This window comes from Argopecten irradians, chromosome 7, assembly GCF_041381155.1.
Source record: "Argopecten irradians isolate NY chromosome 7, Ai_NY, whole genome shotgun sequence".
Classification (NCBI taxonomy): Eukaryota; Metazoa; Mollusca; class Bivalvia; order Pectinida; family Pectinidae; genus Argopecten; species Argopecten irradians.
In genome coordinates, this window is record NC_091140.1 from 42,492,739 (window position 1) to 42,600,658 (window position 107,920).

The 107,920-nt window shown below is 34.5% G+C and overlaps 4 protein-coding genes, 1 long non-coding RNA gene and 5 pseudogenes across 6 annotated transcripts; 4 read left to right on the plus strand and 6 right to left on the minus strand.

Moving 5' to 3' along the window:
* Positions 1–3,427: 3,427 nt before the first annotated feature.
* On the minus strand, positions 3,428–6,316 carry LOC138327236 (pantothenate kinase 3-like; annotated as a pseudogene).
* Positions 6,317–11,968: 5,652 nt separating this feature from the next.
* LOC138327238 (A-kinase anchor protein 9-like) lies at positions 11,969–13,477 on the plus strand (annotated as a pseudogene).
* Positions 13,478–23,263: 9,786 nt separating this feature from the next.
* LOC138327239 (leucine-rich repeat-containing protein 74B-like) lies at positions 23,264–29,224 on the minus strand (annotated as a pseudogene).
* Positions 29,225–34,644: 5,420 nt separating this feature from the next.
* LOC138327240 (ran GTPase-activating protein 1-like) lies at positions 34,645–53,974 on the plus strand (annotated as a pseudogene).
* Positions 50,297–51,783, minus strand: LOC138328501 (uncharacterized). Of its 2 annotated transcripts, none has more exons than XR_011209218.1 (2): positions 51,305–51,783; positions 50,297–50,541 (listed from the first exon to the last, which is right to left on the minus strand). It is a non-coding gene; the product is annotated as an uncharacterized lncRNA (long non-coding RNA). The 2 variants fall into 2 exon arrangements; XR_011209217.1 differs by having other exon boundaries at positions 51,301–51,783.
* Positions 53,975–58,890: 4,916 nt separating the features above from the next.
* On the minus strand, positions 58,891–62,622 carry LOC138328502 (putative ankyrin repeat protein RF_0381). Its single transcript, XM_069275336.1, has one exon. The coding sequence runs from the start codon at positions 62,532–62,534 to the stop codon at positions 61,080–61,082; it is 1,455 nt and encodes a 484-aa protein (XP_069131437.1). The 5' UTR covers positions 62,535–62,622; the 3' UTR covers positions 58,891–61,079.
* Positions 62,623–68,996: 6,374 nt separating this feature from the next.
* On the plus strand, positions 68,997–69,656 carry LOC138326947 (uncharacterized; annotated as a pseudogene).
* A 5,956-nt stretch (positions 69,657–75,612) lies between these two features.
* LOC138328503 (prestin-like) lies at positions 75,613–92,237 on the plus strand. Its single transcript, XM_069275337.1, has 16 exons — positions 75,613–76,108; positions 78,957–79,067; positions 81,863–82,101; positions 83,143–83,307; positions 83,894–84,049; positions 84,604–84,686; positions 84,894–85,041; positions 85,729–85,842; positions 86,456–86,533; positions 86,955–87,050; positions 87,466–87,572; positions 88,412–88,478; positions 88,837–89,007; positions 90,067–90,213; positions 90,682–90,736; positions 91,387–92,237. Exons 1-16 carry the CDS (start codon positions 75,835–75,837, stop codon positions 91,503–91,505), a joined length of 2,130 nt encoding a protein of 709 aa, XP_069131438.1. The 5' UTR covers positions 75,613–75,834; the 3' UTR covers positions 91,506–92,237.
* A 761-nt stretch (positions 92,238–92,998) lies between these two features.
* Positions 92,999–99,692, minus strand: LOC138328505 (uncharacterized). The gene is made up of 7 exons (XM_069275339.1): positions 99,090–99,692; positions 98,302–98,454; positions 98,019–98,182; positions 97,436–97,552; positions 96,503–96,641; positions 94,582–94,782; positions 92,999–93,331 (listed from the first exon to the last, which is right to left on the minus strand). The coding sequence occupies exons 1-7, from the start codon at positions 99,613–99,615 to the stop codon at positions 93,084–93,086; spliced, it is 1,548 nt and encodes a 515-aa protein (XP_069131440.1). The 5' UTR covers positions 99,616–99,692; the 3' UTR covers positions 92,999–93,083.
* Positions 99,693–101,802: 2,110 nt separating this feature from the next.
* LOC138328506 (uncharacterized) lies at positions 101,803–107,330 on the minus strand. The gene is made up of 7 exons (XM_069275341.1): positions 106,706–107,330; positions 106,133–106,297; positions 105,375–105,538; positions 104,810–104,920; positions 103,622–103,757; positions 102,421–102,618; positions 101,803–102,093 (listed from the first exon to the last, which is right to left on the minus strand). The coding sequence occupies exons 1-7, from the start codon at positions 107,253–107,255 to the stop codon at positions 101,846–101,848; spliced, it is 1,572 nt and encodes a 523-aa protein (XP_069131442.1). The 5' UTR covers positions 107,256–107,330; the 3' UTR covers positions 101,803–101,845.
* Between the last annotated feature and the right edge of the window lie 590 nt (positions 107,331–107,920).

Sequence of the window (107,920 nt, forward strand, 5' to 3'; positions counted from 1 at the left end):
ATCTGCCTGTCTGTATCTTGATAATTAAGCTCACAACGACAGGTTTCCGGGCACACACTAAAATCCGGATTTCAGACCTCAATTTTTGACTTATTTGGGCATGTTCAAAGGTGATTTGTGACGTCACTAATGCAATGACCGCATCAATATTGTCATGCTATATAGGGATGAACATCTCCTTTTCAAAAAACTAGTATTTAGTTTTCAACGGTCTCAGTGGGGCTCCAGAAGGGTGCATGAAATGGGGCAAATGAATAATTACGCATAAATACGTTACGACCGTCCAAAGGATATAAGTCATAGATGTAGTATTTATAATGCATCATTATATAAAGTGTCTACAAAACATCAGGTCATGAGAATTAATTAGCATTTCTTGAAAATGGCTCATAAACTATTTTTCGTATCTGAGGGCTATTAAGTGAAATTTTTGTAAACTTGCCCATGGAAATTCATCAAGAAAAAAAAATGAACAGGGTTAAGTTAGACCTCCTACTCATCAAGTTTTAACAACATGATCACAAACTTAAACTGCTTGTGCAACATTATTATTAGAAATTAGTAACATCTCCAGTGGTTAATGAAAATGTGAAAAACTTTTTTTCCCTTACCTGCTAGTGACAATATATACTCCCACAAATGGAAGAAATTGTAGTCCCCTCTATGTACATATATACTTCACCTTATTATTATACCATTTTTGTTTTCCTTACCTGCTAGCAACAATATCTCCCGGCAAGTGAAAGCGATCGTAGTCTCCTCCATATATATCTTTGACCCGTTTATCGACTTTTGTACTGTCTCCTTTAGAGGCTAAAGCAACAGCTTCTTCAAAAGTTTCACAATTGGTTAATAGACAACACAAACCGAAGAATGTCCCCCCACCGAGGCTGCAATAGTAAAATACAATTAAATAGCTGAGTATACGTAGCAGTAAACACAAATATGTCAAATTACTTTCACTTAAGTATTAAATTCCAAATGCACATAAAGTGCAATACATATTATATACTAGTGATGGTACGTGTCATAATTTAAATGAATTACTTTCCTTTAATGATGCCAAATGAAATCCAACCAAAAAATTAAAAACATCACAATTAAACTTATTCACCCATGGATACGCATTTAAACTTTTCTAATTCAAAGACTGGATCAGTTCACCATGAATTTATAGGGGTGAATAGGTTGATAAATTAAAGAGCAACAAACAAGATAACGGTTATAGGAACTTATCCCCACTTTCCATGAATATTGCTGATTAAACAAAAATTTAAAAATTCACTATCTAATTTACAAACTGAAGTGTACTAACAAAAATATTCATAGATCTTTAAGTTTCACATACTAATCCTGGATGTGTCAAAAGATATCCAAATGATATAATACCATGTACATGAAACACACAATTTTCGCGAGGATATTTTTGCCTTACTTATTCATTGCTATTACGATCAGAATATTGAAAAATGGTTGCATCATAATCTGGTAATGAAAATGTAAAATCCTTAAAATTGCATTTTCAAATTCTTGTTTTCTTGCGAAAAATCTTGAAAAGCGTAAAAATAACGGCCTATACAGTATACTTACCTTGCACCACTTTATACAACACGCTTATAAGTCATTTATAAGCACGGACAGCAGTATACTGACCCGCTGACCACCTACGTTGACCACCATATAAGGATACGGGTCATGGAAGTCTAAATGGGAATCTCTTTCTCCGATCACGGAGTTCATGGGTCCCCTGTGTTTTTTTCCAATCAGTGTAGCATTCCGTCTTAGGTGTTGTGTCACGGTTACGATATATAGTCGCGCGATTCCTGTGAGATTTAAAACACTAATTCTAGACTACGTCAAACTGAATGTATCACACATACTAGGTTGACACGCTGCAAAATTGAAAAATAAAAATCATCATAACATGTACATTAAGTACAATGAAGATCATACAAAGTTTTGATATAAGAGAAGATAAGTCATGCAGTGGAAGCCTCACTTTATTGCCTGATTAGGGTTTTAATTAAATGCCGCACGACACATTTCCGAAATCGCAAAATGACCTTTGTTAATTTTATGAAATAAATTTCAAGTTGTAAAATAAGTGTTGATAGAATTGATTGAAAATTGGCATATGTAAATGTGAACTACATGAATGCACAAATAAAACGATACTTTTCGCACATGCCCTAAATTTGTATTTACAGTTGATAATAATTCTATGACTGGAGTAGTTACCAAGTGAATTTTTGCATCTGTTAATGAATAAAGAAGTTCAATTATCATCAAAGACGGAGTAACAGCATCTTTGAAGACAGCTCAATAATAATTTCTTTTCTTCCGTGATCGTGGTACGACAATTGGTGACCGCAGACAAGTGTGAACATCACAATGATCGTGATGTCAGAAATAACAGATGACAGATTCATGGACTGATGAATGCCAACCGCTTTTGGGAAGGTTAGATATATATATATAGTAAGACTGCAGTGAAAAATGTAAATATAAATTGATTGGTATAGCATCTCTTTAGTATTTGTGAAGTTTACAATTAAAATTTGAACCCCATGAGTCCTCCTTTCCTTAACAAAGTTTTATTGTAATAATTTTCCACCAGTAAGACCTCATACCATATACTGTACAATTGTTAATGTGTAAGTGAAAAAAAGCGTCCAAGGAGATAGAATAATTAAAAGATGGCAGTTATATTTATATCTTCAAGGCACCAATGATTTTATGTACAGAGTAATTTAAACACCAATTAGAATCTAAAATAAATAGATGTGCTCTTTCAGTCAGATGCAAGCTAAAAGTGCATCTTAGATGTGAACTGATAAGATAGATTTTAGTGTGTCATAATCAGTACAAGAGCTAATGTAATGTCATTGACTGTCACAGACAGTGAAATTTGATGGTCCGACAGACATATGTCCAACAAAAGTTGACTCGGACCGCTTTTTTTTTTAAATTTGATACGGACCGACAGTCTGGCAATCATTGAATACCGGAAGTCGTCGGAAATCAAATGGCATCTCTGAAGTATTATGCAAGGGCCGAATCTGGCAAAAACATTAACTGCATAAAATAATCATGAAAACAGCTGCCGGGATACTTATAGCTGGAAGTTATGTTTACTTCAAAAATTCACATTAATGTTTGGTCCGCCTCACTCACAGTCCTTGCGATCCAAAAGTCTGACAATTTCTTATAACTTTTGCGATTTCAGTGATCACCAGACCGTTAATAGGCCTCACACCTCATCTATGTCAAAGCAAATTTTGTAGCATACATGTGTGTAGTATCTAAACAGATTGATTGACAGTTGGTAAACCATTGATACACCTCTACCAAGGAGAGGAAGTGGGTAAAATCATATAGGAAATGGCTTTGATGTTAAATAATTCTGTCAAACAAGGTATATCTTAATTCAAATAAATACTGGTACCTGTTTAAATTCTTTCTCAAACTTATAGGCGCCCCCTCCTGTGGCACATATCCCTGTAGCTAGACTGGAGAAGTTTTTGGCCTTAGCCAAGTCAATAAAAGCCGACATTTCACTGGTGGGAAATCGTATAAAATGCAGACTACCAGTCCTTCCCCCGATCGTTTGGTTACACATCTCTAAATGTGTGTCTCGGATTCCTGTTTTTTCCATAGGCAACATTTCCTATTAAATAGCTATGGATCACTTTGATGGTTTCTTTTTCATCCTCAGCTTCTTGTGCTGTTTTGTCTTTTGGTTCAAAATAGATCAGTTTTGTTAAGGTGCCTCCTATGTCCATCCCAAACCATGGCATTGCTACAAAAAGAAATCAAGTCTGGTCATTAAAAATATATATATCACAAAACATATACAAACATATAAATCAGTTTGCTTATTGATACATACATGTATACTGTAAACATATTTAATTTATTGCTGTCAAATTTTAGCGCAAATACAGAAAAATGTGAATCATATGAGTTATTTTGGCAGATACAAATTAGCATAATTCAGTGTTTAAATACCAGAAATACTTTTTTACAGAATTATTCACTGCATGTATACAAATTTGCGCTTCAAAAACAATGTAAAAAGCGCTAAATAAGAATGTTTACAGTTCAAGTCTGTTTGATTCTCTTAATTAGAAAGTACTACATTGATTTAAATAGTGGCCTCTTGAAATTTGATTAATAGGTTGATGAATACTGTAAATATATATGTCTAGTTAAGTGTAAAAAATAGACCAGCAAACACTTTGTTGGACTTTTATTACATTTCATTATAAAGATGCTCCATCACTGACAAATGGTAATTTTTTGCATTAAATAACAGGAGTTGACAAATAGGTATTTCTCTCTCAGTTCTAAAAGCTACTTACTTTACACCATATACTATTTGCAGCATATATATATATATATACATATCTACATCTTAATTCTTTTACTTAACTATATATATATATATATATATATATATATAATGAGAAAGAGTTGTAAATTGGGAGTTTTCCTCAATAACCTAAATCTGATATGTACATGGCATATCACAAGTCCTTATAACGTATTCACTCTCTCAATATTCTTTACAATAATACATTACTTTCTATATACATGTAATACCATTATCTGTACAATTAACACCCGAAAAGATGCAAAATGGTACCTGTTATCATGACGTTTCAAAATTTATCCTTATAATTTCCTCGTTAAGTAATAACAGCGTTAATTGCTATAAATATAACTAAAGTATGTATTACAGACTTGAGTATATATATATATACAGATTAAGGTGTCCAATATAACTGTGACCTTTTGGTGCATCATAAATCTATTGCTTGGAGGAATATACACTGTACACAGGTAAGACTGATGTTAAATTGTGTGATACATGTACGTGTATATAGCACATCTACAGACAATGTATATACATACTAGAGTACACTGTATATAAATCTAGAACAAATATTCATTCTCTGCATATCTACAAGGACGACCATCTGTCAGAGTTTATGTAATAATGACCTGTCTAGATTGAATGTGTTACAGTTAAACGTATGTTATTGAAGCTAAAAAATACTACACCGAAAAGAGTAGTTTTAATTTACAATTAATGAAACCAATATATAAAATTGAATTTATCTAAAACTAGGGCTGGATCAATATATCGGTATACCGATATGTATTGGTTTTCAGAAGCATATCGAATATCGATATGCAAACATGCTGTATATCTTGCTGTATCGTTTTAACAACACAACCTACTGTTTTTATTATAGAAAGAGGAAATTCCAAACAAAATTTATATTAAACAACATTCAAGTAAGAGCATTTCAATCAAAAGGAAGTGTTTAAAGCATCTGTGTCACCTAGATGGATTAGAAATGTCATTTCATAGCTAAGAATATACAAATTGACAGAAATTAATCAACACAGATGGTGAACCAAATCAAATGTTTGGTAGGTTTTTGCCAGGTGATAGAATTTTTTATCAAAATTGTCTTTTATTGTCACAATATTCAAAACACAATGGTCAACTGAAATTGAAAAAAAGGTCCAGTATATCATCAATACGTATCGTGTATTGTTTCAGTGTATTTTCAATACGAATCGTATCGTTTTAGACCTTCCAATACCCAGCCCTATCTAAAACACCTTTAAATCGTTACAAGTGGATATTTATTTAAAAATTATAACTATTAAAGCTATAAGTGTTCAGTTGCATGAATATAGACAGTCTATATATGTACAAGTTATTTAGTAAAATGTAGTTGAACAATTTAATATGTTATTTACATTCTTTTCCAAAACTGCAGGAATGTGCAAGAAATAAGACCCAGACGAATCTGGGTCCAAAGTTTATTTATATAAGGTACTCTAAGTTGTATACATGTGTTCTACTACTTGCAAGACCTGTATCCAAGAAGGGTCCAAGATCAAATAATAATGTATCGTAATTAAATAATTCTTACGTGGTCTTGCACAACATCGAGGACTAAGGATGTCGTAATCCATTGCCGAGCTTGAATTCTCGGGATCAATGTCGCCATTCATTTTGTCGTCTACAAAACGTGGATGATGTAAATATACAGAGAGGGCCTATATAGGGTCAAATGTCTCGCTTCATCAATTACGTCCGTGAGCCATGTGACAGGTTGTAAACTTGATCACTGTCTGCTTGTCCATAGCTACCATGCGTGTCTAAAACTGTGAAATTATCTGTCTTTCTAAAATATGGGTATGCACACCCTCAGACAAAGATAAAGTTCGTTAACTTTGACATTTAGATGATCCTGTATCTAACATAACAAGCATGCACCCGACTTAAGTACCGGAAGTAGTTTATACAGGTTATTACAATTTCCGGATTAAGATAATAAAACGAAACGAATAAATATATTCACATTTAGTGTAGGCTCTAATTTATAAAATAAGTTTTATGATACTCGAACAGACCTGGAGTTTTTCAAAATTTCATTATTTTCATTTTCAAATACAGATAATAAGCAACTGGAAAGAAAATGACATATTAAAATTGTCAAAGTTATTTGTCAGCACCTTAATTTTTGTTCAGGACAGTTATTGTTAGTTTAGATGTAAACTGAAAGTTCCATTTTGGGTAGCGTTCCCAATATCGGGTAGCGTCACGTTAGTATCAGCAGAGACCTAGACATAATATCTAGGTCTCTGGTATCAGACATATAGTAGAGACAAAAACAAAGACAAAACAAAAAACAAGCAAAATTTTAGTGATTTTTTTCCTCAATATTCTAGAGGCTGGTGTCCAGTCCAACTTTAAAAGAATTTCCGGACCGTGAAACGTCTTTCCACATCTTCAAAAAATCCCGCACAGTATACATGTACATGTGCAGTAAGTACTTCAATTTAGAGTATGATATTTACCGATTTTTTTTTATCTAAACATCTTAACATGGTCTGTGGGCATTGTGTTTAATTTTAAAAGATTTAAGAATGTCAATAATATCGGTCAGTTGGTAACAGGGGCGTAGGAAGCGGGGGGCAGGGGGGCAACTGCCCCCCCCCCCCCCCCCGTTCCCCAGGACGGGGGGGCAAACATGTCTTTTTGCCCCCCCATTTTCGCCGACTGAAATTTTCTAAAAAAGCTTATTTGAAAGAAAAAAGGGTCCTCCTGCACATTTTTCGTACGTCATTCTAGAAAATTTTCCGCTGCGCGGCGCATTTCCTAAAAGGTTCAAGCACATAATGTCAAACCTTAAATCGTAAAAATTCAATACACACAAACTAGACTAAAAATGTCCATCAAGGGATTCTATGTACTATTTAAGAAAATGTCTCTTAAAAGATCAATTTGTTTATATGTCTTAGCGAGACAATTAATTCATTTTTTTCTGTTACACAACAATGTACCGATGGTGTGAAGCCGGTATATTCAGATCGAGTAGGGTTCCATAATGTTATGACGACACAATTATCATTTTTAAATGCAGGTAGCTTTAAATCGAAAAATTACCATGTTAAGAACGCTTTATAATCATTAAACTTTATCGTAAAACTCATCTCAGCCATTCTAAATCGTATTTTTTTTCTCGGGGGAGACCCCCCGGACCCCTCTAACACCGAATTCTCGCGCCTTTGGGCGTTTGCAGATTCATCAAAATGCATCGAAAAACTCATCTAAGCCATTCTAAATTGTAATTTTTTCCCGGGGGAGACCCCCGGACCCCCCAAACACCAAATTTCTCGTGCTTTTGGGCGATCGCAAAATCATCAAAATACATAAAACTCATCCCGGGGGTCACCCTCAGACCCCTAATAAAACACCAAAATCTTGCGCCTTCGACGCTCACACGCTAATTTGGCCAATTTGCGTATTCGTTAATTTCCTTTTAGCGACCCCACTGTCTATAAATGTGTACAAGGATTAAATTTAGTGATATATGAAAAATGTACATAAAGCATATATTATATGTTGATTAATCTCCTCCTGTAGGTGTGGCGGAAGGGGGGGGGAGTTTGCAAAATATTGAGGACCTTTGCCCCCCCCCCCCCCCCCCCCCCCATGACGTTTCATCTTCCTACGCCACTGGGTAATGTGTGTCTGATAGAGTACTGTTTGTTCTAAGTTCTTCCTGTCGTCTATAGAAGAAATGGAAACAAATTAATCATTTAATATGTTAGATTTTTCATCATCAGACATTACAAGTTTTCCAGAATTATCATAAGGAGGCGGTATAACGTTAGAGGTATCAGAACTTTTTAGGTTTTGAATCTGATTATCGATTCACAGGCGTTTGGCTCTACAGATATATTTTTCTCTCTCTATATATATGTAATAGTATTACTGTATATATTATATATATATACTATATAGAGAGAAAAACGTTTAGAGAGCCATACGCCTGTGATCGATCTAAAAATACCATTAATGTCCACAAAGTATTGTTCTTTTGTACTTTTATTTACTACAATTATTTACGTGATTACGTTGTTTTCTGTATGATGTCAAATTTGTTATAAAGGGAATTAATTTATTTGTTTTTATTTCTTAATTTTCCGTCGTAATTCTGAATGGAACTGTAGTTTATCTTTGGGTGTTATAAGTGACTTATAAATCCTTGGGTCGAATAGTTATGTACAGTTTTAGTATGTATGCACACCCTGGTCCACTAATCCTGTCTATATTATCAGGTTTTTTTTTTTTTTTTTTGCCTTAACCTTAGTTTTTCTGTGGAACTTTTGACACATATCATCAGGGGAATGTGTCGTAGAGAACATGTCATTCCAGTGCGTGTCGTCTAATTTCCTATTGAATAAGTCAAAGTTTGTAACCTCTAATTTTTCTTTTGTAAGTCCTAGTTAGTCCTTTTACAGGCAATTCTACAATTGTCGCTTTATGGTCAGATATTTTTTCGTACATGTAAATGTGTATGTGTCAACTACGTCGAAAAAAACACCCAGAGTTACACGTGTCAAGGATAAAAATAGGGTCAAAAAGTGTTGAAAATATCACGTAATTTAAATGGGTAGCCATGCATTACAGCATAAAAAGAATAAAGTCAAAAACATTACATATCAATCTGTCAATTTTTCGTTATAAAAAGGATTAAAATACATTACTAAAAAGGTACAGATCCTTATACCATCGTTATAAAAGGATTAAAATACAGATCCTTATAACCACTCCGTTATAAAAAGGATTAAAATACAGATCCTTATAACCACTCCGTTATAAAAAGGATTAAAATACAGATCCTATAACCACTCCGTTATAAAAAGGATCTGACAATATCCCATAGGAGGTCACGTCCAGATGACCTTTATACCACGTGGTCCTGTGCTCTTTGGGCGAGATGACTTCGTAAACCAAAATAATTCTCGCAGTTTTTTTTCAAACTATTTCGTCCCTGAAATTCCTGTCAAAATTTTGCAAGTAGCAATTTGATTGGCCATTTCCAAAGGTCACCTGGACGTGACCCCTAATTGAATTTTCTCAGATCCTCTTATCAAACGTAGTGATAATAAGGACCTGTATTTTAATCAGATTGATTACTTGGTCTTATAAACACATGTTTATAACGCAACCGACTCGATTATATATCAACAAAACTGTACTTATACTATACTTATTATTTATTCATTTTCTGCTGCCATGTACTTAAAGTCTTAATTTCAGCTGTGGATTTCGTTTTTTGTTCTATGAGTGGCTTGTTTTAGAGGAATCAGTTGAAAATTGACGACAATGTATTGAAAAACTTCACTGTCCCTGGTGACTGTGTAACACGAAATGCAAATTATCGTATGACTTTGACATTTTTGTGGAAAACGAAGATAACTCCCTATTCGATGTCATTAATTATGAGAACAATGAATGAAGACAGTAGATGTGAATCCATTTATGATAGCGATAGTACACCTGTATGTGAATGATTTTCAAAGAAAGGAATGACTTCGGAGTGGATTTCCAAGTGTAATGTTTTCTATGAATGTATAATGACAACGTTTTAAGGAAGTAACCGATCGGTGTTTTCCAGCAAGTCACATAAATATATATGTACATGTACACAATTATCACGTTTACAAATATCGATAAGTTAATAAATAACAAATAACTATTCTCCTCTCACATGCTCCTCCATCTTTCCATTTTCTCCTTCATTCTTATAATATAGATAAAACCGATTCATATTTAATTGTGTTGTCTTCATTGCTGTCCATTATGTATATATTCATATTATGTATTCGGGGAGAGGACGTTACTAAGTTGGCAAAACTTGTGTCCAATCCCTGTTGTCAAAAATTTACGACAATAAAAATATGTTTAAAATCAAACCTGCATGTATATACGGTTTACTTGTAACTAAAGATGTCCCACCGCTGACAAATGGTATTTTTCTCTAACAAAAACAGGTGATAGCGAATTTTTCTTCAGTCACAAAAGTTAATTTTATGATAAAAATAATAAAAAAAAAAATAATTGCGTCCCGAAAAAAATCCATGACACCGTGTCATGTATGGAATGAAGTACTGATTGCGTATGCACCAAAAGCAAAATTAATTATTTCAATTTTTTTTGGTGTTAATTAGACATATATATATACAGGATTAAACAACAATTCTTGTTAAAATGATGAGTATCGTTTATGCTCTGTCGGCGGTGTTCAAATAACAACATTTCTCAACATGCACTAAAACATTTTAACTTTATTACTTTTCGCCCTTTGAAAATTCTTGAAAGCACACGTTTTTTCCCTTATTTTTCTTACATATCACTGCAATTCCAATCTGATATCAATGTAAAATCAACGTCAGCTGTAACGGGGATAATATTAGTCCACCTCTCTCTGTCTTAGAGTGGCAAGCTAAAAAGTAAAAATAACCCAAAGGTGATGAATATTAATGTATTTTATAGCCCTTTAATATTTCATATTTAAGATTAAAATCTTTTCTACACCATAATGGATTTTATTTTAATGGGTATAATTTTAACACGTATGTTTACAAACCTTTTCATGTACATCATCGATTTTGCAAACAGGGCAACGTCTGACGGTTTTAATTCAAATACTTCCTGAGAAACATTGAAATGATACTTGGCATTTTCATGGAAACCGTGCACATTGTATGTGAAATGTACATGATGCTGAAAGTGAATTGAAGACTATACGTACCGATATTATCAGTACAAAACAAGGCTATTACATGTATCGTAAAGACCTTTCTTGAAGTTTTTAAATTCTGTAAAATTGAGTTTAAATTCCAAAATATAAACCCAAAGTGATCGCTGTATAGTTAAGGTTGTGACAATGTATAATTCAAATCTACAATTATAAATAGAAAAATAAAAGTTTGAATGGTATAACAGACCATATAAAGGTGACTAAAGTTATGACAAATATAGAAATTTACAAAAGCCTGAATGTCTTAACAGGTTTCATAGAGGTAACGCATAGAGTAGTTGTTTGATGTGAAATTGATATATCAAACACCAGCACATTTATACAACGGTCTGAGAGTGGAATAACATGACGGATTGTGGAAGAAATAAATATATCAAATAAATTTAAATTACATGTAATATTTTGTATCAGAACATATTAAGGTAAAAATATTTATCAGAGATTTTGTAGAAACTCGAGTTATCTCCCTTTAGATATACCACAGGTTATATTAAAGAACATGTTGTGACAAGCACAGTTAAAACAGAAACTGGTATTTTATTGATTTTACTGGTAAAGAATTCACTTCGACTAATGTTAAATTATCTAATTAGTTCGGTTATTGACGTTCCGTATATAACGCAACTGTGATACCTGTGACAGTGTCAAGTAATGCTAATTCCTGGTAGCTTACCGTGCATACATACGACACCAGTGAGCGTGTCCAAACAACGATTCTATATATAAATCTTACATACCTACTGACTACAACATAAGTTGACATAAACTGAACTGGGAACTAAATTATGTAGTATACAGTCAGGAATAGGGGTGGATAAAAGACACAGACAATGGCAAGCAAGCGTTCTATCCGCCGCGCCAAGGAGCACGTGCCCGATATGTGTGCGATATGTGAAAGTAACGATTGTCAGGAAAATTTATGTGACAAATGTGAAAACGGTCACAAACGAGGAAGGAAAACACGAAACGACAACGTCATCGTGTGTGCAACTTGTGTTGTCCAGAAACAAAAACAACACGCTTTCAGAACTTTCGAAGAAGAAATTGTTTCACAGAAAATGTTCATACAGAATGAACTGGACACGTTGAGATCGGAGGTTGATCAATCTGACACTAACCTAACACAAAATAAACAAGAACACAAAGTCATTCGAGGATGATGTCCATAGTGCTATTCAGGAAGTCGAATCCAGGAGGTCAGAGTTGAAGTCCGAGATCGATTCTGTGGCCGACTCAGCAATTACAGAGTTATCGTCCCTACTCAAGGAAGTGAAAGAATCACAAGTTAAAGATTGTGAGCGATCCGAGAAAAATATCATAGAAATGAAGAAGTTGATTCAAGCTGTCGAGGAGGAAATGAAACAAACGTCGCAGATATCACCTTTGTTAACGAAGAAATTGCAAACCGCTAAATCGATGTACAAATTCAATACTGAAAGTGTGGTGCCTCGTCCACCACATTTTGTACCCGGGACAATTGAACGATCTCAATTGAAATCAATGTTTGGGTGTATTCAGGTCGGTAAGCAGGTCACGGATGGTACACATGTCAAACAAATATCCACATTCAAAGTCCCACATGAGAAAGAAATCACTTCGATATGTCCAATAGATGATAAACACGCATGGATATCAGTAGTCATCAGAAGATGTTTGATTTTTGTCAACAACGACGTCCAGGTTATAGAGACTATAAAACTGGACTTCGGGCCGTTGCATCTGACATTGACCAACACAGGAGGACTACTGATGACACTGTGGTGCACAGGGACCTGGCACGAAAATTTTTTAACCAATAGTATACATATATATATTATAGTATCAAGGGTATGAACTCGGCGGTCGAGAAAAACGGACCTATTTTTTTAAAACCATGATTATTTTAATAAATGGGTTATATACAACATTGACGGATATCTTACCTTAAAGAGAAATAATTTATCTTTCCATTGAGTGCTTGATGAACAAAATTGGCCAAGTATTGACGAAGTTATGGCTTGATGAATCGAGAAATTTACGAAAAATATGCTAGGTAGACATTTCCCTGTCCGGTCGAAATGTCGTCTCGGCTCTAATGGGCACCTCAAAAACCAAGCCAAAATTACAAAATCTACGCTTGTGGTGGTAAACAGTACCCATAACTGTGTTCATCCACAATCTCCTTTGGAGGTGTCATAACCCGTACTTTGTAGAAACTCCATTTAAACATCGTGTAGCTCACTTACTTTAACCGTCACCGCCATGTTCATTTTTCTCTCGGAACGCTTCTCGACTTTACATATCGTGACTACATTATGCAAATTATGTAATGTTGTGCTTGTAGGTAAACTCGAGAAGCGTTCCGAAAAAACAAATGAACATGGCGGTGACGGTTAAAAGTAAGTGAGCACTTAATGGACAGTAAATTTTGTGACTCGTCTGTCCTCGGACAATGGTATATCAGTGGTGATACATACCATAGTGTCATCAGTAGTCCTCCTGTGTTGGTCAATGTCAGACCCCGCGGCTCGCATCCCAGCTTCATAGTCTTTATAATCTGACCGTCGTTGTTGACTAAAATCAAATTTCTGCTGTTGAATACTGATATCCATGCGTGTTTATCGTCCGGTGGACATATCGAGATGATTTCGTTCTTTTGTGGGACTCTGAATTTAAACATTTCTTTGACACGTGTACTGTCAATCTCTCTCGTCTCGTAGCTTGCGACCTCTTTGACTTCCTGACCGACCTGAATATACCCAAACATTGATTTGTCGTCCTATGGATGGCTGTGTTGGTCGAAATGACGACAAGGAGTAGGGTAGAAGCTTGTTGACGGCTTTTATTCAAAGTGTAGACAAGAGTTCTCACTTTCTCTCTCTCTCAAAGGTGGCCCTAGAGGAGGCGGTGACGTAGGTGTATGTGAGGCGGAAGTACCCAGTCTCAGTCTTATTCCCGTCTGATGTCCGTCTAATTTCAGTCTAGTTTCAGTCTCCGTCTGGTTTCAGTCTCCGTCTGGTTTCAGTCTGACTGGGGCCTATTGCGGCCCTCTATTTATAATGATTGGGTACGTGACTGGTACACGTGCCGTTGGGACAATGCTTGCCCCAAAGGTTACCCAGCTCATCATAAACTGTCAAAATTTACTAATTTTAATTCAGAATACAGCCTTACCGGCGCCTGATGCAGGCTTAACAAAATAGAAATGTTTTGATTTTCTGACTGGACTTGGTTGAGGCTGGACAGAACCGCCTGTAATATGCACATTTTGCACAAACTATACTGCGCAGTTAAACAGGTGTGTGGACTACGTGATGTCCTGTCATTCCTTCCAGAACATTCCACGTAGTCCCTACCATACCCATACCTATTCGGTAACAATTAACTAATAAGTTGGTCACCTAGTTTAACACGTGCATAGACCGTGCGATGTCCTGTCATGCTTTCCAGAACATCCCACGTAGTCGCTACTAAGTAGGTGCCGTAACAATTTACTGATATTTCGGTCACCTAGTTTGGCCATGCCTTAAAACAACAACCTAACTCTGGCTGCAAACATGAGTAAACAATCCCGCGTTACTGACCTTTAAATATACTACACATCAATACTAGGTCTAAGCAACACTATATACACCACAATAATGCACTATGAAATTAAACACAGCCTAATAAATATATACATGGTTGTTATTAAACAACTAATACTTGTACTCTTATATAAAATACACTATAATTTAACTCAGCCCCGCGATCCACAATTATACACGGCTAACATAACAACTTCTGTCAAGGTTCAACAGGTACCCCACTTCCTGTTTACCTAGCGGGAATATTCAAATATCATATCTATTAATGATATTCATGGGGACTTAAGCAGGGCTACTAGCCTGTCTATCTCTATAGGGTTACAATCATCTATCACCAATAATATCATTGGGGCTTAAGCAAGGCTACCAGCCTGCCTACCTCTATAGGGTTACAATCGCCCCTTTCTTCAAACAAGACAATATGTAAGGCATTTCTCAGAATGGCTTACATATTTCTTAACGCAAAGTATCAAGTATTATTAATATTTCAATTTACCACCGCCTCCTTTAAAAAAAAATTCCTAAATAGTAACTAGTGGCCATTTCATTCATTTCTCCTTTCAACCTTCTTTCATTCGCATGCGTCATGCAGTATATTTTTAATTATCGCGAAGTTATCCTATTAAACGTTAAACTATTCAACTCTTTTACCTTAATGCACAATATGTACATGTACATACACATATTGTAATTATCTTGGACGTTATACTTTAAACATCTCTTTAATATATTCATGCAATATAAAGTCTTATTTACAGTCACAGTTCTATGGTCACAACATCATAAAGTTGGCCAGTAATTATATTTCACAGTTCGTCCATTGTAGTTCAAACATATTTCACAGTTCGTCCATTGTAGTTCAAACATATTTCACAGTCACTTCCATTGTAGTTCAAACATATTTCACAGTCACTTCCATTGTAGTTCGAACATACAATGTATTTAACAGTCACACAGTTCCATGGTAACTACGTCGTTGAAAATCAGTAATATTATTTCACAGTCACGTCCATTTTAGTTTGAACCTATTTAACAGTCACACAGTTCCATGGTAACTTCATCGTTAAAAATCATTCGTAATAATATGGCTGCTCATATATAAAAATCCACAGTTTATCTCCACAGTTGCTGCTTATTTAGTTATATCCAGAGCTTCTTTATGTTCTTAGGTCCGTCATCCACCACGGTTCTTGAAGAGGTCACATTTTGTCTTATCCGCATTAAGACATTGTGATTTTTTTTTAATTGATTAACGTTAATATCCAGACAAGAGTTGGTCTTGTTAACACCAAGACGTTTCCGTATTGTCTTGTAATAACCGAGACATTATATGTATATCTTTGTCTCGTAAGTATCTTTAATCATATAGACGTTGAATATAACGGCATAATGTTTCACCGGGTCATTATCATTTCCTTCTTCACATTTAGACATTGTCTTGTTACGACCAAGACGTTACTTTATATCTGTCTATGGAAGACTGAGCTCTTTTCTTAAGTCTGGGTATATTACACTTCGTACTCGGGTTGTAAGGCAGTCCTGTTTACCCGATTCAATTCCTCCACTTCCTGATGGGGCAGTTACATCTGCCTCGGCGAGGTCAACGCCCTCAGGGTAATTTCCTGACATCAGTGTAGGTTTTTCTGTGTTTTCTTGTTCCTGGTGGATGAGTTCCTTGATGTATGTTGTCATCAATTCTTCTAAGGCTGTCATGTCTTCTGTGGATTGGTTACTTTTGTGTCTTTGCATGGGTCTTGAGGCTTGCGAGACACTCGACTCTGACTTTCCCCTTTTCACTGACCATTTACCTAACCTACATTTCTGACATTTATCCCTAATTCTCCTACGACATAAATATATCACTATAACAACAACTACTACCACACCTACTATCGACAAGTAGGTCGAGAGGGGCAAATCAGATTCCATGGGTTCAAGATCAAATGAATTGTCAAGTTCATTTATCAACTCATCAATGGGGATTTCCTTTATAGGCTTAAGTTTATGGGGTATCTTAATGTTTTTTTTACATTTGATAGTCTTTGGGTCATTGGTTTCCAGAGTTCAATGGAGCCTACATAATAATTTGAAATCACCTGTTGAAAATGATCTGTTAGGTTATATTTACTCTCTGAATGATAATATGAGGGCAAGGTCATATATTCATTTGATGCAGAACAACCTTCCGTAAGGGATAAGGTGTCAATAGGGTATCTGGTCACCACAGTACCAGATTGGGTTCTATAGGGGCATTTCAGTGTAAAGGTCAAAGATCTATCGTGGACAACTATCCATTGGCCATTGGTCAAATACTGGGCCATAGGGGAAGTGTTTGTATTTTGTACTACTGTAGTACAATATTTAACTAAATTATTGGTCCAATTCATAAAAAGATTAACAATACATTTCTTATTTCCCATTATAGTATACATTGGACTACGAAACCTGCAGTAGTTTTTAACGCTATTTACACATTGATTCATCTCCTCAATTGTCATTGTAACCAATTGTGTTTTCGCTTCATTGATTGCAAGAGCTTCTGCTTCTAATTTATAAGTCGCCAAAATATTTGTTTGATTCGATCCAAGGTACGGAAGAGGAAGGTTATGTGCTCGGTACACAGCAAACTTGCCAATCATGTCTATTAATGGAATGGAAATAACTACAATAAGGCTATCAGTACTAATAAGTGTCGTACAGGTCACTGTCTTATAAAATTCCCAAAGGTCAGTTTCCGGGTCAAAAGGTACTCTAACACCTGGGTCAAGTTTGCTTTCTACTTCTATAAGGAGTTCGTACAAGTCTGGGGGTGAAATGACTGAAGGGCTTAAATGTCCTAGAGATAGCATATTGATCTGAAGTTTCAAATGATTAAGATAATCTCTAGCTAATCCAACTAATTCCTTTGCTTCACTAAGGGCCCTGTCGATCTTAGTGTATGTACCTAAATATTCATCAATATCTTAGATTAAGAACAAAAGCTTATATTTCGTTTTCTGAAACGATAAGAAACGATTCACTAATGAATCTCGTTATTGATCTCGAAGAAAATATTTCAGACATTTTTTAAATAGCTCTGAATTGTCCTCAGAGTCTCTTGATATATTTCTCTTAACTTTCTTTGTCTGATTCTTAGAATCTACATCTTTTCTATTGTGGAGTCTATCATCTTTACATGGTTTATCTACTGCGGTGGAGATTTGGGGCGTAACTTCATTTGCTAATTTATTTATCGCATCAATCTCCATGTCATCAGCAGTACCACCAGTCTCAGACGCATCTACAAAATCATCATCATCGTCGTCATCTGTCTGAGTGTCAGCGTTATTGTTTTCTTTTAACTTACCTTTCAATTGTGATAAAGGTATAAGTTCATCATCTGAATCAATAGGACTAGCTTTGTCCAATTCTCGAGTCCGGAGCCTTTGTCTTAGCTCCATTAACGGAATATCATCCTCAGAGTCCGAATCTGACCTTTCTTGTCTTCTATATCTTATGACTCTTTTTAAGGATGTTTCCTCCTCAGACTCCTCTGAACTACTCTCAGGGGGAACTACATATGTCGATTTCCTTAAAGGTCGACCTATATTATCTTTGGGCAACTCCCATTCATCAACATTTGCTAATCGTAAATGCCTCGCGTGTGTCTTCGTGACTTCACCTGTAAGCTGGTTTCTTACCTTAAAACTTACTGGTCCAGTTTGCTCAATAATCCTATAGTAAGGTGTCCATTTATTGTCCAGTTTTGAGGTACGCTTATGGTTTCTTATGTAAACCGGATCTCCTGTCTTAAGATTCTCGTCTTTACAGTTCCTATCAGCGAGTTTCTTCTGTTTCTTCTTCGCTTGCTTCATGTGTCTATGCACTAGAACAAAGGACTTATGTTGCTACTCTAAGGCGATCTTGTGTAACTCTTCACCGGCATACCGCCGTCTTGGCTTTAAGATTGTGTCCAAGGGGAGTACTACACCGCGGTTATAAAGCAGGAAGAAAGGCGAAGCCTTTGTTACCTCACTGGTATGAAATCTTACTGCGGCCAATACTTGGTTCAAGAAAAGATCCCACGTGTTAACGTTTTCTTTGATCTTCTTGGCCAAAATGTCTACCATCGTTCTATGAAATCTCTCCACTTTTCCATTTGACTGGGGGCAATAATAAGAAGTGGTAACATGGTGGATATTCAATGCTTCTAGTGTCTCCTTTACTGATCTAGCGATATTCTCTGAACCGTTATCTGTAACCAGTTCTAATACGCTACCATATCTTGGGAATAGTTCTTCCAAGATAAGATGTACAATGTTTGCTGCTGATTTGTCAGGGACTGGAAATGCTTCCGGAAAGCCAGAGTAAACATCTATGAACGACACGATGTATTTGTTTCCTGATAATGTCTGGGGATAAGGGCCTGACAAATCCATTGCTACCTTAGCAAAAGGGTATGGGGGTATCTGGCTGTCTTGAAGAGGAGGATGAGGGTTACTGTGACTTCTTGTCTGACAAGTCACACACTTTTCAATGTGTTGGTGAACCTTCTTGTATAACAAAGGAAAATAATACTTCTTTCTTATTACGTCATATGTTTTGTCAACTGCCATATGACCTAGGAAATCATGATACTGTCTTATCACCATTCCTTCAAGTTCCTTCGGAATGTAAAGTCTCAAGACCGGGTCATCTGATTCCGCGTTTGACAAATAATACACTAAGTTATCTACAACCAAGAAGCGCTCCTCCTCACTCTTGGTTGCTTGTCCATTACAAAGTCTAAGTTTCAGCTTTGATATGTCTTCGTCATTGTCTTGAGTTTTTTCTTATGTCTATGTCTTTAGGGAGATCCATATGAGGTTTAACAATATCGTCTGGAGTATCAACTGTACTACTGACAAAGTCTCTTGGCTTAAATTTGTTAGAGTTGAGAGCTCCAATCTCTAAGGCTCTGTCATCTACGTCCAAGACATCATGAATGTCTTTAGTTTCCTGGGTTTCTCCTTGCTTATCCTCAGCTTCTTCCGCTGTATCTGTTGGTAGTCGCGATAGTAAGTCCGCGCAACAATTAAATCTACCTTCAATATATTCTACCTTACAATTATAGGACGCACAGTAAGGGACCATAAGGAGAGTTTCTTATTCAATGTCTTCTTGTCTGAGAATATGTAAGAAAGTGGGCGATGGTCCGTTCTTATTACAAAGGAACTGTTGTGTAAGTAGTTATCAAGCTTCTGAAGAGCATATACCACAGCAAAAGCTTCCTTCTCTATCACAGACCACCTACGCTGTGTTGGGCTAAGCTTATGTGACAAGTAATAAAGTGGCATTTCTTCACCTTCCTTTGTCTTCTGTGTAAGACAAGCTCCTATGCATGTGTCTGATGCATCTGTATAAAGCACATATGGTAGGTTTGGGTCTGGGTATGCTAGTAGAGGTACTACTGTAAGACTTTCTTTAAGATAGTCAAATGACTTCTGACATTCTTCAGTCCATTTGAACCTAGCATACTTCTTGGTTAGTTCTGTAAGACATTCCGCTATTTTTGAGAAGTTGGGGATGTGCTTCCTGTAGTAACCGCACATTCCAATGAATGCTCTTACATCTCTTACGCAAGTAGGGGTTGGTAAGGCCCTAATAGCTTCAACTTTCTTTTGGTCCGGCTTTACACCTTTGTCCGTAATCATAAAGCCAAGATATTCCGTCTCTTTCTTGAAGAAAGTGCATTTCTTAAGCTTTAGTTTGAGTCCATGTTGTCTTAATTTGTTGAAGACTATCTGTAAGTGTTTCAGGTGTTCTTCGGCTGTCCTACTGTAAATTATGACATCATCAAGGTAAGCTGTGGCGAATTGTTCACATCCTTGTAAGACAATATTCATCAATTCTTGGAAGACAGCAGGGGCGTTACTTAGTCCGAAAGGCATTCTGTTGAACTGGAATAGTCCTTTGTGACAGGCAAAAGCTGTCTTTTGTTTACTTTCCTCGTCGAGTTCTACTTGCCAATATCCACTTTTCAAATCTAATGTAGTGAAATGTCTTGAGTGTCCTAGGAGGGTCAAAATGTCATCTATCAAAGGAAGAGGTACTGACATCGGGGTAACGATCTTATTTAAACTCCTAAAATCTACACACATTCTCTTACTTCCATCTTTCTTATCAACTACCACTAAGCCAAAACTCCAGGGACTTCTAGACCTATCTATGACCTTTGCCTTTAACATCTCGTCAATAGCTTCGTCCACTACTTGACGTTTCTTCAGGGGTGTCCTGTAAGGTCGGTTCTTAATTGGTTTGTGATCTCCTGTTTCTATATGCATCTTAACTGTTTTTGTATGTCCAAGCTGAGAATCCTTTTTGGCGAATAGATCCTTGTTTCTTCTTAATATCTTTAGTGTCTCAGCACTGTACTCGTCTGGTACATCTACCTCCTTAAAGTTTTCTTCGTCTTTGTCATCGTCTTTTGTCGCAGTTATACTTGAAATGTCTTTGTCTTCTAAGGCCTGTGCTTTGCCTACTACACTTCCTCGTTTTAGGTTAATCGTCCTGTTTGTTTGGTTAAGTATCAAGATAGGTATCTTGCGAGGGTTCGTGACCTTTGTTACACCGTTTTGTAAGGTCAAACCAGGTTCATCATATATACAAGTGTCATTTGCTGATATCTCTAAGAGCTTTGATCCTGGTATCTTAAAAGTTCTTGGGAGTCTTACCTGACATACCGTTGCCGTTTGCGGTCTTAACAATGTCTTGTGGGTGGTCCTTATTATTGAGGCAATATGTATGTCTTCCTCTAATTGAACATAGGTCTTACCTATACGCATACATGCAAGGTCAAAATACATTCTAACGCCATTTTGTTTAAGAAAATCTAAACCAAGGATGCAGTTTCTGTTCATGCCATCAACAACATAAAATTTATGTCTTAAGGTCAAATGTCTTATTTGAAATGAAATGTCTGCTGAACCTATTACCTGTGTACTGCTGACGGATTGGAGAGTCATGCTTTCTTTTCTTAGTCGTGGTTTATTCGGTAACATCTTAAAAATCCTATTGCTGATTATGGAAACCTCAGCACCTGTGTCTAAGAGAGCTCTTAATTTTTGTTTACCTATTTTTATCACAGTTGTACTTGGGTTACCCGATATTTCTATTTTCTTAGACACATGCTTCTTATTTCTTTTCAACCTCGCCCCATCGGTTTCCTTATGAAGCGAGGTCTTTAGTTTAACGGCCTACCTTTTCTATTTAATTGGGGACAGTTCTTTCTTATGTGACCTTCTTCATTACATTGAAAACATCTGAATTGTGATCTTTGTTTATTTCGACCTAATGACTGCACTTGTGGGGGGTTCTGAGTTTGCACTCTGTTACCTGTACTATACGACCTATTTTGAGTTTGGTTATGATATCTGCTATTGTCTGAATACCTATTTCTAGGGGCTCTATTAAGGGGTGTCTGTCTCTGTGTTTCCCTAAAACTATTTCTGTCTTGTACTGGGCGTGGTCTATGTCTTATGATATTGTTTTGTTTACATTTATAACACTGTCTCTGTCTGGTGTGGTCAATGTCCATTGGTACTTCTCGCCTCGTGTTAGTTTCGTTATGTCTAAGGTTAAAGTATGTGTCTTGCGTAGGGGCTACCTGAGGGTCATATACATGTTCCTGTCTTGGCCTTAAGACCATGTCATTGTCATTATTCATGTCTTGTCTTAGATTGAACCTTTTCCTAAGGTTCTGTTCGCGCATAGCTATATGTACCGCCCTCTCTAATGTGTCTGGGTCCTCGCGCATAACCTTCATCTTAACATAGTCGAAATGCAACCCATCACAAAAGGCGTTTAACTAATTGTCTTTGAACAATGCCCTTTTCACATTCCTGGGCATCAGGATACGCGTCTTCTGCTACTTGCAGGAGTCGTTCAGCGTATATCTGGACGCTTTCGTCCTGTTTCTGTATCGTTTTACGTAATAAGGCCATAGCTTGATGCGAATCTGTTATGTCAGCGAATCTTTGTTTGAGGAGTTTCTTAAGGTCCTCCCAAGACAGATCTCCCTCTAAATCGTCTAAATATCGTTTGATAAAATCCCCTACTGAACCTACACTTGTTTGATACGCTATTTTAGGGATTTCCTTGTCATCTAGCCCTACTAATTTCGCGTATTTTTCTATTTCTTTTATCCAGGTCTTGAATTTAGTGGGGTCACCCTCAAATGACCTAACGACCTGGAAAACTCCCTGTGCTGTCATAGCTGCAGAGAAGTTCTTAAAATGTTGTGCCATGTTTCTGAACACTACCTCACTATCGTCCTGAGCAATATTCTGATCTGTGGGCATATTTTGATTTTGTTCTGTCTGTGTTAGACCTGCCATACGCTCAGTTAATTGGGCCATGTCTACATCTAAATTGAGAGACATATTTTTTTTTTTTTTTTTTTTTTCAAATATTGCCAAAAATATGTATACTGACAGTACCTGGTTTCTAACTAACCAAATTATACCACTAAATACCTAAACAACATTTTAAAATGGTCAGCTACTAGAGGTACTAATCAAAGTAGAGAAAGTTCGCTTACCTTTAGTCGTCTGTTTCTTCGTCTTCAGGTTCTTTCTTTTCTTCTTTATATTGAAGATCCTGGTCATGCAGCACCAAATAACATAGCCCTTACCCCACCTTGTCGTCCTATGGATGGCTGTGTTGGTCGAAATGACGACAAGGAGTAGGGTAGAAGCTTGTTGACGGCTTTTATTCAAAGTGTAGACAAGAGTTCTCACTTTCTCTCTCTCTCAAAGGTGGCCCTAGAGGAGGCGGTGACGTAGGTGTATGTGAGGCGGAAGTACCCAGTCTCAGTCTTATTCCCGTCTGATGTCCGTCTAATTTCAGTCTAGTTTCAGTCTCCGTCTGGTTTCAGTCTCCGTCAGTCTCAGTTTCCGTCTGGTTTCAGTCTGACTGGGGCCTATTGCGGCCCTCTATTTATAATGATTGGGTACGTGACTGGTACACGTGCCGTTGGGACAATGCTTGCCCCAAAGGTTACCCAGCTCATCATAAACTGTCAAAATTTACTAATTTTAATTCAGAATACAGCCTTACCGGCGCCTGATGCAGGCTTAACAAAATAGAAATGTTTTGATTTTCTGACTGGACTTGGTTGAGGCTGGACAGAACCGCCTGTAATATGCACATTTTGCACAAACTATACTGCGCAGTTAAACAGGTGTGTGGACTACGTGATGTCCTGTCATTCCTTCCAGAACATTCCACGTAGTCCCTACCATACCCATACCTATTTGGTAACAATTAACTAATAAATTGGTCACCTAGTTTAACACGTGCATAGACCGTGCGATGTCCTGTCATGCTTTCCAGAACATCCCACGTAGTCGCTACTAAGTAGGTGCCGTAACAATTTACTGATATTTCGGTCACCTAGTTTGGCCATGCCTTAAAACAACAACCTAACTCTGGCTGCAAACATGAGTAAACAATCCCGCGTTACTGACCTTTAAATATACTACACATCAATACTAGGTCTAAGCAACACTATATACACCACAATAATGCACTATGAAATTAAACACAGCCTAATAAATATATACATGGTTGTTATTAAATAACTAATACTTGTACTCTTATAAAATACACTATAATTTAACTCAGCCCCGCGATCCACAATTATACACGGCTAACATAACAACTTCTGTCAAGGTTCAACAGGTACCCCACTTCCTGTTTACCTAGCGGGAATATTCAAATATCATATCTATTAATGATATTCATGGGGACTTAAGCAGGGCTACTAGCCTGTCTATCTCTATAGGGTTACAATCATCTATCACCAATAATATCATTGGGGCTTAAGCAAGGCTACCAGCCTGCCTACCTCTATAGGGTTACACATATTTTGTTTTAGGCAAATAATTATCACTGTGAGCAACTAGAATCTATTGCCTTTTGAAACAAAATAGGTTCACACACACAGAAACGTCGTTGTCTATCGAAGTCATTTTCACTTATTCAATTTGCTATTTGATAACTTACCATTTCTTCATAGTGAGGCCCTGCATACCTAACATGTGCATTTTAAATGATCAAACTTGGTCTAGTCACATTTTACAAGTGTCATAATTTTCGTAAAAAGATAACTACAGCTAATAAATTGTAGAAATAACCGAAATATATATTTCAGAATGTACATAGGGTTTTTGTGCTTTTGTTGTGCTGATGTATCATAGATATTTGGATTTTTTAATTGGGTGAGGGGGTGTAACATACAATGAGCACATAAGTATGGATCTCGTACCCCTATATCTATCTCCTCGATGTTGGTGCAATGCTTTTGCTGCTTTCAAAACCGCCAATGCTCCTCCTGACCCCAACGGATTATCTCCTATCTGGAACAGGCACAAAACTGAACGATTTATACATAGTAAACCAAAGGCACTCACTAGGAAAAAAATCAGATACTTGTAAAAGACTTCTACGTATTATTTATTTGATTCCGTGAATGTTTTTGTAATTTATTCAAACTAAAAACTGGATTATCTTCTTGAGTTGGTTATATTTTTTCAGTTTGGTTGTGGTCATTTATTTTCAAAATGAAAGCGAATTAATTTAATGAAATCTTTTAGAATGCTAAAACCTAATTTTGAAATACATTGTATATATACATATGTTATATTAATGATTTTTTATTCCTTTGGTGTTGTATTCAATTCTGTTTGGAAATTCACATATCTCCGTTGACAAAAACTTTGCCAATTTCATTAAATCTATTCAGAGGTTTAGATTTTAGTTTTCAGTAAAAAGAAAATATACAATTGATTTTAAATGCTGAAACTTATCTTTTGGCTTGTATCTGGGTACATATTCCAGAAGAAAGCATACGCGTATAGTATTACATGTATAACACAAAATAATATTTAAATCAGGAGTCAGTAAATTGACCACATAATTCGCCACAACGTACCTTAAGACACGTCAATGTATTGTTGTTCTTCAGTCCCTCCAGAAATTTGGCCACTGCGTCCGGATCTATCCTGTTGGAACTTAGGTTCAGTTCCCGGAGAGACGTGTTGGCATCCAAACCTTTTCCGAGTCCATGACATCCGGAAACGCCAAAGCCATTCCAGGAGACATCCAGCACCTCCAGTGTGTTTATTATTCTACAGCAATGAAATAAACGATTTGATATTTGTTATTGGGAAGGGGATTTCCAATGGGGATGGTGTTCATGAACACATTTTTTCAAAGAACACATCTTATTTTGTAAATTCCTCTGGGCTGCATTCTGAATAGAAAACTTGTTTAAGGTTGATATGCAATATGCAAATTAAAGTAAATTCTTTATCGCTTTTGTTTTCACCATAAATTCATGCTTAGATAGCTACGTTCGAAATACATTTTACAGCCTTCAAAGAATATTAAAGTATTCTTTGATAACTAAACCTCTATTGCCCTAGACCTTCACGTATTTCCGGAAATAATGTTTATTTTCCGGATACACTGTTGCTTACCATTAAGCTATGACCGATGGCTGACCCCTCGTGCCCCCGAAGATGGTTCCAACTGATATTCAACTCCAGTAATGACGTATTTTCAGCTGATGGCAAGAAAATAAAATATAATAAAATGTTCCCAGATCCTAATTTAAAAAAATAACAACAAATATCTTAATATGGAATAGAAATCATGTTAAGTCTTTGACGTGTTTTCTTATTCGATTTACAACAAAATGCGTTGCATCATAGATAAAATATCATTTTCATTAACAAATGAATATTTATACTATTGAATATTGAATAATATCATTATTATACCTCCGGTACACATAGGATACCTTTGGTGAGACTATGAACATGATACAAAACAAGCTAGCTAAACAACGGAATAAAGAAAGGCGAAATGATAGTTTATACTTCATATATTTTAAAAGAACAGGGTAACAAGCCAATGAAGGAAAACGCCTTTTGCTTCGTAACTGACTTCCGATATTTGTTTGATATTTATTCTTGCAGGAAGTTTATTGTTCTAACGTGTATTCATAATAGTTATCATTTTACAACATGATAAGTATATTATTACCTAGTCCTTCGGCGATAAGAAGCCCGCCACTGTCTTCAAACTTATTTCTAGACAAGTTCAACTTCCGTATTTTACACTTAGACTGAAATGAAAATTGAACAATAGAAAACGGTGGGTAAGCACTACAATGACAACCCAAAATGAATATTCGTGTCCTTTTTTCGAAATCGTTCAATCGTCGCCCAGACCACCCTTATGAATAATATAATTTACGTATTGTCATTAAACTGATTCGCACATATATCTTTGTTGAATTAGATAAATTCATTGCGAATTAAGAGACGTTCTTATGGGAAATAAACTTGATTTGGAATACATATACATGTATATGCTTATCATACAAAACTGAACATCACCTATGACCGAGAAATGTAGCTTTATACTGGCTGCATTCAAAAGATTAAGAAATAATCTTACCAGTAAAAGCTCTTTTAAACATCTTGCATCATTTTTCGTAAACCCATTATCTGAAAATGAATATCAAGAAAAATGTGATGCCGTTCAATTACATTGTAGTACATAACAATTTTAGTAATTACGCATGAACAATTTCTTCAGCAGATAGAATTCATTTAAATACCGGTAGTACAAATCCCCCATTGCATGTATTTAGTTCAGAGACATCATACACGTCTAGCTGACCAATTTTCAGTTGAATAAATATCGGAAACAATTGTTTAGAATTTTACAATCACTGATTTCTTATGATTTAGTAGAGTTTGTATTTAAAATTTGCTACAAGTATTGGTTACGGATGTAGCATGACATTCTTTAATTTTTTCAATTGTTATTTATTGCTTCGTTAGCTCTTGTGGAATAAACACATATAGACAAACATACATGAACAAACAAGTTTTACCTGATAAATCCAGTGCCAGCAGAGATCGGTTTTGTCGCAAATTATCCACCAAAATTTTTAGCCCATACAACTTTAACTTGTTACCACTAAGGTTCTTAAAAACAAACACCCACAAATAAATTTAATAAATTAATAGATACTTGATTGAAGACAAAAACTTCGAGAAATCTTCACCGACGAGTCTTTGGTGATGACTGTTTGGTAAGTAAAATAAATATTTCTACATTTCTATTTCCCTGTGTCTCATCGAGTCGTACAATTCAACTTTATGAACACAATAATTATATATGTTCAAGCCAAAATCCTTTTAAATGGAAATGTTCGCGGTGCAAGTAAACGGCTGACTTGTGAGGATAAACAACGAAAATGGCTGACTTGTGATAATAAACAAAGCAAATTACGTTAATAATGTTTCATGATAAAGTCGAAATCTTACGCAAAAGGATCATTAACAAGCTATAATTACGATAATTTTGCTAAAATCAGATAATTTAAAAGCTGAATAATATGTGAGAAACTATTGGAAGCCAATGAACGCATTAGACTGGTTTCTTTGCCCACATATTCCACTTTAAAAGCTGAAGTTAGATAATCTCTTCGAAATTCCAAAATCATTTCTGGACTTTTTTCTGTGAAATCATTACGCCATTATTATATCAGCCAATCAGATGTGACGTTACAAACGGCGACGCAATTTTGCCTTTATATGCCGATAAAGTATATTTTTAAGCTAATGAAAATGCTCGTTACAAGCATGTTTATTACCAGTTCAGTAATGGTGTCGTTGTCATAAAACACATCTGCTATATACTTGATCCCGGTTTTACCAAGAAAGCTGCCTTCAAGATCAACTGTTGTGACACTCTCGTTCACCTTAAACACAAAACAAACATGGAAATAAAACATGATGTATTTGATTTCAAGCATTTGTTGGTGTTATATAGAGAAATTGAATATTTTTATGATAAACTCCTGTATATTTGCACTCACTGCCAATGTATTCTATTTTTTTATTTTCTCATTTTTTCCCATAGTGATTATAGTGATGAATGCACTGTTGGTGTCACTACGTTTTAATTTCAATTGGGGTATGAAAGAAATTTTGTGTGCAAACTGTGTGAATCTGCGTAAAATCAGACATTCGGATTTAGTATAAAAAACATTACCAAATATAACTTGTAGTATAAGAAATTACCTATGATACCATTTTTGTTTTGTTTTTTGTCGACGGCAGGATGACGAAAATCAGTTGCTTTCTCAATTTAAAACGCATGTATGTATATGGAAATATGTTTTAAACGTCTCAGCTATTCACGGAACGTCTCTGTTTTATTGAACAAAAACCAGCCTTACCACCAGTGCGATAGCGAGGGCCTTAGCATTGTGTCCCTGCATATTCTGGCTCTTAATTGACACACTGTATCGCTCTGGAGCTGTCGTCTTAGAGACGTCAGAGGTACCACATTGTACTTCCGACAGGCCGCTAGGTACACTGTGATGCCGGTCCTGTCAGGTACTCTTGACCACGGGGATGGAGGCTCGCTCTCCTCCGATATGTAGCCCTCCTCTGTCAAAACAATGGAGCATACCGACATAATGTAGACAGGTTAATTTTTGCGGTTACAATAGTTCGCATCTTCGTTATTTTTAGGGCTCTAACTGACGTTTATACATTATTCGCGAAACATTCAAATTCGCGTTCGAGTCATTTCGCAAGATAACGTGAAAATTTGTTTCTCTCGAAAATAAAGTGTTTTGCAGTGTAGTTAGAAACTAAAAATGTAAACATGAACTTCATAATTTTTTTTCACGCCACCAACCCTCCATATAAATCTTTGTCAAGTAAAACTGTAAAGCAACCTATCGTAGTGGCGACTTAATTACGCCTTTCCTTGCCTAAGGACTTTTTGATGACGCTTTAATTTCGTTATCTATTCTTCTATATATGTATATTTACTTTTACTGTATTTGAAACATTTTCGTGATTTCTTCTAGTCCATTCAATACGCGAAATTATTTGCTCACGAAAAATAAGTTGGTTTGCTATAATCAATGTCAAGTCAATGACAACAGAAAGAACGTTAGTGATGAAGTAGGCGGACGGACTATTTCTAACCGATGATCATCTCTAAGATTAAAGTGAAGATATCGTATCATTATTCGTTTCTCTAATAAAATCTCTGATTGAGTGACGCAAAATTAATAATAGATAATCTATTTTTAATTGTTTCTTACTTTTTCTAGTACATGTAAGTAACATCGCTGCATTTTCTAAATGGCTCCGATTTCTCGAACAAAAGTGTATACTTAAGTCAAAACTTAAGTTTTTCTCCTTATGCAAACTTATATGAAAACTTTAGACATAAGTCAGTTTTGACTTAAGTTTGTTTCGAGAAATAGGGCCTGATGTGTGTTTTAGGATTCACTTGATTTGATATTATGCGGTGTGCTCCTTTTTGATCGTGACAGGATTCGAAAGTTGATGGAGGTATTCGGCATCAAAATGGTTCCAAAGAAGGTATGTTTGAAAGCTTATGGAACGAGAATAAAATATTTAAAAATGTCTACTTGCCATCGTCTGAATTGCCTTCTTTATTCGGCACGATTAAGGGTGGGAGTATCATTTGGTACCCTCACTTTTCCTCCGGGTAACTGTCACTCTGGTTTTCCGCGGGACAACATGGCGGTGAACCAACGGTAGCTCGCAGGGTTTCCAGAAATGAGGCTGGAATGCAAAAAAAATGTTTATAAAATTTATAAATGCTGGTATATTTGCGATTTTTGGTATAAATTGTTTTAAAGATGCTCCACTGCTAACAAATGGTATTTGTTCGCATTCAAAAACAGGAGCAGACGATTCAGTATTTTTCTTCTAATTACAAACATTACTTACTTTACACCATTACCACCATTGAAAAGTTTGAGCTTCTGAGTTGACTTCAAGTTAAAAATATAAAAAATAATTAATTACATCCCGAAAAAATCGCGTGGCACTATATCCTACAAATGTATATATGGAATGAAGTACTGATTGCTCACGCACCAAAGGCAAAATGAATTATTTTATATTTATTTTTTGTGTTAATTAGACATATCTATATACACGATCAATTTAAACACCAACTATTGTTCAAGTGATGGATATCATCAAGGATTTATCAGTGATTCAGATACGTCCTTGATATCATTTATGCTCTCTTTGGCGCTGTACAGAGCATATTTAAGTGTTATTGTAGGAAGGTCAACCGGGTCGCGTGGAAAGGGAATGTCAATTTATAGAATTAACAAGAGGAGAATAGGAAAAGTTATCTCTTTATAAGAAGATAATGGCATAAGGGATCGTATTTGCATTTTGATTGATTTCTTTCATTTTATGTATTTATTTATACGTAAATAAGGAAGGTCAATGTCAAAAAGTGGAAATTGAATAAATTTTTTATAAATAAAAACTGAAATAAAAGGACAGAAAAGTTAATTCTACATAATAAAACATTTTTTTGTCACAGGGGGCTTTCAAAACACGGGACATGTATATACACTGTATGCTGGTGTAGACCTTCATCGATATTATGACAATCCTTCTAAAGTTTATATCGGTAAAGGGTAACCTCTTAGCTTGCCGAAAAACCAGAAACTTGGTTGTGGATTTTAAACAAATTTGGAATATGGAAATAAATAAGATCATAATACATTAGCTTCTCACTAATGAATATTCTGCACAGAAGTTTGAAATATCTGTAACGAAGGTCATGAAAATCGACGCAATTAAGTTTCAAAGTTACATGTGACATACTATTCGCAAACTTTGCACTGTCGTTCTATCTCGGAAATCTATTGAAAAAGCAAAATATTGTGATGAGATAATATTAAGACATCATTAATAAAGTCAATGAAAAAAATGTATGATACTTTATAATAATAAATACATATGTAGTAACAATAGATTTTGTGCAAGTGAGAAAAAACCATGGTACTGATTGTTCCACGTGTTTGCTTGAATTAGAACGGATGGAATAAGTTACTTTACAAATACTGGGAATGCTGCTACACGGACAATATATCTTCACGTGAATTTCACGTGAACCGGGGCGTATAAGTGAATTTCACGTAAAATTTTTCACATGAATTTCATGTGAAATAAACGTGAATTTCATGTGAATTTTTTGCACGTGAAATTCACATGATTTTTTTTCCACGAAAATTTTCACGTGAAGAAAATATTCCCATGAAATTCACGTGAATTTCACGTGAAAAAATCACAGGAAATTCACGTAAAAGAAATATTGCCTGTGTAAATGGGATTTGTAGACCATTGCTTGGCTTCTTGGTTTGACAGTGTGTATTAACTAATATACTGCACGACCAATGTAAATATCATTATCTATTGCAATATTGCCAATATTCATTTTCAATATTTTTTTTATATATTATATAAAAAGAAAACCAATGCATTGTAAATACTGCCCTGCTCGAACTAACGGTGCTAAATGACATCCATGTATGGAAAAAATGAACTTATGTATGAAAATTACGCACATTACTGTGTACTGTCAGCAGTCAAACTAAATTTCCTTTGAATTTTATAATTTTATAAAAACATATATTTATAATATAAAATTTCTTATTTATAAAGAATGTTTTTTAAGAATTGTTGTTATCTAGTAAGAATGTATACATACGGCGACAATCGAGGGTTGCCTATTCTTGTTTGTGAACGAACTGTACAAAATAATTTCTTACAAATATGATATAATGTGTGTTTATAAACAAAAATAAGATTTTGATTTTCTTTATAAATTCAAAACAATTTTTCTTACCTTGTCACCCATAGTTGCCGAATCAAAAGGTTTTTGCGTTGTCCCTTGCTTTGATTTGGCAGTTGTTATGCAATGATCGTTCAATACACGAACTTTATGCTGTTAACTCCGAAATATTCTGACAACATGCTGGTCCAATGCATCATAAGTATGATAAAAATTCATTTAAAGATTCCGTGTGCCTTTGCAAACAAACATTACGAATAAAACTATAAGTTGGTTTCAACCAAGAATGTCAACAAAGCCATGTTTCGTATCGAAGAGGGATTTAAGAAATAAATGTCAACATTTTCGGACCCGTGTTTTATGACAAATAATCTTACATACCATTACATCAAAGGTGACTTTCAAACACAATCGGACTTATATACGTCATGTTACCTAACCGATTACGGGCACACTTGACCAATTAGCTATACAGGCAGCGTGGACAATCGACCATTTCTTATAAACGGTCAAGGTTAGTTACATATAGGTATTATCATGTACGTATTTAAAATTCTTCTTTCATTTGTAACATCCGTTATTTTGAAGTCTATTTTGGTATGCAATTTATATTGCCCAGCGGTTAAATTTAACATGTTACTGACAGCCCCCGGTTAGCAACTACAATGTAATTATAAATGACTAACGTGACTCCACCCAAATATTTTTTTAAACTATAATAAAATTAAGACAATAAAAGATAAGGGGCCTAATGAAATCTGGGAAATGACTTCATGTGACAACCCTAAAAGCAAATCTTGTTTTTAAAGCAAAACATGCTATATTATTAATTATTATCCACTAGTGATTCACAGATATGTGACTAAAAGCAGGGAAAAAATGAAGGGTATTTTTTCCATATGTGTTATTTTGAGAATCCAGGCCTGCTAAAACGCACAGGCCGGATGAGACGGACATGCTTCAAAATTAACGCTTTTCTTATTAAACAAAAGATAAAATAAGAACTTAAGAAGCTAGTTACTATATATAATTGTTAAGTAGTGAGAAAAAAGAATCATGATTCAAATACTACCAAGATATTTTTTTATAAATATTTTCATATCAAATGGGGATATTAGTCAACTGTGATGAATTTAATGTAAAATAGAATGTAAGAATTATCATTATTAAATATTAAACATCTTTATTTTGTTGTTGTGGACAGTTAATTATAAAAAAAAAAAAGCCAAAACCAAGTAATTGTTCTCTAACCAATCCGCCACTTTTTCCGAGCATTCCTTTAGCAAGCTTAAGGGTTGTTGTGGTTATTTTGGATAGCGTGACGGTAACGATATATATATATATATATATAGCACACAGCAAAATCGCCATACCGGGTAGTTCATGATCACGTGATCGATAAGTGAATAGATTACGTAGTAAATGTTTATATAATAGTCCAATCCTGCTTACAATGTATTTGGTGTAACTTATAAACATGATAAATGCTCAGGAGCATATTACAAAACGTTATTTAAACGGTAATCCCACACGATATGTATGTACAGTATAATGGTTATAGAATAATCACTGATTCATATGAATATGATTATTTAAAAATTACAGTTTTAATATTAATTGATTTAATTTGATTCACTTTTATTCATACTCACAAATCAAGAAGAACTTTTAATATTTTATTTACCGTTATATTAAAAGTTACCGCCATTTTGAGAATAACAATAAACTTACAATTTATAGGTTTTGATATTATTACAAGTACCAAGGACGTATTATAAATCCTTGCAAGTACAGTTAATATATTAATAAGAGATGAAATCCTAATGATTTTGGCAGTATTGCAAAAGTTATGTAAATAAGGCATCGATCGTATATGTTTGTCTTATAGTTTTTAATAATATACCGAAGAAGGAAAACAAATGTCAAAAATTTTCGCACAGTTATGACACATATAACTTTTTAAGATAATTCTATATTTAATTATCACAAAAGAAATTATTCGAAAGTCAGTCTAATATGCCCTCCCCAAATACATGTACAATAAAAACACGCCAGTTCCAATCTACCAAAAAATCAGGATTCAATTTTAACTTAAATTGAAAGTTAATTAACGGCAATGCTCACAAAAAAAAAATGATATTTTTTTTTAATTAATTTTAATTTTGAAAGAAAAGAAAGTGAGCTGGAAAAAAAACGTGTGTTATCTCCCTTTGTAGAACCGGAAGTAGGTTCAAAATCGCCGCCATAATTTCTAAGTTGCATGGTGAAAAAAAACAAGTGGCATATCAACAGACAAACGGCCTTTAAAATGTCGTCCAAGGCTATATCACAAGTTACGGACCAGTTGGCGAAGACCCAAGTTGACGAAAAAAAAAATTTGAATTAAGTTTTAAAGATCGAGGACTAAAAATGAATACAGCTGCGGATGGTAATGAATTATGTCAATAACAACGTCTTCGCTTTACGCATTGTGTCACAGACTTAATGCCTTTCTGTAGATCTAGAGCAATATTTTGTAAATAATATGGGCATAGTATCAAAATTTAGGAACCTGATGGCTATTGTGCTTTGTGAAGCGAAGTTAATTAGTTAAATGCATGCAACAGAATAAAAAGATATATGCTTATATGCCAGTGAATGCCCCCCCCGCCCCCCGCACATACACTTACAGTAACGTGCCAAAAGTCATCGTAATTTTTTATTTTCCCTAATATATTCTATGTATTTTTACATTTTTTCTTTGATTTTTCCTAATCTCGTCTATTGGCAGATTTGGTCAATTTTTGGCATACTTGTAGAGAATTATCTACACTTTCAGCTCATAATAAAAATTACGAAGACTTTTGGCACACGACTGTACATGTACGTATCCACTCATTTATATACCATATCTATAATCTGTGATATATCTTCGTTCAATTTTTAAATTGTTTTTAGGAGATTTACATGAGTAGTACACATTTTAACAAATCATTTCACAGCAATTGTAGATCTGCGCTGGGTCGACAATGTTCATTCAATAATACATAGCGTAAATAAATAGAAAATACTCCCTAAATTCTATATGAAACAGTGTTTTTATATTTAGTATATAGCGGTATTTTTTTATTATATATTTATGCTATATATTATTGACAGAAAACATCAAGCTTCTGTGATCTGACAATGTTACAGTGTAGATAGTTGCGTGTATATAACGAGCTTGTATATATATTTTGTTAAATAAAACTGTGAGAAATAGGTATGTGATGCTTATAAATTTGTTCCCATGCATTTTCAGCCAAAGAAATAGCAGATGAGATCAGAAAATGCAAGACAATGACAGCCCTGAGGATGGAGGGGAACACATTGGGGGCAGATGCAGCCGAGGTGATAGCCAAAGCATTACAAGAACACCCAGAGTTTCAGGTAAATCAGACGGAGAGTAATTATAACTGAAACTATATATTCCTTATACTGTCTCTATTACTTGAATTTATATATATCCTGTATCAGATATATAAATTGTCATCATAATTTATATATCATCATATATGGTAGATTCTGACATGGATTTCTTTCCTTTGGATGCTGATTTAAATTGTACAGATTTATGAATAATAAAATGGTTAAACCAGAACTGTAACAGACTTTGATATATGAAATATTCAATAATTAATTTCTGTTCCTTTGTAGAGAGCTCATTGGAGTGACATGTTCACTGGTCGACTTAAAACAGAAATCCCTCCTGCTTTGGTAAGGCATTTTAGAACAAAACATGAAAATCAGTGTGTGTAGCAAAATAATAGGCTATAGCTATATATGCTAAGTAAAGTTCAAGTTCATGGAGCAAAATATGGAATTTTTGTCAAGAAAAAAATACTTGCTGCAAATATTTAATTGCCAAAAAAGATTAACCCATAATGGCATTTACAAAGACATTTTCAGACAATTGGATTTAAGCAATTGTGGGAAATGTTACACATGTATAGATTTATACATGTATTAAATTTTAAAAATGCTGAAAACATTTCAGAACATGAATTGACTAAAATTGGATTAAAATTTAAATAATCATTACATGCATATATTGGATTTTTTCAGACAGAAATAAGCAAAAAAAAAAATAAAAAGGTTTAATTTAAAAAACAAAAAGCAAAAAATATTAATTTGTCCACAAAATTGTGATAATATTTGTATTTAAACACTTATTTCCTTTACAGAAACATTTAGGGAAGGGAATTATATCGGCAGGAGCTGGGCTAGTGGAATTGGGATCTTAGTGATAATGCCTTTTGGTCCAACTGGTGTGGACGGACTTATAGAGCTCCTCAAAAGTCCAAGCTGTTACACTCTTAAGGAGCTTCGTCTCAACAATAACGGTCTAGGAATAGGAGGCGGAAAGGTATTCAATTTTCTCTAAGTTTGTCAAGAGGAATTGTTAAAATTACTTATCCACATCTTTCAAATCTCCTTTTGCCCGTCCCATTCAGTTATGTGCAGATTTTATTATGGAGGTAACCATGAGGGTATTTATATTTTTGATTAGTTTTAAAATTAATTAATTTTGCCTGGGATGATATTTTCGCGATTTCAAAGGCCATTGATTATAATGAAAGCGTAAAATATGATATGCAAATTATTGAGAAATATATACAAAAAAGTATGAGATGCAAAAAATTTAAAGCCATTAAGATTGTATTTTTTGTCGCATTAACGTAAAATTGCAAAAATTTGAACTGCGTAAAGTACGGCATATACAGTATTAGTAGCTAGTATTGTGATGATTGATTTTCATTGCACAAATATTTTATTAAATCAACAATGATTCAAATGTGCGATTATTGATACAGTGAGCAGTTCCTGAATATTCTCATGAGGGTAACTTACGACATTAAAATTGCACAATTGTATCGGGTATTCACCAAAGATGGAAAATTTTTTATCACTGCATATATTGTTTGGAAAACTAAAGATGATCACTGTTTGTACAGCATGTTGTCACAAGTGCACCTAACTTAGACTCGTCATAAGTCAAGACTCTTGCGGCTGGGGAAAAACCACTGGGCTTTTTACGGGTATTTTATATCAGGGCGTAGTACCAGGATTTGGAGAAACGATGCGCGCCACCAGCTCCTGGCCAGCAGGCCATCAAGGTATTGTGTGTAAATAAACTTAAGGTCACTGTTGTCACATTATTGGCTCAACTCACACCTTTAGATCAAACCTCGTTGAAATGCTGAGTTTTAAAAGTAAAAAGTAACCAAAAGGCTGCTTTAAAAAATGAAAATGGTTTGCCGTCATCAATTGCCACCCAATTTAAGATTTGCAGTTATTAAAGTATAAAATATGTGATCATCAATGGGACTAATTAAAATACCACATGGTACTGGTAAACCCCGATAACTATTTTGTGGTACTAGTATCTTCAGTGCTAATGGAACTTTATAATGTACTGGCTGTAATGACGTTAGGGATATCATCTTTAACATCATTCTATGACAAGTAGAAAAAATAGTCCAGCACAAACATTATCAAGCATTACATGATACGTGAATTAGTCTCATAGTCATTATCATATTTATTAATCACAAATGACTTCTTCTAGGTTCTTGATTCATTAAAAATTCAAACAGATTTAATGTAGACAATTCTGAAGAAAAAAAATAAATATATATATCCAGGCCATACATCAAATATGTAATTCAAGTGCCTCAAACCTTGGCAACAGCTTATTTTGGAAAAACCTAAATTGATGTGAAGTCAGTGTCTAGCTCATTGGGGTCCTTTGCTCAATATTTCTGATAAATGTGCTAGGCGATAGGTTCACTGATATGTCTTAGGGACACATGTTCTAACTTTTGCTCAATATTTCTGATAAATGTGCTAGGCGATAGGTTCACTGATCTGTCTTACTGACGCATGTCCTAACTTTTGCTCAATATTTCTGATAAATGTGCTAGACGATAGGTTCACTGATATGTCTTACTGACGCATGTTTTAACTTTTGCTCAATATTTCTGATAAATGTGCTAGGCGATAGGTTCACTGATATGTCTTAGTGACACATGTTCTAACTTTTGCGCAATATTTCTGATAAATGTTCTAGGCGATAGGTTCACTGACCTGTCTTAATGACGCATGTTTTAACTTTTGCTCAATATTTCTGATAAATGTGCTAGGCGATAGTTTCACTTATCTGTCTTACTGACACATGTTCTAACTGTTTACAGGCCATAGGTACATTGGAGGAGATCTCCATGCCTCAGAATGGTATCAACCCGCCAGGAATTCAAGCTCTGGCTGAGGCTATAGAACACAATAAGGGACTCAAAAAACTCAATCTTAACGACAACACATTTACAGTGACAGGAGCCAAAAGCATGGCAAAGGTAAGTTGGTCTCTTCCGATCAGCTCCCTCTCCTAGGACGAAATAAATGAATTAAGGGGACAGAGATTTTCATCAGATCTAGATATCACAAGTCCACTAAAATATTGACAATTGATGGCAATATTCTTCGGAAATAAGAAGAACGTAACTTGTTTAATACAATTTATCACCTAATTATAAGTGATCAGTCAATTCTCAATGTCACATTATTTTCCATACTCGGATGTTACAACTAATGAAAAAAGGATTCAGTCACATTGTTTAATGTAACAATACATTAATATTGTATGGGCATTTTCACTTACCAAATTGAGAAATTATGTTAATAATATTGATGGATATCGGCGGTGAAATGTTCATGATTAAATTGAATTGTGAATGATAATATTTTCCTTCATCTTTTAGGTTCTACATCATATACAAAAGTTAGAAGAATTAAATTTCGGAGATTGTTTAGTGAGAACAGAAGGAGCCAAAGTGTTAGCGAGCGCCATCTCTCAAGGTCATACTAGTCTAAAGGTACGTACAAGTGGACATCGTCCATCTCATTCACCCCTTCAATTCATATGGACTGGTCTAGTCTTTGATTTAGAAGAGTCTAAATGTGTCTACAGGGGTGAATGAGTTAATTTCAAACTAACATTTATAACAATCATGTTGACAGTTTTCATGCATATAAATTTTTTTTTGGAAAAAATTATTAACTTCAATACTTTGAAATTAATGTATTTTTTTGATGCTTTTTGAAACTTTATTACAAACTTTGACTGGGTAAATAAGAGCAATGACTAATTCACGTATTTGCAAAAATTGCTGCTGTACATATCTTGTAAGAAAAAAAGTATACTCATTGTGCAGTGATCATGAACTTTCACGAATCATGATTCTTTGGAAATGAAGCAAATGCTATTATTAAAGTAGATTTTACAGGTCAAAATTGATTTGAACCTTGTTATTTTATGGATTTAATCTTTTATTTTTAGGACGTAATTTTTTCTGGGAATGAAATAAAAACAAGGCTGGGGGCCACAGCTATAGCTGATGCAATGGAAAAACAAAGCAGATCTAGAGATGTTAGATTTGGACTGTAAGTGTTCAAAAATCATTAATTAGACAACTAAAATCTAACTTTGATTAATTTAAGACATGATTTTAATTAAAATCTTTGATAGGGTCTCTTTTTATGTTCTTCAAGTACCTTGTGAGCACTAGTTTCTCTTGTTTGCTAATTTCCATTTTTCATGTGAAATAGATCGACTTCAACAATTTTGTAAGGCATTTTTCCTCCAGGTAACTAGAGCCTATTTCAGCACCCACAAAAACTGGGAATCTCCTATAAATGTTAATATACTCTCATGTAGTCATACTTCTTTTAGGCCATTATCTTTAAAGTATGCACAGAGAAAATCAATGAATCTGCAGGAATTTTATAACATTCAAGATGAATGGTAATTTCTCTTGTTGTCATCGGCAAAACTAAAATTCTAAATTCAGTGAAGCTGTCTGTTTTTATTTCTGATCTAGTGAATTCGAACGTGAAAACAAATAGAAAAAAATAACAAAAGTTGACAAATTTTTACGCCACAATCTCTTGGGACTATCTTAGATACTGTTGTACAAATCAATGATCTAGTAGTAGATAGCTGTTGATTGGTGCCTTTATCGTTTGAACAGCCAATCAGCTTGGAGAAGACGGAGTTGAAGAGGTCAAAGGTACTATGGAGGCCATAAATAAAGCTGACGCTCTCGGGTCACTAAGGGTTTGTACATGTAGGGTAGCTGGTCTAATTGCTCTAGCTGCAATATCTGAAACATCTATGTAACTGCCATTCAAATGTTTATACATCTTCCATGGGTCTGTCAAGATCTCTTAAAGTTACATGGGTGTGTTAGGCTCTGTAATGTACAATAAAATTTTAGCACAAAATTTAATTTGAACGAGTTAGCCCCAATGTTAACATGAATTTGCGCATTGACAATTATAAATAACTCGATCAAAGATTTGCATATTTTGTATTAATTGCAAAGTTTTCTAACACAAAATACGCTAAAATATGATAACCAGTGAAATGTGTACGTTCACGGTATAGCAAAGCAGGAAAAGAATAAAGAAAATGTCTGACATTGGTAACACTTAGCGCTATTACCATTTCATTAAGTGGCATGTGCTATTACCATTTCATTGAGTGGCATAAAGAAATATGATGTGATGATGATGATGATGATGATGATGATGATGATGATGATGATGATGATGATGATGATGATGAAAGTATATAGTTGACTGACCTTTTCAAAATCAGTAATTCAATTAAATTTTTTTGGATGGACAAACAAAATTAATGGTAGAGTGACAAGTACAGATTGTTTAGAAATGATAAGATGGAGTGTATTTTGACAGTGGTGATGAAGGAACAGATGATGAGGATGAAGAGCACGGAGATGTTCATGGCGAGGTTTGTATAGATATTATGTAATGCCTTATGTTCTTGCTGTGGATGAAGTTTGGTTCTTTGTGATCTCAGGGTTGTGAGCAGGAGTATAACAACCTGGTAAAACAATTCATTTCTAAAAAGAGAAAAAAATGAGATTCAGACATAAAGTGAATGAATTATAGGTATTGATAAATGTTTCTTAGTTATGAAAGACAACAAAAGCTTTAAGGTAAATCATAAATATCTGGAGAGATTTTTTTAAGATTCAAAGGAGACATATTTTAATCACTTGTATGGTTGTATCGTTTGACATAGGACCCAGGAGGTTGAGGCCAATGTAGATATAATTTTGTTGTAATACAACAGTTTTAGGCTGTCTGATGTTATAAATTTGGTTTTCCACAAGAGATTGAGGCCAATGATAAATAAAAATTTGGTTTTTCCACAAGAGGTTGAGGCCAATGTATAAATAAAAATTTGGTTTTCCACAAGAGATTGAGGCTAATGATAAATATAAGTTTGGTTTTCACAAGAGATTGAGGCTAATGATAAATATAAGTTGGTTTCACAAGAGATTGAGGCCAATGATAAAATATAAGTTTAAATTTCTACAAGAGATTGAGGCCAATGATAAATATAAGTTTGGTTTTCCACAAGAGGTTGAGGCCAATGATAAATAAAAATTTGGTTTTCCACAAGAGATTGAGGCTAATGATAAATATAAGTTTGGTTTTCACAAGAGATTGAGGCCAATGATAAATATAAGTTTAAATTTCTACAAGAGATTGAGGCCAATGATAAATATAAGTTTGGTTTTCCATAAGAGATTGAGGCCAATGATAAATAAAAATTTGGTTTTCCACCAGAGATTGAGGCCAATGATAAATATAAATTTGGTTTTCTACAAGAGATTGAGGCCAATGATAAATAAAAATTTGGTTTTCCACAAGAGATTGAGGACAATGATTAAATATAAGTTTGGTTTTCTACAGGAGGTTGAGGCTCAAGAGGATGAAGAAGGAGATGCTGTAGATGATCCAGAATTACAAGTGAAGGGCAAAGCCATCAGTCCAGAAAAACAGGTACGGTAGAATTTAGATAAATTTCTTTATAGGCTTTATTTACAACCTGATTTTGATTTTGTCATAAAGCGTATAATTGATGACTATGCATGCTTTCGTTCGTGTATTAAAAAAAACATTCAGAGTAAGCATATTCCTCTGAGATATTTACTAGAATAAAACATTGATGCTATAATTGAAATTCTGTGTTGAAACTTCAATTATTACTTTAGATTATTCATTTTGAATAAGCATTTCATTAACCCTTAAGCCCATTGAAATAACACCCATGTAAATGATTAATCCATGAAAATCACCCCAATTATAACCAATTTAGCATAATAAAAATGACCTGTCACCATTCTTACTTTCCTGAATGGACTTATTGGGTTGAATATGATCTCTGGCTTATTTAAGTGTACATTCTTAAGTTACTATAAACCAACTTATTTTTTACTTATTCACAGTGACTTAATTTTCATGTTTTATGTGTAAGAACTTTTTCATGAGCGAGTTATAAATGTTTCTACTTTATATTTGTATTTGAAACTCATTTTTGCATTGTTAATTGTATATATTACAAAGTTTTATCACACTTGAAAATAAGTTGGTTTACGGTACTATTTGCTTGTGAACTAATATTCTAAATATTTCGTTTGTATTAGGGTTAATGCCTGATTTCCTACCTGTTTGCTCAGACTTATCACAATAAAATAGACCTTAGTTGGACAATCTTATGCAATTGTGGTTGTCACTCTTCCAACCCTGTGCATCCCCACGAGCTTCAGTATTAATAATCAGGACATCCTCTTAATTTTTAGAACTTTTCATTCACCCCATGAATAAATTAATAATGAATTGTTACAGTTTTTTCAAACCAGAAAGAAGCTTTTCAAATGTGTCCTTTTAGGGACTTGTAGGAAACTATAGCTGACACTTGCAACTGTCCCAATCCCACTGTTGTATTGAACAGATTTCTCATCCCCTTGATGAACATATAATTCACTATTCATATCTTACAAAAAATATTTCAAGACCTTGTCTCATTAATTTCTCACATACACATATATCACCAATAAAAAAAATCATCTCTCTCATACTCACAGGCTCCGACTTCTGTAGTTTAGACTGCCTCACTGTTACACCCATAGTAACTAGCTATATGTTTTAAACCAATTAGCGTGCTCTTTTTTGGTCACTAAAAGTTCTCCTTTGGGTTGTTTACAGGGTGACGCCACAATTGATCTCGTCTCGGATCTTGGGAAAATGAAGTTGTCTTGACAACGGCCAACGTCTTAGTACACGTATTCCAGGAATCGTTGTTAATTCAGTCCGGGGACAATACTTGTTCTGTTTACATCTTAGAAAAGTTATCTTGTGTCGAAATAAGTCTTTTACTTGATCTCCCTATCTGTGATAGTAACTTGGATTTAGTGTGGACCCATATCTGTGAATCACTACTGGATGTGTTTTATATTGTCGATTCCATGTGTCACATATATTTTATCATCAAGTACTTTTATTCATCAAGATTATCTTCAAGATACAGAGAGAGAAAAAAAATAATCTTACTTTTTGCAAAATACAAGATATTTTCTTCAAGATTAAAAATATTAAAAATGATTAATAATGTCCCGAAAAAATTCCACGGCACTGTGCCCTATATGGAATTAAGTATTGATTGTGCATGTACTAAACGCAAATAGATTATTTTATATGTATTTCTATGTTAATTACACACATATATACATAATTAAACATCAGTAATTGTTTAATTGATGGGTATTGTCTATGCTCTGTCGGCAGTAGAACATCTTAAAATTAACCTATAAAGGCAGCCATGCTATGAAACATAGATTTTAATTTAAAGGCAGACACCTTTCACAAGCTTTTAGATTAACTCATAAACTAATTACAGGTAAGGAATAGATTATCACATGAACTTATAAATTACTTTAGAAATAGGGTATATATAGAGTTTAAACTATTTCTTAACGTGCGCTTTATTATAAAATATATAAGCTATATACTTTTTTGTAAGGAATATATTGTGACCTGTACATGTTACAGAATTCCAACTTTTACATTTGAAAATATTTTCCTTGTCAATTTAGAATTTTTCAATAAAGAAGATATGTGCAAAGTCACCTGACGTACAGTATTTTATCACCTCATATGTTTTAAGCTTTCTTTATAACAGATGTATGTCAATATTTTCAGGTTCATTTTTATCATCATGTAAATCAAAAGTAGAATCGTATGTATGTAATGTTAATTCCAAACAATTTTAAATGTAACACATTATTTGTACACATTTATACCTTTCCTTTTATCAATCTATACTTATTTTTAGACTATGACATATTACTGCTGTAAACCAAGTGCGATTTACTTTCGCGAATTTCATGATCAAAGTAAAATTCGCGAAAGTTTCTCTCTGCGATTTGATATATTCCACAATTCTTGCACAATTAAATTTAAAGATATTATTTCCATTCAAGTTTAAATCCGCGAAACTTAATTTCCGCGAAAATGTTTTGAAACTGAAATCGCGAAATTAAATAGCCGCGAAAGAAAATTGGTTTACAATATCATGTCAAACTGGTGATTATTACCTCATTTCTATTTACTTCAAATCCATTCTGATATCATGGTTTTATAATTATTAAAGCTTTGATAATCCTGAAATGGATTTTTTTTTAATTCCATGTATTTTTATCGTGATTTTGCCTTTTTACGTTACATTTATAAGTCATACACTATGTTAACAAGTCAATGTAAATTATGAGTCAATTATGTAGTTTACATTCAATATATAACTTTTTGATACATTTCCATGGAACAAGATGGAGGTCTTATATTGAGTTCTGAGTAATTGATCAGATCAATCAGATTTGATAAACTTAATTAATACAAAAGTATAGAAGCAACATGTAAGAGAAATGTAAATAAGAGGGTAAAGAAAAAAGTATTTAAGGTAGCATGTCCCAGACTCCATGGCGTTTATTTTTTACCATTTTTGATAAGGTATCGATAAATCCAATGTTAGTTTAAATCATGTCATTGTTTATAAAAAAATATTGAATAAGATAAGGTCCATGTTAAATGGTTGTAAGGTGCAGGGAGCAATACAGGCCCTTAGGCCTCTTGTTAATGTTATTTTTACACTGAAGCATTCTATTACATGTTATTAAAGCATAATCACAGCTATAGGTTTGTTCACATATTAATTAAAACACAGTTGATTATAAACGAGGGCCTTGCCATGATTTTAAGATATTGTGTCAAATAAAATTGATCTCTTTGAATACACAATTTATTGATTGTTTTCTTTTCACTTTAATACAGTTCTGGACATTGTTTTTAGAGCTTAACAGGTGATCTGTATTATTCTTTTCTGCTGTTGGTCAATACTTCATTGAAATTACTACTAATCATGAAAAACTGAAAGGATATTGATCAAATTTTCGTCTGATTTACTGATCCTATCATATAGGCAATCTCTGCTGGCCCTTATTGGAGAAATGGGGGCTTTAAAGTTATCAAGTACAGTGTCTTTCTGTCAAAATGGTTTTAGATATTTCTTTGAAAATTATATTTGAAATTTTACATAGTAATTATAAATAGATGTTGTAGATGTGCAGTTTTTTTCATAAAATGAAATACAATATAACATATTCAACCCAACAAGCGCCCCCAATCTCTAAAAGTGCCCCTCTCCCATTTTTAGGCCTCAATTTCACATACCTTGAATTAAATGCAGATGGAAAATATGAAAACTGTGTAGGTTTCTTTAATGATTTCTTTTTCAAAATGATTTATGGATTACTTAGCAATAATTTTATGAAAGGCTAGTCCAAATTTTGTTCTATCAATTAGTCCTTTATTTGTTAAGTGCCCTTGGCACCTACAGTAGCGCTACTGTTGTCTCATATATAGGTAATAGGATTAATGGCCAATTTCAATGAAAAATGATTACACAGGTGTTGTTTGGTACACTGAATAACATGTCGATTAAGTTAAAATTTGCTCATGGCAGAATCTAATGTAAACAAGTACATGTACTGATATATTTGAAAGTAGCTGGAACAAATTGGAGGATGTGAATTTTAAAATGATACTCATATAAACGAACAGCAGAGGATATTTGATGAATTTGACAAAGTTGTGTCAATATTGTAGTAACGACAAGTGCTGGTGAATCATCAACTGATGTATTGATTGTATTAAATTCATCAGCAGTTATTGTGATTTAAAAGAAATTTTTAAACAAATGAACTGTGGAAGTGACCGGCCCAGATTTACTAGTGAGGGATTTCTTTATCTAAAGCATACATAACTTTTCACTATCATTTCAGGAGAATACTATAATAACGAGCTCATCATTAATTTTAAGACATGTTTATTCTCCAATTCAATCAAAACACTCATTTCGTCATAACTGTCCAATTACAAGCATTCATAAAATCACAGCTGACCAATCACAAGCATTCATGAAATCACAGCTGACCAATCACAAGCATTCATGAAATCACAGCTGACCAATCACAAGCATTCATGAAATCACAGCTGACCAATCACAAGCATTCATGAAATCACAGCTGACCAATCACAAGTATTCATGAAATCATAGCTGACCAATCACAAGCATTCATGAAATCACAGCTGACCAATCACAAGCATTCATGAAATCACAGCTGACCAATTACAAGCTGACACACACTTCATGTTCTACATTATTCTATATACACTAGACATAAAAAGGTAATCACAGGTGAGACCTTTTCTAAAAGGACCTTAATCTGAACAGGAAAACATAAAAGGATGCATATATTTGGCAAACGGCTGTTTGCAGCATAAAAACCATGAAGATCTTCCAATGTTTTCATCTTTTTCTAGACGGTAGTATCAGCCAAAGACTTTCTTTCGTTTCCTTCTCCAACAAAGTTGATCCAGATGGGAGCAGGACGAGCCGCAGCATTGAAACAAGAACTTGGGGTAAATCATTCATTCTTTACCTTATTTACCCCTGAATACTCATATGGACTGATCTAGGCTGGAGAGTTCATTATGAAATTTTAGGGATGAATGAGTATGGCCATTACATCACATCAGTTTTCCTTATTTTATAATATAACCTTTATGGAGTTCTGAAAACTTTTAAGATTGTTGTCCATTGTCCTGCTTCAGAGCAATTTATGTAATAGAAAAAATTGCTGAAACAAAACCAGTTCTGGTAATACAACTATCAGAAAGATTCACATGGTAATGTATTTTGAATGTTTGATATCTACGTTGCAGAGTGAATGTTCAGACGTGGACAAGGCTGTTCAGACATTTATGAAGGTAAGAGTTAAGAATACAGCTAGATTTATGAAAAAGAAATTACAAATGTATCTATAATAGGTGGCATTACTGGTACATGTATACACAAAGTAGGTATGTAGCTGTACCCTCCTGTCCGCATAGGGAGGGTTGGCAAGTATGATTGACATGTGTATGACTTGGATGTTTTTGCAAATGGATGAGCATCAACAATGGAAAATACATTGTCATATGTGGTATCTAGGAGGTTTGATAATTAACAGTTGCAATTGGCAAACCATTTATATATTTGAGGTACTCTCTGTAGGTCATTGATTTTCCTGGGAACTCTGTCTTTCCTCAACCATCAAAATAAGATACATTTAACAATTAAAGGATAGTTAAATTGCATTTATTGGAGATATAAATGCAATCTGGGAGGCAGATAAATAGGGCGCTTTGAATATTTATCTGCCACCCAAATTGCATTTATATCTCCAATAAATGCAATCTAACTATCCTTTAATTGTTATATTTACATTTTACTTATTATTTCAAAGTAAAACATGATTTAGATGCGAGTAAAACACATGAATTTCCCGCTTCAGCCATTTAACCTCAACAGCCAAGTTCAATGTGATATAAAAAACATCCCTATAAAAAAAATGAAAAGACAACAAAGTTTCAATGTTTTTCAGTTGCTTTTCAGTTTACTTTCAATTATCCAGACATTTTAAAGTGAATAGTCGGGCAAAGGAAACCAGTCTAAATGCGTTCTTTGGCCTTCCAAAAGTCATTGTATACCATAATGATGGTCAAGTTCTGCTTACGGTGTCCAGTTTTGACCATTGAAATTTTGGGGAAGCCCCGTGTAAAATTTAGCACAGTTCTAAATATAAATTCTCCAAACTCTTTGAAAACGAGGCTGCGTGGAAATGTCAACATGGACATGTGTTTCTCAGTCGTGTCGGTTTCGTTTCGTGTGATAAACCACTAATGCGGTATGCAAATTGTTGTTTTGAGATGATACATTTGATGCAAATGAAGTATTCTTACATTAATGACAATGCTTTGTAATCATTTTTCGATAAAAGCATCTTGTACATGGAAATCGACACAAATATTCGGCCGATGCAGAGATGGGGCCCCGGCAAGGGGCAATTATTGCAGCATAGCATTCGTCGTATTTTACATCAACCGAATCATGAAGGTTAAATACAAATAATCGTAACATAATTTCCCATTTAAAACCACACGAAAACGTTCCATAGAACGTCCGTGCATGTAGCTGTCAAAGATGTGAAAATAAATTAGCTCATACATAGATATTTTACAAGTACCATATATGTGTTCAATTATTCGTGTAGTTTTTTGCAGAGATTTAATTAAATTATCTATGTCTCTGGTTGGTTTTTTTTTTGTAAACAATATTTGAGTTCTGGAGAGAGATGACATGAATGTCCAGCTGGAAGGAAAGAAACTTTTATGATGTATATGTATCGTACAATGTATATATGTAAACGTACATTCCATGTAGCTGCTATAGAATTACAACTAGGAAATTCTCTCAAACATAGATAGTATTTAATTCTTCACATTCATGTAGGCCTATGCTGTGAGAATTAACACATCATATATATTTCCAGAAAACATATAGGCCTACATGTATGTTACTTTCCTTTTCTGTTGTTTCCTGTTCTTTTTTGTGCTCTGGAGAAAAAGATGATTGAGTTGAAGAAAAGTAATTAATTAAGAGAAATGTGTACCACAGTACTTTGTCTGTAGCCGAGGGGTTCTATACTGTTTTAATAGTCCAGTAATTAATAATTAAATTGAAAATTTCAAAATTAAGATGAAATTGTAAATTCCATTTTTGAATGAAGTGGTTCCCCTCCTTTGAGAGTACACAGTGTGTATATCCTTTTTGGTTTTTAGGAATAATACCTGAATAGGAACCTGAAATAACATGACAATCAATCAGGTATGTGTGTGTTGGGGGGTGGGAGTGGAGGGGGGGGGGCTAAAAGACAGAAGAATCATGAGGTTGGGAAGTTGTAACTTGAGTGGGGGGTTGAAATATAGAAGAAATAGCTACAGATAACTGGAAGTGGAAGGGTGCTTTATCATTGATCTGGTCATTGCATATTTGGGGTTTACATGGCTTTTTTTTTGGTTATTTAGTCTCATTGATTTTGGAGCAACTTTGAATCCATATGGTACTGCATATCTTTCTTTTTTCCATGTGTAGCTATTTCTTCTGTATTTCACCCTCCGCCCAAGTCACAACTTCCCAATAGGTACCACTTTTTTGTTTAGAACTCAAATCAAAGACAGATGTACATAGTACTACATACTACATTTTAGTCTATGTGTTTGTAATCACTGTTACTACAGTATTAATACATAAATGGTCTATGTACAAGTTACACATAGACAATAAATGTGAAATTTGGTTCAGACAAAAAGATTTTTAACATTTCAGATAACTTGCTAGTTTTATGGTTTTATTTATATGTTGAGTCTACTCTCTTGTAAAGTAGAATTTAGAAATCCTAAGACAAAGTTATCTATATTGCTATATGTAAAAAAAAATCCTTATATTTTAAAAGTAATTGAAAAGCTATCTCACAAGCCCTGACAAACAAATGGGCAGGCATATGGATGCAAGAATTATAATCACTGGATCTAGAGGACTAATATAAACAAACATTTCTACAAAGTTAAACAATGAAAAAGTATTGCATCATAATTTTATTTAATGATTACAATTGAAAGGAACATTTAATAAATTAATACTGTTTAAATGTTCTGTTCATGATCTTCTAGGTCCATATTGGAAAAGTTTACTTTCAAGAGCACTCAAATCAACATTCTTCAGTCTTCATATGATGCTAATTGTATGTATATGTATACATACACTTGTATACAGGTCCAAGGGATGAACTTTCTGTATTCATGTCACTATGCATGCATGGTGCCTGAAAAAAAGAACCAGCAATTTTTTTATATCTGTTGAATATGACAAAAATTGAAATGATCAATTTTAAATATATATAAATGAATAAATGTAGGTTCATTCTACAGGTTTTTTTTTATTTTAGAGAAAACATTTTATAAGTTGTGAATGTGTCACTGATGCATTTGATAGAATCAAATATTGTTTCAAAAAAGATACAAAATTCATTATCTATAGTCCAACAAAAATTCAGAATAATTATAAATGATACATGGCTGCAGTACATTTCAACTCTGTAAAGTTTGTCATATACACATGAACCAGGTACAGTTGTAATAAATATACAAACACTATTTATTATTATGACCAGAAATAATATTGTATGTGTCCTCCAAATATATCTAAAGAACAAGCTAAAACCTACATGTACATATGTATATGTGTATATCAGAACATATACAATACAATTTTACCAATTAACCTACAATGTAAATCCTATATACAATGTATGTGTATAACACTACCAGAACATGTACAGAACAAAAATTTACAAATTAAAAATCTATAAATATATACATCAGAACTGTATGAATTGACCGGTAGCATACAGGGCATTCATTACCCCTAAAGAGGCCCCACTAAAGAACCGCTATTTACCCCATGGTTACGTTTTACGCGATTGGGGAACAGGTATGAAACATGTGACCATATGTGACCACTCATTTATGAAAAAAATACTGCTAGGGACTATTTACATAATGATCAAAATACGAAGACTCACTCACAATCAGCTGAGCAGGGAGTACCGGGTAGTAGGCCTGTACGTACAGTAGCGGTCCGGAGCCGCGTGCTCGTTTGAACTGTTCTCTTCACTATAACAAGTTGTATTAACACTCTCCATGCGTCGTAATGTTTACCGAGTCAGTTGTTGGGATTGTCGCTGCTCCATTGCCTTTCCTTTCGCATTTTAGGTGAGTCAGTTGGTTGTTTTGGCGGAAACATTTTGGTTCAAAACTACGGTAGCCATGTTTTGTTTATACGGAGAGTGGTGGGTGTTGCGCATGCGTTAAGATTGAACTGCACTCTTAGCCGTCCGGGAGGACTTTTAGGATTCCCATAGATATTATTATTTTCTTCGCATGTACAGCGATTTTGACGGAAAGTTTTATTTTTCTAATTCATAAGAAATTATACCGGATATATTAATACCATTTTTACCGATTTTACAGTCACTTGCCCGACTATTCGCTTTAAAAGATTTTTTCATAAGTTTCATAACCAAAATAGTTCATTCAACTATAATGTCAATTTTCCTGCGCGGACTAACATGGTGTCAGTAAACAAGACTCGCATTCATTAATGTAGATATTACTACACCAAGTCTAGGCTGCATTTATTGGCTCATAATGCAGATCACGATTATCATTAGAGTAATGGGAGTCACAGTGGCAAAATGTAAATATTCTTATTTATGTTACCATTATTGTTGATGGAATACAAATCACTAACAAGGAAACATCTCCTATGTACCTGGTGCTTTTCTGATTTTGTAGACTGTATGCGAAACGCACTGTAGTAACACTAATATTGAATTGAAATACATATACATGACTGTACAGTGTATTTGGTTTGATTATTTACAGGTTTCGTCCGTTGTTACGACAGTTGATACCAAAACCAAGGAAGCAGCATGTGATTGTACAGGTAAAATTCCCAGAAATGAAGACATGGTCTACTTCTGTAGTTTAATTTGGTCAAAATGAATGTCAAGTTCTATTTTTGAATAGTTTTACTGAATAACATTTTATAAAACATTTAAAGGTAAATGTATTAAAGATGTTTATGCAGCTGGTCTCGGCTGACTGTATGACAAGAAATGTTCTTTGTGAATTAGATATTTTCTTTGTTTTTGTGATTTCAATAGAACCATATGATAGATATAAAAACAAAAAAATATACCTTCAATGTTATTGGTGATTATCAGTTTCATAAGTCAACTATGAATTTTTAATCCATAAAATAACTTTCTGTTACAGACAAATTATTTGAAGATTTACTGCTGGACAGTAGAGAAGGCGGAGCGTCACTGTTTGCCAATGCTTTACTGGTCAATATGGGAGTGTTAAAGGTAACTTCAGAATCTCAGAACCCATTCAACCCTGAACATGAATTTGAACTCTACTGGCTGTATGACTGGAAGAGTCCATTATACATTGCAGGGGTGACTGAGCTAAAATACAGATTTAACTGGTTATGTCTAGTGATATTACATTTGATATTATATTAATCTATTTTGTAATAACCTGGTACTGTCAAACCTGTTATACATGACACCACTATAAAGAATAATGGCCTATAAAGGACACTCACACAGTTTCATCAACCATATTTGGTGCTATTTTAACTTATACATAATTGACCTCTGCATAAAGGACACTTGGTTATGTCCCTTTGGTGTCCATTATAGACAGGTTTGACTGTTTTATCAAAATATGGATGTTGAAAAAATAAAAAGTTTAAAGAAGTGTACATCTTGAAAATTAACTCATTGAAAAGTAAGATAAAACCTAACAAACTTACTCTATCCTGATTCTGTGTTCTGTGCTCTGTTAGTAAATCTGTTTTGAGTTTCTCTGATTGATTTTCTGTTTTAACCACAGGGTGAAGATAAAAAGTTCCGTCCCCCCCGAGTAGTATTGTTGGCCCACTTACTGTCTTAGAGCATGCAGTGCAACAGACTTATTTCCCAAAACAATCCAGAGAAATATTATCAGCATTTGTGTCAAAGTAAGAAAATCTAATATTGCATATTTTATAAAGTCATGAGTTCATAGACCCATGAACAGCATATCTGGGCCCAGTTTCACAAACATTCCTTGACGTTAAAGGGAATTCCTTAACTAAAGATTCACCATAAGAAAGCATTACAAAAGTTAAGGAAAGTTCCTTGACCTAAGATTTGTTTTAACTTCTGTCTTTTATAATACTTTCCTATGGAGAATTTAAAGTTATTTTAAGAAGTTTCCTAAAGATGACATTTTGAAAAGTTACCTATTGAAAAAGGTTTACATCAAAATATCCACATTTATTGGATCGAAAGTATAAATTAATATTCTTTTCACAATAAACAAACTGTTTAATGAAAAGAATTTACTATAGAAATAATAGCATGTTATATCTAAATTTCAGGCCACATCCACTCCTAGACAAATCTGGACCAGCACGGCATAATCTTCTCCAGACTCTTTATAAATTTTGAAAAAGACAAAGCACAGGTGATTCTGTCACAGCAGAAACAAATGAATTGGCAGTACTCGATAAGTTATGATGGAATCATCAATGGTTGTTCCATGGAACCACTGCAAGATATTTGTTTCATGACTGAAAAGATTCAATGAAATTGAAATTAACTGTAAATTTGATACAGAAGAAACTGTTTTAAACCATCAGCTAAGGATTTGTGTGAAGTGGTATTCAATTTTTTATAATAACTAGGGTTCAGTAGTTAAAATTCTGAATTTCTACAGTGTTATAAATTCTGGACTACCCGTTGGTAGATCTTAAAGATCTACTTGAAAAACATTTTTACTTGTGAACAGTTGAGTTAATGAACATTGATGCTTCCTGAACGTGAGAGAAGTTTCCATATAAGTCACAAATAGAGCTTACCTGAAATTAATTGCTATGTTGTTCCCTTTCACCTTAAACATCAGGGTGCAAGTTCTCTATAGTTTTCAGCGGTCCTTTGCATATTACAAAAGTAAACCCTTTCACTTGCGGGTAGATAGCTGAGTCCGTGGGACTGTCATTACATTGTGTTTCTATTTTTGTGCATGTTTAGATTTTCTATGAAAAATTTTGTACGGACGTTAACAGCTTTGAGTAACTATAACACATCACAATCAATACCCTACCCTCACAAGGTGCGGGAGAATACTGTTGTAATATGCAAAAATACTAGGAATTTAAGGCGTTTAAATTATTGTAGGGAGAAAATTTCATCAATTTGCTCTTTGTATATACTCCTTGTGGCCGGGATAATTTGTTTTGCTCCATTGTCGCAATTTCTAAACATTAAAAAGCTTCGACTAGGAGGTTGCTAATAATTCCCCTGCTGTTGACTGTGGCCATGAACTCTCCATTTTTATTTGTAGGATTTAATTTTAGCCGAAAATTAAACACAACCTGGTGAAATTTGAGGCTATTTTTGAAACTCCTTGACAAAGTGCTAAAAAACGAATTAACTTACTTTTCCTGACCATATCCAGGTTCATGTGTCACATAGTTCTATCATCGTCCCAAGTACCGCCAGATTATATGTTTATATAAACGCAAAGGCATTTTTTTGCCTACTGATGATGATCACTAATATAGACAAGAGTTTGAGAATTATCATCAATAGGTCTATCAGTATTCAAAACCTTATATGGCTACCTATATGCAGTTTAAAAAAAAGAAAAAAGAAGAAGGACTTTAGTGTCGTTTTAGATAGAATCAAAATTTTTGCTAGTCATTATCACAAAAATATAAATTGATCAGTTGCTAGTTAATGCCAATAATTTATATTTACAAAAAGTATATCACAAGTAATTTTCATCATGTTTTTTACAATAGTTTTAGTTCCAGATTAATAGTATGTGAAATTAGAGGCCTTAAACATGGTGTGTGAGAGTGGCTCGTATAGCGATGGGGGGGGTGTGGTGCGGGGGGTTTCCTTAAATGGTGTCCAAAAACGGTATGTCATTTGAGGAGCTATTGAATGATGATTTATATTGCGTCAAAACATTGTAATGATTATATCGTCAAGAGGTTTGTTTTAAAAAAACGGCTATTGATTATCTATTTAAACTATGATTTTGATTCAATGTGATTCATTCAATTTCAAATGATTAATTTCACAATAATATGAGATTTTTTTCTATCCTGCGGTGTCTTGCAAAAAATTTTTTAAATTACTAAGAAGAACAAAAATACATCAATATAAAAAAATACCCATACAAATTTATTTGATTTAATTATATTTCATTTATGAATAGTTGTGATTACTTTAAATAACTGTGAGGACATGTATATTTGAATTTTGAGCTTTGAACCATTTCTTGCAATATGTATTTGTTGTTCATGGTTGTCGTGTTCATTATGTGGAATCGCCAGGCTCCATTGAGCAGTTTTTTTGGTTTCAATAGTGTTATGTTAGGAATTTTGATAAGTTTTGTTTAATCTCATAAAAACAAAATTGTATTTGCTATTGCCAAAATCACTTAAGAGTATGCAGTATATTTTTTATTGCCTGGACAGAGTAAGCATGTTTTAACAGCAAAATAATGATTGCAGTAAAACATAGTTCCCAATTGAATTTTTTCGCATGTCATAGAAGAAGTAGGGATTTTTTTTCAACAATGATTACTGTACACTTTATTAGAAGCTGGATATGTTAATTGTACAATGATTACTGAAATGTTAATCAAATCTGTGCTTAAATTTAATCGTGCCAAAGTACAAGTAAGTAGTTCTTGTAGATTAAAACATTTCTCATAAAAAAAATTGAACATCAGCAAATGTTGATTGTCAAAGATGTAAAGTTGTCACGAAAATATTTCAAAGTATGTCCCCTTATCAGGCACATAAAAGTGTGCAACACATGTGCCCTATTCTATCTCTCTATATTTTAAATATTTCTCAGGACTACTCCATCTTTTCATATTACAGAGTTATTTCCCTTCTAGGTAGGTATCGATTGTGAGGTCATTATTTTTGTGAAAGAAAAGCATTATGTTACGCTTGCAAACATGACACCTAAATCAGTACCTACCCGCATGGGAGGTAACTCTGTAAGACGCATATTCAGAATACATGTATAAAAAAACTCAATGTTTACCTGTTTGTGACATACTTTAAAAAATCAAATATTAATCATTAATTACCATCAATAGTTATTTTATAATGTGTCTGTTTCCTATGACCAGATACTCACATGTGAACTGTCTAGATTTTATTTTGTATGAATAATAAAATATGATGTAAATGATATTTTTTGTGCTTTAAATTTTCATTGTTAAAGGGACATTCCTTTATTTTGCACCATAACCCCTAGCAATCTGGTACTGATCAACATTATAAAACATTTAATCAATTTTATAAAGCATTCATTTTATCATTAGAATTTCTTAACTGATCATTGAAAGAATGTCCCTTTAAGCCATGTCCAAGTTCCCTATATTACAGGATCAGCAACAAAATGAATGTTGTTTGTCACTGAAACTTCATAATTAGGTTAATGGCTCACCTAGTTAATGTATTCTTTACTTTGAAGGTCAGTGTGACCTACATGTGGCCCTTTGACCTAAATGTAAGAAGAAACCATTCTGATCTGTCAGTTTCTCCCCTTAATTTCACTATGTCAGTATAACGGTAAGAGTTAGCACCTAAGCATCCTTGATACTCCAGGGGTTCTGAATTCTGATCACTTACAATCTCTACAACCCTGGGCTATCTCATAGTAAAATTGGAGGCAACAGAACAAAACAGGTATTTCAATCATTTGAAGTACATCAAAAGAGTCGTATAACTGTACACTGTGGTTGACGGTGTGGCTTTGAAGTTGGGCGTTGCTCTCTCTGAAGTCTTCAAAGGAAATCTTTGTGGGCCTGTGATTGGTTCAGATCTTTTCCACTGAGATGCCTCCAATTTTACTATGAGATCGTAAGTAATCTGAACCCCTGGAGTAACGAGGATAGCCCCTGAGACCAACTTGATCTGTGCTCTTCTAAGAAGAGAAGTCTTCTCAGAAGATTCCAGAAACACTAGAGTAGAAGAGGGAAAATTGAGTTAGGCCCTTACAATGACTGATGGAAGGAAACAAAGGGGAAGTAACTCTAATAGTGGATTAGAATGAGAAGAAGCTTAACCATTGAGTTTCACCTTCAATGCTTGATACTAAAACTTAATAATGAGGTCAAGGATTCATCTAGGTGATGTGTCCTTGACCTGAAAGGTCAGTTTGATCTACATGTATGATGTAAGAGTGACTTCCCTTCATTTCATGCCATCAGTGCGGACAGTCAGCCCCCGACATGAAAAGAAAGGGGAAATAACTCTGATAGAGACTGATGGAGTGAAGTGAAGGGGAAGTAACTCTGATGGAGTGAAATGAAGGGGAAGTAACTCTGTTTGATCAGAATTAGAAGAAGCTTATCCACTGGGCTTTCTCCTTCAATACATTTTTTATAACAGCCAGGGTCATTTAAGGATTTCTCAGATTGAGGAGATGGAGAAAAGCTGGAGTACATTGGAAACAACCACAGAGATATGGTCATGCAGTGCACTAACTGAGATTTCAACTTGAAACAATGGCTACAGTAGTAATGTGTCAAAGCATCTTACCATTTAGTAACTGTTGCTCTTTGTCTTTGAAAAATATTTGTATCAAGATTAACTTTGACAGTTCTAATTAGATAATGATAACATTTTGCCATATTGTTTTGTTGAAAATCTTTTATCAGGCAGGTATTGAAAGCTTAAACAAAATACACTTTTGATATCAATCTTATACAAGTTAGAAGATAATTGCATCCGTGAAATATTATCACTATTTCCTGTAATGCTTAATCACAGTATATTACGCCCTCCCCTACGCCACTGAGCCATATCGCCTCGCCTATAATCGTCACTTTTGAGGGATGGCGATAAACTAAAGAAAAAGAAGAACGTCAGAAAAAAGGACCGTCTGATGGGTGGCTGATTGAAGGGACTTTACAGATAAGCCCAATTTTCACTCATCCTAAAGATGCCTAGATGTGTTCTTCCAGAAAATACACATGTCCACAACAAAAGATCCAAGAGGAATCCTGGCGCCCTCCAAAGAATGATCTATGGTAGACAATGGAAAGAGGTAACTTTCTATGCTTTTCTATCTCTCAATAAAATTAAAATACATATCACATACCATCTGGTTGGAGCATTAAAACCTGTCTATAGTGACTTAATTGGTTTGACAACATCTAGTTGTTATAGGCATAGGCTTGACAATGCTAAGTTGTTATAGGCATAGCTTTTACAATCAGGTTGTTCGTCTGTCCATCTGTCTGTCTTTAGACACAACTTTGTCCGGTGAACTCCTTCTAAACTACTTTATAGATTTTTATTAAATTTGGTACACAGAACCCTGACATAAAGAGGAGCGGAGTTAACTATATAGGGTTCTGAAATGTCCCCTATTAATGGAGTTATTTCTTAATTTGTGCAGTGGAGAGTATAAGTAGTCCACTCTCGCGACAGTTCTAGTTATGGTTTTGCTCAAATACTAAAAATGAATACACTAACAAATAATACAAACAAAGGTTAACTTTTTCATCTTTATTAAATTTTCCAAATCATTTTACTGATTTGAACGTTTATTAGGAAATTGGAAAAGAGCATGCAAATACAAATGTACACAAACCTTATGTAAATATTTGTAAAATTGAGTACAAAGGAAAATGGAAAATTTTATTCCATCTCCTATAATTAAACGTGATAAATATTTTGTACCTGATAAATTTCTAAAAGGACCTAACAAAGAACACACATAAATTGTATCTATACTTTGTATAATATCATGTATTCTTTGTTCAACATACATATTTTAAATAAATGTTTATATTGTATATTTCATATTTTTTTTTTTACAATTTTGCATGGCAATCTTGAATAGAGACTAATATATAGAGCAAATCTATATGTAACACGATACTAATTAAACTTTTAAGTCTTCATAACCTTCCAGATAGAATAATATTAATACTTATTTTAACATTATTTTAGAAATCCTTCAAAATCTTTACACATGCATGATGATGAACATATCCTTTTAGATATTAACATTTATACATAAAATTACCAAAATTGCTATTACCAGTATGCTTCGGGAAAATATCTTGGTTTCATGAAATAAAGGTCGAAAATTTTAATATTTTTTAAGCTCCAAGAATACAGCTTTAAATTCTTATTCCTGTTTTTCATTTTTGGAAAATGAATGCAGAATATTAAATGAGAGCTCAACATTAACTCACAAGTAGTAGTATTTTTTCTTGAGCATCGTTATCATTAGAATAGATTCTATTCAGTCTTTGCAGAGTTACCTGCCCATGTTATCAATGTACAAAGATATGCTACGTTACGCTTCAATAATGCCCCGTTTGGAGTCATCTTAGCATGACCCCTCAGCCAATCAGGGTGTCGCCTACGAAATCTGCGATGTGATTGATTCTCTAAGAAGTATAAATGGCTACTAGCTATATAGTATGTCCCAAGATGTTCCGATTCTAGGCCAGAGGTTATGCTAAGGTGACCCCAAACAGGGCATTGTTATAAAGCGGAATTACAAGTCTAATTTTAATTAGACTGGTAGTGATCAGAACCTGGTACACCATTTGTTTTTAAGGATTTACTAATTCTTTAAGTTTGAACTTTATGAGAATACATATGACACATTACTTTCTAACACTAGTAATAATTCTCTGATTCTCAAAGAGAAGACAACCCATCATTAAGATATTCAACATAATATCCGACTGTAGATTATAGTAACAAATTAACAATCCATTCATAAAGGCAATCTTTTTGAACACAGTATCAGTAAAAATTGGGACGTTTAAGCTTTTGCATTGGTTATATGTAGACGGACAAGTTATAATGTTGTTAACTCAGCTTAAGAATTGTTTACACTTTGGCAAAACAACAGTAGATCATTCATGTCATTCAAACAGGATATTTCAGAGTATGGATTGAAACAAATAATAATATATAGATGTAAGACTATATTTTTATTATTTTATATGTGTACAAATGTCACATATATAATCAGCAAGATAAAAAAAAAGATGAAGGTCAAGGACATTCATTTGAACAATGTTTGTATTCCTTCACCCAAGTACAATGCTTTCAACAAAAAATTTAATTACCCTGTTTGGCTGTTTGCTTATTTTTGATGAACTGCAAATACTAAGATCAAGATGTAGAATGTTTACAATAGATATCATAATTAATGTAATATGACTAGAAAAATATGACATGGAATTAATTGGTAATAGAAATAAAATATAAGTATAAGGTAGATATTCAATATAATAATAAAATGTAATATATTGTGGTTTCATCTCAGGTGACCTATGAATTTCAAACTGAAAGGAAATTTAAAACACCATCAAAAATCTTTTTGGGAAGCACTAAGGTCTATGAAGAATTCTAAACCTTTGATCAGCTGATCATGTCAAAACTCTAAATTAATTACTGTTTAGCCAGTTATTTTCGAGGTTCAAAATTTTTGTGGCTTGATCTGAAAATGAGAAAATAAAATTTCAGCAGTTTAAATTTTCCTGGTCTGGCTTTAAGGGAATATATATGATTCAATCTTAATCATTTTTTAATATTTCTTGGGTCAAATTTTCCCATCATAGCAAATTGTTCCGTAACATTGTAAGAACATTAAACCCCTCAAAATTAAAAAAATAAAAAAAATAACCGGCTATATGGTAAATACATCAGTAATGACATGTTAGTGTGAAGATTTGAAAATTTCTATCAGAGACATTGTAGTTTTATGAATGCATTAAGGGACGGAGGAAGAGGGAGTTCATCCATTTTGTGAAGGTTCTGACAGCTAGCTAAAACTGTCCTTATAACTTGTTTACTCAATTGAATTAGTTTTGGAGGCCCATCATTTACATTGTTCTCCCAGAAAAAGAAAACTTCATCAATAAGTTGTTGTATTTCAGTATGATCACCCATCCCATACATTCCAAAGTTCATCTGCCAGATGTCCTTGCTCTGAATGGGATCAGCTCCATACAACACAAACAAACGAACAATTCCAGAATATGGTGAAGCTGTTACGGTTTTCTCTTTGTTATTTTCAGATTCACTTCCTACTAATGCGGAGCCGAGATCCTGTAATTTTGTAGAAGCAATCAGTTGCATGGTATGGCTATATTTGTCATGTCTGAATTTCTCACATAATTCATCCCTGCACACAAGTTCAAGAGCTTGAAATAATAACGTGTCTTTGTAAGAATCTGTCTGTGTATTTATTTCAGCTCCATGTAGGAGAAGGGATTCAATGATTGCCACTGAATGGTACTGAAGCTGTCTCAAATGTTGTAGTTGTGATGATTCTGTAGTCCCATTCTTTGAGACTTTTACCAAATTATTCATATAAGTGACATTTTTGTGCATTGAAACCAGCGCCAGCTTCAAAGGTGTGTAGCCTTTACCGTCGGTGATGTTCACCATACTGGGAGTGCAGTATTTGAGTATTTCTAGCACACAGTCTAAATCGCCTCTCATTGCGGACATATGAAGAGGAGTAAATCCATTGGGAACATCACCGTGGTTTAATACTGCTGGGTCGACAACTGATAATAAAGTCCTTAGTATCTCTACATCTCCAAGTTCTGCAGCCAAAAGAATGGGTGTCTTGTGGTTTTGGTCTCTTATATTCACATAACAGCCTTCATTGCATAACCTTTTCACTAATGTTTGTCCTGCTTTCAAGTCCATCTTTCCAGACTTTAAAGTATCCATTATCGTATGGATGAGTCTTCCTGCTGTGGTTGGGAGATTTGGGCTACAACCATTGTCAAGAAAAAGCTTCACTAAATCAATATATCCGAGCATACAGGCTAATTCCATAGGCGTAACTACTCTCTGGCTGCTGTTGACGAACTGGAAAATATCTGTCCAAGAATTCACAGACTCCTCTTTCTCAATGAGTCGCTGAAGCGCTACCTTGTCGTTATGTAAAACAGCTAACATCATGTCTTGATGGGGTGCTCCACATTGACCAGATATCATGGTGATGTACGCACTGTTGATGCTGTCTGAAGATTGTGTTGATCTCGGTACTGAATGATCCAAAACTGGTGCTAATTTTGGCGATTCTGAATCCGAGACTGGGATCATCGGTTCACCATCTTGCTGAAGATATCGACGTCTTTCTTTTCTCCGCTGCTGCTGACAGCAATATTTCATAAAATTCATATTTTCAGCATACGTGTTCAACGAAAAATGTATCAAGAATCCGTAGAACACAACATTAGAATCACTTGACAATCGAAGGATAGGGGTCTGACTCATCGACTCGATGTTGTGTAGACGCTTAACTTTTCATTTCCTATTTGGATAGTACGCACCTATTCGCGCAAAGCGTTCATATACTTCTGATTTGTAATAGCTCTACCGGTGTTAGATTTCAAATGGCACCCTAAAAATTTGTCCTTAAGTATCGTTTGATATTACACTGTTTTTTGCCTGTAAAATTTCCAAATTGGTTTAGTTCGAGACAAAATACAACAAAGCATATATATGTAATATTTTGGAAGCAGTTTTCGCTTTCATGTTTTAAAATAATAAAATATATCCTCTATGCATTATCTGACAAACATATCTGAACTGCTGTACGCCGTTCCCGATTCAAACCCATTTCGAACCACATGTAGGCTTAGTTAATTATATGGGATATCAGTAAAATTGGTGAGTAAATTTTGGACCCGAATTTTGGTCCTATTAACCTATTTTAAAAAATGCTGAATATCTTTTCATTATGCACAATTTGCAGTAAGAATAGGACCAAAATGTGGGTCGCAATTTCAGTCAGCAATTTTACTTTGACAGGATAACTTACTTAAAAATAATGTGTTTTGTTATTTTATTATCATGATTTAATTTACTAATTATTACCTCCTAACGTGACCCTATCTGTTAATAGGACGTTAATGTTATCAAACAGATCTCTAGAAGAGATGAGGGTATATGGGATCACCCTGGCGTCGGCGTTTTGGCTGTGAAATAATGATTATCCGTAATGTTCAGCTGACATTGATTTATTCATTAGTCAAGTATCTCAGTATAAGATTATAAATGTTGTGTTTTTATGTAGGAAAATCATTATATAGAAAAACACAGGATTTTGATGATTAAAAGAGGCCTAATGGGCCGAAAATACGACGTAATGATTAGTTTATTATTGTTAATTCAACAAACACAGAGCTCTGTCATGATTCGTTATACTTTTAACGACAACTTTAACAAGCGCCTGTGACCCATAGGGTCGGCTACACAGAATTGATAACAAATAATTAAAGTTTAAAGATGCTCCACCGCTGACAAATGGATTTTTTTGTCACTATTAAAAACAGGAACAGACGATTAAATATTTTTCTTCAGTTACAAAAGTTACTTACTTTACAACATTACCACCATTGAAAAGTTTGAGCTTCTAATTTTACTTCAAGTTAAAGATATGAAAAATAATTAATTGCATCCCAAAAAAATTTCCGTGTCACTATATCTTACATGGAATGAAGTAATGATTGCGCATGCACCAAAGGCGAAATAAAGCATTTTTACATTATTTTTTGTGTTAATTAGACATATATACATGATCAAACACCAATTATTGTTCAACTAATGAATATCATTTATGCTTTGTCGGCGGTGGAGCATCTTTAAATTAACAAAACATTCAAAATATAAATATTATAGTAATTAAACAAAAACAAGGATTTATAAGTGATATAATACGTCCTTGAACAAAAATAATATGCAAATGGCAATATAAGATATGATATGACCTGTAAGAATGTGGCAAATAAAATATATGTACTTGAAATGAATTTCAACACATGAATGCCGAATAAAGTGCAAGTGAAGCACTGAAAAAAAAATCTGAAACATTTTATCAATTGACATTGATTTCTGTCTCGACATTGGATTATAAGTCTTGTTTTTGGTATGGAAATCATTTTGAAGATGGGATTTTATTTTGCATTGGATATACATGTAGTATCACATAATGATATTCATAGAGCAATAATTTAAAAGGGGATGTGTTTCGTTATTGAGAGTGCTCTTTCTTTTCAAGTCGATAGAATAAACGCCCAATTCTGTATAGAGATAAGTAAATCGTAATCAACAAAAGCACAATTACACTAAATTGAGCTTTTCCCGTTTGCATTAATACTTACTTCTAAACAACCCCATCCTCGATACTCCAGGGGTTCCGATCACTTACGATCTCTACAACCCCTGGACTATCTCATAGTGAAATTGAAGGCAGCTCAGCTGAAAATATTTGACCAATCACAGACCAGCAAAGATTTCCTTTGAAGACTATAGAGAGAGCGACGCCCAACTTCAAAGCCACATCGTCAACCACAGTGTACCGTTATACGGTTCTTTTGATGTACATCAAAGGACTAAATTACCTGTTCTGTTCTGTTGCCTCCAGTTTTACGATGAGATAGTCCAGGGGTGTAGAGATCGTAAGTGATCGGAACCCCTGGAGTATCGAGGATGAAACAACCCCGAATCATTTCTTGTAATCTCATATTGTCAACTTTACATTGATGTATGATTTAAAAAAAAACCTATCGAAAAAAATAGAGAATCTAGAGAATAAAAATGAAATGTGATTATCTCGTGGTTTTATGGGAGTTGATAGAAAATGTCCCGGGTCCAAGAAGAGTATACAACATTTCCACAAGAACATCCGACACTGAAGAACGTGGGGAAGTATTTCAGTGAACACCGGCTAGTCATAAACAAATACAACGTGATGGCATCGTCGTATGCGCTTCGAAACTCTTTCTTCAAGAAAAAGTTAGTATATTTATTTAAACTTATAGATGTAGCTACTATGATCTTGTTATAGAGTGTAATTTTACTTGGATGACCAACAAACTTAGCTGATTAAAAATGTTCCAATACTGGCTCTTGACACAGGGGGCCAACTCAATGAAAATGGATGTTGTCATACATTTTTTTTTTTGTATTTGGAGGATGGACTGATGAGTATATATGACAGTCATGTGATTTTTTTTTCAAAAAATACGAGATTTGAAAAATTATTAAAAAATCGGGATATTTACTATAAAACAGAGAAAGGGACGACAGTCGCCATATTGGATTTTTTACCCCCACCTCGATTAAAGTTAATTTTTTCACAATAGTATACCTTTTTTCCTAGAGTCATAATCACGCATCAGTCCTCCGATAATCCATAATCACACACAAACCATACAAAAGCATATAAACGATGTCTATATAGTCAAGCGCAATATTTTAATCCAAAATTACCGACGCTTTCTGACTTGTGACATCGAAAGCAACGTCCTAGTGAAGAGCGATTAGAGTGACTTCCCCTGCAGTTTAATTCAATCGGTTTAATCAGAGATATTCCGATACGTTTGTTTTCGCGGAAAATTTGAATATTAAAACGTATCGGAATACCTCTGACTAAACCCATTGAATGACATTGCAGGGGAAGTCACTCTAATCGCTCTTCACTAGGACGTTGCTTTCGATGTCACAAGTCAGAGAAAGCGCCGGTAATTTTGGATTAAAATATTGCGTTTGACTATATAGACATCGTTTATATGCTTTTGCATGGTTTGTGTTTGATTATGGATTATCGGAGGACTGATGCGTGATTATGACTCTAGGAAAAAAGGTATACTATTGTGAAAAAATTAACTTTAATCGAGGTGGGGGTAAAAAATCCAATATGGCGACTGTCGTCCCTTTCTGTGTTTTATAGTAAATATCCCAATTTTTTAATAATTTTTCAAATCTCGTATTTTTTGAAAAAAATCACATGACTGTCATATGTACTCATCAGTCCATCCTTCAAATACAAAAAAAATGTATGACAACATCCATTTTCATTGAGTTGGCCCCCTGTGTTCAAATAAGTTGACGTTAGATAACGAACGGACACACCAACTGTTCAACATCAGAGTCAGACACGGACTAACGTTAACGTCAACCGAACGAAATGTAACATATGGCCACGGCAAGCCAAAATGGAAAATTATGTAAATATCCACAACTCATTTATGGATATCGACTGGCTGCTGACATTTATAAATCATATTAATATCGTATAAAAAAAATTATTTGCATGATACATGTAATCACAAAACTAAATTTAAATGTACTTTACGAAAATCACAGAACTTCTAATCTGTATGGGCCATATTGAAAAAAAGGTATGTCATTATTAATATAATGCGAATTATCTCGTTATAACATCCCCTGATACTAAGTTGTTATTACGACAATAACTTAGCTGTTGTTTCTCATCATACCCCAGGGGTTATTATCAGTGTACCCCTGGACCTCTGACAAAATTTGTGGCTTTCTCTCATCAGGGGTAAAGTGTACCCCTCCTCTGAAAATTTGAGGGGTACAAGCAAAATTTAAACAATCATGAAGCATTTCATCAAGCTTTGATCATAAGACAATAACACAATCCAGTATATTCAATTATCGACTCCTTGGGTGACATAAGGGCAATTTTTCTTACATTGATCTACGTTTTCAGACGATGTTGCATTCACGGATTTTCTTTTGGTGGTAGAAGGACTCGCAAAGAAATCGCTAATCGCACGCTTTTTAGACGGCTCCATGTTTACAACATCGGACAAGTAAACACCGCTGGTGTTACGCCTTACGATCTTTAGTGTGTGATAGCGCCCATAATCAAATAGCGAAACATTATTCAGGTTAGGAAATAACCTAGATCGATGGGTCGTCATGATCAGCCAATCAAAATGCAGGGAAATCGCCAGTAGCAACCAGCTTACAGAAAGATCAGGACGATGTTGTCTCGTCATTTCTTCCGACAGTTTTAATATATAAATTATAAATAACAACTGTTTTCAGTTTTTACACCCATTTTATTAGCTTTTACACCCATTTTATCGTACGTGCAGTGTACCCTCGGCTTCCAATTTGTGTACGTGCATATTACTTTTGATGCGTGAATCACGTACACCTGTGCGCTTTCGCAAAATAACGCAAAAATGCTTATCTCGTAAAAAAATAATTCAACAAGAAAATAACACACTTCTTCACACAACCTTAAATATACAGGCTAACCAAGAGCTTTCGATTGTTACTGTCCATCTTGGCAACTTTTTTGACGCTAGGAGACGTGAACAGTAATTAATCCCTACATATTTGGAATGTTTAAGAAACTTAGGAAAGAGCTGATCATTGGTGCTTCGTATTTTAACTATTTCTCTACGAAGACAGAGTACTACGTGTGTATTAAATAAAAGGTGATATTTGGTATAAACATATTTTATTGCCATAAGGACCAATGATATTAGGCAAAAGTTCTATGCCTTATAATAGACCGTTCCAAATAAATAAAAGGGTAATTATTATTTTTTAAGCAAGAGAGACAGCCGCATAAATACTCGGCTTTACGGTAATTCCGTGTCTTCATTATTTTATATATATTCCTTCATACATAAGATCGCGATCAAGGTCTTCAAATGACATAAGAGCGTTTCTATACAAATATTAGCATTTTATTTTGCATCCGAGCTCTCTCGCAAAATAACGCGAAAATGCTTACCTCGTAAAAATGATAATAGAACACAAACATGAAAACTTCTTCACACAACCTTAAATATCCGGGCTTACCAAGAGCTTTTGATAGCTACGTATCCATCTAGGTGGTGTTATCACTAAGTAATCCTAACATATTAGGAATGTTAATTCAAATAAGATCTAAATTGGGTTTTTTTCAGGTTCGCAAAAGACAGATAGTCCATTGATCATGGATTCTTTGTGTGGCAAACTGTTGACGGCAACAGCCATTCTACCATTTTCTGCCGGAAATTACCGAAGACGGCCGAATGGATGCCATTATTATGACTGTATTATATCGTCTCGAGTTCTGATTCTGATTTTCTGTGCGTTGGTCATAGGATTCACCATCAGCCGAGGTTTGCCGAAACACGCAGAGATCCGACTAGTATTGACCCTTGGGCTTCTGCTAGTCTTACTGATTTCAGCAATAGCCATCTTCCTATTCCTGGGATGCCAAGTTAAGCGCATATGGCCTGCGAGAGCGTTGTCGCAGCAGGAAAGGAAACCAATTCGTGGAAACTTCAAGTGTATTTTGTGGCATTTTCGGTTTATCTTCTGGATTATATTGGACTTTGTTCGTTGCAAAGCAATTAATGTTTTATACACTGGTGGCGGGTTATATTGGAATATTTTGTTGATTATCAACATCGTTCTCGAATCAATCTAGTATTTTTTGGAAGACATTATTTGCATGTCATATTATGTCTCGCCCATACAAACTTGAAAAGAGAAACACAGAACACTGCCATGCAACAATAGCACTGACTTGTTTTTTGCTGCGAACGTGGACGGTTGATCTTATACATTTACGCTCGCCTGGTTTGGACAAGTTACTAGTCCAGTATTTCAAAGAAACTCTCACCATCGCAATTGCACTCGTTTAACGTCATGCCTAGAAATAAGCAGTACAGTAACCAAAATATTTAACACATGCTTGTGCAACATTATTTGAGGCCAACTTTCGTTGAGTTTCACTCAAATGTCATGTACTATACTTCTTGATATTTGGCCGACCAAACAAAATGCCCAGTTCTGATTCCACATCTAACCCAGACAAAACCTGAACGATGAAACCCAACCTCTTCTCTCTTAACATGACGACCCCGTGATCATCATTATGCTAAGCAGCAAAACGCTTTGCCAGATGGTTACCTATGCTTTCAGTATAGCTATCGGACTGGGCCTCATTGTGTGCTACGCGTGTCATTGCTTTTGACGTAGGTGACCTGGAGGAAATGCAGTATGTGCCGCTTATATATATGAACTAACGTATTAAAAGGTCTGATGATCTTTGCAATCTTTGTTGGTTTCTTTTGTTTGTTACATTATTTGCACTCCCTGACGATTTCATCCCAAAGGTTTAAAGCCTGCTGATTATGTTTACCTCTTCTCAGCGTTCGGAGTATTCATGAGTCACATCTGTGTGGCGATAGGTGCTGATGAGAACTGCGGATCCAACTGCAAACATTACGTTTACCAATAAATATCATCAGTTTCTTCCACGATATCTTCAAGTTGTGTTTCTGCTGTATTCGAACCGTTGCCGGAAGACCACCCTTCGCCCCACGTCCATCTGCTTGAGTCGGTACTGATTTTTATCATGATAAGTAACTTTGTTCTCTGGTTCATAGATAGTTTTTTCTTATCTGAATATCCCAATACGCGACAACTTCCTCAAAAAACGATTTTACAAAGAAATTGATAAGACACAGTGGTTGACGTACTTCTTGGAATATTACAGACAGAAAAATTTTAACCCGCTTGCATCTCTTCTAACAGGTTCACGTCATTTAATGTTTCTTGTCGAAGCGAAATATTACGACGATTTTTAATTCGCATATGAAAAATCTTTGTTTAACCCTTAAGCTCCCGATTTCTATCTCATTTTTTTTTTTTACAATCAGGATGAGGCGAATTTTAGGTTTTTGCTCCACATAGAACTCAAAGACAATATGAATTGAAATGGCCATCTTATAAAGATGATACTTTATCATTAAGATCAATCATATCATTATATTCTTCAAAATTAACCATTTGGAATTACAACTTTTGCAAAATATATCACCACCGTTTACATCCTATGGTAGGGATTCCACAGTTCAAAACTTTTTTATTCAAGAGAATTACAAGGAAGTTCTACAGAATTACACACTCTGGCAAATACACCGAGATCAACTAATATAATTATGTAATATACAAAAAGATAACAAAATGGGTTGATTAAGTGTGGGCTTAAAATGTCTATAAATCGCCAAGTTTAAACAAAAAGTTGCACAAAGCTGCGGGACAAAATGGCGCTGCTGAAAGTCTTTTTCTCTCATCTGGCTAAAAAATAACCAGCCAATCAGCGAGCAGCTAATCGGGCTACTGAAGGGGCCCCCACAGGATATGGAGGTCCCAAAAAGGAGTAAAAGGAAAACATATAAAAATATTTAAAATAGCTGTGTCGCCGCATAAAATAAGCTATGCATATAGCTTGCTTTTATATATCCACCAGAACTCATATGGGGAGTTATGGATGTGACTTCAAAGAGACCTCTGAAATTCAGGTATTTTACAGCTAGTCTTCTATTGTTGAGAGTGAGGTTTCTGATTAAGACTATTGATTTGCCTCTTCTAATACAACTGGTTTTTTTTTATTTTGCATGCCAATGCTAGGATATGTAAAACAACGGAGCAGAGAAACAGCAGTATTTAGTTCAAGACTAATGACTGTTTAGTATCCACTTTGTCATTTGAGAATGAGCCCTCAATATGTTTATAATAGTATACTGTGTACTGTATGTAAGCTATATGCACTGTACAAGTTCTTGTTTTCATGCTCTATGCACATTTAGATGCATACGTCACTTTACAATCGCTTATAGCACTCACTATACAAATATGCGAAATGAAATTGTAGGCTACAATTTGGCTTCATGGATTTACTATATGTATTTATTTCGCTGCACTGTACATGTAAATACATGTGTAATGAATTTTGCAGTATTGACAAAATTCATTTGAGCTTTTATTTGTTCATGTAAAATTAAAACCTATGCATTGTAAGTATTGTTATTTTCAAAATGCTGATGACTTTTGATGGTGAGTTACATATTAAAAGTTCTTCTTCTTCTTGGTACGTTTAACTTTAAAGATGTTCCATCGCCGACAGAGCATAAACAATATTCATCATTCGAATAATAACTGTTATTTAATTATGTAAATGTATGTCTAATTAACACGAATATAATATAAAATAATGAATATTCCTTTTTGGTACATTCACAATCAGTACTTCATTACATATAGAACATAGTGTCTTGGATTTGTTTTTCGGGACGGAATTAATTATTTTTAATATTTTCATCTTGATGTAAAATAAAAAAGCTCAAACGTTTCAATGAAAGTGATATTTGTAGTGTGTAGTCAGTATTTTGTGTTACTGATAAAAATTAGTAAAATCTATCCATCTCCTTTGAAAATATTTTACATTTTGTATCATATACGCCCAATATTATACGTGTAAATACAAAGAGGACCGTCAATTGCAGAACATTTTTCAGTTGTTCTCCCACTTTTGAAGCAAGCGTTAAATGGTGATGTGTTTCTTTTTTAATAATTGTGCTTTAGATAATGCCTCTGTTCGTCTGCATATGTAAGAATAGTGACTGATAGAAATGAAACACTGTACTAGACTTTTATATTTCACATTGAAAATTAATAATAAGACTTTTCAGCAGATTTCTATACTAGATTATCTCCCCCTAGATTGAGACTTAAACTCAGACATGTGGTAAGACAAAAATCGGAAGCCACAATTTAGTGATTTTCTATATTCTAGAGTCTGATGACCAGTCTAATATTAGGGTCGCCGATGAAGATATCTGTGATTATTTTATAAAATAAAAGAATTATAAAACATTGTAACTTTTATTATTTAATCTTATTATCACCTGTATCCAAGAAGCCAACCCAGGATGTACAATCATCTTATAAGTATTTCTTCACGGTAAATTCCCCCCCCGTGAAGAATTACCAATACAATCAACAATAATGATTTATAGACTGGACTTCTGATAATATATAGTCGGGTAAGGGAATAAGGAGGCGGCGGGCGAGTTGTATAAAGTTTCACTAGTACCATCACCACTGGGTACGTGAATGTCAAAAAAATAGATTTATAGAGGGCAGTTTGCTTGGTACGAAACTGGTTGTTATCGGCCCTCGGGTACTATGTTTTTCATATCCGCCTTCACAAGTTTGGCACATCTTTTTAATGTCCCCTAGCTTGTTTAAAAAAACAAGACCTTTCAACAAAGCTAGGCGAATATTTGATTGTACGTGGAAAGTTGCTTATCAACACGTCATTGTTGATAATCTTGATTTGTTTTAAATCAACGCCCATCATATTTCATCTATTTACAATGTATGCATTTTGAGTGTCTTCCCACTCAAACGTGACTATTTTAACATTGGGGAGAGGAACAATAGAAAATATAGGACTAATCACAGGTAAGTTATAGTATGTTTTAGAAAATGACTTACCCTGTATTCACCTGTGCTACACCTGTAACATAAAGTCACAGTAAGTACTTCAGTATTCTACTTTTGATTATTTTTATATTAATTTTTTTTCTATGAAATACAAATCTTTTGAAAATTCACATTATATACATGTATAAATCTATTATTATACACCAAATTTACAAGTAGGTAGTTTTTTTTTTCCACATCTTGGTGGCGATCTACAAACATTTTGTAGATTTACATATATTTGCTTTCTGAGCATTTAGATATACAATGTAACTTTAGTTAAGATTAACAAATGTAACTTTCCCTCCTTTAATTAGATGATAGAAACTGTTTGATAATTCTGCTGTAATTTTATAGCAATTTGATTTTTTTTCCCATTAATCTATACTTATATGTATTTTTTATGTCAATGAAGATACCGATAAAATCGTATAATAAATATAAATGAAATATGATTATCTTAGAAATATATACATATTTAGCCTATTACCAGAATATAACAGAAATTAATGCCAACTGGTTTATAAAACTTAAGGATAACATATATATATTGTACATCACATATACATATATACATTGTATGTCTAAATTACACTTGGGAAGCAACTAAGTACATAGTTTGATACAAGACATTGAAAATATGATTTTCTGAATCGATTTTGTTTGATCATCTGAAATCACAGACGAATCTCTGAAATGTCATAATACCATTGTAGTTCATCATATTCCTTTAGTAAATATACTTCTAGTCAGAAGATGGTAAACAAATCTCTATTAAATGTATATGATTTTCTTTAAGTTACTATAATGTATCCCCCAGTCAGTGTAGATTCCTTAAATTTGCTTTATGTAAGAAGATTTCTACAACATTATTAACTTCAAATATATATATAAAAAACACAACTTCCTTCCAAATAATCATGTTAATTAAAATATAAATTTCTCAAAAATCATGTTAATTAAAATTTAGAAAAAAACAAGAGATAAATTACTGATAAATTAGATAACACAGACAAAACTTTATGAAAAAAAACATATCTTATTATTCAATCCACAGCCATATTAACCTTTTTTGAGACATGGATTAAAAATCCTTTTATTTTAACAAAACATATAGTTGACCACCAATTGAGTTAATCATCAATATCCTTTAAAAGTTATATTACTTACACAGGCAATATTTCTTCCCTTTCGCGTGAAATTAACTTTTTTGTCCCGGTTGACGTGCAATTCACATGAAGAAATATTGCCTGTGTATAAAGCATTGGTTACATTTGGTACAGCCAAATTCACCTATCAATTTTTTGGAAGATGTTATATCATAAGGGTTATATTTGAAATTGGTACAGCCAAATTCAACTCCTTCTTTTACCTTTACAACTGATCCTGAATTACTGGACGTAGCTGATACAAACTATACCCAACTTTTTCAGAGGTAAACTCAGGTGAAGTTTATAAAGTAAAAACAAGAACTTTCACAGAATCACAGCAAATGAAACGATGATATATTAATAAAATTGTGTCTAACAATTAAGTTAATATACATGTACTGTGACCACTTTAGTATACTTTCGAATGCTTGTTTGATATATGTAAACAAAAATCGTAACTTGATCATATAAACTTAATAAATAAACAGAATTATATCTATTAATGAAATTAGTTTCATGTCTTCTTACATTTTGTTAAACGTACTAGGGGACATGTAGACACTTCCATATTCTATAAGAATCAAAGTATACAATTCAAATATGTAAAAAGTTAAAGAGAGCCAAACTTGATGGATTCTGCACTGATCGAAATGTCGCTTGGACACGGTTTACCATGGCAACGGAACAAATGAAATTAATTAATATAAAAATCAGTAACACTATATGTTTAAATAAATATATTATACATTTGATAATTTGTGTTGGATGCAAAATATGATCCTTACCTTACCAACACCTTTGGTAAGATAAAGAGAAGCATTCGACTCATCCGATATTTATTAAAAACGTGTTCACTACAAGTGAGTTTTAATGAAGTTGGTGTGGTATTGCCGACTTATAGGATACATAAAACATTATTTAAGAATACAATTTCTAAGGATACGTATCATTATATATTGATGACATTCTCATCCTTTTCGTTACTCTAAAATATACAACATAAATTAGTTATGTTCCTTCCAGATTCTGCATTTTATAAATCTGCAAAAATGTTCACCATACCATGACGAAATTAGATCTCATCTATCAGTTTCGTCCTCAGTGATATTTGCTGATATTGACAACTCATCCTTTCTCACACCAGAGGGAAGGTTTTACTGTTTCCATGTTTGATTTGTATCACTTGCTATATTTGACAATTAACAAAGATTTCATGTTCTATTCAATCAAAATTACAGATTCTGAAGAGGCTACATGTAGGTACAGTACAAAATATCAGTGAAAACAGTGCGAGCTCAATCATCCGGGCGTACTTCACTATACATAACAATGTAACATATTCTATATCTGCTATCCTGTACAATTTCAACCTTTACCCTGTAGTGACAGCATTAACGTCGGATTTATTGAAATAGTAGTCAGGTTATTTATTGATGTTTACTTTGAGATAATGTTGATCGTTTGTTTGTTAAGTTAGCTGTTTTAATGTAGCTAAATCACCCTAGATTGACTACCATTTTGGCAAAGTGGGTTTGAGACTATATATTATTAACGCAGAGAAGCAATTGGTAATGACTGGTCCTTGTCTTATAAAACATGTTATTGTACAAAATACAAACAAAACTTAAAACTATTTGTATGTAAACATGTGCACATTAATTAGAGATGATACACAACATCAATATAACTCACGTCCTTCACCTTCTAGTCTGCTTGTGGTAAACAAAACATATGGATGGGACGTCCTTCTATTTATAAGTCCTTGGTGTTAACAGTACAGTAGATGGAATATCATATATCAAAAGTAATATATTCAAGTAGGAATCAAAATAATGGTAATTAGCAATTAGCATTACTTGAACTATCATGTGAATGTTGTATTACATTGGGTGTGGTAGGTATTTTACCAGCTAGCTTAATGTCCCAACTTTTCACACAAATTTAACTAAATAAAACCCGCGTTGTGAATTATGTAATAAGTCTACACGGATTTCCCCCTCTGCGTAAAAAGAGTCTAGTGACACATGTATTTTAAAGATATTACGTGTGTTTGCCACGTTCGCCTTTCACACATGCATAAGTATAGTGACAGCGCGAAGCGGCCAGCGTTACTTGGTAAAACTAGGTCAGAACTTCAAATTACAGCTGCTGGACTAGCAGACCTTGATATCTAGTACATGTGTGCCTCCCAGTATATACATGTGTTTTCTTGAAGCTATTTCAAGTTCAGGATCATGGAAGACACAGAATTAAATCCGAAGCATAGGAGAAAGCTTTTAAGGGTGACCGCCTTCGAAGAAAAGTTTAAAAAGCCACCCGAGTCCCCGAAACCACTTTCCGAACGAATCAGAACACAATGCAGGGATTACTTCTCCAAGCGGAAGCTGATTAAAACGGTGCATGCCAATTTCCCATTTATAGGGTTACTAAGGAAATATAAACTGAAAGAGAGTTTGGCAAATGATGTCATATCTGGGCTTACCGTCGGTATCATGCAAATCCCTCAAGGTAAGTTAATAAATAACTCCCTCCTTCAAAATAACCCCTCCCCCCTGCTAACCATTAAAACATTTCATAACGATTCATGTAAAGTCAATGATTTTATTTTATTAAAGCATTCAATCTCTGTTTCCCATATAGCTTCAATTCATATCGTAAACTGTTAACACTGCTAACCGTTAGTCGGTGATTTTTTTCTCCGGGAATATGTGATTTGCCCTTCCTTCCACTCATTTAATTTGTCCATGTTTTGAAATGCTTTAGACCGATATTTAGTTCTTAAAGCATTAACAACATAATATAACATTGTCAGCTGATGTAGCACTTTAACCCCGTGAAATCGTTCTCTATAAGGATTAAGTAGCCCGTACGAAGTGAAAGTAGGTCAAATCTCGTGTGAGGCTATCTGGGTAAATATGGCCAATGAGAGTGAAGTTACATCCAATTTGAATATTTACTACATGAAATTCGTAATATTCAAAAATACACAGTTTTTTTGCATGTTGCAATACAGGTGCTGAATAAGACTATATATTTGTAATAAAGAGATAAATTGCTGATTACTGATTACTGATTATATTGTATAAATATTCATGGTTTTTGTAGGTGTTGCTGTACCACGAATATAAAAACCACGATATTTGTGTTTGTGCATCATTGGCATAATTGTTTAATATGCAAATACTGACCATGAATATTTCTACACAAGAAAATATGTCCTTTTTTTCATCTGATACAGTATACAATTATTTTCGTTTTCGTAAAACCAGCATAAGGCACTATATATATAGGGCTATGATGGATAACTAAGGTCATTTCAGGACAACCTACATAATGTAGAGCTATGCTAGCTGCGTGCATTTGTTTAGTGTACATGTGTGTGTTCTGTACGACCGATAGCATACCGTCCACCTATATGTATAAATACAAACCTATTTTTTATATTTCAGTTTGAGAAGTTGTGCATGAGTAAAACACGTGATTTTCCTCTCTAGCGGCTAAAATATTTATTACTGACAGCCAAGGTCGATCATAAAAAAACTCACGAACCTTGCCATTTGACCCCTGAAAGTTCAATCTGAAGCAGTTACCGCCATGCTGTACTGATATACGTTAAATTTGATATAAATATATATGATATTAATTGGTGATTAGTGTGGCATTGCGGAGGTATGACCTAAATTCATCTTGTGACGTATCTATGTCTATCTAAGGGGACGGAAAGTAGGCTTCCAATGCCCCATCAGTTTCTGGTGCTTACTTTTCGCTTTTGATAGTACAAGGGCAAAATGCTTATCTTTTTATCAAAATGATAGGCATTGGATAGGAATATCAGGCCCCGCTTGCACAAAACTTAGTTCTTAATGCTTAACTCTGTGTACACTTTGACTTTAGGAATGTGCTTAAAATTTAGTTTTCATTGTACATGAAATAACATTGACGTCTAAATAGTAGTCGGAACTTTAAACTAATGATGCCAAACTCTTCATTAGATCATTCATATATTATACCATCCATCTTCAATAACTCACGGTTTACTATCACTGTCGTTATACGTCAGTGATAGTAATCTCTGGAGCATCAAAGATGATATATTATTTGACACGGTTTCATTTCCAAGACAAACTTGTCCTCTATATTTCACGGATTTACTATCACTGTCGTCAAATGCACCCCTTGACTAAATCAGAGTAAACTGAAGGTTCTGTGTGCGATTATTGATGAGACAGTTACTTTGGTCCTTTGATTTTGTAAATAAATCATAACATGTTAATATAAAAATGTGTCTATACACCTATGTTTTAGTGATCAAGTATGTCTATAATGTTGATGGTATGTAAATGAATTAAAACAAGTCAATTATAAAAAATTATATGTTTGTAACATATTTATAAATTATTTAGGGAATGGTGTGTGTATATTAATATAAAAGGTGTTCGTTGAAAAATTTGCGGTAATCAGTAATTCGGTTCTTTTGACGAATATGAAAGGACAAAACTATATGTCTCATCTCGTATTGAACACAGAACCTTCAATTATACTATGACTAAGTTTAGTGTTGGATGCAACGTCAACGATTTATTTTCAAATCTACAATATATTGATATTTTGTATTCCATAACTCATGAACATAAAAAAACAATTCATACCTACCCTTTAACTGGTACATCATGATTTAATTTAGCCTTGAACATAATTTGATTTCCGAAAAAAATATTCTTATTTATTATAACCACTGTATAGATTATTCACTCATTCATCCCTGAAGAGACACATTTAGACTCTTCTAAATTAAAGACTAGACCAGTCCATTCTGAAATTTCAGGGGTTAATGAGTTAAGTCATTTCTATGTACTTGCAGATCCAATCAGTTTATATAGGGACGTGGTTCTGACGCTCATCGACTCACGGCCTATATAAAAAGATGACAGAACGGCAGAATAATTCGGAGTATATGTATTATTCAAATGCAAATTAAAAAATTATCAAATACTTGCAGTGGATAGAGACGGACATTATATATTTTTTGCTCTCCTCTTCTGATTTTTCCTTTTTCAGTCTGCCAGGACCACTTCAGAAAAAACTGCAGCCATTCTATCGTTTTTCTTTATATAGACCATCCTAGATCGCCCAAGGCTTATATATAAAAAACCACTTTGTGTAAGAACGGCAGAATTTTAGACTGCTTACAAGCATAATAAACTTAGAAACCACTCAAATTCTACTATTCATATTCACCTTCCTATAAATATCTTCGCAACATGCCATACTACTTATTGCGTTTATTATAAACCAACTTAGATATCAACTTTGAAGGCGTTTTTTTTATAACATTGAGTTCTGTTTTAACTTGTAGGTATGGCGTATGCTCTATTGGGATCTCTACCGCCGATCGTCGGACTATATACGTCCTTTTTCGGACCTCTCATCTACTTTTTCCTTGGAACTTCCCGTCACGCTTCAATGGGTTTGTATAAATATTTCCATGTATATATGTGGTTTTAAATGTTTCTAGTATAACGCAAATGAGGAAAATTGTGTTAGAATAGTTAAGATCAATTCGCGCATTCGTAATATCTATGATAACGATATTCAGAAAATGCAGTGCCACCATTTTAATGCAAAATGCCTATGTTAACTATGCACGTTTAGAGTATGTTTATTTGTCTCCATGTGGTACCATAACTCTTGTCTTCTGTTTTATGGTTAATTGTGCAGTATACAGCAAAACATATTGTAGAATAAGAAAATGTGTCCATATATTGACAATCAATCAAATGTCGTTTCGGTTTAGATAAGTTTCGTGATACTATCCAAGCCTCTAAGAGGCTAACAATAACACCGCACATGCATACAATGTAAATGAGGGACTGACCTTTATATTACCTTGACTGTTGATTGGGCATGTAACAAACATATAATCTAAACATGGTGATGACTGATTCATTCATGGCATTTAATGAAATAAAAATGTCTGTCTGACAAATTGTTTACAAAGTTTACATTTTTTTTCTGCTGCTATTTTTTTCTCCTCATTTCGGGCATCGAGATGATATAAATAGGCGTTAGCTCCATAGTACCACCAGGAGATGGCACTCGCACGTGCTGCTCGCAGGAAATGTTGTCCTAAAGCGACCGCCTTAAATTTATTCTCAACGCTTCAAACTTAATTGATATAAACATTACATAACATGCTGGTATATATAAAAATACATGAACATGATAAACTATTTTTTATATTTATCATGACATATATAGATAAGCGTGTAATATCCATTATATAAAGTGTTAAGTTAACACTTACATGTATGATACATTTCACATTTACCATTTACTCACAGGGGATCATATCTTTCACAATAAAGCTGAAACCACGCATACGTGTGATATTCGTCAATTTACACTGATTAGCTTTGTAACGTACGCATTAATATAGCAGACAATATCCATACAATGAAAATAGATAATTTTGATCGTTTAACTAGATAATTGCAAGTTGAGTACATTTATAATTGCAGAGTCATTAAGATGGCTCTGGCTTTTTGGTGGTCAAGCTAAGTTGTCAGGCTAATCAAAATCCAAGAACATAATTTTCAGATCCTATAAAACAAATTGTAAAATATCAAAATTCAGCCTTTTAAAGAAGATGTATCCATATATTATTTCAGCCTTTTAAAGAAGGGGTATATTTAAGTTATGAATATTAGAATATTTTTTTCAATATCCAGCTCAGTATGAAGTGCATAAAGGCAGTTTCAAAATTCTGTTCGTTGATCGATTATTTTGTTTCTTGAACTACGAAATGATTAAGAATTTAATTGTATTCTGTTAGCAATTATGGTAGGTTATGCATGTATATCAACTCGACAACAAGATTTATTATTTTCTTCATAAATATTTGTAAACCATTTTATAAAAAAAATGGCGAGATATTTTGTTTCTATACACAATTCATTATCATGTCAATAGCCATATTTTCCGTGATCACTGGCACGACAGTTATGACGTCAAAATAAGGAGATGCCAGTTCATGAAAAAAAACACCAGCTTTAGGTTAGATAGTAGGGCTGCAGTAAAAATGAAAATATTTCCTGGGTGATTCTTTTAGTAATTCAGTGTTTGGGTTGAGAAAAGAATATGAGTTTTGGGTTATAAAATGTATGCAAAAAAAAAAACTATTGATTGCTTCTTTCTAATCCTGTCAAGGTCAAAACAAGGTACCTTCAGACGGATATAGATCACGGTAAAGTTCCCATCACCAGACAGTAAATCCACCTTCCCCCATATTCACGTTTTACTGCCATAGGCTGCGACACGAATTCTCACCCCGTTACTATTTCCCACCCCAATAGGAATATTTTGGGTTTATTTTTATCGGGATTTCACCTTAATATGTTACGCAGAGAATCTACGAATTCAAAGAAAGTGTTCCCGTTTAGAATGTAGATATGTGAAATTATAGACAATGACATAAAACAAATTGAAATTATGTTAAAATATTATCTACATTTGCAATGAAAGAATAACTTAACGATAAAAAATGGGTTATATAGTCTTTCTCTCTCTCTCTCTCTCTCTCTCTCTCTCTCTCTCTCTGAAATCTTGTAAATATGTATATTTTTGCCATTTTTGTGTTCTTCGTCATATAATTATTTAATTAATTAATTATAATTCTGTAGGGATAGGGTTTCACATAAGTTGGAAAACTTGTGCCCAACCCATTGTATATAAAATTAACACAATGAAATATGTTTAAATAAAAGATGATCATCAAAAGAAACGATGAATTGATCATCAAAAGAAACGATGAATTGATATTGAATTGTCTTTTAAATTATTGCCTAAGTCGAAATTTCTTAACCTCTGAAGTTATTCCGTTAAAATCGGTTTGACAGTGTCATGTTTTCATGTTATATCGATCACAAAGTCGAAAGTCAAAGAAACGCAATGTTTTGTAATATTCCTTTGTAGTATACATGATAAATCATCATTAAATGAACGTCGCATTTCATTAACGCATATAAGGGTGTCAATTGTCGAAGGTTTTTGATCGATTGTTTGAAGGGATACGACGAAACCTGTCTAAGCTTTGTTTGTTGAATTTTTACGTCCTATTAACAGTCGGGGTCATTTTAGGACGGTATTTTGTGTATTCTATAATACTTCGCACGCGTAGGTAATACTACACACAAATGCAAGCGTACAAACGGTGCATCAAACGAACCAAAATTATGTTACATATGAAAGCATTTGTTGTGACAGGGACGATCGCCATCGTGAGCCTGATGATAGCCTCTGTGTTAGATACCAGACTAGGGGGCGGAGTCGACCCAGGAAATGCCTTCCCTGTTACCAACGTTACAGCCACGTCCACATCAGTAAACATCACTAACATCACCACCCCAAGTCAGGTGTCAACAATGACGTCAGCCTTCTCGGAAATTGACTTACAAAAGATCCAAATGACGGCGGCACTATCCTTTATATCCGGATTTGTCATGGTAACTTAGGGTGGGATAGCTTTTAGGCTTTAAGTTGTTGGTTTTTTTTTCTAGGTGATAAAGCTGTTATTAGCCCACCATCAACAGATTGTGGAATATTCAAATTGCCTTTCGTCCGTCCGTCCGTCCGTCCTTCCGTCCGTTAACAATTCTTGTTACCGTTATCACTCAGCAAGTACTGAAGGGATATGTCTCAAATTTAATGTGCTGGTTCCCCTAGGTCCCAAGTTTTGCATAGTGCATTTTGGGACCGGTCGGTAAACAAGATAGCCTACAGGTCGCCAACTGCGATTTTGACAGTTGAAGTTTGTTACCGCTATTTCTCATAAAGTACTGAAGGGATTTGTCTCAAAAGATGTACAGGTTCCCCTAGTCCCTAGTTGTGAATAGTGCTTTTTGGGACCGATCGGTGAATAAGATGGCCGACAGGACGCCATCTTCGATTCTGAAAATTGAAGTTTGTTACCGCTTTATATTTTAGAAGGTACTAAAAAGAATCTTTATCAAATTTCATATGTAGTATGAATAAAAGTTGAAACAGAAAAGTTCCTCTTTCCTTTGTCTGATGTAAATCATTATTTGGTGGGCGCCAAGATCCTTCTGGGATCTTTTGTATTTTAAGAAATTCTATTTATTTCCCCAATCTTTATATTTGTTTCATTTGTTAAATATCTTGCATAAAAAATGTAAAAGTCAAACAAATGTTGAAGTAAGAAAGATCACAAAGTCAAAATGTAGTACATAGATTGAAAGACACTAGGAAAAAATGTAATTTTCTGAGCCACACATCTTAACTGTGTGTTCTATATAATTTATATCAACATTGGCATTGATCACTTCTTTCCCACAAACCAACAACCGAAATTTAGAGAGTTTAGAAAAGGCAAGCGGCGTTGTGAGTAATCAAAAATACAAAAAAAAAAAAAAAAACAGCGGGTGAAAATAACCTTTTACGGACGTGTTTTAAACATACTTTTATTTATTCATTTATTATATTTAAAAAAAAAACTCATGTCAATTGCACATTTTTCATTGTTGTAGATATTTCTTGGGAAGATCAACATGGGCCTTGTGGCTACCTATATGTCTGAGCCAATGGTGTGTGGCTTCACTTCCGCCGTGGCAATCCACGTGCTAACGAGTCAGGCTAAACATGTGTTAGGTATCAACGTGGGGCGACATAACGGCGTGTTCAAGGTCATTAAGGTAAGAAAAAAACTTAAATATTGGCATCCTTGATACTCCAGGGGACTACTATCACTGGCGTTTAATCCACCCCTGGAATATGTGTCATTGCAAAACTGAAGGCAACAGCAGACACTGGTAACTTAATCCTTATATATATATCAATAAAATCAAATAATGGTACACTGTGGTTGACTTAGTTGCTTTGAAGTTGGGCGTCGCTCTATTGGTAATCTTTAAAAGATATTCATTATGTTTGTTGTGTAATACATCATAATAGATTTCTGAAAATCATTTTGAGGCACTTTCACTTTTGAAAGCTTAAGGTTTCCAACGTAACGATACGATAATGAATTCAGGAACAAAAAATACATGTTAAATAATGGAACCGCATTATGCTTGAATAACCGCTACCATGATGGCATCTATGTACCGTGTACATGTGTGTTCGTAGTAACACATGTTGAAATGTTCAATGGCGTATACAGATTCATGTGGCAAATAATCGAACAATAAATTATAAAGTCTTCAAAACTCTTTTATATATTATATCTCTGACAGTAATATACTTAATATATATATACAGTATATGTAAACTATCTTGCAGACATGGATCGACATTTTCAAGAACATCGTTACCATTAACTGGGCAGCTGTGATCACATCCATTATTTGTATACTGGCTATCTACGCTGTCAAGATCCATGTCAATCTACGCTTCAAGGCCAAGCTGAAGATACCCATACCTATAGAGATTATCGTGGTACGTAATGACTTCATCTAATTCAGCTTATTTTTAGACATGGTTAGTTTCGGAGGACATGCAAAGAAGTTGCATTGTCTTTCAAGATTGCTTTTTTTTATCCTGGATAAGTATTTACAGTAAATCACGCTTATGACGAACCGGGGATCAACAAAATCACTTCGTTATAAGACATGTTATGGCTATCTTGATGGGGAATAAAAAGTTCTTTTTTATAATCATGAATTCGTTAAAAAGGTGTTTTACTGTACTTTAATGGACAGGGTACGCTTAATTTCGAAACTGGTTACAGTCTCATATTTATTCTAAACAAGCCCCACAGAAAAATAAATAAATAAATAAATTATTCTTTTTTGGTTACAAGTTGTTTACTTTTGTAACATGTTTATTTAAGTGTATCCGATTATAGATTTCAAACATATAAATTATAATTTGTCGAGTATTTGCTCATATTCTTCATTTTTGTACACCTGTTTCTTTTTCGTTTTCTAAATAAGATGATTTGATTTCGTGTATCGTGAAATTGCCATGCATGTTTTCTTTTATCTACAAAGGTTGCAATAGCGACAACGATATCACATTTTGCAAAGTTCAAGACAAATTATGAAGTCAACGTTTTAGAAGATATCCCATCAGGGTGAGAATGCTTGATCTAGTAAATGTGCTGTTAAGTAATTTTGGGAGAAAAACTGCAACTCAATCCAGACAAGAAAACGTAGTTCATATTCCAATGCTTTGCATAAATCCGATCCATGTTGCAATACAATGTAAAAGTAATTTATTTTCCGGTAACTAGTTCAATACTGTTAAAACATCATTCAATTTGTTGCTTCCATTACAACAGACTGCCAGCGCCCGCTATACCGGATGTGACGTTGGTCGGCGAGAGTTTTAAAGATGCCGTCATCATTGGTATTGTAGCGTTTATACAGTCGGTATCGATGGCCAAAATTCTTGCGCGTAAAAACAACTACCACATAAACCCGAACCAGGTAAGTTGCATAACTTCGCCTATCATATAAAATTAAATTTGATTTTTTTTTTTTTTCGTTTTTTTCGTTATGGAGCTCAAAATTTGTGAGGGATTTTTTTCTATGAAATCATTGCGCCGTTGTTTCAGCCAATCCTAGACGCCGTTACAAACGACGACGTCCTTTATTACGGAAATGATGTAAAATGCTCGCTTGAAGCAAGATTAATTCTTATGGATACGTTCGAAACTTTCGTAGTAGCATAATATTTTAAAACCTAAAATATTTATGTAGATTAAAATTACAAATACGGAAAATTGCAAACCGTTGTTTAAGAAATTTAAACGTTGTGTGTTTCCGTCACATTTTATTGCGTAATCTAAAGTCAATAATATCTGCATATTTACATGTCACATGTATGTGATATTCATCATCAGCTTGAGCGTTTATTTATGCTGTACTTCATCTGTAGCTGTTGTTGATTGTCTTCTAAAACATACACAGTACTAGTGTAGTTATCCTTGGCAGTTATTTATTCACCTGAGTTTACTTGTATCAAGATAATCTATTTGATAATTAAGGAGATATTCTCAACCCTTACATCTGAAATACTTACGTCGAGTCTGAACCCATGACCTTAACGAAATATTTAATGAATGAACGGGTTTGTAAGGTCACTATGAACTGACTTTAACTTCAAACTTGCAGGAAATGGTCGCGTACGGAGCCGGGAGTGTTCTGAATTCGGTGTTTTCTGGGTATATTCCTGCCGCTTCTGTGGCGAGGAGTATGGTTCAGGAGGGTGCAGGTGGTCATACACAGGTAAGTCATTACGTCAAAATATTGTTTATAAAATAATTGTATGAAAAATAAATATCAAATAAATGAAAAACAATAAAGTAAAATTGAATCTAACATGATTTCGAATTAAATAACATTTACACTTATTATGGAAATAATGTCAACCCGGAAAGAAGGTGGGAAAATTGCGAAAATTTTTCAATATGCATATTTTTGACAAAATAAATGCCAATATGATGTTGTGACTGTAAACGACATTATTTTAGCGCATTTTGCGCCATCATTATTGCGCTAAAATAGTATTTCACAAATAGTTATTGTGGTTATTCTGCGAATTCAACATTCGATTATCTGTTCAAGAATGTTATTATTAAAATCTGTGTTTAATTGAATTAAAATCTTCTGAAGCACTTAAAGCCTGTTGTCACACAAAATTCACGAGGCTATCTTTCAATGGTATTCAGCGTTAAGAAGACATTAAGCAGAATTAAAAGGAACTAAAATTAACCAAAAATACGTTAAGCAAATCAACATGTATAAGTACTGATAGAAACAGATTTTTAATAAAATACAAAAATTCAATTAGAGATACTTAGATATTACCTTCTTGTTAACTTATGTTTCTTCCCTGCAGGTGGCGTCCCTGTTTGGCTGTCTAGTCGTCCTGGTCGTTATTTTAGCTATTGGTCCATTGTTCTACTCTCTTCCCAAGGTAATAAAGACTAAATCAGTTATGTCTTATCAAAGATACATATTAAATTAGTGGTCCATCGTTATTTTGTCGCTAAATCTATATCTCTATGCACTTCTGTTTAAATTTAAATGTATCGTTCCATAACGTAACATTATCTGGCCATGTATACTATCTTTCAACCAAACGTTTATGAAACAAAGAAGGAAGATTTTAGTTTAGTTGTGGAATGCGGAAATTTACATTTAGAAGAACATGAAACTAAAGTAGCTTGTTTTGACGTGAAATTTCTTTAATCCGCAAAACAGTTCGAACAGAAAAATGTTCAGCCTTCATAGAAGTTCTAATTCTGTCAGTTCACTTTCCATCACAACCACTTTATCAAAAAAAAAAGTTAATACAAAATTGTGAACTAACGGCCAGTTGTGAATTTATATTGCAGTGTGTTCTGTCCTGCGTTATACTCGTAAATCTGCGAAGCATGTTTCTTCAGTTTCTCGAACTTAAACCTCTATGGAAGAAATCCAAATATGACTTTGTAAGTAATAATACGTGTCATGTATATCAGTTCAGCAGGAACAACAGAAGACTAATCCATTTTCACCAATTTCAGTCTTAGTTAACTCATAATATGGTTGAATGTAATCAGATCGAAATTATTAATTCATAATTAAAACCAATATCAAACATATATGTATTATTGTGAAAATATATATATATAGTGTATAGTAGTTTACAGAATATCAAATGCTTTAAACTCAAATTCAGTCACATTATCGGAAATTGACGAAATATAGATACATGGCAAGGTTACAACTTCACAAAAAAATATAATTATCTTAATATCTTTTCTTCTAATATCATTACCAGATAATTTAATGTTTGCTTTCAAGACCAATACTTTAAAGATAATAACAGCGAATATTTCCTTGAGGATTAATAATCTGTTTCAGATGATCTGGGTAGTGACGTTCCTAGCCACAGTTATCCTGGACGCTGACATTGGGATAGGAATAGGGATTGTGTTCTCTATCCTAACAGTAGCCATCCGTACACAGAGGTAGGCACACATACAGAAGTATATATCACTTCAGTAGGCACACATACAGAAGTATATATCACTTCAGTCACCATAGAATTGGGATAAGCAGGGACGGGTTTCAAATAATCTCGGTAAGCTGTAGAGCAATTTTTCACATTTGTGACCATTTTTGAAGTGTGAAAAAAAATTGTATAAATGCAAAAAATATTGGTCATGGCAGACATAATCGTTAAAGATGCTCCACCGCTGACAATTGGTATTTTTTTCACTATAAAAAACAGGAGCAGACGAATAAGTATTTTTCTTCAGTTACAAAAGTTACTTACTTTACACCATTACCACCATTGAAAAGTTTGAGCTTCTAATTTTACTTCAAGTTGAAAATACAAAAAATAATTAATTGCATCCCGAAAAAAAAAATCCGTGGCACTATATCTTGTATGGAATAAAGTGCTGATTGTGCATGCATCAAAGGCAAAATAAATCATCTTATATTATTTTTTGTGTCAATCAGACAAATATATACAAGATTAAACACCAATTATTGTTCTATGATGATGCCATTTATGCTCTGTCGGCGGTGGAGCATCTTTAAATAAAACAAACTTTATTTGGGCCCTGAATAAGGCTTGATCTTCGGTAACCGATATGTGGATTATTTGGTTTAGTACGTGCAGTTCAAAGCAAAGTTCGTAGATGCAAATTGTCTAATTTTTCAGCAGGATATCCAAACATCGGTTGTTTTTTTTTTTTTTTTTTTTTTTTTTTTTTTTTTTTGTTTTTGGTGTTTTGTTTTATTTATTTATTATTTACGAGGGTGTGTTTGGTTCTTACACACATTTTTATTTCATTAATAGACCGGAGTTTTACCGAGCTGGTATTATAGACGGACAGTATATCAAATCGACAGAGAAATACAATGAGGTATGGTTCATCTTGTTAACTTTGAATTCAGAATAATTCATTTAGATTTCATAACATCAATTATTTTATGTGATTTTAAACACGCAGTGGTAAGTTATTCCTCGGAAATAATAGGCCGTCAGTACTTTGGACTGTACTGTAAATGTCTCACTTTGGATTTAAACTCGCAACCCAGAGGTTTCGGTTATATATCGGGACATCCCTTTACGCACTCACGCACTCGGCCTGATGTATATATAAACTTTGGTGTAATTGTGATATCATTTTCATTCTTAACATTCTTAATTGTTTCTCAAACTTGTAATCATTTAAATGTATTACAAAATATTGAATCAGTGCTTTGATTTTCTTTCAACAGGTCCAAGAGGAACAATCAATTAAAATTGTCCACTTCCAGTCACCGCTCTATTTCGCCAATTCAGAGATGTTCGTCAAAGCAGTTCGGGTAGCATCTAACATTGACCCGGAACAAATAAAGAAAGTCCGGAAACAAGCAGAAAAGGCAGTGAATGTTAAACCAGAAAATGTTGTAAGTCTTTGTAGGTTATGTAACTGGTGTCATTGTCTGCTTGTTTAGAATCATAAGTTCTGAAACTCACTAAAATAGTCATGAGTTGTTAGTTGATAATTCAATATTATGGATCGTTGAACCATTGATGTCTTTGTGTTTTGATTCCATCGGGTTATGAAAACAATTCAGCCAACCGGAAAATCAGATTTAGTATGAAAACAAAGAAAAAATATCATTGTCAGATAACTACACATATAAACCGTTGATAAAAGTAAAAAGCCTAAATTGTTCAAGAATGGTTTAAAGACCCTTCCTTAGTACATACATATGTTGAAAACAAAAACCAATATATGCCATGCCATACAATATCGATAAAACAACAAAGGCATTCTTCGTATTTCTAAGTAGTTAAAAAGTATGAAATTATTAAAAGTGTCATTAGAGAAAGAACCTTCCCATCATGTATGCTGTATCATATCCCGCAACAAAGTAAGGGTATACTGAATTTATTTCATTCCAAAATATTTTATTAAATCAAAATATTTAATTCTGGACCGGGCAGCAGGCAAAGCCTATATATGCCCTCTCCACACTGGATTCATGTTGTCCGTCTGTCCGTCTGTCCGTTTGTCCGTCTGTCCGTCTGTAGACACAACGATCGACCGACTAGTCCTCCTGAACAACTGAAGGGATTTCAACGAAACCTGGGCCACGTAGGTCTGGGTCGAGCTTAGGTCAAAGTTAATGTTTAAAAAAATATCACCTAGGTCACTCAATTGTCAAATGTAGGTCACGTGGGGGTGTCAAGACACAAATATACTACTAATGTTTTGATCGTTGACAATCTACCATTAATCATCTCTTATTTGATATTACGTTAAATAAGTCTTTATTTATTGATGGTGGTTTGTTCTATACCATTCTATGCTTTAGAGTTGAAAAGACCATGTGGTCATATTGTTATTTATATCATGCAATTCTGCGAGACACCATTGTTGTGTTACATATAATTTTAAATCAATAAATTGTAATGGTTTATCCAATTTATTGTTTCTTCGTTGTATCTAAAATTTTCAGACTGCAGAAAACGGCATTCCAGATTCAGAACTTGATGAAGTCCTGGTCCCCAACCATACAGAAAATCAACCTTGTAGGGAAGCCATATTGCTAGATATGAGTGGCGTCCCATTCCTGGATGTAGTCGGCGTGAAGACACTAAGGAGGGTTAGTAAAACGCAGATTCCACTAGATTTTAGCCTTGGAATGCTTTATCCATGTACAAATGTACCTTCTTAGTAAACGAAATGTTTTTTTTTATATTAAGAAAATAATATACATGTACTTTTAAAAAATCATTAGGATCGTTTTAGATATGATAGTGTGTAGTCAATTTGACTTTTGATCATTTATTTTTCGCAAATCTCTTTCATTTATTTTTTAGCTTCGTGACAATACCAAATTAATAAAGTAATCGAAATTTATTGAATCATTTATCTGATTATTATATTCGTTATTTCATAATTACAATTAATACAAATTGTTAAACGAAAAGTCCATTATCATTGCTATACAAATATTGACATTAAGCTCATAACGTATTCAATTCAAGAAAAACCGAGAACAAAATTTGAACGCAAATACATAAAAACTCGCCTATGAGATCATGTAATTATGTTATTATTTCTGTTATAGGTATTTAACGAGTATAATAGTATAGACGTGGATGTAATGCTGGCCGGATGTAGTGGTGAGTAGATAATAGTTTGAGCCAAAAGAGATATTCCGTTTTTGCATATCACAGAGTTATCTCCCTTGCGGAAAGGTATCAATTATGACGTTATTGTTTTTATCTGTCGTTTTCTCTGAAAAATATGACGTTACGCTCGCAAACGAATGACGTCCAAATAAATCACTCTTTAATATGCAAAGTTGGAATATCTGATTATAGATATGGAATTCAACTAAATTCTTCTAAAGTTTTAAGCTCTTAAATCCTGTGTGTGTCTTATTGTCATCTTCACTTAAAATCCAAACTGACAATCATTTACATTAAAGCATATTTCTGAACATCATTGCGTGAAAATGAATCACTTTATTAAAAGAAACATTTTAAAACTTTTATTAATATTGTCATGCATGTTTTAAATGATCATATAATGTATCGCTATCCTTATACTGTATAACATGAAATATTCGTGGTTGCTTTCTGTCGTGGTTTGGAACTTTGATATCATTTCGTGTGAAGAAATATTCGTGGTTAGCCGATGGAGCAATAGTGACAATAACATAAAAGCAAAAATTGTAGTTTTTTTATATTCGTGGTTTCACAGCTATCATGAAAATAAAGAACATTTCTTGTTATACAGTATATTATTCTAAACGGAATTATCGTTTTAGATGGTGTTCTGGACATCCTCAGGTCGACAGATTTCATGTCTGAGAAAGAAGACTTCATTTTCGTAGATGTTGAATCTGCTATTGAAAGTTACCGCGGTAGCTCGTCTGGGACTGAGTAACCAAGACAACGGAACTAAATGATACGTCAGCGTGACCACTATCATGGGACCAATTGATGTCAACAAGGCATATATGAGCGACAATTGTTCAATCGTGTGACCACTGAAGGTATCTTGTGATCACTGAAAGTATTCGACAAAGAGTCATTTGTTTGACCCACATCAACAAAACTTATAGATGAAAACCTACGGGAGAACGGTACGAACGGAGGAAGTGAACTCAACATGCTAATTACATATACCTTTGTGCATGGTGTAGCAGTGGGCACGATCGTGATTACATGTCAGACGATTGGAATTATTTACATTAATACTGTGTCCATGGCTTGTCATGTATTCACGATTCATCGTATATTCAACTAATATGGAATTTCCTGTTCTCGGAAGAAGAAGGCAAAAAAAGTATGTCATTTGTATGAGCGTAACGTTGAAAGCTTTCTGCAAACAGATGTATAAAGATCAAAAAATGCTACAATGACATATGTATTTCATCATTACAAACAAAGATTCACATACGTGCGTGTTGCCTTCGTACGTTCAACTCAATTGATCCGTTCTCATCGATGTGCAAATCATTACTTTTGACGGAGTCGAACAAAGGGAGGTTACTCTAAATGACGATAGGGATTGACGAAAGGACGGCTATGAAATCACCTCCAACCCTAGAGAGAAACAATGACTTTGAAAGGAAATACAATTAGAAACATCAGTATTAACATTTACACACTCAATGTGGTTATTAACATTTACACACTCAATGTGGTTTTGATATATCTATCGTGCATTTATACATGTATATTTTTAAATGAATTATGGCTTTGTTTTCATATATATCTTTTGTATTGACAGATTTCCCCCTTGTCCAAAGAAATATACTAAGCTTCCTTTTTTGAAAATTTAGGACATGCCTTATTGTGTACAAAACAATCTCACATCTTGATCATGATAATCATAAAAATATTTTTAAATACATGTATAATATATAATGGAAAAAACATATGAATAACCATAAATTAGCTTTAACCACTACAAGGCTGTTCAAAATTGAACATTGGATTTTTCTAGGTAAAAGATCCCTGAAATATCTTATTAAGTGTAAGAATAAATTTGTCCGTCAAATGAGGAAAGCTCGTGTCTCTGCCTCTTGGTTGTGATTTGCCAGAACTGATACCAAAGGGAGAATCTGCTTATCATATTCACTTTAAAATCACTTTTACTTCGTCTCCTAAAGGTGTGTTAGCATACCTTCTTTAGGTCAGCTTCATATTTCTTCTAATCCTCTTCTGTTTGATTGTTTTTCTTCTAATAGCACGCTAAATTTTCTAACAAAATATTGACCAGAAATTGACCAGAAATCCTGGTCAATTTCAGTTAAGATTCCATTTTCAATCCATGTGTCAATTTCAGACCAAGATTTCTCCAGGTCATTTTTCGGAAATTGTGTATGTATAACTTGCTCAGAAAGTCACAACCTATTTCAAAACAGCAAAACGTTCTTCTGATAATAAAATACTTTATTGTGTGTAACGAAGAACAGAACAATACAAACAAGAACAACATGATCTTGAATGTTTTTGTCTACAAATTAATCTCACATATGAAGGGGTGTTTCTCGTTGCATCCGACGTCGCCCCACTCATAGTTACTATCAGCGTACTGCATGAGTAGACAATCCTGATCACCCCCGACATTATTGGGCTGACCCGGATGCCAGTCTGTATACGTCACAGGAAGATGTGAACCGCGATCTGTCCATTCGAACGTGCCCTCCAATCGCTCATCATTACCACTAGTGTAAAACCCGTTCTGACCGACTGCCTTCAGTCCTGACATTGATAAAATAATATTTCAAAAATCCAAGACAATCAAACATACACTACTCATGTAGAGATTTAGAGGATATGTTGTGAGAACTGTTTTCATGATGACAGTTTTGCGGGAAAGCATTGACTACAGAAACAGTTTCATAACGATATGTTTTCACGGATTCATCCGGATCCAGTTGCAATCAGGTTCTCACAAATTATTTACGCTTTACGTATTAATGCGTCTTTGTTATGGCATGCTAAACAGTTTAACTGCTCCGTGAGTACTTATGACTTCAGTTAAGGAACTATAAGGTTAACATTACGTGTTAAGAAGCCTAATTTTCCTTGAGGAACACACGAACTTCGTAACTCATTTTTGTTGTAAAATGTTGGCTATCATCTCCAAAAGTCCTGTCTGAATATGACCTTATAATTGCAAGTGAAAACGTGAATGGTATGCTGCCGATAGAGTTACATATAATGATACATTTAAGGGCGAATACAATACAAGTGATGAAACCGCCGATATTACAGTGAAGGTTACCTAAAATTGATTTAATAACTGCAGATATTTTAAACAAGACATCACTTTGTGAGTAAACGCGGAAAAATACCTTGTATTAGATAATGTATTTCATGTATCTGGAAGTGTAAGCATTTGAGCGTTCGCCCCTGTGACGAAGGCTCTGGTTCTGTCCCCTGACCGAGACACACCAAAGTCTATAAAAGCGGTAGTTTCTGCTCCTGCTTAGCGTTCAGCATACAGGGAGTGGAACGACTGGTTCGCCCGTTGTCAGTATAATGTGACCGAGTGGGGTGTGTTGCTTCGGCGGCATGCTTCTGTGATATAGCACTATAAAAAGGGCAATAATTTCACTTTACAAGAAGACACAACATGAATATACCGCAATCTTAGCACAACATACACGCAACACACCGCATACATGGGAGGCCGTCCTTACATGACCATAGCTGTTGATAGGACGTTAATTAATCAAACAAACAAACAAGTAAGCATTTTCTGTTTCATTGACATTAAACTTTAAAAAAAAAAAACTCAGTAACTAATCCAACAAAAGGGATATATAAAACCATAAAAGAAACATTAAACTTCCGTGTAGCATCATGAACGCCGGCAAAATTAGTAATAACATTCTAATAATTAAAGCAACATTTCACTTTCGATGGTCCAATAATTCCATGCAAGAAACATATTGATGCTAGAATAAAAAATATTGTCTCCTAACATGTACATGGGATTTACTTACCTGTGTCTGCGTTTATAACACGCATCAGGTAGGTCTGCTCCTCGGCGCTGTTGATTGACACCAGATGGGCTGATCCTGATTCTTCTTTGCATGCTTTGGCGGCATCATACCACGTGGCCGGAAGTACGTGAACCATATAGCAGGCGGAAGTGTTAGATCCGCCATGATAGATATGTGACCCAGCAGGACAGCTCGACTGATCTAAAACAAACAAAGAAAGTTATTTATTTTGCAATGTACATAGTTATCTACCCTTGTGGGTAGGTAATTATATAATTATAATGATTGTGACGTCATGTGTTTGCGAGCGAAGAAAATGACGTAAATTTCGACGTGAATTTCGCTCACAAAATAATGACTTCACAATGAATACCTATCTGCAAGGTAGATAACTCTGTATGCAAAGGCGGTACAAATGGTTGTTATAACATCATCTCAGCTATTTGTGGTATTTAAGGATGTTTTTCATGATAAATGCCTTTCTGGTTTCATGAGCCAATAGTAACAGTAGGTCTAGTCGCGGAGGACGATAGGCAAATTCATTGATTGGTCAATAAAGGATGTGAGTAGAGTTTGACAGTCGATAAATTCGTCAGTCCCACTCTTGATACAATTCTTATGATGACGAAGAACTGATGAAATTCACGAAACTTATAGTGTTACTTCACTGAAGCACACTCCCACCGACACTTAAACACACAAAAAAACATATCCGGGAGTCTCTACCTAAAACAATGAATTACATTCTTATCTTCATTCCATGTTAAACGTGAACCGTCTGCCGTGCAAGGGAAGTCTGGCTAGCCAGGTTAAAGTATTGGATATAAAGATCAATTGCAATCAGAAAGAAAAAAGGTAGGGTCATAAAACTGACATGTAGTCGCCTTTCGTACGATCTTGAATTGGGATTTTCACAATATAACTGAAATCGACTGTCATACGGACAAGCATGTATGGTCGCTATATGCAGGTTTCCGGATTGTACAGGTTTTATCATCAATAATTAAGAAGAAAATTACAATAAAAGCAGCCGTAATAGACAGGGGATCCAGATTAAATATGAATGGGCCGATTTTGACAGGTTACATTGTATTATTATTTTTGAGATACGTTATGAGGTGAATACTTATTATTGTGACGACATAAAGAGTTGTAGATGTAGACGTCATCATAGCTATCGTGATTCAGTAAACCGATAATACGAATTCATGTACAGCTACTTAAATGTGAAATTATCTATGTATCACAATATAACTTGATTGAACAGACTGTCATTCGGAACAGCATATATGACCGGTATATGCAGATTTCCGCTTTGTACTGATTTTAATTTCTTTCATACCTACGGGTGTAATACTGGCTGATCTTGGGCAATACACTCATGTCGCCTGAGGCTGTAGTGCATGGCTTCCCATGCAATAAAACCCCATGAAGTCACGACGTCAACAAAATTTCTATTTCCTCGGTTAGATTTTAACTTTTTTTTTCAGAAACTTGACTTGTTTTACTTTAAAAGATGCAAACAACGGAATTTGTGTTGAAAATATCACGTAATTTATTTCAAAATGGGGGGGATAGTATTGTTGTAAAATTGCAATAAAACGTCGAGGTATGAAGAAAAATACTCTTTCATAAGTGGATATATATGAAGGATAGGGATATTCTACCCTCGGGATCACAAAATGTTGCAAACCCCTTGGCAAGCCTCGGGTTTTACTACATTTTGTGACCCTCTGTTAGAATATCCCTTTCCTTCATATCCACATATGAAGGAGTCTTATAATCTACACCTGGTAATGAAGAAGTAAATTACCATACATTTAAAAGACAAGGATTCGGATTACACATCAATAGGTCGGTTTTGACAGGTTATACTGTTATATTACGTATATGTACCTTACGTTATGACGTCACCGCTTACCGTTGTGTCGACAGGAAGAGTTGTAGATGTAGACGTCATCAATAGCGATGTCGCCATCTTTCCCGGATACTGTTGTGTAAGTATGGCCACTGCTGTAATGTGACGATCTGTGAGCATGCGTAGTAGCCTCAAATAAAAACTTAAAAAGAAAACATGACATGGTCACTATAATCATAAAGTATGTTTAGATTGATGTTGACAAGGCACCTTATTATTTGTTAAGTCATTATTACCTCCCTTTCATAGAAAAGCATTGTACGTATGTCTTTGGCACCAGAAGTGTCAGAGATATGGCGTAAAATTACACATGTTGAAACACTGTTAGCGTTCCACAAAACTTTTTAATGGAAGATACTCGTCCTATTTTAGTTATTGTACTTCATCTACTTCTAATATTATTTTTCATTTCTCGACCATCTGATAAGTAAGGCCATACATAATCTCGAAGACGCCGTTGGAAACGTCATGACGAAAGTAATGAGGCAAAGCGCTGTGTATAGCTGAAGTTACCTCGATGTAACCTTGATCTCTAGACACATAAGAATTAGTCTTTATATCTATATATTTTCTGCAAAAAACTTCCAATTGTTTATTTAAAAATCACGAACTTTCTTGCTCATATGTATCACTCACGTAGAATAGGCCAGTTTGCCCATTATGTAAAATAATAGAGTTGAAAACAAATATTTCGCACACAAAAATATTCCAAACATTAAAGATATTTCAAACAATTAAAATATTTTAAACATATAAAGATGTACAAATGTACTTCAATGGTTTACTATTTGTCCATCCCTTTTACACAATTAACAAATACAGTATAACTTGTTAACAGTGTAAAAAGTTAACAGTTAGTTTATGGCTTATAAAGAGTAACTTCAATTTTATTCAGCAAAGAAAGAAATCAGAAAAAAAAAAGAAATATATACTTACGTTGAACGAATGCGACGTATACTCCGAATCGAGCGAGACCTCCGCCATATGCCAATCGCGGTCTACCTGCCCCGTGTGTACGTACACGGGGTATCCAAGACCACTTCCGCCTTGTATCTGATCAGAAATCAATGTTTTCAATGAATTGATATGAATATTTAACAATTGGGCCTAATAATGAATGGCAATAGTTATGTAGATAAATTGGCTTTGGTAGGCAAAAAAATATGTCTGTTTAGGGTTACCCGACCGACCCTAATTTTTTATCCGACCCTATTTTTTTTTAATTCTTTTTTTCATTTTTCTAAGAAAAAGATTAAAAGTCGGGATTTCGATCTCAAACTCCGGTTCCGGCCATTATTTTAAAGTGAAAGACACTAATAAAAGAAAAAGAAAAATCCTCCCGACCTACCGACCCTATTTGTTTTTGCCAATGTAACCCTAAACAGATTTTTTTTTTTTTCCTTATATTGTGACGTACATGTTCAAAATTATTAATTATAGTTTTGCGTGTGTAGCCATGATTATGTAAAAATATGACCCCGATTAGGCATAAATATGACCCTTTGTATATATATTATACCTTGGCGTATACATTAAGAGTCTCAATATCGGATCCATACATGTTGTACCAGAACCTTAGGCAGTAACCGGTAGAGGGCGTTAGTAGCGGTGACGTCATCTGTACGACTCGCTTAGTGTTGGAATAACCGGACACATGCTCTGCATCCAAATACATATAATGCCCTGCAATCAAAAAAGTTTGTTTTTTTCAAAATTCACCAAACAATTTTTTCTCCATCTTCATTGTGTGGGTTTCATTTCGTTCACCGTAGATTCACAACTGCAATGGTCAACAACCTTACCTGTAACTGACCCATAGGTATGGTCACTCAGAGGACCAGTGGTGTGAGAGACACTGCCAGTCCCACGTGACCAACTTGCTGAAGAGCTCACTTGTTTAAACCCACAGAGATTGCTGTCCTCAAACCCGCAATATATCAGGTGAGTGTCTGCCCCTGTAATCAAAATTCAAGCAGATACTCGTGAAGGAGGTACATGTATGTAAATACAAACAATAAAATGTGTGACCCATCATGCATTAAAGGCCCACTTCGTTTCCGAAACGGCTTTTAATTTTTAAGATTTGTAAAACGATATCGATAATTTTGTAGAGTCGCAAAAGTTACTAACTTACCGTTAATACTACACGTATCATCACCTTCTGAACAATTTGATTAAAAGGAATAAAATGTTAATTTTCATAACGCGGGTCGTCTTATGTTTCCCGTCGTCGTCCTAAATACCGCGCTGTGGTTGACTATCACTGCGCCAGATACCAAAACAGCGAAATGACTCTCCAGTGTCATCATATATTACGCTGGGAATCTTGCATATGTTTGGTGTTGTAACCTCATCTTAGGACATCGGTGTATATTTTCTGATATTACTGGTGTTTTTAAGAAACCTTTTTATTTTGCTAGCCGCAAAATTTCAAAGAAAGGTAGTGGGCAGTGGGCCTTTAAAGAAATTATTATAATGTCGGATAAGTTGTAGTATTTTAGTAATATTTAGATATTGTATGATCTTATTAGCTTACGACATACAATACGTGTATCAAGGTTTAATGTTATCCCCACGTTGCTATGGTTACCTGATGCTGAAGTGTTCCCATTAGCCTGGATCATTTTCAGTGATGTCTTGCAGGTAGAGAGCGATGCATTTGTCAATGACAGGGCCGACTGAAGTCTTGCTTTTTCCCTTGCACCCAAATCCTTTTCCCGCTCCAATCGTGACTTTGACGTGTTCAATGACGAAACAGTATTTTCTATCTGTATTTGCAATGAAGGCTTCTCATTCTGAAGTTTTTGTAGTGTTAACTTTTTTGCCTGTAATTCAGCAACACTTTTTGATAATTCTGCAGCAACAGATTCGAACTCATGTTGAATTTGACGAACTGTAGAGGAGAGAGCATCAACACCAGCTTCGATGGTGTTTATGTCTGAACAGGAACATCCGGCGTCGCGCGCAGAGCGAGTGTTAGCCGCATTTGCGCAATGGCCGACAACCACATTATACTCACATTGTCCAGAAAAGGCACAAGACTGGTCACCTATAACAACTGGAGATGATGACAGCGTAAGGACACAGAAAACACGAAAGAAATATCTCCCATACATTATAGAGCAGGCGTTCTGACAATTATCTCTTAAGGGACGTCTGTCCTTGAGGTATTGATATGAAAGATTGTCTTATCATAGGCAGTAATATCTCTATGACGTAGACTGGATTCAAAAGTGAACTAGTTCCAGATACCTCAGAGATAAGACATTTTAGTTCTTAGGTTAGGTCTGTTCCAGTTTTAAGTAAGCCTCGAAGTCTAATACACAAAACGAGCTAGTTATTATAAATATTTCGAAATACTGGAGAGAACACAACCCAGTTTACACTCTTTTTTCAAAAGCTACATGTAGCGTTAGCTGCAGGTATCAACTATTTCTTTGTTTGACGGTTATTATTAATAATAATTGTACACCTTTCACAAATTGTATAGCTTTCAAAAGTAAATGTCTTAGATTTTTTTTATTCAGACTAATGTTTACATCAATCACTGACATCTACAGTCAAATTTTTGTGAAGATGATAAAGCAACCACATATTACTATCTCTCTAAGATAGGTTTTAATACTTATATTACAGAATGTACATGTCACAAACTAGAGTCTTTGATACCGTCAAAACAACAAAATATGCTCATATTGAGTAAGTTAAATGTTGTTTCTTTCTAGTGTCATTACAGGTAAGTCTGTTGTTATATTTCAATACAGTGGTCGGTGGATATTTAAAGTTGTATGGTCTGTGACTTGTTGTAACTTTTGCATAGAAATGTATCTCAAGTATTCTACATATTTTTCTCCGCCTCTATTATTCTTAAACTTTCGATATTTACCGGCTTTTGTAAAGTCCGTATTCGCGAGTTATTAAACAATTAAATTAAGATATTGATTCTTAACGTGTGCACGTTTAAAATAGCTCGGAAGTATCCGAATTGTCCCGATCTATTCAGATCTTTACGGGTATTGCCGATATTGACCATGTGATACGGCTCGCGGGGTTCCGATCTATACGGGTATCGCCGATGTCGGTCACGTGATACAACTCGGTTTTCCGATTTTACCCAAAAGTTTGAAACATAGAGTTGACTGTGGCGGCCCTTTCAAAATGTGTGATATTTCAAGCGACATTTACCGCTATGTCAATAGTATATGGGTGCTTTCATGGATCTGAACCATCATTTATAAGCATACATATTCACACATTATATGTTTTTTGAGAGTTTGTGATGGTGAAAATTACAAGAAATACAACTTTAAAGCAACGGCTTGAAAAGGTATTATTGCAATATGGCTAGATCACTTTATAGATATTACTTAAATACACATAATTAATGTATCATATACTAACAGTAAAGGATTGCTTGGTTAATTGGTTTTTTTTCCCTTTTAACAGCTAAGGTCATTTAAGAGTGGCTTCCCATGTGGTATGTAAGCGTTATGCTGGGAGCATGAACGTCTTATGTTTTGGGAGGCTGCGGTATATTTGCGTTGTATCTGTTTGTTTTAATAGGACTCTTTTTCTTTTTATAGTGCCATTAAAGACAAATACACCAAACAGCACACCCTACCCGGTCACATGACACTGGCAACGGCCAAACCAGTCGTACCACTACATTTTTGCTGAACGCTTAGCATGAGCAAAAATACTATGGTGTGTACTGGCCAGGGGACAGAACCCAGAATTATGAAGAAGAGAAAAGATAATGAAATCCAAATTTAGTCACCTTTTACGATCACGCAGCTGGTATTTTAACGCTCTACTTGAATTACAATGTTTTAAGATACGAATGTAATTACAAGGGGTCAACATTGAAAACGACAGTCAAGAAATAACGTTTACTGTAGCTTGAAAATATTTTGTCATCATTTAGCAGTGTGATTAGGATTTCAATTAACTTTAATGACATTTATTTACATGTAAACAATAACATTTAAGTTTTATAGTCCACTTCATGACATAAAATCATAGTTCAGAGGTCGCTGTGGCCGGATGGTTGTATTTATCATCACTAGTTATCAAGCTTTCAGTTTCGAGTTCGAATCCGACGTTTTTATGTACATATTAATGTCGGTCGGTGTGGTTTTTTCTGGGGGCGGTACTCCGACTTTTCTCCTCTCCTTAATTTTACATGACCTTAGATTATGTTGTCTATTAATAGGACATAAAAAACAACAAATAAACAAAAACCAGAAAACTATCACATATATATGAATATGTGTATGAGAAGGAAATATAACATAAATACAAAGTTCTTCAAAACATCACATTTATTTGTATGAATCGTGGTACAAGTTAAAACTCGATTTGACAAATGTATGGATGTTTGGTTTGGCAGTCGACGTCGCCCCAGTCGAAGTCGGCCGCCGGGTACTCCATGAGGACGCAGTCCTGGTTGCTACCGACGTCGTTAGGCTGCCCGGGGTGCCAGCGCGTGAAGTTCACGTTGTAGGCAGTACCGGTGTCGGTCCAAACATAGTTCCCCTCTGACTTCTCGTCTGAGGCCGAGATGTAGTAGCCATTCTGGCCGGCGGCTGTTAGACCTGTTGGTAATAAAATAACAATAATTGGCTTATAAACAGCACTTTTACTCTTATCTTTCCTGATAATAAGAATATGAGAATGCCTTAAATGTGGACACAAGTTGAGAAGGTTAATGGACATGTTGTCTATATAGATTGATGATCAAAGTAAATTCGTCACTGTGTCACAATGTAAAAATACGTTAGCCTGGAGTAAAACTCATCAGTTCTAGTTGTCGAAATATTTTCTAGAACATGAGCTGGAAACTCCAAATCAAATAAATTAAACTAATTCTGGGAAAGAAAAATAACAAATCTGAAATCACCTCTTTGTCAATAGGTTCTTACCGATATCGTTTTGGATGAGTTGAAGAAGATAGTTCTGTGTTTGTCTATCTTTGATAGTCATCAAATGCGCATGCGCTGACTCTTTTTTACACTCCTCATTTGCCATGTACCAGCTTTGAGGCGTTGAATGGAAGCTCACACATGACGTCACATTGCCGACCACCCGTTTGTAGGACGAGGGCGGACATGACGGTATGCCTGGCAAAATGAAAAAAAAATCCATTATGAATCTATAAGGTAAATATGGTGTTATAACATCCTGATAGAATCTAATAGTGACCGAGGGCGAAGTCCGAATCCATTATTTTAGATTTTACCAGGACGGTGTAACGTCATATTGACCTAATTAAATGTCTTAATTTTTTAAATTTTAGATGCGTAGTTTCTTTTAAAGATGTCATAAGAATTATTTAATGTGCTTGATTATTACGAGAAGGACAATGGCTATAGTACGCCACAATGAAGAACACAACTTTTGTATATAGATATGACCGAGATTGTTAAAATTGTTTAATGACCGAGGGCGTAGCCCGGGGTCAATATTTTAGATTCTTATCATCATTCCTTATTCCTCAAAAATGAGCGTGTATAAAATATATATGTAGTTCTTTTGATAAATGTAAAAGAATAATCCGATTTATATGAAAATTAAAAAGAAAAACGATGGCTATAGGACGTCACCCTGAAGAACTTAACGTGTAGGTAATTACCTCACAGAAGGAGTATTGACACGATGTTTCTAAAATGGTAGTAAAGAATCTATATGCGCTATATTGAACTCTGTAAGACCATGTATAAGCCAATAAGAATAGAGGAAAATCAGAGCATATATAATATGAAATAAGGGCTCTACTTGATGAGATGAGATGAGATGAGATGAGATGCAATTGGTAACGTCATGTAGGCAATAAACAATATCGAAGATGGATTCAAGCGTATATGCGCTCAATTTGGATATTTTGAAACTGTATGTTGTATTTAATTTTTATTATTGTATTTTCCTCCCCCTCGGGAACCTATACTCAAAGACAACACTAGATTACCGTAATCAGATACCATACCACTATGTTCCGAATAATTTCCGTAGATTGTCAAAAATTGCTCCGAGATGTCGCGATTGATTGCGATTTGTCTACACTACTGATGGGGTATTAACGAAGGGAATTAAATCTGGTATATCAGAATGGTATAATATACGTACTGTTACACGTGGTGTTGTAAGCGTAGAAATCGTCGATGGCGATGTTTCCGTTCTCGTTATGGTAGACGTAATGGCTGCTACCACTGCCAGAATAAGAATACGAGTGGTATGCAGACGTGGTCGCTTCGAACACAATCTGTAAATAAAATGGAGATTAAACACGATATTTTTAATTGAATGAAATAAATGCATTTGTTAATATAAAATATTAACACCTTTACTGGCGTGTTTGATTATATTTTAGTGTCATTAAGTCAATTGACATTTTCAGCTCATGAAAGAGGAAAAAGATCAAACACTAGCAAAGTTTGGAAATTGCTTTTCGATAACTTCATGTAATACGCAATTTCAGTATTCTTGTTGTGAATTGATCCTTTGTCGTTGAACTAATAAAACATTTTTAAACAAGTAAGATGCAACTTTGCATAAACATAATAATGAAATTATTTTTCACATCATACGAATTTCTAAGGAAGGCTGTATCTTTTCTCAAGAATTAGCTTACATCTAGCTACCTGGAAAGGGGAGATAATTCAATGAACAAGAAAGAATAAATTTCGTCTTTGCATGTTACAGAGTTACTGAAAAATACCTCTCTTTCGGGCATGTATCGATTGTGACGTCATTATTTTATGAGCGAAATTCACGACGTTTTTTTCTAAAAAACGGATGAAAAAAACATGACGTCACAGCTAATACCTACCCGCAAGGGCAAATTACTTAAGGATTAACTTGAATAGATTTTTCATGTTATGGAGATATAACACAAAAATCTGATTGTAATCTAAATAAACCACGAAGCGGATTATGATGAGAGTACACTCAGATTTTTGTGTTATATCTCCATAACATAAAAAATATATTCAAATTAATCCTTATAATTCAATTTACAAAAGATAATCTCTTCAATACTCAAAATTCATTTTGGAACTCCTTTGTCTATGAAATCATTACGCCGTCATTTCAGTCAATGAGAAGCAACGTCACAAACGGGACGAATTTTTTTTCCTTTGTGGGCTTATAAAGTAAATTTTTAAGCCAATGAAAATGCTCGTAACAAGTAAAATTTAATTATAATGTAATACGCGAATATACTGATATAAGACACATGCTGTGTGTATTTATCTGGAAAACTACTATACAGATGCCGTACTTTCCTTCACAATACTCCTTTTCTTCACAACTTACGTTAAAATCATTGGCAGTGTACTCGCTGTTGAGATCTATTTCCGCTAGATGCCACTCCTTTCCGAGGTTACCGGTTCGACTGAAAATTGGGTTTCCTAATCCACCATGTATCTTGTAAATAAACGAAAAAACTAAATCAGTTAAAACGAAACCAATCTTTCCCAGAGTTGTTTTCCACAATATAAAAGATAAGTTCATACTCTCAAGACCAATCTCGTTTTGGTGCATATGCTCCTGGACCAATATAAGATCTATCAACTCCTCCTTCGGGGTCACCTCAGCATGACCCAATGCCTGGAATCAGAACATCGGGACATACTATATATAACTAGTAGCCGTTTAAATATGCTCCGAGTGAATCAACCACGCCGAAGATTTCATAAACGCCACGCTGATTGGCTAACCATAGGGGTCATGCTGAGGTGACCCCTAACAGGATTTTGTTAGAATTATTTTATTGTTTTGTTAGAATTATTTTATTGGAGCGTAACGTGAAGTATCGTAATTACAATTCTAATTTTAATTAGATTGCTTTTTGGTGTGATTGTTACAACTTTAATCTTACCTTTGCATACACGTTTAAAGCCTTTACGTCTACGCCGTACATGTTATACCAAAACTTGATACAGTAGTTGTCTGAGCGTTTGAGAGTTGGCGAGGCCAAGCGGATATAGGTATAGTGGCTGGAAGATTGACCGAGAGTCTTGGCGTCCATCAACATGAATGAACCTGGAAAAATCAAAATATCTAATAGCAGAAAAGACATGAATTTGCAAATAGTTTGGTAAATTCATACTCAGGAATCATAGAATTGTTTTTATAATCTCCATGAACTTGGACCTGATTAAACTGCAGATTTTTGTAATTTTGTGAAAGTTCGTTCTGCAAACTAGCTGGATTTTATTGTACAAATGTCCATTTCGACCCGACAGGTTTGTGTATCCTAGGCAATCTGGGAATGTGATCTAATCGATATCACACCTATTTCCGCCATTTCTAACATCAACACGGGTGTTTCAAGACACCAAAATGACGCGGCTAAAGTACGATTTACCGTCCATTTGTTCCACCATCTGGTGATTGTGACGTCACAGGAACCGGAAAGGGTAACTTTACCCACATCGTTTTGGTATCTCCAAACTGACGTATTACTCACTCCTCTTAGATGTTGTGTATGGCAAGATGAGATCTATCGGAAATTCTGTTTCCAAAGGATGTGACACAAAAGGACTATGGTTTTCCATGACGGAAACGCCCGAATAGTTTTCCTAGGATGCCGAAGTCTGCCGAGGTTTGACGGAAAGTGAGTTATAAAGCGTTTACCTGACGGTGTCCCGTAGGTATGGTCAGTTTGCGGTCCAGTTTGAGAGTGTAGATTGGAGTTTCTGTTGAAGAGCCAGTTGCCATCGTCTCCGGATTCCTGAAGGAAACCACAAATGTGGCTATCCTGGAAGGGACAGTAGAACGTCGTGTACTCGCCGCTTAGCGCTGGAAACACACAATTACGAACAAATATAACATTCCATAAATATAACTAGAAGCGTAAATGTAATATAACCAGGTTATTGAATTCGAAATATTAAAAAAATCTAATTTGAGTAACATTGCAATTCCTTTTGGTGCTAGGCAATATAACGTGTCTCATATTGGATTTGGTTTAGTTTGATAAAGCATGGATGTGGGTCAAGTTCGTTGTAGATTAATTTGCCTACTCTTCAGTACTACCTCACTGAATCAAACTTCAAAGACACCGAGCAGCGCACCTCATATGGTCATGTTATACAGTAATTGAACAATCGGTACACTCCCTGAATTTTGATCTGCAAGCAGGTTATACGAGGCCTCTAGATTTCAAGATGGATTAGTTTGACTCATATTTTACAAATTATAACTTACCTGGTACAGCGCTATGGCCACTAGGATTGACGACTCCTTGACAGATGTTGAGATCCCGTGTAGCATTCTGGAGTTGCTCCCGCAGATTCTTGATTTCTGCGCCTGCGGTGTTGAGGACGGTGGCTAGTTCATGGTCCGTCTGGTTCAGGGCTACTTCCTTCTGGTGCAATGTGGATATCAAGTCAGCATGGCTCGCGGTTTCTCCGGCAACTTGTTGAGTAGTCTGGGCGAGTTCCGTTTTCGTCAAGTTCAGTTGCTTATAGAGCTGCGCGACCGCTTGTTGAAGCTGTGACACTGTGCCCTGAAGAGTCGAAAGGTCGTTCTTGGCAAGCGTAACGTCGTTGCACGTGCAGTCGCCTCCGCTTAACTGACTACTTGATCCCGAAGCAGGACTAGACGCTTGCTGGACAGCATCACACTGTCCCTGTTGTCCAAGCTGGACCTTGTAAACACACTGTCCACTATAAAAACTACATCCCGGGGTAAAGTCGGATGTGACAATGTTTAACGTCAACAGCAGTACCAACGCCGCACTCTGTACAGTCGCCATTTTGATTATGATCGTTTGCGGCACCGCTAACCTAAGTCTTACAGGATAGGTAATCGGTCACCTAGTTTGAAGATAAGAATGTGTCTGCGACACAGCGGAGGTAAGAGATAACATTAACACACATAGTCATGTTTATCTGGATCGTTAGAGCCCTATGATGAGACACCAATCTATATCATACACATTGACACACGTGCTTTATCTTTGTAAAAATGTCTCGATTTGAAATATGGCATTCTAAAGAGTTCCCGGAGGTAAATGTGCCGACCTCAGAGCCAGTTCCTGCCAAAAGGCCCACATGGGCATCGAACTTATCAACGAAATCTACCACTTGAGATATATTTGTAGAATGTCAGACACCCCCAATCACTTGACCACCGTGTAAATTAAAATTATATTGTCTAACCACCACTTGCAAAAATGACATGTATGATACAATTAAAAAGTCAACGTTGATTTATAAAATGAGATTAAAGGAATATCGAAAACATCAACAGTTCATTTTCAATATATGATAATGGTGAGCATATATGGCGTTTTGACAATCATTCTCTATTAGTATTATCAGTTCTCTCATTGTTTTCTTTAATTTTGTTGTCCGGTATCCTGACATTGTTTCTATAGACCTCATCCTTCACTTGAAGTCTCTCTGCGATACATACACT

Excerpts from the sequence above, each read along its gene's own strand:
- LOC138328502 (XM_069275336.1), bottom strand. The coding sequence starts at position 62,534 with ATGAATTTTATGAAATATTGCTGTCAGCAGCAGCGGAGAAAAGAAAGA.
- LOC138328503 (XM_069275337.1), top strand. The coding sequence starts at position 75,835 with ATGGAAGACACAGAATTAAATCCGAAGCATAGGAGAAAGCTTTTAAGG. Across the intron at positions 84,687-84,893 it reads TTAGAAGATATCCCATCAGG|ACTGCCAGCGCCCGCTATAC; the intron begins GTGAGAATGCTT and ends CCATTACAACAG. Across the intron at positions 89,008-90,066 it reads ATGTTAAACCAGAAAATGTT|ACTGCAGAAAACGGCATTCC; the intron begins GTAAGTCTTTGT and ends TAAAATTTTCAG.
- LOC138328505 (XM_069275339.1), bottom strand. The coding sequence starts at position 99,615 with ATGTATGGGAGATATTTCTTTCGTGTTTTCTGTGTCCTTACGCTGTCA. Across the intron at positions 97,553-98,018 it reads CTCTTAATGTATACGCCAAG|ATACAAGGCGGAAGTGGTCT; the intron begins GTATAATATATA and ends ATTTCTGATCAG. Across the intron at positions 93,332-94,581 it reads TGTTATAAACGCAGACACAG|GACTGAAGGCAGTCGGTCAG; the intron begins GTAAGTAAATCC and ends TATCAATGTCAG.
- LOC138328506 (XM_069275341.1), bottom strand. The coding sequence starts at position 107,255 with ATGGCGACTGTACAGAGTGCGGCGTTGGTACTGCTGTTGACGTTAAAC. Across the intron at positions 104,921-105,374 it reads CTTTAAACGTGTATGCAAAG|ATACATGGTGGATTAGGAAA; the intron begins GTAAGATTAAAG and ends TTTATTTACAAG. Across the intron at positions 103,758-104,809 it reads ACACTGCCAATGATTTTAAC|ATTGTGTTCGAAGCGACCAC; the intron begins GTAAGTTGTGAA and ends TTTTATTTACAG.